Raw genomic sequence first — 144179 nt, forward strand, 5'->3', positions numbered from 1 at the left:
TCTGCTTTTCTGAAGTCCAGGGTCTGTATTCTGCTGCTTTCCTTTCTTCCTAGTGTCAGGATCCTGAACTTGATCATCTCATGGTCACTGCCTCCCAGGTTCCCATCCACTTTTGCTTCCCCTACTAATTCTTCCCGGTTTGTGAGCAGCAGGTCAAGAAGAGCTCTGCCACTAGTTGGTTCCTCCAGCACTTGCACCAGGAAATTGTCCCCTACATTCTCCAAAAACTTCCTGGATTGTCTGTGCACTGCTGCATTGCTCTCCCAGCAGATATCAGGGTGATTGAAGTCTCCCATGAGAACCAGGGCCTGCAATCTAGTAATTTCAGTTAGTTGCCGGAAGAAAGCCTCATCCACCTCATCCCCTTGGTCTGGTGGTCTATAGCAGACTCCCACCACGACATCACCCTTGTTGCTCACACTTGTAAACTTAATCCAGAGATGCTCAGGTTTTTCTGCAGTTTCATAATGGAGCTCTGAGCAGTCATACTGCTCTCTTACATACAATGCAACTCCCCGACCTTTTCTGCCATGTCTGTCCTTCCTGAACAGCTTATATCCATCCCTGACAGTACTGCAGTCATGTGAGTTATCCCACCAAGTCTCTGTTATTCCAATCACATCATAATTCCTTGACTGTGCCAGGGCTTCCAGTTCTCCCTGCTTGTTTCCCAGGCTTCTTGCATTTGTGTATAGGCACTTGAGATAACTTGCTGTTTGTCCTGCTTTCTTAGTGTGAGGCAGGAGCCCTCCCTTCTCAAGCTCTCCTGTTCATGCTTCCTCCTGGTATCCCACTTCTCCACTTACCTCAGGGCTTTGGTCTCCTTCCCCCGGTGAACCTAGTTTAAAGCCCTCCTCACTAGGTTAGCCAGCCTGCTTGCGAAGATGCTCTTCCCTCTCTTCGTTAGGTGGAGCCCATCTCTGCCTAGCACTCCTCCTTCTTGAAATACCATCCCATGGTCAAAGAATACAAAGCCTTCTCTCCAACACCACCTGCGTAGCCATTCGTTGACTTCCACGATTCGACGGTCTCTATCCAGGCCTTTTCCTTCCACGGGGAGGATGGATGAGAACACCACTTGCGCCTCAAACTCCTTTATCCTTCTTCTCAGAGCCACGTAGTCCGCAGTGATCCGCTCAAGGTCATTCTTGGCAGTATCATTGGTGCCCACGTGGAGAAGCAGGAAGGGGGAGCGATCCAAGGGCTTGATGAGTCTCGGCAGTCTCTCCGTCACATTGTGAATTCGAGCTCCTGGCAAGCAGCAGACTTCTTGGTTTTCCCAGTCAGGGCGCAGATAGATGACTTAGTCCCCCAGAGGAGAGAGTCCCCGACCACCACCCGCCTCCTTCTCTTGGGAGCGGTGGTCGTGAAACCCCCATCCCTAGGACAGTGCATCTCATGCCTTCCAATCGGCAGAGTCTCCTTCTGTTCCCTTCCCTCAGATGTATCATCTGGTCCACTCTCCGCATTAGTACCTTCTCAGTTGACTGGCTTTTTGTAACAGTCAGGCCCACTCAAGGCTCACCTGGAACAAAGCACTCCCAATTCACACTTTTCAAACAACCAATCAAGCACACGGTCAAAGTGTCCCCACAACAGACACTCAGATACTCACCAACACAGCCTCCCTAATGCAGCCCTTAGTGTACCTCCTCTCAGACACATCCCAGGCAAACTCTTCTGTTAGCCTCTCTGCTCTTCTGGCCCTAGAGTCTATGAATCAGGGATACAGGGTAGGGTGTAGTCCTTCTTTGAGTCTATGGCAAGAGTCTTTAAGAAGAATGCCTAGTACCTAGACATACTGAGGGAAGGCCAATCTTTTGAGCATGGCTGAGGGTTTAGAGTGGTGCCATGGTGCATAAGGGCTGTGTATTCAAATAAGAACCCAGGAAGATTTGTTATGAATCCTACATCTGACAAATGGATCCACTGTTTTGTTCAGTGACCCGTTTGTGAATTGCCAAGTTTTATCCTTCACGAGGAAGTATCTGCCGAAGCATTCTGATGAATAATTTTCAGAGGCAGGGCTGTCTGCAGACAGTTCACTTTTATAATTTGCTTTTCCTCATTCATGCTGAGTGGAGGCTCATGAAGGTCATGGGGTGGTGTTTCCACCCACGGATTTGATTGCTGGATATTTCTTAACAGGGGAATAATAATAACAAATTTGTGAAGCCGGGAGGACTCAGGGGCATTACCAGAAATCCCAGGGCCTCCTTAGTGACCACAACGGTTCAGGGCCTTTGCTTGATATCTCATCCCATACAGAATGGCCAGGAACACAGCACCCCTCCCACCATAGTGAGGGCTTGATTCCATATGTCAAGGTTCCTCCCCCTCTCTGAACTCTAGGGTACAGATGTGGGGACCTGCATGAAAAACCTCCTAAGCTTATCTTTACCAGCTTAGGTCAAAACTTCCCCAAGGTACAAAATATTCCACCCGTCGTCCTTGGATTGGCCGCTACCACCACCAAACTAATACTGGTTACTGGGGAAGAGCTGTTTGGATGCGTCTTTCCCCCCAAAATACTTCCCAAAACCTTGCACCCCACTTCCTGGACAAGGTTTGGTAAAAAGCCTCACCAATTTGCCTAGGTGACTACAGACCCAGACCCTTGGATCTTAAGAACAATGAACAATCCTCCCAACACTTGCACCCCCCCTTTCCTGGGAAATGTTGGATAAAAAGCCTCACCAATTTGCATAGGTGACCACAGACCCAAACCCTTGGATCTGAGAACAATGAAAAAGCATTCAGTTTCTTACAAGAAGACTTTTAATAAAAATAGAAGTAAATAGAAATAAAGAAATCCCCCCTGTAAAATCAGGATGGTAGATATCTTACAGGGTAATTAGATTCAAAAACATAGAGAACCCCTCTAGGCAAAACCTTAAGTTACAAAAAAGATACACAGACAGAAATAGTTATTCTATTCAGCACAATTCTTTTCTCAGCCATTTAAAGAAATCATAATCTAACACATACCTAGCTAGATTACTTACTAAAAGTTCTAAGACTCCATTCCTGGTCTATCCCCGGCAGAAACCCAGCATAAGACAGACACACGGACCCTTTGTTTCTCTCCCTCCTCCCAGCTTTTGAAAGTATCTTGTCTCCTCATTGGTCATTTTGGTCAGGTGCCAGCGAGGTTACCTTTAGCTTCTTAACCCTTTACAGGTGAGAGGAGCTTTCCCCTGGCCAGGAGGGATTTCAAAGGGGTTTCCCCTTCCCTTTATATTTATGACACCATACTAATTATGGCCCCAGGAAATTATGGGCAGGCTGCAGGGATCTGCAGGCTGAGGCCCTGAGATAAGGGCAAAGAAGGTGATGGGGCGACAGGGAAGTGGCCCAGGGAGATCTACAGAGGAGTCGGAGGGGATGCTGCAAGTGGCAGCCATCTTCAGGGTCCCTGGGCTGGGAAATGGTGGAACTCTGGACTGCAGCTGCCACTGAGGGAAGTGCCCCTGGAAGGGGGGAAGCCAGGGCTGTGTCACTGAAGAGGACACCACAGTCCTGGGAGACGTAGGCCCCGGAGCAGAAGAGACGGCAGCAAGGCACCAGCAGAAGAGGGTGCACTGGCGAGAAGAGCTAATCCCCAGCAGGAGGCGCTAGAGTGGTGAGTCACACCCCGTCACAGACCTGTCATTTTGATTTAACTGTACGTGCCCACTTTTCAAAATCCTGGCCCTAGAAGATCATGAAACGGGTAGTGATCGATGGCTCCATGTCTAGTTGGCAGCCGGTGTTAAGTGGAGTGCCCCAGGGGTCGGTCCTGGGGCCAGTTTATTTCAATATCTTCATTAATGATCTGGAGGATGGTAAGGATTGCACCCTCAGCAAGTTTGCAGATGACACTAAACTGGGAGGAGAGGTAGATACACTGGAGGGTAGGGATAGGATACAGAGGGACCTAGACAAATTAGAGGATTGGGCCAAAAGAAATCTGAGGAGGTTCAACAAGGACAAGTGCAGAGTCCTGCACTTAGGACGGAAGAATCCCATGCACTGCTACAGACTAGGGACCAAATGGCTCAGCAGCAGTTCTGCAGAAAAAGACCTTCGGGTTACAGTGGACGAGAAGCTGGATATGAGTTAACAGTGTGCCATTGTTGCCAAGAAGGCCAATGGCATTTTGGGATGTATAAATAGGGGCATTGCCAGCAGATCGAGGGACGTGATCGTTCCCGTCTATTCGACATTGGTGAGGCCACGTCTGGAGTACTGTGTCCAGTTTTGGGCCCCACACTACAAGAAGGATGTGGAAAAATTGGAAAGAGTCCAGCGGAGGGCAACAAAAACGATTAGGGGACTGGAACACATGACTTCTGAGAAGAGGCTGAGGGAACTGGGATTGTTTAGTGTGTGGAAGAGAAGAATGAGGGGGGATTTGATAGCTGCTTTCAACTACCTGAAAGGGGGTTCCAAAGAGGATGGATCTAGACTGTTCTCACTGGTAGCAGATGACAGAACAAGAAGTAATGGTCTCAAGTTGCAGTGGGGGAGGTTTAGGTTGGATATTAGGAAAAACTTTTTCACTAGGAGGGTGGTGAAACACTGGAATGGGTTCCCTAGGGATGTGGTGGAATCTCCTTCCTTAGAAGTTTTTAAGGTCAGGCTTGACAAAGCCCTGGCTGGGATGATTTAGTTGGGGATTGGTCCTGCTTTGAGCAGGGGGTTGGACTAGATGACCTCCTGAGGTCCCTTCCAACCCTGATATTCTATGATTATATGATTCTATGAAACCCTAAGAGCTAAATAGCATGAGTTCAGAACAAAGAAATCTTTCCAGACAAATATGATTGCTTTCTTTGGATACAATTACAAAATTAGTGGAAGAGGTGAATACAACAGATGTTTTCAAATATTTTTGTATTTTAGTACAGCATCGTACACTCAGAGACTCTAAGTCCAGAAGGGACTATCATGATCATCTAGTCTGACCTGCTCAGCACAGGCCACAGAACCTCACCCACCCACTCCTGTAACTGGCATATACTCCAGTAACTTAATACCTGAGTTACTGAAATCCTCAAATCTTGATTTTAAAAAGGTACTTAAAGGTACAGAGAATTCATCATTACTCTAGTTCAAACCAGTCTAGTTCAAACCCTGCCCCACTCTGCAGAGGAAGAAGAAAACTCCTCAGGGTCCCTGCCAATCTGACCCAGTGGAAAATTTCTTCCTGACACCAAATATGGTGGTCAGTTAGATGCTGAGCATGTGGGTGAGACCCATCAGCTGGGTGCCTGGGAAACAATTCTCTGAAGTACCTCAGAGCCCTCACCATCTCGTGTCCCAACTAGCTGTAGGAGATATTTGCTAATAGCAGTCGCAGATGGCCCATATGCCATTGTAGGCAGTCTCATCATACCATCCCATCCATAAACTTAGCAAACTCTGTTTTGCTCCCACTGCTCCCCTTGGAAGGCTGTTCCAGAACTTCTCTCCTCTGATGATTAGAAACCTTTGTCTAATTTCAAGCCTAAAGCTGTTGATGGTCAGTGTATATCTATTTGTTCTTGGACCAATATTAGCCCTTTACTTAAATGACTGCTCTCCCTTTTGGTGTTTATCCCTCTGATGCATTTTTAGAGAGCAATCATATCTCCCCTCAGCCTTCATTTGATTAGGCTAAACAAGCCAACCTCCTTAAGTCTTTTCTCGTAAGGTAGGTTCTCAATTCCTCGGGATCATCCTCGTAGCCCTTCTCTGCACCTGTTCCATCTTGAATTCATCTTTTTTAAACATGGAAGACCAGGATTGCACACAGTATTCCAGATGAGGTCTCACCATTGCCTTGTATTACGGTAATAACACTTCCCTGTCTCTACTGGAAATACCTCACCTGATGCATCCTAGGATTGCATTAGCCTTTTTCATGGCTGCATCACACTGGCAGCTCATAGTCATCCTGCGATAAACCAATACACCCAGGTCTTTCTCCTCCTCTGTTCCTTCCAACTGATACATCCCCAGCTTATAGCAAAAATTCTTGTTAGTCCCTAAGTGCATGACCTTGCACTTTATGCTATTAAATTTCATCACATTTCTGTTACTCCTGTTTTCAAGGTTGTTCAGATTTTCTTGTATAATATTTTGCTCCTCCTCCATGTTGGCAATTCCTCCAACTTTGTGTCATCTGCAAATTTTATTAGCACACTCCCACTTTTTGTGCCAAGCTCATTAATGGAAAGGTTAAATAAGACTGGTCCCAAGACCAGTCCCTGAGGAACTTCACTAGTAACCTCCCACCTGCCTGACAGTTCACCTTTCTGTATGACCCTTTGGAGCTTCCCCTATAATCAGTTCCCTACCCACCTTTACATTCTTTTATTAATCCCCATCTTCTCCCATTTAACTAATAATTTCCCATGTGGAACTGTATCAAATGCCTTACTGACATCCAGGTAGATTAGATCGACTGCATTTCCTTTGTCTAGAAAATCAGTTATTTTCTCAAAGATTTCAGAGTAACAGCCGTGTTAGTCTGTCTTTGCAAAAAGAAAAGGAGGACTTGTGGCACCTTAGAGACTAACCAATTTATTTATTATTTATTTATTATTTATCATTATTTATTATTTATTTATTATTAGTTATTTAATAATTTATTATTAATTATTTAATAATTTATTTATTATTTGTTTATTATTTAATATTATTTATTATTTATGTCTACTGCAGTTTCCACGGTATGCATCTGATGAAGTGAGCTGTAGCTCACGAAAGCTCATGCTCAAATAAATTGGTTAGTCTCTAAGGTGCCACAAGTCCTCCTTTTCTTTTCTCAAAGATTGTGCCAGGTCAACCAGGTCAACCATATACCTTTTGTAAAACCATGTTGTATTTTATCCCAATTACTGTTTACTTCTATTTCCTTAAATATTTTTTCTTTCAAAATTTGTTCTATGACCTTCCATACAACTGAAGTAAAACTAATGGGCCTGTAGTTTCCTGTATCACTTCCTGCCCCCCCCCCACCTCTTCAATATGGGTGATATATTTCCAATTCTCCTGTCATAGGTTACGATCCTCCAAGTTTGCAGATTCATTAACTATACTTGCAACTGGACTTGCAATTTCCTGTGGCCAGTTCTTTTAATATTGTTGGATGGAGTTTATCTGGCCCCACAATTTGGCTCCATTATGCTGAGTTTGGCTTTCACCTCGGATGTGGTAAATTCTATTTCTATAACCTTGTTCTCATTAGCTACCCTGCGATTGCCCCCAAACTCCTCATTACCCTTATTAAAAACTGAAGCAAAGTAGTGGTCTAGGTGTTGGGCCATACCTACATTATCTTTAATGTCCCCCCCCATCCTCAATCCTTAGCAGTCCCACTTAAGAACATAAGAATGGCCATACCGAATCAGACCAATGGTTCAGTTAGAACTCATGCTCAAATAAATTGGTTAGTCTCTAAGGTACCACAAGTACTCCTTTTCTTTTTGTCTTCTGACAGTGGCTGGTGCCAGCTGCACTTCTATCCTTGTTTTCTTTTTATTTATGTGGCTATAGAACCTTTTACTATTGGTTTTAGTTTCCTTGGCAACATCCATCTATGCTTGGCTTTTGGCAGGTCTCACTTTTTTCCTACACTTTAGTTTTCCTTGCTGATCCATCCCATCTTCCATTCCTTGGAGTCTTCCTGCTTTCTCTTAATCACCTGTTTGAGATGCTTGTTCATCCAGTTTGGCCTGCGACCTCTCCCTATGAATTTTTCCCCTTGCTTGGAACGCAGGCTCCAGATAGTTTCTGGGATCCCTCATGGCAGATTCCCCCGGACTGCCTCTGCCCACTGTGATGAGATGCCCACAAGGGCAATGGGAAACATTAAGCTGATCTAGCTGGAAGCTGTCACCTACTTGGAGAAACCCACTATGCTATTTTCTCTGGGAAATGTAAACAAAACTCAGGAAACAGAAGGACAAACAGCTTCATCTGGAGTGATTGTTGGGGTACCAGCAAAATGAGGGGTACAAGCCTGCTCTAGCCACAGACACGAGCTCTGCTTTGTTAACAGCCTTCTCAGGACCCCCTCCAGTGCCTATCTGCTCTCTGGCAAAAAACAACAACAACAACAACTAGGCCAAGCGGTAGCGGCAGGGGAGACACGACAAACTCTCCAAGCAGGGCAGAAAAGAGATTCAGGGATTCCAAGGTCAGAAGGGACCATTGTGAACATCTAGCCTGATCTCCTGTATAATGCAGGCCAGAGGCCGGCCCCAAGACAATTCCTAGAGCAGAGCTTTGAGAAAGCCCGGAGGAATTAGTTGTTAATGCTACCTCCAAGCAGTGCCATTGGAGGGCCTGTTGCTGGGGGATGCAGAGGGCAGCTTATTTTCTGTCTGGGGAATGGTTATGAAAACAAGGTCAAACCTTCATAAAATGGTTGAATTTGACTCTCTTTCTACATTAATGTCACCTACGTAGGGTTTAGTATATCTCACTCTGCTGCATTGAAAATGAAAATGTCCCTTAATAATGTGCACAGCAGACGCTAATCCTAAACCTTCATTGGGTAACAAGGGAAGATGCTCATCGTGAGAGCGAGGGAGTGCCGATGCAGGCTTCATGCCTGTGGCAAAATATTATCCCCAGCTACTTGGAACATCATTGCTTGGGGGTGGCCCACTGGAAGAGCCAAGGCCAGTGTACAATTTCCTGCAGCCTCCAGCTGCCCTGCCATGCCTGCTGGGAGCACTCAGTCCCAGGCAGGGACAGAACTGGGGCGTGGGCTGGGGGTACCTTAGGAAAGGAATAGCTAGAGCATTCTGCTCAAACCGGAATGGGCAGGAGCCGTCACTGGGTCCCAGCCAGGGTTGTGGGCTAGAGCAAGGTACTGTAGGAGGCAGCCTCTGATCCAGACTATGGCACTGCGGCACAAGGAGCACACGTCACACTGGCGTGGAGTGGCCATGCAGGGGACAGGTCAGCTCTACCTCTCCCCATGCACCTGCCTGATGAGGGGGTGGGCAGGAAGGGGAGCCATCCTGGAGGACTGGGGGGGAAATCCCATCTCTGACTTACTGCAGACAGTCAGCAGTCAGCCTCAGGATTGGAGGGCAGGAATGTCACTCAGAGCAGGGACGAAGGATTGGTTGCAGGGAATGGGCTGGCACAGGAGCAGGAATACATGCTTACACCTGACCATGTTCTGGTTGCTGCATCAGCAGCTGGGAGGAGAAGGTCTGAGCACAGCCCGAACCTGTGGTAAAGGGATTGGACCAGGGTGCAGGATGGGGGCCACAGCTAGGCTGCAGGAGGAGCCCTGGAGGAACCTTAGCTAGCACAGGAATCACGGGGACCCTAAGAGCATCCCTACCAGAAGGCAAGAGGGTCCCTGGTATGTAGCAATGAGATTCTTATATTCTGTACCTAAAAGGGGTCAAGTGATCTGTCAGTGGGATAGCTCAGTGGTTTGAGCGTTGGCCTGCTAAACCCAGGGATGTGAGTTCAATCCTTGAGGGGGCCATTTAGGGATCTGGGGCAAAAATTGGGGATTGGTCCTTATTTGTGCGGGGGTTTGGACTAGATGATCTCCTGAGGTCTCTTCCAGCCCTGATATTCTATGAAGACACTACCTATGCTTATGGGAGAATGTCTCCTATTGGCATAGGTACTCTACCTCCCTGAGAGGCAGGAACTGGGTCAATAGGAGACGCTCGCTTGTCGACACAGCGCTGTCTGCACCAGGGGGTAGGTCAGGATAGCTCAAGGGTGTGGATTTTTACAGTCCTGAGCAGCATAGTTATACTGGCATATGTTCCTAGCACAGACCAAGCTGAAAGCAGCACGAATAGCAGAACCCTGAGACATGAAGCTGAGAAGAAGAGGCTCATGAAGCGCATGTTTCCAGGACAGCTTTTCCAGGTCACATTGTCATGAGTGGTTGCTCTAAAAATGCAACTCTGCATTTCCCAGCTTCTAAAATCCTTCCTGGTGTCTGCAGCCCCTTCCCTGGCAACCCACACCCCACTCGTTCCATCTCTATTTCCCTCTCATAACTTCTGCCAGCAGATTATACATGTCCAAACCTACCCTTATAGTTTGAAGTTTATCTGGCCCATCCTATTCCTTCCTACCTCTTCTCCTTCCCTTGGCACCCCACTTGGGCAGTGCTTTCCCACTCAGGATCCCCAGAGTTTTTTCTTGACTGAATCCTGTGGAGAATATGGGGAAGTGGGAGGATTTGGCCCTTTGTGCTGATTTATTTTTGCCTTGGAAGATGCATCTGCATTCAGGACTGCAACATATTTGTGCACCGGGATGCAGAGCAGGCATATCTGACCCAAGAATAATAATGTAAGCAGGTCTGAATGAGCTCTCTGCTGACATCTAGTGATGAGCTGAGGAAGAGGCCTTCAGGAGCTGATCTCATTTGCATGTGCACAACCACCCTGCCTAGGTGCTCAGCATCATGGGAATGCTTGCCCAAATGATCACTTTTGGCAGATGTTGGATCCCCAATCCCCTTGTTATTGGGGCAGGGGTAATAAAAGGTTGTGGTCCTTGTTGTGTGAATCAAGGGCAGCAGAACTGTGCTTCACATACCCTGATTGAGGGACTCACCCTGAACTAAATGGCACTCACTAGGCAGGAGACACGGTTTCCAAAGCCTAGTGTGTTGAGGTTAGTGGGTTTTTGTGTAAGGGTGTTAGAGATGGATTGGTTCTCTTTTAACTGTAATAATGAAGCTAATTTAGACTCAATTGAGAGTCTTGTTAGATAGTGCAAAGCTGAAATCACTGGTGCCTAGGTTTAAGTCTTAGACCTACTTTAGGATAGTGTCTCTGATGGAAGAGATTGTCCAGTATGTACTAGCAGTGAGTTTTCCCCACTAACAGCTGAAATACTTGAGAACTGTGTTAAGTGGTGGGACCTGATGATATCCTGGCAGATTGGTGATTGGCAGGCAGGGTGGCCAGTGGAGAGGTATGGTAATTAGCTTGCAAGGTAGCTGCCTGCCGAGACTGGAATGGAGTCCTGCTGAGAGGCGTGGCCAGCAGAGAGGATGAGAGCGGAGCCTGGTGGAGAGGCGTGGCAGTTGGTTGGTGAAGAGGAGTGGTGAGTGAGTAAGGTGCCTTCTTTCCCCCACCCCCCAGGGTGGAAGGTGAACTCTGTAGATGCACCTCTGAACTCTGGGTCTGCACTGACCAAGGACAGCAAGGGACAGTGAAGGGATGGGCATGTTAAAGGGACTTTTGGTTGCTGGACTTAAGAACCTGAGGGAAAAGGACACTGCCTAACTTACTTGGGGTGGGTCTTTTGCTCATGATTTATGTTTATGGACCCTGTCTGCAGTATTTTCCCAAATTAATGCCGAGTTACTTCCCCCCATTTTATTAAAAGTTTCATTTCTACACTTGGGCTCTGCTTGCGAGAGGGGAAGTATTGTCTCTTAGAGGCGCTTAGGGGGTGGTGTGTAATTGTCCCAGGTCACTGGGTCGGGGCTTGAGCCAGTTTTGTGTTGAATTGCTGAAAAGAAACCCCTGGATACTGAACTCAGCCCTTGTTGCTGCCAACTCCGACTCGCAGAAAGGTTATAATAACATTACTTTAGACCTTAATTTTAAAAGTGGTGCAGTTTCCCCAAGCACTGAAGTGATGCTGTTGTGGTGCATTGGCAGAGAGCTGCGCATGCATGTGTGCAGACAAGTACCAGGAGTGGAATAGCAGTGAGGCTGCATGTCCAGTTTGGAGCATACTGGCATTGCAAAGGGTGCTGCAGGTCACAGTTTAGCTGCTTGGGAGCTCAGGATTGGAGCAGCAGAGGGAACTGCACAACAGGACTGGAATGCATTGACAAAGCTCTGGATGGGCATGCTTGGGACCTGGGCAGGGGGCAGGACTGGAATTGCAGGGATGCGGTGGCTTAGGATTGATGGACTCTGGAGGGCTGAGGGCCCAGGACTGGAATAGCAAGAGTTGCTACATTTTGGGCTCTTGCCACACCATGCCCATGTGCTATTACCATAGGCTGCCAATCACCCACCTCCTCAGCATATGTAGCCAGCATCCTTGCCTGGCCACTGTATGAACCTTCTGCAGCACTGGGAGTGGGGTCAAGAGAGGAGCCTTCAATCCTGCCTTCCTAACCACAACTCTCAGTGGTGCAATAAAGTAGCTGACTAGGAGGAATAGAGGCATGAAGCTGGGATCTCTCATTATCATGCTGGCACATGCCTCTTTTCACCTGATCCTGAAGCCTGTAACCCAGTGGTGGGCAACTTGCAGCTGTCAAGGTTCCTCCCCCACTCTGAACTCTAGGGTACAGATGTGGGGACCTGAATGAAAACCTCCTAAGCTTACTTTTATCAGCTTAGGTTAAAACTTCCTCAAGGTACAAATTAATTTTATCCTTTGCCCTTGGAATATCCGCTGCCACCACCAAACTCTAACTGGGTTTACTGGGAAACGTAGTTTGGACACCTCTTTCCCCCCAAAATCCTCCCAACCCTTGCACCCCACTTCCTGGGAAAGTTTTGGTAAAAATCCTCACCAATTTGCATAGGTGACCACAGACCCAAACCCTTGGATCTGAGAACAATGAAAAAGCATTCAGTTTTCTTACAAGAAGACTTTTAATAGAAATAGAAGTAAATAGAAGTAAAGGTATCACCTCTGTAAAATCAGGATGGTAGATACCTTACAGGGTAATTAGATTCAAAACACAGAGAGTCCCTCTAGTCAAAACCTTAAGTTACAAAAAAGACACACAGACAGGAATAGTCATTCTATTCAGTCATTCTGTTCTTTTCTCAGCCATTTAAAGAAATCATAATCTGACACATACCTAGCTAGATTACTTACTAAAAGTTCTAAGACTCCATTCCTGTTCTATCCCCGGCAAAAGCAGCATACCGACAGACACAGACCCTTTGTTTCTCTCCCTCCTCCCAGCTTTTGAAAGTATCTTGTCTCCTCATTGGTCATTTTGGTCAGGTGCCAGCGAGGTTACCTTTAGCTTCTTAACCCTTTACAGGTGAGAGGATTTTTCCTCTGGCCAGGAGGGATTTTAAAGGGGTTTACCCTTCCCTTTATATTTATGACAGCAGCCCATGAGGGTAATTTGATTATGGGCCACGAGACATTTTGCTGACGTTGACTGTCTGCAGGCATGGCCTCCTGCAGCTCCCAGTGGCCATGTTTCACCATTCCCAGCCAATAGGAGCTGCAGAAAGTGGCAGTCAGCACGTCCCTACAGCACCCCCCACACACACACTTCCTGCAGCTCCCATTGGCCGGGAATGGTGAACCGTGGCCACTGGGAGCTGCGGGGGGCCATGCCTGCAGATGGTCAATGTCAGCAAAATGTCTCATGGCCTGCAATCAGATTATCCTGATGGGCCGCAGGTTGCCCACCACTGCTGTAACCTGATGCTTCTGTGCTGCCAGAGGGACGCCACATCTCCGAAGCGAAGAAACGAAGAGTTTCAGTCATGGAAAACAGCTCTGGGAGACTGATTTATGTCTGCGATGTTCCGTTGGTAGCCACTTTGGTTGGATTTAGATGCCAGTTGAGTGCTGCTCAGGATGACATATGCGGCTGGAGAAAGGGAAAACATAAGAAGTATAACTACTGGGCAAGGAGCAGATTTCAGCAGACTGTAACCTGAGTGTGTTGACCCTCTTCCTAAGTAGCACATGGTTATTTATAGATGCAGTAGTTGGAGGGATGGGTGATGTGGCCTCCCTTGTGCTTCTTTCTGTTGGCTTTAGTCCTGAAGCATGTGTGCTGGATGGTCACCAGGATGAATGCCAGGCCAGATACACAAGCTGTGCTGCAGTTCTCCCTGGCTCTCATCCTGGGCAGCCAATGCTCACATGTGAAAAAACACACACACACACTCACACTCTTTCTCTCTCTCTCTCATAGAGATAGCGGGGGTGGGAGGGAGGGAGGCAGGCAGGAGGGCCAAGCCTCGAGGAATTTGTTAAGGACATGGAACAATTCCAGACTAGTCTCGCCTCAGGATCTGCTTTTCTAAGAACACTAATTAAGGGTGACAAAGGATGACTCCAAATCAAATCATCTCCAGGACAGCCAGACCAGGAGCAAAAGGCAGGAACTTTCATAGCTGTATGGTCTCAGGAGGGAATTGCAAATGCCAATTGACCAAGCCATGGGCTTCACACCCAGCTCTTGTGGTCTAACTTGCCTCCTTGGCTGAGTGTCACTGGGCTCTGCTGAAATGAGACCCTGACTTCACAAGCACTTTCCAGACTCTCTCTTTTCCCCAGCTCCTCTCACAAGCCCTGAGGAGCCTCCACATCTTCCTCTCTTGGTTCTCCCCACACTTTAGGTCCTGCGTGGCTGCAGCAACCATCTTTCTGGCCAAGTTCTCCTTTGGCAGGTCTCAGGGGAAAGGTGTCTCTTGGGTGGCTCTCCATGTTCCCACCTTCATAAGCAGGTAGTATGAGGCTCTCCAGGTCTCCCTCCTCACTCACAGCCCTGCAGAGTGCCATCAACCAGTGCAGCCTGGTGTGGGTTGCAATTACAGTTGGAATAATTGTTGCCGTGGTATTTCAAAAGGGTGAAGGCTGTCCTGGGCTGGAAGGCTGGGCAGGGATTTGAGTGGGTTCTCTGCCCAGGCAGACTGGCCAAGTGGCATCCATGATACAATGGACTGACTGGATGAGCAAGGAGGAGCCATGGCTCCTGTGGGAGTGAAACCTGCAGGACAGGATGGGCGTAGGGGGTCTCCCCTTCACCCAGAGTGTGCTACTGAATCACTGGTTTAGCCAAAGGTGCCCCCAGCAGTGTGCCAGCTCCTGAGGAATCCAGGCTGCCATTGCAGGTCCAGGAGAGAGAAACACAACAGGAGTAGGAGAGTGTAAAAGGTGTGGCTGTGTTGCTGAGGCAGCTGTTAACTCCTGGGGTTGTGATGCAGCCACATGGAACGTGTGTGCAAAGAGCCAGCTTTCAGGAAAGCACCAGCCAAAGCAGTGTGGCTTCCCTCTTCCCTCTGTGGGACAAGTGGAGACACCGGGCTTCAGACTCATCAGCATCTCCTCAGCCAGCGTGAGATAATATCAGAAAAATTCAATGTGAAGGGGAAAACATAGGAAGAAACCCTCTAATTAGCCTGCTGCTGAGCATACAGGAGACAGGAAATGGGTTGTGAGGAAGGAAGAGAGACAGTCATAAACTGTGACCCATGAACCCAGCAGTGCCGACTGGCAATGGTGTTACAAGAATATCCTGATTCTGGAAAGGACATTTTGGTACACCAAAGACTGTTGTGTGAGGTCTTCAGTGAAAGCCAGGGTCATGCTGGTGGTTAATATTGGTGTGAAATGTATGTATAGCTATTATGTAAGGCGTTATGTATGTACACTCTTTATCACAGCAGAGGTAGAGAAACAGATTTTCTGTCCGACACAACCTGTCTCTCTGTTGAATACAAATTAAGCATTGTAGCTAACACAACTGATACTCGATGAAATTATCAAAGGGATGTGAAGTCAACAGGGCAGCAGCACATAGGAAAACAAGTGTGTCCTGCCATTGAGTACAGACAATGACCTTCAGGGATAGAAGGAGAAGGCAAAGAGGATACCCCATATCCTGCACCTAGGAAGTAAACAGAAGTGCGTTTACATTCATGAAAATGGGTTTCAACCAACTTTGGTTGAAAATATAGCAGAGGACGTTGGGGGTAAGTAAATTTCTTCAGACAGGAGGGCTGTTAAGTTTAATCTCTAGAAAGTGTTATGATTTTGCTTTATATGTAGCCATTATCTTTTCTCACTATCTCTTGAATCTTTGATCCTAAACTTGTCAATGTTTTCACAATAAATATATCTCAGTGCTGTGATATTAAACCAGGTGCTGAACCCGAGTTAACTCAGACAAGTGGTGTGTGCACTGTTCCCTGGGGGACAGCAGACCTGGTATTTCTGTGATTGTTCAGTGAATACGGGGCCGGACATTACAGGGGAATGCTCCAAATAGGCTGGGGGGCTGGGGTGCACCTATTGCTAACATGAAAGGCAAAGTAAGGGCTGGCTGAGCTCCGAGGAGACTGCTCGGGTAACTCACAGACACTTGCTGTCATGGAGCTGACATCCAGTTAAGCACAAGCAAGTCTCTCTCATGCTGGAGGCAGGGGGTAACAAAATGATTGTCATGATTTTGTCATAACAAAATGGTACATCAGATGGACTGAGCATGCTCAATAACATCCACTGAAGCTGCTGCCCTCACTCTGTCTCCTCTCCCGCCCCCATCCCCAGGTACTGGTTGTCTCTGTCAAGAGCCGCTGGGTGGCAACAACTGTGTGAAGGGGGATAGAGAAGCCAGTGTTTGAGGAGTAGGAGGGGTGGGAGAGAGAGAAGATTGAAACCCATGGCCTGTGTTATACAGGGCATCCCTTTGGGCCTTAATATCTGTGACTCTCTGTGGGAGTCCTGATCTCACAGAGAAAAGTTACTCCCTTCACGTGGCGCACAGCCAGGGATTGGCTGAACCACCCAGGAGATTCATACCAAAAGAATCACTCATGGAGAACTGATGATTTGAACCTGTTCCGTTTTCCCTTTCCCTTTCCTCCCATTGGAATAAGCTGCTTGGAGAACTGTGCTTGGCTCAGAAGCAATGAGTGTTCTGTGCAATGGGGGACTCTGTGTGTCCTAACGATGAATGCCCCACACCATCTGCTCCCATGTCCCGGCCCTGAGCTACCTGGAAACAAAACATCAGTTACAGCACCAGTCTCCACATGGCTGGGCTGTGTTAGCCTCTCCCACAGCCCATTATTCTCTCTGTTCAGTGATGGAGCAGCCTCAACGCCATTCCTACTTCCTGGCTTGAAGAGAGAAACAATGGACCCTGTATGGTCTACAACGAGCCACATGAAGCAGGGAGGAGCTTGATATGACTCCTACATCTTCATCTCCAGTCACCTAGTCCACCTTTCTACCCAGGCAGGTTTGATCTCTAGTGAGCACTTATCAGCATTTTGTCTGAGTTGACTATAATCCCCAAGCCCACCCAAAACAGAATCCAGGTGTGAACAAACCGGGCTCCCCTCCCCTCCATGAGCCCCAGCCTCCGAGTAGCACGAGAAGTGTGAAAAGCAGAGACTGACAAATTTTTAGGCTCTTGCTTACTTTACAATATTGTACTAAAAGGCTATAAAGGTGACATATATTTTCTTTGGTAAGTTACAGCTTTGCGGTTCTTGGGTGAATGACCCAGCTGAGCCAGGTGAGGGATATTCGAGCACATCGCAAATGTTTATTGGGATGTATTTCGATACGCAGCTTTTATGACTCTATTTCTGGACTGGATCTTTAGATCTCTACAGTCTCTGTTTTCTGCTGAGACTGGCAGCCATTTGGGGCCAGGTTTTCCATCGACCTCAGCACCCAACACATTGGGCTCCTGTGAAAAGCTGGCCAATCCTTTTGGTGTCTGAATTTGAGAGGAGCACATCTGGCATTCTGACAGTTGTGTTCAGCCTGGTGTGAAGGGTCACAGGGCAGACACACACTTTTCATCAAGATTTTACTTTTGATCTTTCTTGTTTTCTTTTTCTCCATCTAAAATAACAGCTGCTTAGGCTCCAAGTTGGTTGCAGTGTGTGAACAAATGCGACCCTAATGACACAAGCTTACGCAGAGACCCAGGTAAACAAAGACTGTAGATGAGGCCTCACAAAAATGCATTCACAACCTCCAGCTCAGAAAACAAAGTGAAACTCCCCACAGGGCCACCAGTGCCTGTACCCAGGGAGGATCCCCTTTAGTTCTCAGTATTCAGAGTAACAGCCATGTTAGTCTGTATTCGCAAAAAGAAAAGGAGTACTTGTGGCACCATAGAGACTAACCAATTTATTTGAGCATGAGCTTTCGTGAGCTACAGCTCACTTAGTAGCAGTGCTTATATCCGCTCTTTAGCCCTCTAGCCCCTAGAGAGGAAGGACAAGCAAACAGCCTCCATGTTTAACCAGGCCTGACGTGTTCCAGCCAGCAGAGTGCAGTGGTGCTAAAATACACATGGACAGTCCATTGCATTGACCAACTGCCCCAGCTCCGCCTCTCTTCTTTGGCAATTGGTATTCACTCCTTTACATCTAGAACTCCCCACCCTCAGCCTCAGCCCCTCTGTGTAGCTGGGTTTCAAAGAGATAGATACAAAACTGAGGCCTATTGCAGCAAAGAGCTAAAGATGACCCTGGCTCTGTGCAAGCACTAGGGGCCTGGACATCATAGTCTGAAGTTACCCAGGGCAATGGTGTGAATCAAGTCATGTCCATGTTGGTGTGTGTATTTCTGCCCAAGACATCACACTCCTAGTGCAGGCCCTGCTTCACTCCTCTCAGCAATGGTCATTTGTGGACAGGGACCCAGAGCTTTTTTTATAATGCTGCTGCAGGTCTCTGTTGGGTTTGTAGAGTCCCTTGCACACAGGACTTGCCTTTCTTCCCCAGGTACAATTCTCTCTGTCAGAAACGGGGTCAGCTTACTCAGAAATCCTGTTTTTCTCTTTCTGTTTCCCAAGAACAGCAAAAGCGCTGCAGGGCAGCATGAGGCTCCCTGCCTAAGGATGAGTATATCCCTGGGAGAACTGGACGCTCCATGCCCAGCAATGATCTATGCTTTCCGACGTTGCAGCGTAGGAGTCAGTGCCCAAGTGAGTCTGAAGATGAGATGAGACTTTCCTGGCTCAACTGGGCTCTGATTTAAAGTTTAGTTATCCAAGGAGATATTTTGTGGATCACTTCCCCAAACTTTGAAACTTGCAAGGACTCTGAGACTCCCTGAATCGCCTGCATTAGAATCTTTTCTCTAGATTTCAAAATGGAATCTGCCGAATCCCCTGCACAGTGCCTAAGGACGTTTACCAGCGTGACAGGTTGCTGGAGAATGAAGTCCTCTGTTTATCCCCAGGACAGATATGACATGGGCACCACAGCTGGGCAGTGCGTGTCGCCTGTGTGCCTGTCTGGAGAGTGAGCACTCTGAAGGAAAGACCCTGAATTAGGGCCAGATTCCAGAGTGCACACAACCACCAACAGCTGGAACCATTCCTGTGGGGAGTATCTTATCTCCAGCGATGGGAACAATGAAGACCAGACCACAGCAACAAGGGAGAAGAGACCATGAGCCAAGAGGAGGGATTGTGGGCTCAGCACCTGAGAGTGAATCTGCCTCTGAAACGCCGTCGGAGACCAGGGAGCCCTGAGGAATGCAGAGTGGAGAAATCATTAAGACCCCATCTGCCTGAGATCAAGGAGCCTTTGCACAGCTCCTTAACTTTAGGTCTCACACCAAGGACAATGCTTGTAGCCAATCCTATAATAAATTATATGAAGATTTATTAAATAGGGAAAGGAAATTTGAGAGTTATTTACAAGGTTAAAACAAGCAAACAGACACGTGAATGAGTTACAGTCTTAAATTTCAAAAGGTAATAGAGGCTTCTATCATCAGCAAGCTCTATATGTTGCTTATGCCTAGAAACCCTGCGCCCCCTCTCTCTGCTGCCCAGAGTTCAAGCTGCATAGATATATCTAGTTCTTTTTATTTGTGGGTTTTATCCCCCTCCTGCCATGTGCTCTGAGTTGCAAACTCAGCTGATGGGGGGAGTCCACTTGCATGACTCATCTTCATGGGGAGGAGAGCAGAACAACTGTAAGAGTCTTTAGTCCTTTTGTTGATGATTCCTCAATCCAGATGTGGGGAGTTTCCAGTTGTAAGATCCAACCAAAGTCTGTTTGGTAGCGAGGGGTCTCCTCTTTTAGGAAGGGTGTACAAATTTCTGTAGAAGAGCAGCGCTTTACACTAGTTAATGCCTCTCTCCTGTCTGGTGATTTACAGTCACAGAGGCTCACACTACAGCCACTCACATATTATCTTTCAATATGTTACAAATGAGATTAATGCTGGCAGCAACTCACAAACATTCAATTGAGTCTAAAACTAAACACATTCATAGAATTCTAATACCTATTTTATCAATATTAGATTCCAGCTCTGTATCTGTCAGTGTCCAGCGGAGACATGGGGATCATGGCATGAGCTGGTGCCTGGCCTGCCAGCGTCACAGGAGCTCCAAGAAATGCGTCCCCGCCCCTGTCATCCCCCCCTCCCCACACACACACATACTGTGAGCCAGTCCGAATTTTACTTCAGCTCTTAATGCTCAGAGCACCTTACCCAAAATGCTCGGATCAGGGGATTGAACATCAAAAAGCTGAACTATAATCAGGAGAATAAAGGTCACTTTACAAGGAAACATTTGTTCTCCATCCCTGCAATTTCCTTTCTCATGTGTTATGTTTTCCAGGATGAATCTCTCATGTTTGATCACTGTCCTGGCTCAGGACTGATCATCACCCTCCTGACATACACACAGTCCAGATCTGAGAGCAGGTATATCACAAAATTATACCCTCGGAAGAAAACAGTGTTTTAAGAAGGAGGGGAGAAATCTTGGAACCACTGAAATCAATGGGAATTTTGCCACTGACTTCAGTGGGGCCAGGATGTCACTCTGTGGGCTAGAAATAAACTGAGGAGAGTCCCTGGGATTATAGGTTTCAGAGTAGCAGCCGTGCTAGTCTGTATCCGCAGAAAGAACAGGAGTACGTGTGGCACCTTAGAGACTAACCAATTTATTTGAGCATAAGCTTTTGTGGGCTACTGCCCACTTCATTGGGTGCATAGAATGGAACATATAGTAAGAAGATATATATATACATACATACAGAGAACATGAAAAGGTGAAGTAAGAGGCTAATTAATTAAGATGAGCTATTATCAGCAGGAGAAAAAAACTTTTGCAGTGATAATCAAGATGGCCCATTTAGACAGTTGACAAAAAGGTGTGAGGATACTTAACATGGGGAAATAGATTCAATATGTGTAATGAGCAAGCCACTCCCAGTCTCTATCCAAGCCCAATCCCTCAGACAAACACCTACAAGATTTCTATCAAGCATTCTTAAAACTACAATACCCACCTGCTGAAGTGAAAAAACAGATTGACAGAGCCAGAAGAATACCCAGAAGTCACCTACTACAGGACAGGCCCAACAAAGAAAATAACAGAACACCATTAGCCATCACCTTCAGCCCCCAACTAAAACCTCTCCAATGCATCATCAAAGATCTACAACCTATCCTGAAAAATGGTCCCTCACTCACATAGATCTTCGGAGACAGACCAGTCCTCGCTTACAGACAGCCCCCCACCCTGAAGCAAATACTCTCCAGCAACCACACATCACACAACAGAACCACTAACCAAGGAACCTATCCTTGCAACACAGCCCGATGCCAGCTGTGTCCACATCTTTATTCAAGTGACACCATCATAGGACCTAATCACATTAGCCACGTCATCAGGGGCTCATTCACCTGCACATCTACCAATGTGATATATGCCATCATGTGCCAGCAATTCCCCTCTGCCATATACATTGGCCAAACCGGACAGTCTCTACGCAAAAGAATAAATGGACACAAATTTGACATCAGGAATCATAACATTCAAAAACCGGTAGGAGAATACTTCAGTCTCTCTGGCCATTCAGTAACAGATTTAAGGGTGGCAATTTTGCAACAGAAAAGCTACAAAAACAGACTCCAGTGAGAAACTGCTGAGCTTGAATTAATATGCAAACTAGATACCATTAACCTGGGTTTGAATAGAGACTGGGAGTGGCTGGGTCATTACACATATTGAATCTATATCCCTCTGTTAAGTATCCTCACACCTTCTTGTCAACTGTCTAAATGGGCCATCTTCATTATCACTACAAAAGTTTTTTTTCTCTTGAAGATAATAGCTCATCTTAATTAATTAGCCTCTTACTCCACCTTTTCATATTCTCTGTATGTCTGTATGTCTATCTGTATGTATGTTCCATTCTATGCATCCGATGAAGTGGGCTGTCGCCCACGCAAGCTTATGCTCAAATCAGTTTGTTAGTCTCTAAGGTGCCACATGTACTCCTGTTCTTTCTCCTGGGATTATAGGTGACATTAACAGTGTAGAGGGGAAAAACACCCCAAGGAAAGGGTCATAACTATTTAATAATAATAACAACATTAAATAATATTCCAACCACTAGCTGGGTATGAATTGTTTCTATATTGCAAATAAAACTACAGACTTATGAACATACTAACAAATAGTAATCAAAAGCTTCAACCCTCAGGATAACTTGGGGTACAATAAAATGAAAAATAATCACAGTTTGTGGGAAAAACATGGGAATGAAGTTCTTGATCTAAAACACTTACTACAGATTAGCCAGAGAGCCCCAGTGACTCAGCACTCACGAAAGCTTATGCTCAAATAAATCTGTTAGTCTCTAAGGTGCCACAAGTCCTCCTGTTCTTTTTATGGATACAGACTAACACGGCTGCTACTCTGAAACCAGTGACTCCTGACATGTATGTCAGTACCAGAAGACAGCAAATGCTACAAATAGAAAATATAGTCAAGGAGGGAATGAAACAGCTACATCATCTCCAGGGCCTGATTTACTGCTTGCTTTGAGCATTAGTGTGCAGGGGGAAAGGCTTGGGATCCTCACAGATAAAGTTACCATTGTCACTAGCTTTGATGGGACCAAAACCAAAGTTTTAAACCCAAAAGAGCAAAATTCCACACTGAGAAGCAAAAGCCGCTTACCCGGAGCTTGCACACTTTTCAAAATGGCTGAAGTACATGGATTTTGTTTATTTAAGAAATCTTTCCTTGTTATTTCATTCACTGATGCAATGTAGGGGGAAAAGCTTTCACTACAAATTATGATTGCGCACGGGGGGGGGGAGGTGGTAGACTCTCTCTTGCATCATTCTGCAAGAACACGGTGGTCACATTTCCCAGTAGTTCTAATTCCCTGTGGGTTCTCTCGAATTCTCACTAATTCGGGTTCCAGCAAGAGTCTAGGGCACTGCTTCCATACTTCGAAATCAGCTAGCTTTACCCGAGTTTCTTCGATATTCTGTTCTGCTAAATCAGCCTTTTTCTCCAAATCAGATTTTCCTTCAGATACGGAAGTGAGATTTTTATCACAAGTGTTTTTCTTAAAGCCCCTGGCTGCTGGAGTCCTGTGAACACTGGAGAATTTCAGCTTTCATTAAAAGAAAAAAAAAAAGGAGCCCTGCTGCTTGTGGATTAAAGCAGGAAAATGTGAGCCAAGTGAGATCCAAGGAGTCAGAAGGGAGCAGGCAAGTAAAAGCAACGTAAAACAGGTGACTTCTGTAAAAACATCTCCCAGATTCTAAGCCGATCGCATGTGTTTTTAACATAAGGGGCTGATGCGATTTTATAACCCACGCTTGCGGGTGAAGAGCTGTGTCAGGATTGCTCTGCATTGTGGTTCTGTGCTGGGAACACGTAGCTGGCAGAGCATAAGCAGACGGACCCTCCAGGAGGTTAAATCAGTATCGAGACCAGGCAACAAAAAGAAAATATTGTTTCAGCTGCTTTGTCTCTATTTGCCTTCCTGCTGCTTCGGTGATGAGCCTCCTCCACAGAATTCCTGGCCTACTGACGCCGCCCGGCCAGGCACAGACTCCACTGGCAGGGAATTACCGACAGCGCTAGCCCTCCTCTCATTGCAGGGGAAAGAGTTAGGCTCAGCCCTCTCCGCAGAAGGGATTGTGGATTTCCTCATCCTGGGAATTGAGGGGAAAGTTTCTCTCCCTTCAAGTGACACCCAGCTCTTGAGACATGGAAACCAGCTCCTCGGCTCCCCCTTGCAATATGGAAAAGGCCTTAGCACCCCAATCTGTCTGTCTGCCAACAGCAGCCAAACACCATGGTGCCCCATAACTCAATTGCATTTCCCACGATTTCACATGCTGGGCATGGCTCCACGCAGGGAGCCCGGAGCTGCTCAGCACAGCCGAGGTGCTGTGGCAGCCCACAACTGTGTCACACTAGCCACAGGAAGGCAGCTTGTCCAGTCCCTAACATTTAGCCTCTGAGGTGACCTCCTTTCAATACTTAAACCTTTCCTTCACTACAGGGCTTTATAAGGCTTCCTGCTTCCCCCTGTCTCCTCCCTGCAGCCTCTGTTCTCCTGGGATTCCCTACCAGTGGCATTTTAAGTTTTCTTGGGGCCCTGGGCCAGAGCAAGTGGGGAGTCCCTCCCCACCCCTTCAGCCTGTGGTCCCACCCCCATTCCTCGCCCTTCCACCTGTGGCCCGCCCATGACCTCACATCATTCTGCCCCTTCCCCCGTGGCCTCACTCCGTTCCACCCAGGGTCCCACCCCATTCTGCCCCCCCCACTGCATCCCTGCAACCTGTTTACTTGTTTCTGCCTCACCCCACTGGCCCCAAGACCAGAAAAGCTCTGTCCCCACTCTCCCTGCCAGGACACTGAGCCTTAGTGGGGAGTGAGAGCTCCCCCAGCCCTGAGGCCACAGCAGGGAGCCAGAGCTCCTCCAGTCCCAGGGCCACAGCTGGGGTCCAGGCACTAGAGCTGCTCCCACCTCCTGGCACTTCTCCCAGGGAGCAGGGTCAGGGTACGGGGGCTTCTCCCACCCACCTGGCACTTCTGCAAGGGCTCCAGTCTTCCACCACCCCATAGAGGATGTCTTCTGGGGGCGGGGTGCCCATTTTTCCAGGCACCCCCAATTGGCCAGGGACTCTGGGAACAGACTCCATCCGCCCATTGGTTAATCTGTCACTGTTCCCTAAAGAAGCAGGATCCACCTCTTGCTGCTTGGGAGCTGTGACAGGTTGCCCCCCCCCACTCCGGGGTGCCACCTAATGTACTGGGGTACCACTGAGCCTGCCAGTTCCTCCTGTCTGGGTTCCCTTACACTGCCCTGCTGAGCCAGACCCCCAAGCCTCCTCCAGCAACATGCAGGTGGGGCCACACCCAGCTGCAGAAAGAGACAGACACTGAGATCAGCTCTGCGTGGGGAGACAGATCAGGAATTGCCCAGAACTCAAGTGCACACCCCCTCTGGAGTGTAAACCCAAAATTGTATTGTCTTGCGCTGCACAGAAAACTGTACAGCATAAGCTCATGAAATTTGCTCCCACCCTCAATGTGGAGGAAGATATGCACAGCTTTTTGGTTCCTTCCGCCCCCCGCCTCCCCAGTTATGAATTGCACAAACTGGTCTAGAGAAAACAAACACACGTTTATTAACTACGAAAGGTAGATTTTAAGTGATTATAAGGGATAGCAAACAAATCAAAGCATATTACTGAGCAAATAAAACAAAAATGGCAACTAGCATCTTCAGAGTCCTATTGTTCTACCTAATGGCCCATCCAAGCTGATTGCTTTCTGTCTGGTGGGCATTCCCCAGGTGTAAACACAGTTGTAATTGTTACATAGTCAATATTCCTAACTTCACATAAAGAAATGATACATGCATTCAAATAGGATAATCATAGTCAGTATATCATAACCTTTCCAATGATACCTCACATGACCCATCTTGCATAAAACATATCTTAGTTATGCCATATTCCTATCATATATCATATCAAATATCATAACAATATTTCTATGAAGAATATGGGGCATAGTGTCACAGGAGCAATGCCAAGTAGCTTCATAGAATCATAGACTTTAAGGTCAGAACGGACCATTATGATCATCTAGTCTGACCTCCTGCACAACGCAGGCCACAGAATCTCACCCACCCACTCCTGTAACAAACCCCTGACCTATGTCTGAGCTATGGAAGTCCTCAAATCATGGTTTAAAGACTTCAAGGTGCAGAGAATCCTCCAGCAAGTGGCCCGTGCACCACGCTGCAGAGGAAGGCAAAACCCCCCCAGGGCCTCTTCCAATCTGCCCTGGAGGAAAATTCCTTCCCGACCCCAAATATGGGCATGTGGGCAAGACTCACCAGCCAGACACCCAGGAAAGAATTCTCTGTAGTAACTCAGATCCCACCCCATCTAACATCCCATCAGAGGCCATTGGGCATATCTACCGCTAATAGTTGAAGATCAATTAATTGCCAAAATTAGGCTATCCCATCATATCATCCCTTCCATAAACTTATCAAACTTAGTCTTGAAGCCAGATATGTCTTTTGCCCCCACTGCTTCCCTTGGAAGGCTGTTCCAGAACTTCACTCCCCTGATGGTTAGAAACCTTCATCTAATTTCAAGTCTAAACTTCCTGATAGCCAGTTTATATCCATTTGTTCTTGTGTCCACATTGGTACTGAGCTTAAAATTTCTTCTCCCTCCATGGTATTTATCCCTCTGATATATTTACAGAGAGCAATCATATCTCCCCTCAGCCTTCTTTTGGTTAGGCTAAACAAGCCAAGCTCCTTGAGTCTCCTTTCATAAGACAGGTTTTCCATTCCTTGGATCATCCTAGTAGCCCTTCTCTGCACCTGTTCCAGTTTGAATTCATCTTTCTTACACATGGGAGACCAGAACTGGAAATACCTTACCTGATGCATCCCAAGACTGCATTAGCTTTTTTCATGGCCATTTCACATTGGCGGCTCATAGTCATCCTGTGATCAACCAATACTCCGAGGTCCTTCTCCTCCTCTGTTACTTCCAAGTTCTTGTTAAAAATTCTTGTTATTAATCCCTAAATGCATGACCTTGCACTTTTCACTATTAAATTTCATCTTATTACTATTACTTCAGTTTATAAGGTCATCCAGATCTTCCTGTAGGATATCCCTGTCCTTCTCTGTATTGGCAATACCTCCCAGCTTTGTATCATCTGCAAACTTTATTAGCACATTCCCACTTTTTGTGCCAAGGTCAGTAATAAAAAGATTAAATAAGATTGGTCCCAAAACCAGTCCCTGAGGAACTCCACTAGTAACCTCCTTTTAGCCTGACAGTTCACCTTTCAGTATGACCCATTGTAGTCTCCCCTTTAACCAGTTCCTTATTCACCTTTCAATTTTCATATTGATCCCCATTTTTTCCAATTTAGCTAATAATTCCCCATGTGGAACCGTATCAAATGTCTTAATGAATCTGAGGTTAATTAGATCTACTGAATGCATTCCACTGAATGCATCCGATGAAGTGAGCCCTACTAAGGAATAACCGGGAAATCGCAACCCCACCCCCGCATGAGCTGCGAAAAGCACTGCGAGAGTTTTTAGAAGACATCCGTGGCTCCCGCAACAGGGTACAGCTGGCTCTCCAGCCGTGGGGGGACTTTGACCAACTCCTCCAGGCCACAAGGACCTTTATAAAGGAGGGTAGAGGGAAAGGAAGGCACGGTGCTGCGGCCTACGGGTGGGCCTGCAGCTTCCGTGACGATTTACTCACTTACGGGATGGGTCATGTATTGTTGCGTGACCTGCCAGGGGCCGCGAACATCCCTGCCAACAAGGAACCCCCCCCCCCCAGCCCTCCACATGAGGCCTCTCATTATTGCAACTTTGAACACCAGGGGCTGTAGGATGGCTCTCCGCAGGTCCCAGGTGCTTCGGGAAGGGGGGTACTCTGTAGTTTTCCTGCAGGAGACCCATACGGATCTGACCGCCGAGGACAGCTGGCGGCTGGAGTGGGGGGACGGGGTCTACTTTAGACACTTCACGATTTGACAAGCTGGAGTGGCGACCCTGTTCTCCCCCAACCTACAGCCCGAGGTGCTAGGGGTCACTGAGGCCGTGCCGGGCCACCTGCTGCATCTCCGAGTTCGTATGGAGGGGCTCGTGGTCAACCTCGTTAACATCTATGCCCCGACAACGAGCCCGAAGCGGCCGCAGTTCTATCGGCGGGTGTCTGACTTCCTCGGCATCCTAGATTCTCACGAGTGCCTAGTTCTGGGAGGGGACTTTAACACCACCCTCGAGGAACAAGACTGCTCAGGGGCTGAGCTGAGCCCAGCCGCCGTGAACATTCTCCGAGGAATAGTCGAACATCACTCCCTAGTGGACGTCTGTCGTGACCACCACCCAGATGACACTTCCATGTTCACCTTTATCTGGGTGGAGGCCCATCGGTCACACCACTCTCAGTTGGACCGTATTTATTTATCCCGTTTCCATCTTTCACAAGCCCACTCCTCCAACATTCGGCCAGCCCCATTTTCCGACCATCATCTAGCCACCATAACAGCCTCCCTCCGTGCAGAGAGGCCAGGGCCGGCCTATTGGCATTTTAACAACAGCCTGTTGGAAGATGAGGGCTTCGTGATATCCTTCCGGGAGTTTTGGCTGGCCTGGTGAGAGCCGCGGCGTGCCTTTCCCTCGGCGCGGCGATGGTGGGATCTAGGGAAGGTGCGCGCCAAGCTCTTCTGTTGTGACTACATCCGGGGCACCAGCGAGAAATGCAGCGATAGAGCAGTTGGAACGGGAGGTCTTAGCGATGGAGAGGCGTCTGGCCACCAGCCCCGAGGACCCGTTCCTCTGCGGAGCGTGCCGGGAGAAGCGGGAGGAGCTCCGGGCCCTCAAGGACCATCGGGCCCGAGGTGCCTTTGTTCGATCCCGCATCCACCTCCTTCGGGAGATGGATCGTGGCTCTCGTTTCTTCTATGCCCTGGAGAAAATGAGGGGGGCCAAGAAACACGTCATCTGCCTTCTAGCAGAAGACGGCACCCCCCTCACGGATCCGGTGGAGATGTGTGGGCGGGCCCGCGACTTCTACACAATCCTTTTCTCCCCGGATCCGACCAATCCTGGCGCTTGCAGGGTGCTCTGGGAGGAACTCCCCATGGTCAGCGTGGGCGACCAAGACAGACTAGAGTTGCCTCTCACCCTGGCCGAGTTCTCGGAAGCCCTCCGTCGCATGCCCACCAATAAATCTCCGGGCATGGATGGGCTGACCGTGGAGTTCTACCGCACATTCTGGGACATCCTTGGCCCAGACCTAGCCACTGTCTGGACTGAGTCTTTGCAGGGCGGAGTACTCCCTCTTTCGTGCAGGCGAGCGGTGCTCGCCTTGTTGCCAAAGAAGGAGGACCTCTGCAATTTACGAAATTAGTGCCCCATCTCGCTCCTTAGCACAGACTACAAAATCGTAGGGAAAGCAATCTCGCTGCGGCTAGGGTCCGTGATGGCGGATGTGATCCACCCAGACCAGACCTACACTGTCCCGGGCTGCAGCATTTTTGACAACCTATTTCCAGTCCGAGACCTTTTGGAACTCGGGCACAGAGATGGTCTGTTGTTCTCCTTGATCAGGAGAAGGCGTTCGATAGAGCGGACCATGGGTATCTCCTGGGCACTCTGCAGGGATTTGGATTCGGACCTCAGTTTGTGAGTTTTCTCCTGGTGCTGTACGCTTCCGTGGAGTGTCTGGTTAGGCTCAACTGGACCCTGACCGAACCGGTCAGCTTCAGGAGAGGAGTATGGCAGGGGTGCCCCCTCTTGGGCCAGCTGTACGCTCTGGCGATCGAGCCCTTCCTCCATCACCTCCAAAGAAGGTTGACAGGGTTGGTGCTGCGGGAGCTGGAGCTGCGGCTGGTCCTGTCGGCGTACGCCGATGACGTGCTCCTCGTGATCCAGGACCCGGGCGACTTGGCGCGGGTGGAGGCTTGCCAGCCCATCTATGCGGCAGCCTCCTCCGCCCGAGTCAACTGGGTCAAGAGCTCTGGCTTGGCGGTGGGGGACCGGCGGCAGGTGAACTCCCTCCCACCCGCGCTTCAGACCATCTGGGTCCACTGCTCTACCTAGGCGTTTACCTTTCTGCCATGCACCCTTCTCCGCCGGAGAACTGGCAAAATTTAGAAGGCGGGGTGATAGAGTGGCTCCGGAAATGGACGAGGGTATTCCGATGTCTCTCCCTCCGAGGGAGAGCACTGGTGCTTAACCAACTAATCCTGTCCATGCTCTGGTACCAGCTCAACACCCTGGTCCCGGCCCCGGGTTTCCTGACCAACCTCCAGACATCGATTCTAGAGTTCTTTTGGTCAGGAATGCACTGGGCCCCTGTTGGGGTTCTTCATCTACCCCTGAAGGAAGGAGGCCAGGGCCTGAAGTGTCTGAACACTCAGGTCCGTGTCTTCTGCCTCTAGGCCCTGCAGAGGCTCCTTTATGGTGCAGGTAGTCCGGCTCACTGTTTACCCCTTTCTCCAGATCATTTATGAATAAGTTGAATAGGATTGGTCCTAGGACTGACCCTTGGGGAACACCACTAGTTACCCCCTCTCCATTCTGAAAATTTACCATTTATTCCTACCCTTTGTTCCCTGTCTTTTAACCAGTTCTCAAGCCATGAAAGGATCTTCCCTCTTATCCCATGACAACTTAATTTACATAAGAGCTTTCTGGAAATCTAAGTACACTATGTCCACTGGCTCCCCCTTGTCCAAATGTTTGTTGACCCCCTCAAAGAACTCTAATAGGTTAGTAAGACATTATCTCCCTTTACAGAAACCATGTTGACTTTTGCACAACAATTTATGTTCTTCTACGTGTCTGACAATTTTATTCTTTACTATTGTTTCAACTAATTTGCCCGGTACTGACGTTAGACTTACCGGTCTGTAATTGCCAGGATCACCTCTAGAGCCCTTCTTAAATATTGGCGTTACATTAGCTATCTTCCAATCATTGGGTACAGTAGCTGATTTAAAGGTCAGGTTACAAACCATAGTTAATAGTTCCGCAATTTCACATTTGAGTTCCTTCAGAACTCTTGGGTGAATGCCATCTGGTCCCGGTGACTTGTTCCTGTTAAGTTTCTCAATTAATTCCAAAACCTCCTCTAGTGACACTTCAATCTGTGACAATTCCTAAGATTTGTCACCTACAAAAGACAGCTCAGGTTTGGGAATCTCCCTAACATCCTCAGCCGTGAAGACTGAAGCAAAGAATTCATTTAGTTTCTCTGCAATGACTTTATCGTCTTTAAGTGCTCCTTTTGTATCTCGATCGTCAGGGGCCCCACTGGTTGTTTAGTAGGCTTCCTGCTTCTGATGTACTTTTTGTTATTACCATTTGAGTTTTGGGCTAGCTGTTCTTCAAACTCCTTTTTGGCTTTTCTTATTACATTTTTACACTTAATTTGGCAGTGTTTATGCTCCTTTCTATTTACCTCACTAGGATTTGACTTCCACTTTTAAAAAGATGCCTTTTTATCTCTCACTGCTTCTTTTACATGGTTGTTAAGCCACGGTGGCTCTTTTTTTAGTTCTTTTACTGTGTTTTATAATTTGGGGTATGTATTTAAGTTGAGCCTCTATTATGGTGTCTTTGAAAAGTGTCCATGCAGCTTGCAGGGATTTCACTCTAGTCACTGTACCTTTTAACTTCTGTTTAACTAACCTCCTCATTTTTGCATAGTTCCCTTTTCTGAAATTAAATGCCACAGTGTTGGGCTGTTGAGGTGTTCTTTCCACCACAGAAATGTTAGATGTTATTACATTATGGTCACTATTTCCATGTGGTCCTGTTATAGTTACCTCTTGGATCAAATCCTGCGCTCCACTCAGGACTAGATCGAGAGATATCTCTCCCCTGGTGGGTTCCTGTACCAGCTGCTCTAAGAAGCAGTCATTTAAAGTATCGAGAAATGTTGTCTCTGCATTTTGTCCTGAGGTGACATGTACCCAGTCAATATGGGGAAAATTGAAATCCCTCACTATAATTGAGTTCTTTATTTTGATAGCCTCGCTAATCTCCCTTAGCATTTCATCATCACTATCTCTGTCCTGGTCAGGTGGTCGATAATAGATCCCTACTGTTATATTCTTATTAGAGCCTGGAATTACTATCCAGAGAGATTCTATGGAACATGTGGATTCATTTAAGATTTTTATTTCATTTGATTCTACATTTTCTTTCACATTACTTGAATCCATTACTTGAGGTTTTTCAGCACATTCTAATATGACGAGTCACAATTATTTATTAGATTAAGTAATTCTAGACTAGATCCTCAGCGAATGTTAATCGGTGACATTCTATTGGAATCAATGGAGCTATAGCTATTTGCACTACTGAAGATCTAGCCCTTTGTCTTTTTTTAGTATTATTAGTGCTTCATAATAAAGTAATTGTCAAGTCAGTACTAAATGCATCACTCCTGAAAGTAATTACATTCCTGAAATCGAGAAGAGCCGACAGGCTTTTAATTTATTTTAAATTATGTAGTGAGCAGGGAAATCTATAACCCGATACAGCAAAAAGAGTACTTTCAATCCGGCAGCTCATTTCCTATGACAGCTACTAGGAAATAGCTCTCTGGGTTAGAAGGACATTTAATAATAGCTGTCAGTGTTGCTGCAAAGCTCAGGATGCGATCAGTTTATGAAACATGGCCTAACTACAATGTCTCTGGGTACGTTTCCCTAGACAGGATGCTCTGACAGCAGCACACTAGGTACTAGCCTGCTGCTCTGGGAGCTGGGTGCTGCTGCATGTCAGACACATTTATTGGTTTCGCCAGGTGCAAGGGCCACGGGTCAACAGCTCCAGTTCTGTTTAGCCTTCTCTGAGCAATGTGGATTTCTCTTATAGCCCAGCCTTGCTTCAATCAAAAACTTCCGCCAGGTACAGAATAAATCAGTACCACCTACTGGATACTTCCCAAGCTATTTTCCTTGGTTCCACATTACTAGACTCCATTCAGTGTCTAGGTTTGCAGCCCTGCTGCAGGCGCTGCCTACCTGCTCCCTGACTCAAACCCAGATTCATCATCTGGCCGATTAAAAATGCAACAAAGCTCTAGAACAGCACAGACCGGCTCCTGAGCTGGTGTAAATCAGCACAGCCAGTCACTGACATCAGTGCAGTGACACCAGCAATGAGCTGCACTGTGAATGACTGTCTGAAAGTCGCAGATCACCTCTCCCCTGCAGAGAGTGCTAGCACACACGCCAGGAAACAAGGGAAACAAAGAAGATTGCAACAGCATGAGGCCAGTTTGCTGTTATTCTAGCGCTGGGAGGCCCCAAGGAGGACTGCAGGGAGGTGAGGTGCCCTGGCATTGCCATGCTTGTGACCGTGCACAGTGTTACTGCCGCTGCAGGATGTCTGCAAGTCCCAGCTGCCTCTCTGATCATTTCTAAGATAACTGCTCTTCTGTTGAGCTCCTCCAGATGAAGTGTTGTGCCGAGTCCTTGTTGCTAGACCTTGCTCCTGGGTTTGGTCCTCTCCGATGAAGTGAGCTGTAGCTCATGAAAGCTTATGCTCAAATAAATTGGTTAGTCTCTAAGGTGCCACAAGTCCTCCTGTTCTTTCTGTGACCTTGGACTCCCTGCCTTGCAGCTGTCACCCCTCCAGTGACTCATCCCCCTCTCCAGCTGCTGTGAGCTCTCTGTCAGTTCCTGTTGGCGTGTCCATCTGAAGGGCTGTTCCAGAGTAGGGTGGTGTGCTTTGCACCTACAAATAGTCCAGCAGCCCTGCAGTTCCTTGGCTAATTGGAACCATTCCTCCTGCCCAGGATCCCAAACCATATTAGTGCTGTTCACCTACCTCCATGTCCGCTGCAAAGTGCTGCACTCCTCTGGGGACTTTTGTGAACTTCCTTTCACAATACTTGGCTGGGCAGCTGAAGGGCTTTTCCATTCACAGAGCTACGCAGTGTTTCTGGGTAGCTTGTCTCGTATATTGCAGTGGCGCCTGAAATTGAAATAAGAGCAGGGCTAAGCCAAAGAGAAAATCAAATCCGGCCGTCTGTTCCTGCATACTGCCTCGACTTGCGTTCCAGCTGTGCTCTGTGCACACTGGTTTCCCATCTGGTTCCTGGTGCAATTCAAGGGGTTGGTTTTAATCTATACAGGGACCACTTGGCTGCAAGGACCTTCTCCCCTACTTTGCACCATCACAACTAGCATCACATTAGGGACTTTTGGTGGCATGGGGAGGACCGGGTCAGAAAATTGTTGGGGGGCTGGGGGTTGCAGAATATTTGGATGGAAACAATTTTTTTATTTTCACCAACATTTTCTGTGGAAAAAAATGACTTTTCATCTGAAAATGAAAACCCCAACCCCAAAGTTTTTCTGTTGAAAATGGAAGTGTCCAGGCGTTGGATTTCTGGTGCAAAAATCAAATGTTTTCAAGGAAAGCTGACACTTTTGATGCAAATTTTCATCTCGTTGGAAATCCAGTTTTCCATAAAAAGAAAATGTTGATGGAAAATTTTCAGGCTGTCCTAGTAACTCGCCTCTCATAGAATATCAGGGTTGGAAGGGACCTCAGGATGTTATCTAGCCCAACCCCTTTCTCAAAGCAGGACCAATCCCCAATTTTTGCCCCAGATCCCTAAATGGCCCCCTCAAGGATTGAACTCACAACCCTTGGTTTAGCAGGCCAATGTTCAAACCACTGAGCCATCCCTCCCCTGGGTGCATGAAAGTAAATCCACTAAACACTGGGAGGGGCCCAGATAGTGCAGTAATGGAGGCCAGCTAAGGGCCTAGTATGGATAGATGGATTCGATCAAGGCCTCACTCCTACATCTGTTCTTCCCAGTCTCCTTATGTCTGAGTCCGAACGGATATATGTAGCATGCCTTTGGCTTCCCAGCAGTGGGTGCACTATGGAGGTAGTGGAATGAAATAGGAGCTACTTAAACGTTTTCAATACAATCCACTGTTTTATCCAGTCTGCCACCTGCTGGTGAAAGGTATGTTTGGGAAGGTTAGTATCGGAATCCGGTTAAAAATCCTATGTAAGAAATGTTTCTCCCTTATGTTACACATTGGGCCTCATCTGATCATACTGATCCTTTTTACACCATCAGCTGAGTTACCCTGAATTTACACAGGTGTAAGCCATCGGAGAGTCAGGGCCATTATCTTTACACTCTTTGGGCCACATCCTAAGTGCTCTGCCCTGCTGCTCTGGGTGCCTTGGCAGCACAGACATGGAAGTGACAAGCTTCCCACTTTATTGATTGACTTGCAATGAGTCATGGAGAGGAGTCCAATCTTCAATTTAACAATTTAAGCTTTTTTTGTCACTTTGGCCCTCTCTTCCCTTTGCTCCCTCTACTGGTCTTTCTGGTCTCACTTAGTGCATCTTGTCTCCCATTTGTCTATGTACCAGATACTGCTTTATCTATAAGGGTTTAGTTAAAGTGGGACCACCCTCCCCCCATCGTGGCCCCTGTTGCATTGGTATATAGGTGCTTATACTGGTTGTAAGGCAGTGGTCCCCAAACTGTGGGGAGCATCCCCTTAGGGCAGGGGGGGCGCAATGGGACCCGGGCCAGCCCCCATGGAGGTCGGGGAAGAAGTGCCTCCCAGCCCCGCTCTGCCCCCAGCTCCGTTACTGCCTCACCACCTGCCCCAGTCGCACCTCCCAGTCCCAGGCCCTGGCCTTCCTCCTGGCTGCAGCTCTGGCCCCGGCCTTGGCCCCGAGCTCCAACTGCAGCTTCGTTCCTGGCTGCAGCTCTAGCTGCGACCTAGACCCCTGGCTCCCAGCCTTGGTTCCTGGCTGCAGCCCCGCTCATGGTCCCAGACCCAGCCATGGCTCCGCTCCTGGCCACAACTTCAGCCACAGCCCTGGCATCAGCTGTCAGCTCTGACCCCACTCCTGACTGCAGCCCGTAGCCCAGCGCCCGACTGCAGTCTGCAGCCCCGGCTCCTCACCCTGACCATGGCTCTGCTCCCAGCCAAGCTCCCAACCATGGCTGCGGGGGGGGCGCAGACAGATTCCATTCCGGGCAAAGGGGGGGCATGACAGAAAAAGTTTGGGGACCACTGCCATAAGGGAAGGGGACTAAGCTGTACCTATATGAGGCACCTTTCTACCAACATAACTGTGGCACTTTAGGAGTGGTGCTGATTGAACTATTTCAGGAGGAAATCACAAGTCAGGACAAAAACAGAGTGTAGAGCAGACCTCAGCTTGGAGGCACTTTGGGAAGGTCCCCGTCTGTCTCATTAGTACGTGAGGTGCCTCCATGTCTGGCTTGTGCTAATAAAACCAGTAACAGTATCGAGCTCTTATACAGGAATTCCAGTAAGAGTGCAGATGAGATGCTCAAAGCGCATGATAAATGCAGTTCACCATGTTCCTGGCACAAACACCCTGCACTGAAATGCAGCCACTTCTGGGGTGAATGGCAGCTCCAAAACATGTTTGGGGCTGAAGGGGATGAGATTGTATCCAGCTGAAAGTGGAGCATGCAGGCGAGTAAAGAGAGTGTCATTACCCAGTGGGAACGTGTCCAAGACAATAACAGTGCAGAAGAGAGCATGACTCACTACAAAGCAGAGTCCAGTTCCTGGGGTGGGGGCGGGGGAGATGGAAAATAACCTGTCTGTGTTCCTGCCAGCTCTGAGGATGGCGGCAGGAGGAGTTTTTTGTCCAGCTCCTAAAATGGTGAATTTTCTTGTCACTTCTGCAGGGGTCCAGCAGAAAACCTGGCGTGTTGATTACTACCTGCCCCTATGATCAACAGCCTGTTCCGCCCCAGCAATTTGCTGCTAGTTTCCCTTTGTTTTCCCTGCTGTTTTCCCCTTGGCAGACCAGTGGGACCACGTCTCTCTCTGCTGAGAAGCTATAAAGACATTAAAATTGCCTTCTTATTCCCAACTCAGCAGAATCCTCCTCTTTCGCTCTTTGGAAAAGCCAAACCACCCGTAAAAAAGCTTCACCGAGTTGACTCAAGGAAGCAATGACTGGGCAGTTCAGATCTGGGATTGGCAGCCAACTCCCAGACAGCTCCAGCACACCACAGTGCCCCCCGCCCAGAGTGCCCCACCTGTGACATCACTGCAGGAGCTCTCCAGCATGCATATATTTTCCCTCCCCCAGAGCACACAGGATCCTCACTGCTGGACTGTGCGGCAGGGCATCCCAGCCCAGCCGCTTGTATCCCAGCCCAACCGACTGCATCCCAGCCCAGCCCCCTGCATCCCAGCCCAGCCGCTTCTATCCCAGCCCAGCCACCTGCATCCCAGCCCATCTCCCTGCATCCCAGCCCATCTCCCTGCATCCCAGCCCAGCCCCCTGCATCCCAGCCCAGCCACCTGAACCCAGCCAAGCCACTTGTATCCCAGCCCATCTCCCTGCATCCCAGCCCAGCTGCCTGCATCCCAGCCGAGCCACCTGAACCCAGCCAAGCCACTTGTATCCCAGCCCAGCTGCTTGTACCCCAGCCCAGCCACCTGAACCCAGCCCAGCCCCCTGAATCCCAGCCCAGCCATCTGAACCCAGCCCAGCCGCCTGTATCCCAGCCCAGATGCCTGTATCCCAGCCCAGCCACCTGAACCCAGCCCAGCCGCCTGTATCCCAGCCCAGCCACTTGTATCCCAGCCCAGCCACCTGAACCCAGCCCAGCCATCTGAACCCAGCCCAGCCGCCTGTATCCCAGCCCAGCCGCTTGTATCCCAGCCCAGCCACTTGTATCCCAGCCCACCCCCTGCATCCCAACACATCCCCCTGCATCCCAACACATCCCCCTGCATCCCAGCACAACCCCCTGCATCCCAGCCCAGCTGCCTGTATCCCAGCCCAGCCGCTTGTATCCCAGCCCAGCCGCCTGTATCCCACCCCAGCTGCCTGTGTCCCAGCCCAGCAGCCTGTATCCCAGCCCAGCCACCTGAACCCAGCCCAACCACTTGTATCCCAGCCCAGCTGCCTGTATCCCAGCCCCGCCGCTTGTATCCCAGCCCAGCTGCCTGTATCCCAGCCCAGCCGTTTGTATGCCAGCCCAGCTGCTTGTACCCCAGCCCAGCTGCCTGTATCCCAGCCCAGCAGCCAGTATCCCAGCCCAGCCACCTGAACCCAGCCCAACCACTTGTATCCCAGCCCAGCTGCCTGTATCCCAGCCCAGCCGCTTGTATCCCAGCCCAGCTGCCTGTATCCCAGCCCAGCCGTTTGTATGCCAGCCCAGCTGCTTGTACCCCAGCCCAGCTGCCTGTATCCCAGCCCAGCAGCCAGTATCCCAGCCCAGCCACCTGAACCCAGCCCAACCACTTGTATCCCAGCCCAGCCATCTGAACCCAGCCCAGCCGCCTGTATCCCAGCCCAGCCATCTGAACCCAGCCCAGCCGCCTGTATCCCAGCCCAGCCCTCTGCATTCCAGCCCACCCCCTGCATTCCAGCACAACCCCCTGCATCCCAGGCCAGCCGCCTGTATCCCAGCCCAGCCGCCTGTATCCCAGCCCAGCCCCCTGCATCCCAGCCCAGCCACCTGAACCCAGCTCAGCCGCCTGTATCCCAGCCCAGCCGCCTGTATCCCAGCCTAGCCGCTTATATCCCAGCCCAGCCGCCTGTATCCCAGCCTTGCTGCCTGTATCCCAGCCCAGTCGCTTGTATCCCAGCCCAGCCCCCTTCATCCCAGCCCAGTCACCTGTATCCCACACAGCCCCCTGCATCCCAGCACAAGCTCTGTGTTCTCTATTCTATTCTATCAGCGATCATGAACCACCTTTCCTGGAGGTTTCCTGGGCGTGTGGGTGGGGAGTCAGAGAAATGGACTGGGAGCGTGGGAGCCCTTAATGGACAAGTGTTTCTCCCAGCTGTGTGTCAGGCATTTGCACCAACTAGGTTTAACCAGTCTGACCAAAACCATCATGCCCTCTCGCGTCGTCAGGCTGGTGTCTGTGAGGGCATAACCTCGCTAGCTCTCCCCCCATCCAGAGAGACTACAATAAACACACTGGACGCCACTTGATTTTCCAGCGTAAAAATAGAAAAAACCTACTCTTCAAAGGCTCAGACAAATCCCCCTTGCAGGGCCCCTTCACCCTCCAGCCAGAGGCAGTACAATACAACACAATTCTTCTTCACCCCTTTGCAGGCCACCTTTACCAAGTGACAAGAGCAGAACTGCATTGAACAGCCCAATGAGAGACGCCTGTTGCAAGGTGAGGAATAACCCAGGTTGCTGCTAGCCTGATCTGGAGCCACAGCCCCCCCCTTGGGAACAGACTGCTGCTCGGGATCTCTGCTTGCTGGGCTAGACAGACCCCTTACACTTCACATTTACCAGTGGTATTGGAAACTGAGGGGCCACAATGGAGCTGTGGGCTATATTCACTTGGCCTACAGACGAGGGCTGTTTGGTCTGAGGAGCTTCTGTGCAGGGTCAGGAACTGAGTCTTGCCTTCCTATGCTCATTTCTAAAGAGAAGTGGGGCAGTGCTAAAAGCAGAAGTAACCTAAACTCAACTCCATAGTCCCCAGCTGAGAAGTGGGTGAACTCTGGTTACCCATCTTCACCCTCAACTCCACGACTGCTGCCTGGCTTCATTGGCAGGTCCTGCTGGCTCAGGCTGGCGCAGTGCGAGGGTGGTCAGCTGGCTGCACCACGCGGCAGGGCTCTGGGTTGCTGGTTAATACATAATGCTCTGCCTGTCCTTTTGCCTCTCTCATATAGCTCTGACCAAGCACTCTGTCCACAGACCTGGGACAGTTCTCAGCTCTCCTACTGGACCTTTCCCACAGCATGGATTGAACATTCATCTCCCTGATGGCCATGTAAAAACTCGAAGCGATTTCCAGGGTCACAGGCTGTTGTCTAATGACTCAGCATTAGGCTGGGAGCACTTGATGGGCAGAAATTCCTCCCCTGCCTTTTGGCCTATGCACCACTGAGAGCTGATGGGGGGAATCCCATGGAGAGCTAGTGGGTCCATTAGCCAGGCCCCCTTTCGTCAGCCATATGGCTTGTGTTTGTTTGGCTCCCGTCATGTCCTCACAATTAAAGAGCACTGTAAGTAGCCAGCGCATTTGCTTCCAGCAGTCTCAGAATCGGTGGGTTTGCTGCAGGAAAGCAAGCATTCCTGGGGGCAGGTGGGAACCTCCGCTCCCAAAGGAGAATGGCTAATGGCTGCCAAACAAGAAACGAGTCTCTACATCCCTGGCTTAGGGCTGATGAAAGGCGCTGTAGTGGCAGTCCTGGATACTGATGTTCTTTATCCACAGGACAGGCCCAGCATGGGCAGCAGCAGTGCAAACATACACATCCCAGCCTCTCACTCCTTTAGGGCCTAGCTGCCCCTCTGACTAAACCTAGCTTCTTAGTCACAATGGCAACTCTGTGACACCACACTTATGACCATGGCAACAGCCGGTGGACTATAAGGTGGATAGAAAGCTGGCTAGATCGTTGGGCTCAACGGGTAGTGATCAATGGCTCCATGTCTAGTTGGCAGCCGGTATCAAGTGGAGTGCCCCAAGGGTCAGTCCTGGGGCCAGTTTTGTTCAATATCTTCATTAATGATCTGGAGGATGGGGTGGATTGCACCCTCAGCAAGTTTGCAGATGACACTAAACTGGGAGGAGTGGTAGATCTGCTGGAGGGTAGGGATAGGATACAGAGGGACCTAGACAAATTAGAAGATTGGTCCAAAAGAAATCTGATGAGGGTCAACAAGGACAAGTGCAGAGTCCTGCACTTAGGACGGAAGAATCCCATGCACCGCTACAGACTAGGGACCGAATGGCTAGGCAGCAGTTCTGCAGAAAAGGACCTAGGGGTTACAGTGGACGAGAAGCTGGATATGAGTCAACAGTGTGCCCTTGTTGCCAAGAAGGTAAACGGCATTTCGGGCTATATAAATAGGGGCATTGCCAGCAGATCAAGGGACGTGATCATTCCCCTCTATTCGACACTGGTGAGGCCTCATCTGGAGTAGTGTATCCAGTTTTGGGCCCCACACTACAAGAAGGATGTGGAAAAATTGGAAAGCATCTAGCGGAGGGCAACAAAAATGATTAGGGGACTGGAACACATGAGTTATGAGGAGAGGCTGAGGGAACTGGGATTATTTAGTCTACAGAAGAGAAGAATGAGGGGGGATTTGATAGCTGCTTTCAACTACCTGAAAAGGGGTTCCAAAGAGGATGGATCTAGACTGTCCTCCGTGGTAGCAGATGACAGAACAAGGAGTAATGGTCTCAAGTTGCAGTGGGGGAGGTTTAGGTTGGATATTAGGAAAAACTTTTTCACTAGGAGGGTGGTGAAACACTGGAATGCGATACCTAGGGAGGTGGTGGAATCTCCTTCCTTTGAGGTTTTTAAGGTTAGGCTTGACAAAACCCTGGCTGGGATGATTGAGTTGGGGATTGGTCCTGCTATGAGCAGGGGTTGGACTATATGACCTCCTGAGGTCCCTTCCACCCCTGATATTCTATGATTCTATTATCAGCACAGGATGATGACTTCACTCCAGCCTATGTGCAAGGCAGGGAACCAGAGAGAAAACTCAATGACCTCCATAGCAGCAAAGGGAATCCAGAAAAAGCTGCATTTGGGAAATACTCTTCTTTAGTTACACCTGCTGCAGGACGAGTGTCTCACTTGAGCTTCACGCTCCTTGACCCTTACTATTATTTCTTATTTGTTTTATCACAGTGCGTAGGACTCGCAGTCATGGATCAGGACCCCAATGTACGAGGAGCTGTACAAACACAGAATAGGATGGTGGTCCCTGCCCCAAGGGGCTTACAATCTAAGTATAAGACAAGGCACAACAGCTGGGTGGAGACAGACAGACACGGGAGGAAAAGGACATGATGAGACAATACTGCTCAGCATGACAGGCAGCGGTCTCAGCACACCAGTGGCCCAACAGTTATCAGGTTTGTTGTTGGGATCATGTCAAAGGAGAGCTTAAGGAGGGTCTTGAAGGAGGATAATGAGGCGGTTTTGTGGACATTGAAAGGGACAGCAGTGAGGGAGGGACAGGACAGCAGTGAGGGAGGGACAGCGTGAGGGACAGCAGTGGAGAAAGCACGAAGGTGTTTGAAAACGTAGCAAGCAGGTGATGGAAGCTGACGTCAGAGGCCAATCAGAAGCAGGAGCTGACTTTTTGAGAGTGAATGAAAACTGATAGGTCAGGTAGGGAAGGGCCACACCGGGCCTTGGAAGTGTAGACAAGCAGCTTATTTTTGATATGGCAGAGAAGGGGGAGCCAGTAGAGGAATGCAGAGAGGGTGACATGATCAAAGCAAGGGGACAGGAGAAGGATCATTGCAGCAGCATTGTGAATGGATCTGAGCAGGGCAAGACTGCATTTGTCAGGGCTAATCTCTGGCTTAGAAACTGTCAGTCACCCAATCAGGGAGTGGAGACAATACCAGGTGACTCGGGCGACCAGCCCACGACATGACTCATGAGCAGCAAAGTGAACACTCTGTGAACCCCCCACAGAGCCTTTGGCAGACACATGATTCCAGCGCAGAGAACTTGGGCTAGTTTGTAAACTAAACAGCAACCAAAGCAGCAGCCAGTGTTATTGATAAGGAGTAGCTAAGCCAGCGCCATTACCCTTCTCAGCTTTCCTTAAGCCTTGTCCTCACCAGGCCTTGGAGCCAGGAGGGAAAGGGTCAGGAGGACTGTGGGTTTCACATGATTTGCTTCCACACTCAACAAAGCTACCACCAAGGGTCATAGCCCTCCCCACTGTGGTGCAGGTACCCTACTGGGCTAGGACAGTGAGCACAAGCCACCACAGCAGCTGAGCACCCATCTCTGCCATGCTCTTGAGCACTTTCAAGCAGAGGGCTGGCCAACCTGCCCACTCATTCTCTGTTGACCTAGGGGTGTGACATGCCAGCTCAGGGGCATAGTTAGGTGTCCAGTCCCCTGCACACAGGCTGCCTTGCTTAGCAGCCAGATCCACTCCACTCAACACCGAAGGGCAGGGTTTGGTTGCCCATTAAGAATGATGCTAGACCCCTACTCTCCAGGCTAGCCTACAGCATGGCTTTGGCTAGTGCAAGTTGAAACATGTTCCTGTCCTCACTTTAGCACTGGCTATCACTGTGCTGGCTGCAACCCCATTTGGGACTCCACCTGGCACTCCTCGTGCTCACTGCCCCACCTACACTGTAAGGGATTGTTTTCACAGGCCTTTCCCTGGCCATGTGGATTCCTCACTTCTGCAGGTTAATGGAGCTGCTGTGACCCCTGGTGCCCAAAGTCCCTAGCGACGGCATGAGTCTTTGCTATCTGGAGTGGGGCTTTTTCCTTGGCCAGCCACTTTCCCCACTCCTGTGGCACCTGCTTTTCCTTGGGTTTCAGGTGTCCTAGGAAACCTTTCGATCCAAGACTCTAGTTCTGTCTCGCTCTGCATTCCCATCACACTCGTTCCCACGTTACTGACGCACAAGCAGGACTGTGCTGGACCTGGCTCTATGCTCAATTTTCTTGGCTGGGTTTTTAATACCAGAAGAAATTAGATCAGGTTTTGGAGCAATATTGACTCTGTTATTAGTAACTAGCTGTTCTTCCTTCAGCTCTCCAAGCCAGTGCTGGCCATCAGAGACAGGGTGAGTGTAGCAGGAATGCTGGAGCCCAAAATATTTGTTGTAGAATTCTGTAAAAGGTGACTGGAGGTGGTTTATTTTATTGTATTTTAATTTTTTTTGCCAATCAAAAGGGCTTGTGACAGGAGGGAGCCAGCTGTGGGCCAAGGGAGCAGCTTGAAGGTTGCTAAGTGCTCCATTCAGGCTTTATGTTTCCCATCTCAGCAGGCAGGAGCAATCGCTGTCCAGTACAGGGAAGCAGGAGGCCTACACTAGGCCCCATGATTTCTGGCAGCGGTGGAGCGGAAGGTTTCCTTTGCGCTGGCCATTATACAGACTGACTGGGGCAGTCCCAGGCAGCAGGATACACACTGGGCTTATTTGCATTTGTCCTGTTGTGGGCTGTGCTTGAAAACATTCCCGATGGAGTATGGGAAAGAGCACAGCTGCAGCCAGCTAATGGGAGAACATTGATGTGGCTCTTTGGTTTAGTTCACTGGCACATCCCCTGCACGTAGCACAAGAGGGCTATAAAACTGTGGTGTAGATGTTCGGCCTTGGGCTGGAGCCCTCAGGGTCCCAGAGCCTACGCTCCCACCTGAGCCTATAGGCTCCCTACTTGAGCCCTGCGAGCCCAAGTCAGCTGACAGAGGCCAGCTGTGACTGTTTTACTGCAGTGTTGACATGGCCATAGGACAAGTCCCTGAAGAATTCACCTAGTTCCTACTGAAGGGACAGTCTAGAATGTCCTATGTTTCTGAGAGGCAAAACTGAGACACTTTGGGCTTGTACAGTGTTTGGCTTGGCAGAGATACTATTGGAGGAGAGCACTGTAGCCATGTATGCTGCCAGCAGCATTAAATGCCATGTAACAAGCACAGAACATTTGGTTGACCTGCCAAATCCCACTAGTCTGTGCCAAGCAAGTGCTTACAAATTACTTCACTGGATGAGCTTTTATTAACGAGAAAATCTCCTAATTTTTCCATTGCCTCTTTAGCTCATTGTTCTTTACAAAATAAAATTAAAAAGTGCAAACCAAAGGGCATATTTTCTCACTTGCTAACCAGTGCAATGCTGTGACCAAAATGGCTAATGTGATCCTGGGATGCATAAAAATGGGAATCTCAAGAAGAAATAGAGAGGTTATTTTACTTCTGTATTTGGCACTGTTGCCACTGCTGCTGGAATAGTGTGTCCAGTTGTGGTTTCCACAATTCAAGGAGGAGGTTGATAAACTGGAGAGGGTTCAGAGAAGAGCCACGAGAATGATTAAAGGATTAGAAAACATAACTTCTAGTTAGAGATTCAAGGAGCTCAATCAATTTAGCTTAACAAAGAAACGGTTAAGGGGTGACTTTATCACTGTCTTTAAGTACCTAGAATCATAGAATCATAGAATATCAAGGTTGGAAGGGACCTCAGGAGGTCATCTAGTCCAACCCCCTGCTCAAAGCAGGACCAATCCCCAATTAAATCATCCCAGCCAGGGCTTTGTCAAGCCTGACCTTAAAAACTTCTAAGGAAGGAGATTCTACCACCTCCCTAGGTAACGCATTCCAGTGTTTCACCACCCTCCTAGTGAAAAAGTTTTTCCTAATATCCAACCTAAACCTCCCCCACAACAACTTGAGAACTTTATTCCTTGTCCTGTCCTCTTCCACCACTGAGAATAGTCTAGAACCATCCTCTTTGGAACCACCTCTCAGGTAGTTGAAAGCAGCTATCAAATCCCCCCTCATTTTTCTCTTCCGCAGACTAAACAATCCCAGTTCCCTCAGCCTCTCCTCATAAGTCATGTGTTCCAGACCCCTAAGCATTTTGTTGCCCTTCGTTGGACTCTCTCCAATTTATCCACATCCTTCTTGTAGTGTGGGGCCCAAAACTGGACACAGTAGTCCAGATGAGGCCTCACCAATGTCGAATAGAGGGGAACGATCACGTCCCTCGATCTGCTGGCTATGCCCCTACTTATACATCCCAAAATGCCATTGGCCTTCTTGGCAACAAGAGCACACTGTTGACTCATATCCAGCTTCTCGTCCACTGTCACCCCTAGGTCCTTTTCCGCAGAACTGCTGCCTAGCTATTCGGTCTCTAGTCTGTAGCGGTGCATTGGATTCTTCCGTCCTAAGTGCAGGACCCTGCACTTATCCTTGTTGAACCTCATCAGATTTCTTTTGGCCCAATCCTCCAATTTGTCTAGGTCCCTCTGTATCCTATCCCTACCTGCCACCGTATCTACCACTCCTCCTAGTTTAGTATCATCCGCAAATTTGCTGAGAGTGCAATCCTTACCATCCTCCAGATCATTAATGAAGATATTGAACAAAACCGGCCCAAGGACCAACCCTTGGGGCACTCCGCTAGATACCGGCTGCCAACTAGACATGGAGCCATTGATCACTACCCGTTGAGCCCGACAATCTAGCCAACTTTCTATCCACTTTCTACCCTCAGGTAAGTGGGCAAGCGGGATACCGGGAGGAAGCACAGGCAGGAACGTCTGTGAGGGGAGGGCTCCTACCTCATACTGAGAATGAGGGGTGATCAGCAGGTTATCTCAAGTGCCTATATACAAATGCACAAAGCCTTGGAAACAAGCAGGGAGAACTGGAGGTCCTGGTGATGTCAAGGAATTATGATGTGATTGGAATAACAGAATTGGTGGGATAACTCACATGACTGGAGTACTGTCATGGATGGTTATAAACTGTTCAGGAAGGACAGGCAGGGCAGAAAAGGTGTGGGAGTTGCACTGTATGTAAGGGAGCAGTATGACTGCTCAGAGCTCCGGTACGAAACTGCAAAAAAACCTGAGAGTCTCTGGATTAAGTTTAGAAGTGTGAGCAACAAGAGTGATGTAGTGGTGGGAGTCTGCTATAGACCACCGGACCAGGGGGATGAGGTGGCTGAGGCTTTCTTCCAGCAACTCGCAGAAGTTACTAGATCGCACGCCCGGGCGACTTTAATCATCCTGATATCTGCTGGGAGAGCAATATAGCGGTGCATAGACAATCCAGGAAGTTTTTGGAAAATGTAGGGGACAATTTTCTGGTGCAAGTGCTGGAGGAGCCAACCGGGGGGGAGCTTTTCTTGACCTGCTGCTCACAAACTGGGAAGAATTAGTAGGGGAAGCAAAAGTGGATGGGAATCTGGGAGGCAGTGACCATGAGTTAGTCGAGTTCAGGATCCTGACACAGGGAAGAAATGTAAGCAGCAGAATACGGACCCTGAACTTCAGGAAAGCAGACTTCGACTCCCTCAGGGAACTGATGGTTAGGATCCCCTGGGGGAATAACATGAGGGGGAAAGGCGTCCAGGAGAGCTGGCTGTATTTCAAGGAATCCCTATTGAGGTTACAGGGACAAACCATCCCGATGTGTAGAAAGAATAGTAAATATGGCAGGCGACCAGCTTGGCTTAACGGTGAAATCCTTGTGGATCTTAAACATAAAAAAGAAGCTTACAAGAAGTGGAAGATTGGACAGATGACCAGGGAAGAGTATAAAAATATTGCTCAGGCATGTAGGAATGAAATCAGGAGGCCAAATCACACCTGGAGCTGCAGCTAGCAAGAGATTTTAAGAGTAACAATAAGGGTTTCTTCAGGTATGTTGGCAACAAGAAGAAAGCCAAGGAAAGTGTGAGCCCCTTACTGAATGAGGGAGGCAACCTAGTGACAGAGGATGTGGAAAAAGCTAATGTACTCAATGCTTTCTTTCCCTCTATCTTCACGAACAAGGTCAGCTCCCAGACTGCTGCACTGGGCAGGCAGCACAGCATGGGGAGGAGGTGACCAGCCTTCTGTGAAGAAAGAAGTGGTTCAGGACTACTTAGAAAAGCTGGACGAGCACAAGTCCATGGGGCCGGATGCGCTGCATCCGAGAGTGCTAAAGGAGTTGGCGGATGTGATTGCAGAGCCATTGGCCATTATCTTTGAAAACTCGTGGCGAACGGGGGAAGTCCCGGATGACTGGAAAAAGGCTAATGTAGTGCCCATCTTTAAAAAAGGGAAGAAGGGGGATCCTGGGAACTACAGACCAGTCAGCCTCACCTCAGTCCCCGGAAAAATCATGGAGCAGGTCCTCAAGGAATCTATCCTGAAGCACTTACACGAGAGGAAAGTGATCAGGAACAGTCAGCATGGATTCACTAAGGGAAGGTCATGCCTGACTAATCTAATCACCTTCTATGATGAGATAACTGGCTCTGTGGATGAGGGGAAAGCAGTGGATGTGTTGTTTCTTGACTTTAGCAAAGCTTTTGACACGGTCTCCCACAGTATTCTTGCCAGCAAGTTAAAGAAGTATGGGCTGGATGAATGCACCTACCTGTAGAGCAAGTATTTAATAATGGGCTCTTCAGTCTAGCAGAGAAAGGTTTAACATGATCCAATGGCTGGAAGCTGAACCTAGACAAATTCAGACTGGAAATAAGGTGTACCTTTTTAACAGTGAGAATTGACCACTGAAACAACTTACCAAGAGTGGTGGATTCTCCACTGCTGGCAGTTTTTAAATCAAGACTGGATGTTTTCCTAAAAGATCTGCTGTAACCAGAATTTATTGTGGGCAGGTCTCTGGCCTGTGCTATACAGGAGGTCAGACTGGATGATCACAATGGTTCCTTCTGACCTTGGAATCCATGAATCTTTGAATTGCATTATCCAGAGATTGAATTCCCTTCTCCCATCCAGGGACCCGTCCAGGTCAGGGTAGAGGGGCTCTGACAGGGGCTTCCACTGGGTAGAGCACCTTGTTCTCCAAGGCTATCAAGTCAAGAGGTTTGTCCAGAACAAATTCATTCCCTCTCTAGCCACAGGAGCCTCCTCCCTTGGAATTCCTGATTATTTAGGAATAGCTTCAGCTCACTCTATTGGTGCTGAAGTTGGATTCCTGGCAGACTGGCTGCCCCATGGAAAAGCACCTCTAGCAAATAGGGCGTACAGTCCCAAAGAAGTGCAAGAGCTGTCATCAGTGTGTTTATGGAACACAAGCATTACAAATGGCTATGGGCCACAAGCCCGTACACTAAGGACACACAGACAGCACTAGGGCTGTGCTCATTATGGAGATAAATCTTTCTTTCCACTCGTGGTGCATCATCATTAGCCATCTGTATAAATACCATGCAGCTCTGCCATGAAAACAACAGGGAAGCATGGGATACAGAGCCTTGTGCCTGTAGATCACCAGTTCACGTGGGACAGAGCTGAGAGAGATGGACGGATTGAAAGCTTTTACCATCTTGGGCAGCCAATGTGACATGAAGCAGGTGGATCTAGTTTGGTTGCTAGTGGACTGGTGTCCATTTCACTAGCCTGCCTTGCCCCGGGAGCTTCCTCAAGGGAGACTCCAAATCCTGGAATTACTGTACGTCTCAGCAGATAAGAAAAGTTAAAGCTGCTTTTTCAAATGCTTTATTTACACATGGATTTACTGGCCATTTTTATATCTGCACAAATAAGGGCCAGAGGCTGGTGATGTACAAAACAGGGCTGTCTCTACTCCTCCATAGATGTGTTCAGATACCCTGGGGATGGGCAGCTTTATGAACACCTAAACTTCAGGCTGCCTTGTGCTATTTGAGTTACTCTAACTGTTAAAGCCATGGAATGGTGTATTAGTTCCTAAGACGTAAAAATAGAGACACAGGATATAAAAAAGCATGGTTCTAATTTTAAACCTCTGTTGCAAGCTAATTTAGGCAGCTAATTAAACAAAAAACTTGATGAGCTTCTAATTTGCCAATTATATCCATCTACTTTATTGCTGCTTTGAAAAGCAATCTGCATTAGGTGCCACTGTGTGAGTCACTGCGATCTGACAGAGAAAGCCCCAAGGGCAATATATATATATATATGTATATGCTAGGGGAATAGCTAAATGCAGCCCTTGGGAATCTGTCTAGTGGGCTTGTGTTAATTGTGGGCCTTGAGGGGATTACCCTGGGGGGAGATTCATGCTTTGTCTACACGGGGAATTTTACCAGCACAATTATACCAGCATCATTAAACTGCTACAGTTTTAGCAGGCCAACTCCCCCTGTGGACGCTCTGTTCTGATTTATCTTAAACCAAATCCAAAGAGACATAAACTAAACCTGGGAAAAGGCCCAGAATAAGAGTTTCCAGAAGGGGAGTTATACCGGTGTAACTAGACAGGTGTAATTACGCCAGTGTAAGCATGCTGGGGTAATTCCTCATGTAGATAAGCCCTTACTTCTTTAGCAATACAAGGGCTGCATGGTCATTTTGTACCCAGCTACTAGCGTACGTCCGCACTGCAGCTGGGAGATGCAATTCCTAGCTTGCATAGCTGTTCCCGTACTAGCTCTACTCAACCTAGTGCCTCAAAATAGCAGTGTGTCCATGGCAGCACAGGCCCAGGGCTAGCTGCCCTGAGTACAATCCCACTCGACGCACTTGGTATGTAGGCAGAACAGCCAGCCCAAGCCACTTCCCAGGCTGCTGCAGACAAACTGCTGACTTTAGGAACTATCTATGCAGGCTGGGAATCCCTGCTCCCAGCTCAAATGTAGATGTACCCAAAGCAGCACCCTGTATATATGTAACAGGCTCTCATGGTCCTAAGGCCCACACCAGCTGTGGCTGTGACTAATAGAAGTATAGGTGTTTGCAGAACAGCTTGTGGGGCAAGGTCTAACAACCTGGATACAGCAGGGACAAGTATGGCAGACTCACTCATGCTGAGGGACATATCGTGGAAACATCAGGCCCACCAGTGCCTGACAAACGACCAAAACGTGAAACATCTTGGTTTTGTTGCATTATAACAAATTAACAGATTACAGGTTTTTAAAAAACGAGTTTTATGCCTTTTTCCTCACTGTGTAAATGAAAAACTGGTTGTGTAAAAAGCCCCTGAAACTCCCCAACGTTCCGTCATGTACAAATGTGTCTGCTTCTGTAGCTAGGTTTGAATTCTGACTCTTCAGTTGCCCAGGACAGAGCTCTCCTACCGGAGCTAACACAGGGCTGTCATCCACACAGCCAGACTCTAGTAGGGAATATGACACACACTCGACCATTCAGTTACACACCCATGTTCTAAATAGAAGTCAACGTTAGGGTCAGGATTCCTGGGTTGCATCCCTGCCCAGGGGAGAAGAATGTGGTCTAGTGGTTAGAAGAGTCAATTACCATAGCACCTAAGAGTCCTAGTAATGGACCAGGACCCTAGTGTGCTAGGTGCTGTACAATACAGAACAAAAAGAGTCCTTGTCCCAAGGAGCTTTCAATCTAAGTACCAGAGTAGCAGCCGTATGAGTCTGTATTCGCAAAAAGAAAAGGAGTACTAGTGGCACCTTAGAGACTAACCAATTTATTTGAGCATAAGCTTTCGTGAGCTACAGCTCACTTCATCGGATGCATTCAGTGGAAAATACAGTGAGGAGATTTATATACACACAGAACATGAAAAAATGGGTGTTATCACTCTCCTTACAGTGTGTATGATAACACCCATTTTTTTCACGTTCTGTGTGTATATAAATCTCCTCACTGTATTTTCCACTGAATGCATCCGATGAAGTGAGCTGTAGCTCATGAAAGCTTATGCTCAGATAAATTGATTAGTCTCTAACGTGTCACTAGTACTCCTTTTCTTTTTGCAATCTAAGTATAAGACACAAGACAACAGATAGATATAGTCAGCATGATACGCCGTGGTCTCAGCACACTAGCTGCCTAGCAGTTGTCAACTTTCATGCAGGCATCACAGCAAAGGACACGTTTGAGAGGGGACTTGAGGGTGGAAAATAAGGGAGCTTTATGGGGCACTGTTAGAGGGCTTATTCCTTCACCCACTTACTTCCCTGGTCCTTCTCGCATGAACAGAGAGCAACAATACCCAAAGTCCAAAGGTGCAAACAATTCGATGTTTATTGGGGTGAACTTCCAGCAAGCATGATTCCAGTTTCCTTCCTTAGTATCCTCCTTCCCAGCTCTGGCACCACAGAGCCTTACACCTGTGTCCCTGTTCCCATTCCTACCCTTAGCCAAACATGATTCCAACTTCCTTACTCCCATTCCCTTCTCCCATTTCCCCCTTTAGCAAAACATGATTCCAATTTTCTTACCCCCATTCCCTGTTCCCATCTCCCCCTTTAGCAAAACATGATTCCAATTTTCTTACCCCCATTCCCTGTTCCCATCTCACACACCCACATGCTCACCCCCAGCCACACCCACACCCAGTCACTTCCTCATTGACTACAGATTATATAGGTTTCAGAGTAACAGCCGTGTTAGTCTGTATTCGCAGAAAGAAAAGGAGTACTTGTGGCACCTTAGAGACTAACGAATTTATTTGAGCATGAGCTTTCGTGAGCTACAGCTCACTTCATCAGATGCATACCGTGGAAACTGCAGCAGACTCTATATATACACAGAGAATATGAAACAATACCTCCTCCCACCCCACTGTCCTGCTGGTAATAGCTTATCTAAAAGCCATTTCCAGCACAAATCCAGGTTTTCTCACCCTCCACCCCCCCACACAAATTCACTCTCCTGCTGGTGATAGCCCATCCAAAGTGACAACTCTTTACACAATGTGGATGATAATGAAGTTAGGCCATTTCCTGCACAAATCCAGGTTCTCTCACTCCCTCACCCCCCTCCAAAAACCCACCCCCATACACACACAAACTCACTCTCCTGCTGGTAATAGCTCATCCAAACTGGCCACTCTCCAAGTTTAAATCCAAGTTAAACCAGAACATCGGGGGGGGGGTAGGAAAAAACAAGAGGAAATAGGCTACCTTGCATAATGACTTAGCCACTCCCAGTCTCTATTTAAGCCTAAATTAATAGTATCCAATTTGCAAATGAATTCCAATTCAGCAGTTTCTCGCTGGAGTCTGGATTTGAAGTTTTTTTGTTTTAAGATAGCGACCTTCATGTCTGTGATTGCGTGACCAGAGAGATTGAAGTGTTCTCCGACTGGTTTATGAATGTTATAATTCTTGACATCTGATTTGTGTCCATTTATTCTTTTACGTAGAGACTGTCCAGTTTGACCAATGTACATGGCAGAGGGGCATTGCTGGCACATGATGGTATAAATCACATTGGTGGATGTGCAGGTGAACGAGCCTCTGATAGTGTGGCTGATGTTATTAGGCCCTGTGATGGTGTCCCCTGAATAGATATGTGGGCACAATTGGCAACGGGCTTTGTTGCAAGGATAAGTTCCTGGGTTAGTGGTTCTGTTGTGTGGTATGTGGTTGTTGGTGAGTATTTGCTTCAGGTTGCGGGGCTGTCTGTAGGCAAGGACTGGCCTGTCTCCCAAGATTTGTGAGAGTGTTGGGTCATCCTTTAGGATAGGTTGTAGATCCTTAATAATGCGTTGGAGGGGTTTTAGTTGGGGGCTGAAGGTGACGGCTAGTGGCGTTCTGTTATTTTCTTTGTTAGGCCTGTCCTGTAGTAGGTAACTTCTGGGAACTCTTCTGGCTCTATCAATCTGTTTCTTTACTTCCGCAGGTGGGTATTGTAGTTGTAAGAAAGCTTGACAGAGATCTTGTAGGTGTTTGTCTCTGTCTGAGGGGTTGGAGCAAATGCGGTTGTATCGCAGAGCTTGGCTGTAGACGATGGATCGTGTGGTGTGGTCAGGGTGAAAGCTGGAGGCATGCAGGTAGGATTAGCGGTCAGTAGGTTTCCGGTATAGGGTGGTGTTTATGTGACCATTGTTTATTAGCACTGTAGTGTCCAGGAAGTGTATCTCTTGTGTGGACTGGACCAGGCTGAGGTTGGTGGTGGGATGGAAATTGTTGAAATCATGGTGGAATTCCTCAAGGGCTTCTTTTCCATGGGTCCAGATGATGAAGATGTCATCAATATAGCGCAAGTAGAGTAGGGGCTTTAGGGGACGAGAGCTGAGGAAGCGTTGTTCTAAATCAGCCATAAAAATGTTGGCATACTGTGGGGCCATGCGGGTACCCATAGCAGTGCCGCTGATCTGAAGGTATACATTGTCCCCAAATGTGAAATAGTTATGGGTAAGGACAAAGTCACAAAGTTCAGCCACCAGGTTGGCCGTGACATTATCGGGGATAGTGTTCCTGACGGCTTGTAGTCCATCTTTGTGTGGAATGTTGGTGTAGAGGGCTTCTACATCCATAGTGGCCAGGATGGTGTTATCAGGAAGATCACCGATGGATTGAAGTTTCCTCAGGAAGTCAGTGGTGTCTCGAAGGTAGCTGGGAGTGCTGGTAGCGTAGGGCCTGAGGAGGGAGTCTACATAGCCAGACAATCCTGCTGTCAGGGTGCCAATGCCTGAGATGATGGGGCGCCCAGGAGTTCCAGGTTTATGGATCTTGGGTAGTAGATAGAATATCCCAGGTCGGGGTTCCAGGGGTGTATCTGTGCGGATTTGATCCTGTGCTTTTTCAGGAAGTTTCTTGAGCAAATGCTGTAGTTGCTTGTGGTAACTCTCAGTGGGATCAGAGGGTAATGGCTTGTAGAAACTCGTGTTGGAGAGCTGCCGAGCAGCCTCTTGTTCATATTCCGACCTATTCATGATGACAACAGCACCTCCTTTGTCAGCCTTTTTGATTATGATGTCAGAGTTGTTTCTGAGGCTGTGGATGGCATTGCGTTCCGCATGGCTGAGATTATGGGGCAAGTGATGCTGCTTTTCCACAATTTCAGCCCGTGCACGTCGGCGGAAGCACTCTATGTAGAAGTCCAGTCTGCTGTTTCGACCTTCAGGAGGAGTCCACCTAGAATCCTTCTTTCTGTAGTGTTGGTAGGGAGACCTCTGTGGATTAGTATGTTGTTCAGAGGTATTTTGGAAATATTCCTTGAGTCGGAGACGTCGAAAATAGGATTCTAGGTCACCACAGAACTGTATCATGTTCAATTATAACATTCATAAACCAGTCGGAGAACACTTCAATCTCTCTGGTCACGCAATCACAGACATGAAGGTCGCTATCTTAAAACAAAAAAACTTCAAATCCAGACTCCAGCGAGAAACTGCTGAATTGGAATTCATTTGCAAATTGGATACTATTAATTTAGGCTTAAATAGAGACTGGGAGTGGCTAAGTCATTATGCAAGGTAGCCTATTTCCTCTTGTTTTTTCCTACCCCCCCCCCGATGTTCTGGTTTAACTTGGATTTAAACTTGGAGAGTGGCCAGTTTGGATGAGCTATTACCAGCAGGAGAGTGAGTTTGTGTGTGTATGGGGGTGGGTTTTTGGAGGGGGGTGAGGGAGTGAGAGAACCTGGATTTGTGCAGGAAATGGCCTAACTTCATTATCATGCACATTGTGTAAAGAGTTGTCACTTTGGATGGGCTATCACCAGCAGGAGAGTGAATTTGTGTGGGGGGGTGGAGGGTGAGAAAACCTGGATTTGTGCTGGAAATGGCTTTTAGATAAGCTATTACCAGCAGGACAGTGGGGTGGGAGGAGGTATTGTTTCATATTCTCTGTGTATATATAGAGTCTGCTGCAGTTTCCACGGTATGCATCTGATGAAGTGAGCTGTAGCTCACGAAAGCTCATGCTCAAATAAATTCGTTAGTCTCTAAGGTGCCACAAGTACTCCTTTTCTTTCTACAGATTATATAGTAAAACTTGAGTTCTGCTTAGCTATACCTTAACCAATCATTTTCCTGAAATTTAACTAACCAATCCTAACATATTGTAACATGATTATGTAACCAATTATATCCCACCACCTCAATTAGTTTACACCCAGCAAAATTAATTATACAGCAGACAGGAACAATCACAGAACCAGACAGAGATTATACAGACAAACGACAGCAAAGTGGGAACTATAATGACAAAACAATACAGAAGTGAGGATTTCACATCCCAGCTATTGATAAGTGAGTTCTTGCCAGACAGGATGCTATCAAACTAAGTTTCCTTTTACATTTTCTAGGCACTTCCCTTTCTCTGGAGGTGATAGGAATACAATCCTGTCCTGATAGTGCCTAACAGCCCAATAGCACCTTATTTCAATGTGACTAGTTTGGAATGTGAGGAGGTGACCGGTTGCTTCCCAGCTTATGGCTGCCTCTGCTGCTTAGCCAAAGGCCTGAGCCTAAGCACAGGGCCACAAACTGTCACAGTAAGAGAAGGCCCTTACACTGGCAGACAGTGGTTTTGATTCTTTCTTTTATACCTCTATCACTAGCCAAGTGATAAGAATACACCTAAATTCTTAGAGTATAGGCCTTTACAGACAGGCCTGAATATCTATATCCTAACACTCCACCCCTTTTTTTTTCTTTTTCTTTTGGGATCCTCCTGCCCAGGTATCCCTGGAAAAGCATAGGACATATGGCGACACATTTCCTGATAGGGCCAGGCATCAAGGTGGAAGGTGTCGATATTCCATTTGTCCCACTGCCCCTTGTGTAGTATTGTGCCCTGCACCTTCTCTCATACGGGCATACCACACTTATTCCAATTAGTGTTCCAGACTTCCCATTAGAGTGGGCCTGAGAAGGTTGGGTCCGGGTTGTCTAGTACACTGCAGGGTTTGGAGGGCTTATTACATTCCTAATAGGTTATCTCCCTATGCAACGTAACACAAGTATAGTTAACAATACAAAATCCACAGCAACACCGAGTCCTGACCACTGCAATATGGTCCAACATCCGAGACACCCCCAAAATACTGCCTCTCCTCCTTCGATGGGGTCACGATCTTGTGTCCAGTTGCTGGCAGTTGCAACAAGCTGCTCCTGCAAGTTTTGTATGCTTTTGTCCATATCACAAGTCCATTGAATGTTCACAGAGAAATGGGATATTGTCCAAACCAGCTTGACCACTTGGTATGGAATCAGGCAGTAAGCCCTGGCTTATTCACAGCAATAAGATTCACAGATCCATTTGTGCACCAAAGTCCATATAGCAGCATGTAGATGGGTGTAGTTTGGTTATGGGCTGGTGTAATTGTGCCCCCAGTAATATGTGCATTCCCAGCAAAACACCTTATACACAGTACACCCAATTGTCCACCCCTTGCATAGGCCATTGATCCTGCTCCTCTATAGTCATAGGAGAGGGGCACATCCAAACATCTTCTATTGATTTACACTATTTTACACACCCCTCCGTTAATTCCCAGTGAGCTCCTCCCCTTTTCATTATTTCCATAGGGCTTGTGGGGGCCACCTTAGTTGCCATTCCATTTCCAGGTACCACGGTAGCTATTACACAGGTGCTGGCCTCCTAGTTGAGAATTTGCATTCCCATACACATCTTCCCCCCCAAGGCCAGCCTTTTGAAGCCACCCCCCACCCATATCATGAGGTTTTCTGTTCATTAAAACACAACAATGCTAGCAACAAGACAAACACCACAGACAAACAACACAAAACATAGATCCATGGTATTCTGGGTTATTTTTCCCGCTGGCGCCAGCTTGCTTGTAGAGTGTCTGAAAAACAAAAGAAACAATTTCCTTCCCCATGGTGGGGACAGATTATTGCTTAATAATAATACCACTTTCTTTTACAAATGTCCTTGCTACTTGCAGGAAAAACAGAAGAATTACCTCCAGACTGTCCTTATTTTGTTCTATAGTCAGGCTAGTGAATTACCTCACTCACTGGTCATTTATGAAATTCATGAGATGGTGTACCTCAGTTTCCCCTCTTGTACAACAGACCAAGTTTGCAATAGTTTCTCTGCTGTACCAAGCTTTAAGTTTATTCTCAGGTAATAGCTGAGACACAGCTTCAGATTTTAGCACTGTACACACACACACACACACCCCCACCCCCACCCCCCTTAAGGTTAACCTGTCCCCCTTATTTTCAGGCTTGACTTGTTTTTTTTTTTTTCACCTCCCTTTCCTGAAGGGCCATAATCTGAGTCTTCTAGTAGCTTGTTTGCTGACCAGATGTATTCAGTTATTTGCAGCTCCTTTGTGCCCATCAGCTAGGTAATTTGCATTTACACACAGAGGCTTACTAGCTTGCTTTTGGATCCAAAGCTGTTAGCAGCTCAGACACTGTCTTAAAAGGGAAGCATTTTACTTCCACCAGAGTTCTGATTACTTTCCACTTTCATCTCCTGCTCCAAAACACAGCGATCTGAAAAAGAAAGCACAACCTATTGTGGCTCCTTTTGGAGCCCTATTAGGATTTTAATGAAGTACCATGTTTTATTTGCATTTCTTTTACTCCTTTTCCAATATACACTGCACATGTCCTGGGAAAATGCAAATTCCTTCCATATAGTTTAACCTCCATAACATCATATTAGCCAAATTAATTTTACACAAGGTATAGCTGCCTCCCCCATGCTTACAGAGTTTTCATGCACACCCACCAAAGCAACAATCTAATCCCCCAGAGCCATCCCAAGGCTCAGTGTTCCCATCATTCCTCCCCTTTTCCTTTTCTTTTACCTGTGCACACACACACAAAATTCTGTTTTGCCTAACATCCCTTGCACTGTGATTACTCTTTTTTACACAAGTGTACCCCAATTACACTTCCATCTTGTACAACTAGACACAACTAGGGGCAGCCAAGTTAAGTTCCAAAAGAAACCTCTTCCATCCTTTAGTGATTTTGATTACATTACCCAAAAGTCAAATAATTTTGCTCAGATTCTCTCTCCGCCTGCTGCCTGCAGCAGCCCCTTATAGACCATTTCTGTGGGAAAAGGGCCCATTTTCCCTCAGAATAGCTATAAAGGCTTCTGGGGACAGAAGCGTAGTGGTGGTAGTAGCCACTCTACCTGACCCCCTTGGATAATTTAATTACCAAGCTTCCATCCAATGTGACTGCACAGAGTTGCACATACAGTTACATTGATAGAACTGTGTTTTATCATTAAACAAAAACTTCCTTCTTGACATCTCACATAAGTATCCAAAGTACCCTCCATTAAAACTTCAGAAAAACAAAAGAGTGTGGAAAGGCAGGTTGCATTTTGAAACTTTTTTTTTTTTTCTCCACTCCCCCAGGACCAAGTCTCAGATCCAGTCTCTAAAGGTAGTCTGTTAACTCTGCTTTTGACCTTAAACCCTTTTGTGCCAAATCATCTTTCACTATCCCTAACTAATTTACAACCCTTCAGCAGCCCTTGCTGAAGCAGCACCAAACTTGAAAGATTACTGGCATCTTCCCATAATGCTGCCCTTACTTCAAACCTCTCAAGCAGACTGAAGTGCCTCTTTTCCCTGGGAGGCATTCAGTCCCCATGGGCAGGGACCTTCTTCCCCTACCCATATACCAAGGAGGGTGGGCTCCTCAGCCACCCCCCATACCTCTGGGTCCCCTAACACTTCCTCCATTTCCTTTTTAATCTTATCCCAGGTTGACCCCTGTACCTGGTATGGGCCCTGGTCCTCCCTTATCCATTCATCCAAAAAATCCTTTACCCTGGCTTGCCAGAACCCGCAACTACCATCACGAGAGTTCGCGATACCCCCTCCAAGCAGCTGCGCGGACTGTTGGGGAGGGGGACTTACAGGCTGCCACTCACCTATCCAATGCGATGCATCCGAGTCACGGCACCAAGATGTTAGAGGGCTTATTCCTTCACCCACTTACTTCCCTGGTCCTTCTCGCATGAACAGAGAGCAACAATACCCGAAGTCCAAAGGTGCAAACAATTCGATGTTTATTGGGGTGAACTTCCAGCAAGCATGATTCCAGTTTCCTTCCTTAGTATCCTCCTTCCCAGCTCTGGCACCACAGAGCCTTACACCTGTGTCCCTGTTCCCATTCCTACCCTTAGCCAAACATGATTCCAACTTCCTTACTCCCATTCCCTTCTCCCATTTCCCCCTTTAGCAAAACATGATTCCAATTTTCTTACCCCCATTCCCTGTTCCCATCTCCCCCTTTAGCAAAACATGATTCCAATTTTCTTACCCCCATTCCCTGTTCCCATCTCACACACCCACATGCTCACCCCCACCCCCACCCACACCCAGTCACTTCCTCATTGACTACAGATTATATAGTAAAACTTGAGTTCTGCTTAGCTATACCTTAACCAATCATTTTCCTGAAATTTAACTAACCAATCCTAACATATTGTAACATGATTATGTAACCAATTATATCCCACCACCTCAATTAGTTTACACCCAGCAAAATTAATTATACAGCAGACAGGAACAATCACAGAACCAGACAGAGATTATACAGACAAACGACAGCAAAGTGGGAACTATAATGACAAAACAATACAGAAGTGAGGATTTCACATCCCAGCTATTGATAAGTGAGTTCTTGCCAGACAGGATGCTATCAAACTAAGTTTCCTTTTACATTTTCTAGGCACTTCCCTTTCTCTGGAGGTGATAGGAATACAATCCTGTCCTGATAGTGCCTAACAGCCCAATAGCACCTTATTTCAATGTGACTAGTTTGGAATGTGAGGAGGTGACCGTTCGCTTCCCAGCTTATGGCTGCCTCTGCTGCTTAGCCAAAGGCCTGAGCCTAAGCACAGGGCCACAAACTGTCACAGTAAGAGAAGGCCCTTACACTGGCAGACAGTGGTTTTGATTCTTTCTTTTATACCTCTATCACTAGCCAAGTGATAAGAATACACCTAAATTCTTAGAGTGTAGGCCTTTACAGACAGGCCTGAATATCTATATCCTAACAGGCACTCCTCCCAAATATGAGGCCGGTTTGGAGAAACCACAAAGGCGCTTGTTTGAAAATTTAGTAAGTGATGGAGGTGAGACAGACTGTACCCCTACGTTCATGATTTTTACAAAACTATGATCAGTTTTGTGCAAAGTATGTCTCATGAGGTTTTATTGTCCTGGTAAAAATATTTGTGGCCAACATTGTATATAAAGTTATAAAATTCTACTGTATGATGTTACTAAGGCATATTCCAAATCTAGGGAGCAGCCCAAACCAGTTCCTCAGAGATAAAGTCAAACTGATGCTGTTGACAAAATCAAATGAACTATCACCTGGTTAAGCAGCTATTCTTTGACAGAAAGAAGGGTGTGAGCAAGAAATTTACATCTGAGAGGGAGGTTCCTAGGTAAACAGAGTGACTGTTCCTTTGGAGAGGATTCTCAAAGATGAGGAAGAGATATAAAAATGAGGAACAGAGGACACAAGTCACCTCTTTCCCCTCATCTCTACTCACTGTCTCACCAATGTTTGAAAGACCAAAGAAGCATCACTGAACTGGGGGAGTGGCCCTGGCTGAGGGAATCCAGGCAGACTGCTGTGAGCTTGTGGTGAATTGCGTTAAGTTAGGTATTAGATTATATTTTACAGTTTATTTCTTCGTAACCAATTCTGGTTTTTATGTCTCATTACTTGTAATCACTTAAAATCTATCTTTCTGCAGTTAATAAATTTGTATTATTGTTTTATCTAAACTAGTGTATGTTTGAAGGGCTAGGAAACTTCCATTTGCAATAACAGGGTTTGTGCATATCATTTTCTATTAATGAAAGGATGGACTTTCTATGAGCTTGTGTTGTCCAGAAGGAAAGAGCTGGGCAGTACAAGACCCAGACAGTCACACCTTTCTGGGGACAAGAGAATTTGCTAGTGTCATTTTACAGTATAATTCAGGAGTGGCTGGCTAGAGCACTCGTATCATTCAGCTGGGAGTGATTTTGCATGCTGGAGGTTGAGTGGTTTTTCTCACAGTGAAGTAGTGTAAAAGGCTCCCCAGGTTGGAGAGTTAAGAGGACATAGCTGTTCAACCATCCTGATTGTACTTGGGGAACGTCATAGGAGGCTAGTGTCATGGGCCGCTCGGAGGTGGGAGTCTACCTCTTGATAGTAAATGAAAGATGACAGGTAGGGATGATTGTGAAGGGCCTTAAAAATGAAGACAAGTAGCTTATGTTTGATGTGATAGAGAAGGGTGAGCCAGTTGAGGGATTCAAAGAGCGGGGGCTAAGCAAAAGGCTAGGAAAATAATCTTTGCAGTAGCATTTCAAATGGATATGAACAGGGCAAAATTGTATTTGTCAAGGCCGAAAGAAGGTTGTTGCTGTAATCCAAGTGTGAGATGAGAATAACCTGGACAGGAGTTCAAGCTGTGTGGGAGGCTAGGAAAGGCTGAATCTTAGAAATATTCTGCAGAAGGAATTGGCAAGATTTAGACATTGCCTGGATGGGAGACCCTAGCTAGAGGTCCAGGTCAAAGAGGACACCCAGGTTACAGGCCTGAGTGACAGGTAGAATGATTGTGCTGTCTGTCCCCAGTGATTGTGAAAGCAGATAATCAGGAAGGTGTAGGGGAAGATTAGGAACTCTGTTTTAGTCAGATGCATTAGCAGCTAGACATTCACACGGAGATGTCAGAGCCAGGCTGAGATTTTAGTTTGGACAGAAAGAGACAGGTCTGGCACAGAGAGGTATGTGCTGCGTAGAGATGGTGGTTGAATTTGTGTTTGTAGATGAGATTACCCAGAGATAAAGTGTGAAGGGAGATGAGAAGGGGGGACTAAGGACAGAGCTCCATGGAACCCCACAGAAGGCTGGAGGGTAGATGAGGAGAATCCTTCAAATGACAAGCTAATGGAGCAATGAGAGTTAAGAGGAGAATCAGGAGAGGATATAAGTGAATAGATTTGGCACATTCCATTTAGAAAGCAAACAAACCAACAGTATCTTCAAAATAGAGATAAAGGAATATTCCTAACTCTCCCATGCATCCCTCATTTAGGAGCCATACTTCAGAGTGGAAGGGTGACTTATCAAATTATTTTTAAGTTAAATGTAAACTAATTATCCGAAATCTGGCTCCAGCCTGCAAACAGGACTGCTCACATACATCAGTGCTGCACCAGTTCAGCGCCTATATTAGCAATAAATAGGGCCCTCCCAAATTCACAGCAGTGAAAAACATGTTACGGACCATGAAATCTGGTCTTTTGTGTACTTTTACTCTATACTATACAGATTTTAGGGGGGAGACCAGCATTTCTCAAACTGGGGATCCCAACCCAAAAGGGGGTCGCAATGTAATGGGGGGGGGGTTGGTATTGCCACCCTTACTTCTGCATTACCTTCAGAGTTGGGTGGCTGGAGAGTGGCAGCTCTGAAAGCTGCAACACAGCAGTAGCGGTGGCTATACCAGACTAGGCCACCCTTCCGTCTGCCCCGCTGCTGGTGGCCGTGCTGCCTTCAGAGCTGGGTTCCCGGCCAGCAGCTGCCGCTCTCCAGCCACCCAGTTCTGAAGGCGGGGCTGCTGCTGGTGGCCGCACTGAAGTAAGGATGGCAGTACGGCGACCACCCCTGCCAGAACCTTGCAACCCCCCCACAACCCACCTTTGGGTCAAGACCCTACAGTTACAACGCTGTGAAATTTTAGATTTAAATATCTGAAATCAAGAAATGTACGATTTTTAAAATCCTATGACTGTGAAATTGACCAAAAGGAACCATGAATTCGGTAGGGCCCTAGCCATAAGCCACTTCGGGGCTGCAATAGTTGGCTACTCACGCACTTCTTGTGTGGCGGAGGCGATTCAGCCACACCACACCCTGCACTGCTCCCCTTGCGGTGCTTGCTGCTGTAGCAGCATTCTGCATTAGAAAATTGCTGTAACGTTCAGCACTTGAGTGTGCAGGTCTAACCCATGCCTATTTGGTGTAGCTCTGGGGAACCTAACCTAGCTAGAGACTGAAGAATCTGCTACAGCCTTAGTTTAGAGCCATGTGGCTTTTAGCTCATGCAGCATAAACTCATAAACTAAGCTTCAGAGGTCTTAGGTTCAATCCCACCCATCAACGACCGGGGTCTGTTGGCATTATGCAGGCAGCGGCCTACAACATTATGCTTCGTTTTTGTTTTGATTTTGCTTAGTTCTAATTGCCACACTGCCTATTTGTCAGTCTCACAGCTGCAAGGCTTCAGCTTTCTTTGTTCCCCCACGGCTTTGTCTGCTCAAGTGCTTTTACTCTGGCCCCAATTGCTTTTATCATCTCACAGTCCTGTTTGTTTCACTTTCAGCCAGACAGAACACCTGGACATTCGCTCTGTTCATCACCCTCCAGAATTAACACAGGTTGTTGCGGCTGGCAGAGGAGGAACCACCATGATGTCATTAGCTACAAAGAATGAAAGTCACTCAGTGAGAATGGTATCTTTCTTATCAAATGAGAAAGGAAACCAGTCTGATAGGCAAAAGAAGGGTACATTGTGATTTGCCTAGCGAGTGGGAAGTTCATCATCTCATTGACTGAGCAGTGATATAATAATATCTGTAGTGCTGGACAAATCAGTTTGAGAGGTAACACGCACATGTACAGGTCAGAACACAAATTGTCGCCAACTCCCTTGTGCTGAAGAGGCACGTATATTAACGCAGAGCAATCAGCTGCTGGTCCTCAGAGCCCCAGGGCAGCAGCTTGTCACCTGAGTTGCTGAACTGCAGGAATGAAGAGCCAGAACTATTGACCAAGAGAACACAAAAGGCTGTGATAGAACAGGCTTCCCTCTGAACTGGCTGCCCACTTCCTTCACCTGAGGAACCTGCTGGCTGCAGGGGAGTAGAGTGATAGCTTCCCCTGGGAGGGGGCATAGCTGTGGTAGAGGTGGAAGTGGCTGATCATGCTCCTTGCTCCCAGGGCTTCGAAATGAAGAAATTGAGGGGGGAAAATAAGGAACTCCTTGGGAATTCTCCAGTGATACAGTTTAGGTTTCGCAGATCATGCATCTCACAGCAACTGTCTTTAGGGAAAGAGCTTGGTATCTTTGCCTGATGCAAATAGGGTTGTAAGGGAAAGCTCCATAGCTCAGGAGTTGTATAATGCAGCAGTTATGAGTTTAAATCCCAGTGAACTAGCAAGAGCCTTCTCTTTCTTGAAAATTCACCAACCTCTTTGAAGCAACTTGGTGGAAGGTGACAATGTGCAGTTCAAAGGAACTTGCTTTTTTTTTTAAACGCAAAATGTAGAGAAGAGTAGCTATCTCACCTAGCTGGCAGCGCAAAAATAAAATAATTTGTATTTGAATTTCACTTCTGTCAGACATCTGCACTTATTCCAACCTCTGTGATTCTAGTTGCTATGCACCCCTCCCTTAGGAGGACTGATTAAATGCCTGGGCCTTCTACAAGGCAGAGGCGTTCAATAAATAGTCTGTGGTGGGGGGAGGGGGAACCAAAACAGATGATATCATATGATGGAACACTTTCCATTCCAGCAATAACTCAGGAGGTTGTTAAACAGTAGCTGCTAAAGTTAGACATTTTAAAAATAGCAGATCCAGATAATTTACATCCAAGAATTTATAAAAAGCTGTCCAAGGAGCTCTCTGGAACTTAATGTTGATTTTCAATAGGTCTTGGAAGGCTGGAGAAGTTCCAGAGGACTGGAAGAAAGCTAATGTTGTGCCATTACTTACAAAAGATTAAATGGGACAACATGGGTAATTCTAGCCCTGCCAGCCTGACATCAATCCTGGGCAAAATAAAACTTGGTACCACATGACATTTTGATTAAGAAATTAGAAGGATACAAAATTAACATGGCACACATTAAAATGGATCAAAAACTGTCTGACTGATCTCACAAGAAGAAAAGGAGTACTTGTGGCACCTTAGAGACTAACAAATTTATTTGAGCATAAGCTTTCGTGAGCTACAGCTCACTTAAGTACTCACTTAAGTGCCACAAGTACTCCTTTTCTTTTCTTTACCTGATCTCACAAGGTTATTGTAAACAGAAATCTATTTTGAGTGTGTGTTTCTAGTGGGGTCCAGCAAGGATTGGTTCTTGAACATAAAAATGTTAAATTAGTATATCACTGACCCAGAAGAAAAACAAGATAATCACTGAACAGCATGATTAAAGGATTAGAAGAAACATGCCTTACAGGGTTGAATGCTCAAAAAGAAGTTAAGCTCCTAACTTCCTAGGAGCCTAACAGCCATTGGCATCAATGGCTGTTAGGAACCTAAACTTCTTTTGAGCATTCAGCCCATAGAAAGTTGATCACAGTCAATAAATACTAATATGGGGAACAAAATTTGATAAGGCACTCTATAATCTAGCAGAGAAAGCTCTAACAAGATCCCATGTCTGGAGGTTGAAGCTAGACTATTTCAGACAAGAAATAAGGTGCAAATTTTTAAACAGGATAATTAACCATTGGAACAACTTATCAAGGGGCATAGAATCATAGAACAGGAAGGGACCTTGATAGTCATCTAGTCCAGTCCCCTGCACTCAAGGCAGGACTAAGTATTATCTAGACCAACCCTGGCAGGTATTTGTCGAACCTACTCTTAAAAATCTGAAATGATAGTGATTCCACAACCTCCCTAGGCAATTTATTCCAGTGCTTAACCACCCGGACAGTTAGGAAGTTTTTCCTAATGTCAAATCTAAATTGCCCTTGCTGCAATTTAAGCCCATTGCTTCTTGTCCTATCCTCAGAGGTTAAGAACAATAATTTTTCTCCCTCCTCCTTGTAACAACCTTTTACGTACTCGAAAACTGTTATCATGTGCCCTCTCAGTCTTCTCTTCTCCAGACTAAACAAACCCAATTTTTTCAATCTTCCCTCATAGGCACGTTTTCTAGAACTTTAAACATTTTTGTTGCTCTTCTCTGGACTTTCTCCAATTTGTCCACATCTTTCCTGAAATGTGGCTCCCAGAACTGGACTCATTACTCCAGTTCAGACCTAATCAGCGCGGAGTAGAGTGGAAGAATTACTTCTCGTGTCTTGCTTACAATATTCCTGCTAATACATCCCAGAATGATGTTTGCTTTTTTTCCGACAGCGTTACACTGTTGACTCATGTTTAGCCTGTGGTCCACTATGACCCCCAGATCCCTTTCCACAGTACTCCTTCCTAGGCCCTATTTTGTATATGTGCAACTGATTGTTCCTTCCTAAGTGGAGTTCTTTGCATTTGTCCTTATTGAATTTCATCCTATTTACTTCAGACCATTTCTCCAGTTTGTCCAGATCATTCTGAATTTTAATCCTATCCTCCAAAGCACTTGCAACCCCTCTCAGCTTGGTGTTGTCCGCAAACTTTATAAATGTACTCTCTATGCCATTATCTAAATCATTGATGAAGATATTGAACAGAACCAGACCTAGAACCAATCCCTGCGGGACCCCACTTGTTATGCCCTTCCAGCATGACTGTGAACCACTGATAACTACTCTCTCGGAACGATTTTCCAATCAGTTATGCACCCACCTTATAGTAGCCCCATCTAGGTTATATTTCCCTAGTTTGTTTATGAGAAGGTCATGCAAGACAGTTCCAGAAGCCTTACTAAAGTCAAGATTTTCCATATCTACCACTTCCCCCCATCCACAAGCCTTGTTATCCTGTCAAAGAAAGCTATCAGGTTGGTTTGACGTGATTTGTTTTTGACAAATCCATACTGACTGTTATTTATTACTTTATTATCTTCTAGGTGTTTGCAAATTGATTGGTTAATGATTTGCTCCATTCTCTTTCCGAGTACAGAAGTTAAGCTGACTGGTCCCCGGGTTGTCCTTATTTCTCTTTTTATAGATGGGCACTATATTTGCCCTGTCCAGTCTTCTGGAATCTCTCCCGTCTTCCATGACTTTTCCAAGATAATTGCTAATGGCTCAGATATCTCCTCAGTCAGCTCCTCGAGTATTCTAGGATGCATTTCATCAGGCCCTGGTGATTTGAAGACATCTAACTTGTCTAAGTAATTTTTGACTTGTTCTTTCCCTATTTTAGACTGTCTGTAATTCCTTGGGTTGTCCTTATTTTCCATTTTATAGATGGGCACTATATTTGCCCTTTTCCAGTCTTCTAGAATCTCTCCCGTCTTCCATGACTTTTCCGCCCTTGTTGAGTAACAGGCCTACTCTGTCCTTGGTCTTCCTCTTGCTTCTAATGTATTTGTAGAATGTTTTCTTTTTTCCTTTTATGTCCCTACCTAGTTTGATCTCATTTTGTGCCTTGGCTTTTCTAATTTTGTCCCTAGATAATTGCATTATTTGTTTATATTCATCCTTTGTAATTTGACCAAGTTTCCACTTTTTGTAGGACTCTTTTTTGAGTTTCAGATCATTGAAGATCTCCGCTTAAGCCAGCGTGGTCTCTTGCCATACTTCCTATCTTTCCTACGCAGTGGGATAGTTTGCTCTTTTGCCCTTAATAATGTCTCTTTGAAAAACTGCCAACTGTCTTTAGTTGTTTTTCCCTTTAGACTTGCTTCCCATGGGAAGCTAACTCCCTGAGTTAGCTAAAGTCTGCCTTCTTGAAATCCACTGTCTTTATTGTGCTGTTCTCCCTCCTACCATTCCTTAGAATCATGAACTCTATCATTTCATGATCACTTTCACCCAAGTTGCCTTCCACTTTCAAATTCTCAACCAGTTCCTCCCTATTTGTCAAAATCAAATCTAGAACAGCCTTCTCCACCTTCTGAAATAAAAAATTGTCTCCAATACAGTCCAAGAACTTGTTGGATAATCTGTGCCCTGCTGAGTTATTTTCCCAACAGATGTCTGGGTAGTTGAAGTCCCTCATCACAACCAAGTCCTGGGCTTTGGGTGATTTTGTTAGTTGTTTAAAAAAAGCCTCATCCACCTCTTCTTCTCCGGCACAGGCAATTTTAAAATCAAGACTGGATGTTTTTCTTAAAAAAACAAACAAACAAACCAAAAAAGCCTGCTCTAGCAGGAATTAATTCAGGTTAGTCTTATGCTGTACCAATGTCAGACTAGTTGGTCTCTTTTGGCCTTATATTTTATGAATCAGTTGCATAATTTAGGTTTGCAGTTCTTGCTTGATTCCAAAGCAAATTTCTTTAAGAAAAATTGTATCTAGACATGATGAGGAAGACTGGTCTTCTCAGGCTCCGTAGTGGAGGATTTAGAGTGCTGGTTTTTTAAAGGTTTCAGAGTAAGAGCCGTGTTAGTCTGTATTCGCAAAAAGAAAAGGAGTACTTGTGGCACCTTAGAGACTAACCAATTTATTTGAGCATGAGCTTTCGAGGCTGAGAGTTTAAATTTTCCTGAAATCTTATGAAGGGCTCCTTTACTGGAAGACCATTGTCCTTGTGATTTGTGTAAGCAATCTGGTTGTCCATGGTGGTGTCTTAGACACCTACTTTATTTATCCAATTTTTTTGCCATGTGTAATAGCAGCCTCGCTGAGCAGGCTGTGCAAAATGATAGCAAAGGTTCCAGAAGTGGGATTCAAATCCACAGAGTGATGCTCATTATCACTTGATCCCAACACCTGACCCACTCAGTAACTCTAGTTGCCATTTCAAGTTTTATAAAAAACACATTTTAAGTAAGCTTGACGTCGAGATATGCAGGCCCAGCTTGACTCCTCTGTGATCTTTGTGTCCCCTTTGAGGGTTAGCAGTGACTTTTGAGGTTCTCTCCTGCAAGAGTTAGAGCAGTGTTCTTAAAACCAGTTATTGCAAGTTCAGATCTCAGTGCAGCATTTTGAAAGCTTCTCTTTCTTGTAGGGCCAGATTAACCCATAATAAGGCTGTAGCTTTAGGCCCTGATATTTTAGGCCCTACTGTAGGCCTTCCATTCCATAATGAAGTAACAGCTGAGTGATGATAGCGGGGCAATTGGAATTTTTTTGTCTCATTAGATATTTCCATCAAGATTGTGAATTCAATTTATGGTGGTTGTGATTTTGTCTTTGTAGGCTAAGTAAATGTTTCTACACAGTAGGCCTACACTGGACAATAGAAAGCCTGTCGAAGAAAGGAGGATGTTTGTATATGTGAAGCCTAACAGATTGGCAAGCGAGAATGGCTCATGTATTCACCTTCTAAAAAGAAAGTGAACTGTTTTTATTGCCGCCTGTTTTCTGATATCAAAAAGTGGGGAATGTTCTGTGAAGGCTTCAATGATTGGAAGAATACTACATATTATTACCAATTATGCAATGAGTGAGCAGCATACATTGTCAGTTAGCAGCTACCATGCCCAAAAGAAAGTTAGTTGCAGAATTGATAACCAAACGGAAAACCAGTTTTTGGAAGCTCGTGCTTATTGGAAGAATGTTCTTGGATGCCTTGTTGAAATGATAATTTTTCTTGCTGAGCACGGTCTGCTAGTCCGAGGCTCAGATGAAACTGTTGTATCCAAACACAATGGCAATTACCTTGGCATTCTAGAGCTAATCACTAAGTTCACCCTTTCTTAGCTCAGCACATCAATGAGCATACAAATCAAAGACTATTTGTGATGAATTCATTGCACTGCTGGGAAAGATGACGTTATCAGCCATTGTAGATGAGATCAAAGATGTGGGAGATTTTTCAGTGCCTGTTATCTCAACACTGGATGTGTCATATGTAGATCAGCTGACTATCATCTTGCGTTATGTGCTACCCAGAGGACCAGGTGAGCATTAATGCATAAGAGTTACCTCCAACATAGGGTTGATAGGACTGCTAGAAAAGATGGGGTGCACCTGGCCAAGAAAAGGGAGAGAGTCTTTGGACACCCACAAGTGAGGAAGTCTTTAAATGAGGTTCAAAGGGGGCAGGTGGATATAAAAAGGTGGCTTTGACAGAAGGATAGATGTCAGAGCGGCGGGTAATGGAAGATTATAATAGGGCCATAGGAGCAACAAGAGAATATAGTGGGGGAAATCTGTGCAACATCTTCAATGTCTGTGCACAAATGCAAAGTGTCTGAGGAACGGACAGGAAGTCTTTGTACACAAGCTAAATTATGACTTAATTGGCATCACAGAAACTTGGTGGGATAAATCTGATGACAAATTGGTGTAGAGGGATACAGCTTGTTCAAGAAGCGCAGGCAAGGAAAAAGGGAAGAGGTACATCAAGAATATAGACACTTGTTCTGAAGTCCAGAAGGAGGTGAGAAACTGACCAGTTGAAAGTCTCTGGGTGAAGACAAAAGCGGAAAACAAACAAACAAAAAACCCAGGGGTTATTATGTGGTAGGGGTCATCTATAGACCAAATTAGGAGAAGGAGGAGATGAATGAGGCATTTCTAGAAGATCAAAAACATAAAACCTACTAGTAATAGGGGTCTTTAGCTACCCAGATATCTGTTGAAAAAGCAATACAGCAAAACAAAGTCTCCAGTAAGTTCTTGGAATGTGTTGAAGACAACTTCTTGTTTCAGAAGGTGGAAGTAGTAACCAGAGGGACAGACATTTTAGACTTGATTCTGACTAACAGGGAGGAATTGTTTTGAATCTGGAGGTAGAAGGGAACTTGGGTGAAAGTGATCATGAAACGATAGATTTCATGATCCTAAGGAAAGGCAGGAGGAATGAGAGAAGAATAACAAGAACAATGAGCTTCAAAAAAGCAGACTTTAACAAATGTAGCAAACTGGTAGGTAAGGTCCCATGGGAAGAATATCTGAAGGAAAGAGGAGTTCAGGAGACCTGGCAGTTTCTCAAAGAGACAATATTAAAGGCACAACAGCAAACTATCCCTCCATGAAAGAAAGATAGGAAGAATAGTAAGAGGCTAGTATGGCTCAGTCAAGAGCACTTTCACAATGTGAAAAAATCAAAAAGGAATCCTAAAAAAGTGGAAGTGTGGACAGTGCCATGGTTGTGTAGGACTTAGATATCGCTACTTCAATTATACGAAATGGTGCACTTTACAGAAGCACTCTCATTCAACAGGTAGGAAAAAAAATAACAGTGTTACCACAAGTTGAATCCAAGTCAACACAGACACTTGCTCATTGGTGCTACAGTTCAATGCCTTACTCACTCCTCCACTGTGGTTACCATGCTCATTTTCACTGACCAGAAATGAGGTAATCAGGAGCTCTCTCCAATGGCACAGTGCAATCTGCAGGCCTTGCTTGCTACCATAGCAATGATTAGCATCAAGTCATCCTGATGTGGAAAGTGACACAAAACCCTGTAGCTCAAATGTTAACAATACAGGGATTATGCTAGAGCTTTGGGAGGCCACTTCTGATGAGGTCCTTGTGGAAGTTTTCCTTCCCTAGAAACTGCTTCCATCTTTGTTTCAGTAGCTTGATGGCTGGTAGTAGCACTCTTGTGAATGAAACCTGCTTTAAGTATCAAAAACTGAATCAATAATTCCCTCATCTGAGAGGTGATGCTAGCATAGTTACCCAATTTTGAACTCAAACCCATAGGCACATGCCCATCAGGGTATAATGCCCTCATTGTAACCACTCTTCCATTCCAGTTACTATGGCTACATGGCTTGAAAAAGAGAAGATGATTCTTGCGACTTCTCCATGTCCTACCTTGGCTTTGTGGTCTTGCTTAATTTAACGATGATCTTCTTGATGAAAGCCAATGCTCACGTGTGTTGTGGGAATAAATTTTGCAATAAAAGTAGAAAAGATAGCTGAAGCCTCATGGAAAGAAACTAATAAGCTGCTTATTTAGAATATACTTACTATTCTTCCCTCATTTTTTATTAATAGGGACATTTGTTTGAAAACAGGATCTTTCCTGTTTAAGCAAACATGGACTTGGGTTGAAGTGACCAGTGGAAACTTAAAGCCAATATTTATCTTGAGTGTTCCTAAATCCAAACATTTACAGTCATGCAAAGTCAAAGCACCTGCTCTGGAAATCCTCTTGCAGAAAAAAACTCTTCTCCATTCTTGATTTCAATGGTATTGGGCCCACTGCTTCCACTGGTGCTTGCATTTTGGATGCCTTCTTTTGGAACGATCTGGAAATCTCTCCACTGTGACCATGAACTTCTTAAGTTCAATACGAATTTGTTTTTAAATTAACATTCTAAAAAGAGGAGAGTACATTAAAATGGCAAGAAAAAACAAAACCTATGTGTCTCCAGGAATCTGATCTGTATGGCTGGTTGGAGCATGAGTGGATTCAGAGGAATAAATAAAGAAGCATCCTGACCCCGATTTTACAGACATGAAAACTAAAGCACACAGAGCGAGGAAATTACTTGCCCAAAGTCACCCAGAGGGAGAATCAACAGGACTAGCCAACTCTCATGAGCTCTTGGTTTGAGTTTGTCTCTGGGAAAGGGCTAGTCAGTTGTTTCTGGTCTGCTATCTTCTTGGTTGATTGGGTCATCTTCTCTTTCAAAACATCTCTATTTTTAATTTATTTTTGTACAATGCTTGGATCACACACCTGTAAGCAGGTTATAAACAAAAGTCCTGATGCTCCACAGGGATCTGTGAGCCTGGATTCTTAGCATTGCACAGAGATTGCCAGAGGGATTCCATGTAGGAATAAGTGCCCAGAGGGGGGAACGTAGAGCCTTGATTCCTTCTTCCCCTTGCCCCATTTTCCAGTACAGGGCAACTTTGTATGCCCCTTCCAATCTGGGCACAAGTAATTTGGAATGAGTGGCACCTCTGCCCAGGAGACATGCCAAGACTGGCATTGCAGACGGTACAGCAGTAGAGCTGGCTGAAAAACATAATTCCCATTGCACAGGAAATTCCAAGATTTTGAAGGTTTGGGTTGTCCTGAATTGGGATGAAAAGCAGACATCTCAGAATTTTTCACAACACAAAATATTCCAAAGTGTTTCATTTCTACCTTATTGAAAAATTGTTTTGATAGGGTTGGAATGTTTCATTTCAGTAGTATAATGTCAATGATTATATAGTAAATTAATAAAATTTGAAACAATAGAGTTGAAATGAACTGTTTTGACCTTGTCTTAATGTTCTGATAACTTCCCAATGAAATTTGACAAACAGTACATTTCCAAAAATGTTTCAGTTCTCTTGAATCAGAATTTTGCAGAGGTAAGATGTTCCATCATAAAATTTTCAACCCATTCCGGCACTGAAGTGCAGTCACTGGTTACAGGGTTGTGGAGGAGATGACCAATGCATTTTCATATTATGTCCAGCTCTGGCCAGTGCTGTTAGTTCTTTATGCTCATGAGCATTAACTATTCACCCCATGAAAACAGATTGATCTAACATTACTCATAAATGACCACAATCCATTAGCTGGGATGTGAGAAATATGCCATCACTGCTAGCTTTGTGATCACACGCATCTTGCTATTAGACCCAATCCTAATGTGTTTTTTTCTTCCAAAAGTTAGACTTCAAAAACAAAAACAAAAAGCCATGAACACTACACACATCTTGGCTGCTACCCTACCCATTCTCTGCAAAAAACAGTCTGAGTTCATAGAATCATAGAAAATTAGGGTTTGAAGAGATCTCAGGAGGTCATCTAGTCCAGCCCCCTGCTCAAAGCAGGACCAATCCCCAACTAAATCATCCCAGCCAGGGCTTTGTCAAGATGGGCCTTAAAAACCTCTAAGGATGGAGATTCCACCACCTCCCTAGGGAACCCATTCCAGTGCTTCACCACCCTCCTAGTGAAATAGTTTTTCCTGATATCCAACCTAGATTTCCCTCACCGCAACTTGAGACCATTGCTCCTTGTTCTGTCATCTGCTGCCATTAAGAACAGTCGAGCTCCATCCTCTTTGGAACCCCCCTTCAGATAGGTGAAGGCTGCTATCAAATCCCCACTCACTCGTCTCTTCTGCAGAGTAAATAAGCTCAGTTCCCTCATCCTCTCCTCATAAATCATGTGCCCCAGCCCCCCAATCATTTTCATTGCCCTCCACTGGACTCTCTCCAATTTGTCCACATCCTTTCTCTAGTGGGGTGCCCAATGTGGCCTCACCAGCACTGAACAGAGGGGAATAATTGCTTCCCTTGATCTGCTGGCAATGCTCCTCCTAATGCAACCCAAGATGCTGTTAGCCTTCTGGGCAACAAGGACACACTGCTGACTCATATCCAGCTTCTCGTCCACTGTAATCCCCAGGTTCTTTTCTGCAGACCTGCCACTTAGCCATTCGGTCCCTAGCCTGTAGCAGTGCATGGGATTCTTCCGCCCTAAGTGCAGGACTCTGCACTTGTCCTTGTTGAACCTCATCAGATTGTTGACAGTTGTCAGATGACACTGTAACCCACGGCACCTTACCTCGTCCAGGGGCTTCACATAATGAGTGAACAAAAGAGGATGTGTTTGAGAGCTGATGGCAGCTTGTCCTCTTCAGATATTAACAAACAGCTGCTGCTTTTCACTAGCGCTCACCAGATGTGAGGGGGAAGGGTCCCGATTCCCAGGTGGTTGGATGGATTTTCGCCAGCACATCTAGAATTTCTCACTGGGACACCCTTGTGCCTTGAAACAACTATCACAGCTCAGGGATGGGACCTGAGCAGCTCTCTTATCTGTGAAGTAGGCTGAAAGCAACGGTCGGGAGTTGTGTGCCCCCTCATCCCCCCTCTCCTTTGTTCTAGGCTCCAACCTTTGCTTCCATGGGAAGAGCTCTGTGCCTCCCCATTCCTCTCTTTTACCTCATGCCTCTATTTCCCCTCAATTCCCCCTGCCAGAGGCTCCATCTGCCTCCTTCCTTCCCCACATGCTAAGGGCTCTGTGTCCCCACTGCCCCCATACCAGAGTCCCCATTCCCCCCACACTAAGGATCTATATGCCCCCATCCCTTACCCATTACACGTTAAACTCTACTAGGAGGATGAGCAGAAATGAGATGGAGTATTGTTATGCTGGAAGACATTCATGGTGCCATCGCCCAGCTGTCCGAGCTCTACAGAATTGTAGAAGTGCTTGAAGCTGTGGCTCTGCTAAACAGATTGCAGGAGCTCCACGTGGCCTCTGCTTTTCCCAATTTAGTCTTCGCATTTTCCCCCAAATCAATAGGATTTCTGCCACTGATGCCTAGAACATTCCCAGAACTGATCAGCTGTGACGCTCAGAAGTTATTACAGGTTTCAGGGTAGCAGCCGTGTTAGTCTGTATTTGCAAAAAGAAAAGGAGGACTTGTGGCACCTTAGAGACTAACAAATTTATTTGAGCATAAGCTTTTGTGAGCTACAGCTCACACTTTGTGAGCTAATGCTCACTTGGATGCATTCAGTGGAAAATACAGTGGGGAGATTTATATACACAGAGAACATGAAACAATGGGTGTCACCATACACACTGTAAGGAGAGTGATCACTTAAGATGAGCTAATACTAGCGGGTGGGGGGGGAACCTTTTGTAGTGATAATCAAGGTGGGCCATTTCCAGCAGTTGACAAGAACGTCTGAGGAACAGTGTGTGGGGGGGAATAAACATGGGGAAATAGTTTTACTTTGTGTAATGACCCATCCAGTCTCTATTCAAGCCTAAGTTAATTGTATCCAGTTTGCAAATTAATTCTAATTCAGCAGTCTCTCATTGGAGTCTGTTTTTGAAGTTTTTTTGTTGTAATATTGCGACTTTTAGGTCTGTAATCGAGTGACCAGAGAGATTGAAGTGTTCTCCAACTGGTTTATGAATGTTATAATTCTTGACATCTGATTTGTGTCCATTTATTCTTTTATGTAGAGACTGTCCAGTTTGACCAATGTACATGGCAGAGGGGCATTGCTGGCACATGATGGCATATATCACATTGGTAGATGTGCAGGTGAATGAGCCTCTGATAGTGTGGCTGATGTGATTAGGCAATATGATGGTGTCCTCTGAATAGATATGTGAACACAGTTGGCTACAGGCTTTGTTGCAAGGATAGGTTCCTGGGTTAGTGGTTCTGTTGTGTGGTTGCTGGTGAGTATTTGCTTCAGGTTGGGGGGCTGTCTGTAAGCAAGGACTGGCCTGTCTCCCAAGATCTGTGAGTGATGGGTCGTCCTTCAAGATAGGTTGTAGATCGTTGATGATGCGTTGGAGAGGTTTTAGCTGGGGGCTGAAGGTGATGGCTAGTGGCGTTTGTTATTTTCTTTGTTGGGCCTGTCCTGTAGTAGGTGACTTCTGGGTACTCTTCTGGCTCTGTCAATCTGTTTCTTCACTTCAGCAGGTGGGTATTGTAGTTGTAAGAATGCTTGATAGAGATCTTGTTATTACGTTACAGACAGACATAGAAATGCCATCAAGCTGAATACAGGGGCCTTGCAAGCTTGGTCAATGCCATGCCTTGCTGAGTGAACCCCAAACTTATCTGGAGCTCAGCACCTCTGCGGGGACTGCATCAAGTGACTGCCACTGTTTAGCAAATCAGAAGATCTTCAGTTTTCTGGTGGTTTCATCCTGTCTAGCCCCTATTTTCCCATATTACAAAACTACCATGCCATTCAGAATGACAGAACCCTCCTTAGGAGAGCAGCGAGAAAGACTGAGTTGTCTGGGTGCTCACAACTAAGCCGGCAGGGGAGCTGTTGGTCAGTACTGATATGCATTTATAGGGCTGTATATTGGGTTGAAAATTTTCCACCAAAGCCTTTTTTCCAATCAGAAAATGGGATTTCAACTAAATGAAGATTTTTGCATAACTGCTTTCCTTGAAAAGTTTTGATTTGTCAGAAATACAAAGACCTGACAACTGAAAAATTGTGGCTGAACAACATAATTTTTTCAGCTTCTGGCAGTTTTCAGATAAACATTTTGGTTTTTGGAAGTTTTGGGTCAAAATTTCTCAGTCGCCAAAAATGGAAGCATTTTTGATGGTAGAGTTTTTGGTTTCATAGAAATCATAGAAATCATAGAATATCAGGGTTGGAAGGGACCTCAGGAAGTCATCTAGTCCAACCCCCTGCTCAAAGCAGGACCAATCCCCAATTAAATCATCCCAGCCAGGGCTTTGTCAAGCCTTACATTAAAAACCTCTAAGGAAGGAGATTCCACCACCTCCCTAGGTAACGCATTCCAGTGTTTCACCACCCTCCTAGTGAAAAAGTTTTTCCTAATATCCAACCTAAATCTCCCCCACTGCAACTTGAGACCATTACTCCTTGTTCTGTCATCTGCTACCACGGAGAACAGTCTAGAGCCATCCTCTTTGGAACCCAGGTAGTTGAAAGCAGCTGTCAAATCCCCCCACATTCTTCTCTTCTGTCGACTAAACATCCCAAGTTCCCTCAGCCTCTCCTCATAACTCATGTGTTCCAGTCCCCCAATCATTTTTGTTGCCCTCCGCTGGTCTCTTTCCAATTTTTCCACATCCTTCTTGTAGTGTGGGGCCCAAAACTGGACACAGAAGAATGAGGGGGGATTTGATAGCTGCTTTCAACTACCTGAAAGGGGATTCCAAAGAGGATGGCTCTAGACTGTTCTCCATGGTAGCAGATGACAGAACAAGGAGTAATGGTCTCAAGTTGCAGTGGGGGAGATTTAGGTTGGATATTAGGAAAAACTTTTTCACTAGGAGGGTGGTGAAACACTGGAATGCGTTACCTAGGGAGGTGGTGGAATCTCCTTCCCTAAAAGTTTTTAAGGTCAGGCTTGGCAAAGGCCTGGCTGGGATGATTTAGTCGGGGATCGGTCCTGCTTTGAGCAGGGGGTTGGACTAGATGACCTCCTGAGGTCCCTTCCAACCCTGATATTCTATGATTCTATGATTCTTTGGAACCCCCTTTCAGGTAGTTGAAAGCAGCTATCAAATCCCCCCTCATTCTTCTCTTCTGTAGATTAAACGTCCCAAGTTCCCTCAGCCTCTCCTCATAACTCATGTGTTTCAGTCCCCTAATCATTTTTGTTGCCCTCCGCTGGACGCTTTCCAATTTTTCCACATCATTCTTGTAGTGTGGGGCCCAAAACTGGACACAGTACTCCAGATGAGGCCTCACCAGTGTCGAATAGAGGGGAACGGTCACGTCCCTCGATCTGCTGGCAATGCCCCTACTTATACATCCCAAAATGCCATTGGCCTTCTTGGCAACAAGGGCACACTGTTGACTCATATCCAGCTTCTCGTCCACTGTAACCCCTAGGTCCTTTTCTGCAGAACTGCTGCCGAGCCATTCGGTCCCTAGTCTATAGCGGTGCATTGGATTCTTCCATCCTAAGTGCAGGACTCTGCACTTGTCCTTGTTGAACCTCCTCAGATTTCTTTTGGCCTAATCCTCCAATTTGTCTTGGTCCCTCTGTATTCTATCCCTACCCTCCAGCGTATCTACCTCTCCTCCCAGTTTAGTGTCATCTTTAAACTTGCTGAGGGTGCAATCCACACCACCCTCCAGATCATTTATGAAGATATTGAACAAAACCGGCCCCAGGACCAACCCTTGGGGCACTCCACTTGATATCGGCTGCCAACTAGACATTGAGCCATTGATCACTACCCGTTGAGCCTGACAATCTAGCCAGCTTTCTATCCACCTTATAGTCCATTCATCCAGCCCATACTTCTTTAACTTGCTGGCAAGAATACTGTGGGAGACTGTGTCAAAAGCTTTGCTAAAGTCAAGGAACAACACGTCCACTGCTTTCCCTTCATCCACAGAACCAGTTATCTCGTCATAGAAGGCAATTAGATTAGTCAGGCATGACTTGCCCTTGGTGAATCCATGCTGACTGTTCCTGATCACTTTCCTCTCCTCTAAGTGCTTCAGAATTGATTCCTTGAGGACCTGCTCCATGATTTTTCCAGAGACTGAGGTGAGGCTGACTGGCCTGCAGTTCCTAGGATCCTCCTTCTTCCCTTTTTTAAAGATGGGCACGACATTAGCCTTTTTCCAGTTGTCCGGGACTTCCTCCGATCGCCATGAGTTTGTGAGACGGGAAATATTGCCTCTTGGAGGCGCCCAGCGGGGGTGGTATAAATTTGTCCCAGGTCACTGGGTGGGGGCTCGAGCTGGTTTTGCATTTTGTTATTGGAATGGAACCCCTAGATACTGAACCCGGCCCTTGTTGCTGCCAACTCTGACAGGCAGATGGGTTACAAGTGCAAGAGGTCAGGGCAGCTGCTTTATAAAAGGGCCATGTGAGTAGGGAGAAGCTGAATGCAGGAGCAGAAAGCAAGCTGTTGTCCCTAACTCTGAAGCATTTTACAGCTGGGTTTTCTTTAAATCTGTACATGTAACTGAGTGGCTTGGTTAATCCATCAGCTGACTGGCTGGCAGTGATTTCAGCAGAGGAAGAGTCTGCCTGGATCCAACTGAAGACTCCAACAAGCAAGTGGAGGGAAGGTGTTGTTTTAGACTCAGCACACTGTCTAGATTTGGTGATCAAAGTCTCTAACTGAGACTTAGGTGAACTAAACCTAAGTTTTTGGGAACTCTCTGTTTGTTCTCACTGGGTTTCTGTGGGGTCTGAATAGTTCAGATTCTAATTTGTTTTCTTTATGTATAACTGAAGGTAATATCTATGGATTATAAAATAGGCATGTTATGCTGTAAAATTATATTATTTGTTTCTTTATCATAAGATTTGATCAAGTTTTTTAATTAAATTCATTTCTTTAGTTCTTTTGGGGACTTGAAGGGGGAGATGTTGACCCTCTGCGATCCTTCCTGGAAATCCTTAAAGAGACTGAACTCTGGATCTCTAGTTACTTTTCTAGGGGAGCTTGGGTTTTTAGGCATTGGAGAAGGGCAATGAAGTGAACTCTAACCCACCCAAAGGTTATACCTCTAAGAGGAAATATTTCCCCATTCATAAGCACTGAGACTGTGTGTAACAAAAAAGAACTTTTAATAAAAGGGGAAGGGAACCCAGCATTAGTTTGGGGAAAACACAACCACATTCAAAAGCATGTGACCATAAGCGAACCAAACCTCAGCGTGTTGGGCAGTGTCCTTTGCCTCAGTTTCCCACCTTGCGGTGGGGAAATCTGATGAATGAATGTCCCTTTAACAGGCCACTTCACTCTTCCTCTGTGGCATCCCACCCCCAGTTGGCTGTCCTTGGTTAGTGAAGACTCGGAGTTTAGAGGTGTGTTCATGGGGGTTCACCTCCCACCCCTGAGCAGGGGGGAAGTGAATAATGCCTTTGCTGCCTCTGCAACTGGCTCCCAGCTGCTGCTGTCACTGCCATTTCTCTGCCGCTGTTCTCTACACGTCATGTTCTGAGGCTTGACCACTTAGCCCAGTTCTTGATGATTTTAGCTCTCAGTGAGGTCAGCAGGTAGTGGGGAGCCTCACAGCCAGTGTAATTCCTGTGTTGTCTTTCACTCCAGCACTGTCCCCACACAAAGCCTGAGGCTTAGACCCTAGGCCTGCTCAGTAGTGAGGTCAGCTCCACCAACCAGAAACCAGGACTCTCAATGTAATCAGCTGTCTCTAAAGAGTGGAGACAGGCATGTCAAATGGCAGCATCCACACCACCAGGTAGAAACACCTGTCCCTACTCTCCTCTTCACTGGATTTGGCATCTCTACCCCCTGCTTAGCAACTGAGGCTCAGTTGAGGGGATCCCCTCAGTCAGGGCAGGCTAAGCACAGGCCTGCCCTTTACTCATACAATTAGGATAACGACATGTCACTACCCCTGCAATCAAACACTAGAGTGACTTGTAATCAAACACCAGCCAAAAGTTTGGCACAAGGAAAGTGTGGGCCCCTTACTGAATAAGGGAGGCAGCCTAGTGACAGAGGATGTGGAAAAAGCTAATGTACTAAATGCTTTTTTTGCCTCTGTCTTCACGAACAAGGTCAGCTCCCAGACTACTGCACTGGGCAGCACAGCATGGGGTGGAGGTGACCAGCCCTCTGTGGAGAAAGAAATGGTTCGGGACTATTTAGAAAAGCTGGACGTGCACAAGTCCATGGGGCCAGATGCGTTGCATCCAAGAGTGCTAAAGGAGTTGGCGGATGTGATTGCAGAGCCATTGGCCATTATCTTTGAAAACTCATGGTGATTGGGGGAAGTCCCGGACAACTGGAAAAAGGCTAATGTCACACCCATCTTTAAAAAAGGGAAGAAGGAGGATCCTGAGAACTACAGGCCACTCAGCCTCACCTCAGTCCCTGGAAAAATCATGGAGCAGGTCCTCAAGGAATCAATTCTGAAGCACTTAGAGGAGAGGAAAGTGATCAGGAACAGTCAGCATGGATTCACCAAGGGCAAGTCATGCCTGACTAATCTAATTGCCTTCTATGACGAGATAACTGGTTCTGTGGATGAAGGGAAAGCAGTGGACGTGTTGTTCCTTGACTTTAGCAAAGCTTTTGACACGGTCTCCCACAATATTCTTGTCAGCAAGTTAAAGAAGTCTGGGCTGGATGAATGGACTATAAGGTGGATAGAAAGCTGGCTAGATTGTCAGGCTCAACGGGTAGTGATCAATGGCTCAATGTCTAGTTGGCAGCCGATATCAAGTGGAGTGCCCCAAGGGTTGGTCCTGGGGCCAGTTTTGTTCAATATCTTCATAAATGATCTGGAGGGTGGTGTGGATTGCACCCTCAGCAAGTTTAAAGATGACACTAAACTGGGAGGAGAGGTAGATACGCTGGAGGGTAGGGATAGAATACAGAGGGACCAAGACAAATTGGAGGATTAGGCCAAAAGAAATCTGAGGAGGTTCAACAAGGACAAGTGCAGAGTCCTGCACTTAGGATGGAAGAATCCAATGCACCGCTATAGACTAGGGACCGAATGGCTCGGCAGCAGTTCTGCAGAAAAGGACCTAGGGGTTACAGTGGACGAGAAGCTGGATATGAGTCAACAGTGTGCCCTTGTTGCCAAGAAGGCCAATGGCATTTTGGGATGTATAAGTAGGGGCATTGCCAGCAGATCGAGGGACGTGACCGTTCCCCTCTATTCGACACTGGTGAGGCCTCATCTGGAGTACTGTGTCCAGTTTTGGGCCCCACACTACAAGAATGATGTGGAAAAATTGGAAAGCGTCCAGCGGAGGGCAACAAAAATGATTAGGGGACTGAAACACATGAGTTATGAGGAGAGGCTGAGGGAACTTGGGACGTTTAGTCTACAGAAGAGAAGAATGAGGGGGGATTTGATAGCTGCTTTCAACTACCTGAAAGGGGGTTCCAAAGAATCATAGAATCATAGAACATCAGGGTTGGAAGGGACCTCAGGAGGTCATCTAGTCCAACCCCCTGCTCAAAGCAGGACCGATCCCCGACTAAATCATCCCAGCCAGGCCTTTGCCAAGCCTGACCTTAAAAACTTCTAGGGAAGGAGATTCCACCACCTCCCTAGGTAACGCATTCCAGTGTTTCACCACCCTCCTAGTGAAAAAGTTTTTCCTAATATCCAACCTAAATCTCCCCCACTGCAACTTGAGACCATTACTCCTTGTTCTGTCATCTGCTACCATGGAGAACAGTCTAGAGCCATCCTCTTTGGAATCCCCTTTCAGGTAGTTGAAAGCAGCTATCAAATCCCCCCTCATTCTTCTCTTCTGCAGACTAAACATCCCCAGTTCCCTCAGCCTCTCCTCATAAGTCATGTGTTCCAGGATGGCTCTAGACTGTTCTCAGTGGTAGCAGATGACAGAACAAGGAGTAATGGTCTCATGTTGCAGTGGGGGAGATTTAGGTTGGATATTAGGAAAAACTTTTTCATTAGGAGGGTGGTGAAACACTGGAATGCGTAACCTAGGGAGGTGGTGGAATCTCCTTCCTTAGAGGTTTTTAAGGTCAGGCTTGACAAAGCCCTGGCTGGGATGATTTAATTGGGGATTGGTCCTGCTTTGAGCAGGGGGTTAGACTATATGGCCTCCTGAGGTCCCTTCCAACCCTGATATTCTATGAGTGTATCAAAAGCCTTTTAATAACAGAGAGAAACAATGTGGCATTATGTTGGGGAAACACCACCAACAGGATTCATAACACAACCCATGAGCAAAAAACCCACCCCAAGCAAATTGGGGCGTGTCCTTTCCCTTTGGTTCTTGAGTCCAGCAACCCAAAATCACGCAAAGTCCCAAAAGTCCAACAACCCAAAAGTCTCTGTCCCTGGTCAGGGCAGCCCCAGAGTTCAAAAGTTTATCTGCAGAGTTTTACCTCCCAACCTGGGTGAAGATTGGGAGGGAGGCGGGTGAAGGGACACCTTATGTGGTCCAAAGCTGATGGCCCCACCTCTCCATGGGGCTCCGCTCTACCAGCCACCCCATGAGCTGCTCTAGGCATCTGACAAACTGCTCTGCTCCACCAGCCGCTCTGCTCACCGTCCCACAAACTGCTCCACCATATATCTTCAGGCTCCCCCACTACTTAACACAACACTCAGTGATTTCAGCTCTTAGTAAGTTTAGCTCTTTTGTGATTTCAGCTTGTAGTAGGGGAGCCTCAGTGCTAGTGCACCATTAGCCCAAAGCAAATTCAGCTCAGGAGCCTGTAATTAGACTCCTAATAGAATCAAAATTAGCTCTGATATTCCACAGTGGAGAAAGTGCAATTAGCATGTAAGGCCCTCACCAGGGGGCCCATACCACCAACTATTAATATCTATCCCCAGCCTCTCTCAATTCACAGAGTTTTGGAACCCATGTCCCTTGCCTAGCGAGTGCTACTTAGTTGATGGCGAGTCCCTCCATCATAACAAAAGGCCAAGTACAGTTCCACTGTCCTTGATTCACATAATCAGGGTAATAACAATTTATTCTTCCTGCCCCAATAACAGAGATGCTGGGGATCCCACAGCAGCCAAAGTGACCATTTGGGCAGCTATGGGCTCATGCTAGGTGGGGTGGGTGTGCCTATGCAAATGAGATCAGCCCCTGAAGTTCTTTTCCACAACTTGCCACACCTCACCACCAGATGTCAGGGTGGAGCTCATCCTGACTCTGCTTACACAATTATGGAGCCTGACCCCAGCAACAGGGAACCTACTGGAGCAGATCCAAAACTATTACACCCAATTCCAGAAGCTTCTGAATGTGGAGTGCTAAATCTGCCTAGCAACAATGACCCAGACCCAACTCACTCCTACCTTAAAGGGATATCTCCCTATTCGGCACATGGGTTACAGAGGCACTCAGGGTGGTGTTAAATGGTCCCAGATTCCTGGGTGGGAGCTCAAGCTGGGTCTGTTTAATATGGTTAAGAGGAACCCCTGGATCTTGAACCTGCCCCTTGTTGTTGCCAACTCCACCTGGCAGAAGGGTTATGCACATGGGGGGAGGTCTCCAAACCAACCAAAAGCAAGCTCTTCTCTCTCTTTCCCTTGCAAGAAAGGGGAATCAGAGTAGAAGAAAAGAAAGGTAAACATGGACTGGCTCTTATGCAGTCTTTCTGGGGTCAGCCCCTTGGGCCTTTCCTTATCAGCAGGTCTATGTTCTTATTTAGGGTCTACCTCCAGTCCCTCCTCTTGGGGCACCCTGCTTCATAGCTGGTCCATGCAGCTTCAGGGGCAGCAAGGCCTGTGACTATCTCCCTCATAGCTGAGCTGTCTCTGTGGTTGGTAGGCTCTGAGGTACAGCAGTCTCCTCCCTGTGGCAGGCTCCCACTCCAGATGGAGCAAGCCTTACAGCTGCACCTTGTTAGAGCTGGACAAGCCCAGGAGAGGTCTTTAATCTCCTCTTCAGAGTAAATTACTTTAATTGATGCTGGGACTCTGCAGCTAAAAGTGCAATTTCCAGAGATGGCAGAATGAACAATATGACTGTGGCCATAAATTGAGGTGTCCCCTTCCTACTCTCACCCTGGGAAGAAGAGCAGGTTGGGAGAGGCCCACCATTCAGGTGAGACATTCACCCTTGGACCTTGGCAGCTAGGCCACTCGTCCTCAGCAGGCACTGAGGAGTATGCTTGCCTTGCCCCCACCATAAACCCAATGGCCATACTTTATACCTCTACAGTATAAGGCCTCTCCTAACACACTAACCTCCCTGCCTGAGCCACTCCCGTAAGTGCAGCAGATCCTCATTCTCTCTTCTCGCCTGCACTTTAGCATGGAGCTGCCATCAGCTCAAAGCCAGCATAAGGGGACTGTTGCCCCTTCCTAACATTCAGTGGGGGTGTTTTAGTTGCTAGCTCCCAGTACTAAAAGGGGGAAGGGTCGATGGGGAATCAGCACCCTGAGACTGACAGCCCCCAGGAACAATGGGGAGAGGCCAATGACAGGGCGGGCAGGCTAATCAGGGAGTCAAGAGGCCAGGGAGGTCCTGTCCTCCGTGTGAGCTGGAATGGTCGGGGTCAGACAGAGTGGGGCCGAGCTGAGGAGAAAGCAGGGGCCTGAGCTGAGCTGGGGGGCAGAGCTGTGCCAGATCCAGAGGGATCAGAAAAGCAGCCCAGAGAGAGCAGACCCTGTGCTGGGAGCAGAGCTGCAGCCCCAAAGCCAGAGGCACAGCCCAGAGAGAGCAGACCTGCCCTGGGAGCAGAGCTGCAGCAACCAGAACAAGAGGGGCCAGAAAAGCAGCCCACGAAGCAGGTCAGTGCTGGGAGCAGAGTCACAGAAGCAGCCTGCAGAGCAGACCTGTCCTGGGAGCAGAGCTGTAGCAACCAGAGCCAGAGGGACCAGAGAAGTGGGCCAGAGAAGCAGCCCAGGGAGCTTGGATCATAACCCCGACAGGGTGGGGGCGACACTGGGCAGAAGGGTCCTACCACTTAGAGCCTGAGAGCGTGTGGCCACCACCAGAGCAAGCGTCCAACCCCCAGCATCCCTGCAGCACAGCCAGGGCCTGAGCAGGAGGCCTGGGACTTACAAGGAGCAGACTGTGAACTGCCCTGACATTCCAGAGACACTGTTTGTGATGTTCCCAGCCACAGAGCGGGGTGATGTGTTTCCTTTAACCTTTCCCATTTTTCCTTATTCTTTTTAAAATTAACTCTTGATTAAATAACTTGCATTTGCTTCAAATTGTATGTAGTGGTCAATGGGTCAGAGAAGCGCCCAGGGCAGAAAGAGTACCCCGGAGTGGGGACACCCTGACCCTGTCCTAGGTGACTACAGCAGGGTTGGGAGTTGAGCCCCCCAGAAATCCTGGGCCCAGCCTTGTTGGGGTTACGAGGACTCTGCCAGAGAGGAGAGTGGAAGGGGAGTCCTCAAGGGCAGGGAGGCCCCTGGGTAAAGGAAGTGGGAGCGAGGACTCAGATCCTTTCTCTAGCCCACTTCACCGGGGTCGTGCAGGAGCCAGGAAAGTTCCCCACAATAGCGGGACTATTCCCCTGCTTACACCAGGGAAGCCTGCCCTTTGAGCTGCCTTCCCCTGCTGGTTCCCCGCATGAGGGGTGTGGGAGTGGGTGTGTGTCGGTGTGTGTGTATGTAGGCCCAGCCCCATACAGGGACTGGCAGGGCAGAATGATAGTGCAGGCAAAGGGAGAGGGGTGGTTTCCAACCTGGAGGACATATAGCCAGTCAGGACATTAAGTAGGAATCCTGAGCCAGATTCCTAGAAGCAAAAACAGACCCTCTTTCTCTGTCAAAGCACCCCCAGGAAATGGCCAATCCCATTCCCGGATCACCATCACCTCAGAAGTGGTCTGTGTCCCAAGGGTTAAACTGAGGTCTCTTCTAAGGACTCACATGACACTTCTGAAAACGACTCATGGACAATCATGGTGGAGGGGAAATGAGGGGGAATAGGAGTGTTGGAGGGGCTTGGGGACATCTCCTGAGGTAAAAACACAGATTGAGATATGGGAGCCATTCTCTATAAATCACCCTGGGATTCTGGGAGCAGTGCTGGACAAACACACCCCAATTTCTAGTCCCTCTACTGTTCCTTCTCACCCCTTGCTTGTGGCAACTCTTTACTAGCAGAAGGTAGGGGTAAAGCCACTAAATGCTTAACACTGTGTCTGCCCCACATCCAGATGCTAGACCTCTCACAGGATGGATGGACAGAAGTAGCTGGTTTTGCACTTCCCAAGGGTAGTAAAGGACACAAGCACTCTTTGCAGATGCCTGAATTAGCACATCCAGGCAGTGAGTGCTGGCACCGCTCTCCTCCTGATGCCATCTTGCCTTTGTCTTTCAAAAGAACTGAATCCCTTCTTGGAGCTCATTTGCATCCCCATCCAGCCTCCTGGAGATGTACCCACACACAGCACACTCAGCCGGCTGCTGCGTGGAAGGTGGGGATGACACATGCAGCAGCTCAAGCTAGACACATGGGGAATGTGAAGAACTCAGAAGAGAACAATGTGAGCCACACAGAAAGAAACATTCCTGTTTCCACCCTTTACTCCCATCCACATCCTCATCCAGACCCAGGGACTGAGACTCTTCTTCTCCAAATTGCCAAATAACCCTCTGATCTCACCTGGGATTGGTTACTGAAAGGCACAGGAGTTGGTTTTTCTCATTCCTCAAGACACACAAGAACAATGATTAATGCTGAATCGGTTGGGATGGTTCTGGATTAATGGGAGTTTGTGAGGAAAGATTACTGAGATTTCTGTTTTAAGGGTTTTTGTCTTTAAGTTGTGAATATATTTAGTACTGACAGCTGACACAGAAGGACTACCGGGCCCTGACTCAAACCAGGCACAATGCAAATGTTTTCTGGACAAACTTTCCCCACCTTGCACTACAGACAGTACACAGTCCTGACCAGGACCACACCCCACTATGCCAGTCCTGGACCCCCAGTCAGTGCTGGGTTTACAATGGGTCCAGTGGCTCCATGGAGCTGGTCCCATGCTGAGAAGGGGGGCTTGCTCTGCTTGTACTGCACCCCGAGACCCTGCTGGCTCCCCCCACCCACCACTTGCTCCTCTCGGCCTGCCCGCTGGCTGGCCGAGGGTTCCTCTCTACTCCCTGGCCCCACCCCAGGCTGCTCCTCTCAGCCCCCTGGCCGGAGCCCAGCGCACCCCCGGCTCCGGGCACTCTCTGCTTCCCGCCACCTGTGGGGCCCTGCCTGTCTCCCCGGAGCTGAGCCGCCTGGGACTGGCGCAGAAGCCTGGCCGGTCTTGGCCAGTTGGGGGACGGACGGTGTGGAGGGCTTGGCTGGGCCCCTCCAGGCAAGTGCATCTTGAGGGAGCCCGTGGCTGATCGTGCCTGAGGGGCCAGAGCGATTCCCCTGTAAAGGGTTAAGAAGCTAAGATAACCTCGCTGGCATCTGACCAAAATGACCAATGAGGAGACAAGAGACTTTCAAAGCTGGAGTGGGGGAGAAACAAAGGGTCTCTCTGTCTCTGTGTTTTTTTTTGTCAGGAACAGAAAAGGAATGGAGTCTTAGAACTTAGTAAGTAATCTAGCTAGATATGTGTTAGATTCTGTTTTGTTTAAATGGCTGATAAAATAAGCTCTGCTGAATGGAATGTATATTCCTGTTTTTGTGTCTTTTTGTAACTTAAGGTTTTGCCTAGAGGGATTCTCTATGTTTTGAATCTGATTACCCTGTAAGGTATTTACCATCCTGATTTTACAGAGGTGATTCTTTTACTCTTTCTTCAATTAAAATTCTTCTTTTAAGAACCTGATTGCTTTTTCATTGTTCTTAAAATCCAAGGGTTTGGGTCTGTGTTCACCTATGCAAATTGGTGAGAATTTTTATCAAGCCTTCCCCAGGAAAGGGGGTGTAGGGCTTGGGGGGATATTTGGGGGAAAGACGTTTCCAAGTGGGCTCTTTCCGTTATATTTGTTAGATGCTTGGTGGTGGCAGCAATAAAGTCCAAGGGCAAAAGGTAAAATAGTTTGTACCTTGGGGAAGTTTTAACCTAAGCTGGTAAAAATATGCTTTGGGGGTTTTTCATGCAGGTCCCCACATCTGTACCCTAAAGTTCAGAGTGGGGAAGGAACCTTGACATGGTGGTAGCCGTGGGATTTTAAAGGTGTTTACCCTTCCCTTTATATTTATGACAAATGCCAATCTATAAAAAGGGTAATAAGGACTACCCAGGGAATTACAGACCAGTTAGCTTAACTTCAGTGCCTGGAAAGATAATGGAGCTAATAATCTAGCAATCAATTTGCAAAAACCTAGAAGATAGTAAGATAAGTAACAGTCAGCATGGTTTTGTCAAGAACAAATCATGTCAAACCAATCTAATAGTTTTGACAGGAGAGGAAGACTTGTGGATGGGGGGAAGTGATAGATGTGGTATATCTTGGGTTTTAGATGGGGTAAGGTCCAAGTTACCTGGGAAAGAATTTTCTGTAGTATCTGGCTGATGAATCTTGCCCATATGCTCAGGGTTTAGCTGATCGCCATATTTGGGGTCGGGAAGGAATTTTCCTCCAGGGCAGATTGGAAGAGGCCCTGGAGGTTTTTCGCCTTCCTCTGTAGCATGGGGCACGGGTCACTTGCTGGAGGATTCTCTGCTCCTTGAGGTCTTTAAACTACAATTTGAGGACTTCAATAGCACAGATATAGGTGTGAGGTTTTTTTTGTAAGAGTGGTGGGTGAAATTCTGTGGCCTGCGTTGTGCAGGAGGTCAGACTAGATGATCATAATGGTCCCTTCTGACCTAAATATCTATGAATCTATGAATCTTGATTTTAGTGAGGCTTTTGATACTGTCTTGCATGACCTTCTCATAAACAATCTTCTTCATGTAGAGAGCAAGTGCCCCAGCAGGTGAAGTAGATTTATGGATGAAACCTTTGGCCAAATTCTACTGGAGGTGACAACTGAGGTGCATTGGAGACTCAAATAGTAGATGGCATAGTTATGTGATTTGACTGAGACTTGATAAGTTTATGGAGGGGATGGCATGATGAGATTGCCTTCAATGGCATGTGACCCAATGGCGACTGCCAGTAGCAAAAATCCCCAACTGCTGGAGATGGGACTCTAGATGGGGAGGGCTCTGAATTACTACAGGGAATTCTTTCCCAGGTAGCTGCTTGGTGGATCTTGTACACATGCGCAGGGTCTAACTGATTGCCATATTTGGGGTTGGGAAGGAATTTTCCCCCAGGTCAGATTGGCAGAGATGCTGGAGGAGTTTTGCCTTCCTCTGCAGCATGGGGCACTGGTCACTTGAAGGTTTAAACTAGTGTAAATGGTGAATTCTCTGTTACTTGAAGACTTTAAATCATGATTTGAGGACTTCAGTAACTCAGCCAGAGGTTAGAGGTCTATTTCAGGAGTGGGTGAACGTCTGCGACCTGCAATGTGCAGAGGGCCAGTCTAGATGATCGTGATGGTCCCTTCTGACCTTAAAGTCTATGAGTCTAACGTTGCACTTGTGGGATGCCTTTGCCAATACACCTCAAAGCCTGACGAGCAGTATTCCACTCCTGGGTCTCATCACAACCCTACTGAGGCACCTGAATCAGAGCCCTCTCCCCCCACACTACTTCTCTTTAGCACTGTCTGTCTATTATTGTTTAATTGTGACAAACTGTATGTGGGTGCGGAGGTGTTTGTGATATGCACAAATATTTACTAAGGACAAGAATGAGAAACCCTGAAAGCTCATGTCTCTTAGAGCCAGGTTCAGTATTTGAACATAAATCTCCGCGAGTGAAAGACCAATGTTTCCCCCAGAACTAGTCTCCTGTCTTTGCTGCAACACAGTCAACTGTCATTTTGCCCCCCACATTACAGCTGTGGGACCCTGTCTCCTCCCTGGGCCACACAGTATTCCTGTCTTGCTTTCTTATCTCTCTTTGCTTCCCCTTTTAAAGATGCCATGGGATATGCATCCTTTTAATATTTCCCTGCTTTGTTGCTTGAGATCACAGGTGCATTTGTTATACGTGGCGAGGCAAAGTTTGTCAACTAGTTTTGGAAACAATTAGTTTTTGTTCACTCCAGCTGCAGTTATTACATTTGTTTCCTGCCTGTATGGAAACTATGCTCTCCCTCCCCCATACACACACCATGAACTCCATCAGCCCAACCAAACATCTATTCCACCATGACAAACAAACAGCATTCCCACTCAGGTCCCCCTGATAGGAGCCATGGAGCATTTTCTCTTCTGGATTAAGCTGCAGTTTATACACAAATTATATGTACTGAAGAAGAAGAAACATCTTCACAACATACACCAAGGAAACCTAACAGCCTCCACTGAAATAGGAATACAGTGATATCATAGATTTCCTATTTGGTTTACAAGGAAAACAGCTGTTTATGCCTCTTTGTTTTGTTTGGATAACAAGATTGTGACAGAGTTACTTTGCTGGCTGTAGAGTGAGGGAATGTTTCTTGGCACAGTTCTGAACTGATTTGGGGATGACCACCTGTAAAGAAGCATCCAGGGAGAGATCTCAGAAACTCTGGCTAAGGATGGAAGCAAATCCTACCCACAAGGTAGTTATGGTAAATAATGCTAGAGCAAAGGGCGTGATGGAGACATCACTGGGAAGGTCTGACCTGCTAGTGGCATTCTCTTTTGGAATCACACAAAAGGCAGCAATCCTGGTGAAGAGACAGGTCTTTAATGGTATTAGGTGCCTGAAAATCCCACTAGGTGCCTATCTGCATCTTTAGCCACCTAAATACCTTTACAAATCTGGCCCTAGAAGCTCATATTTTAAAAGTCACAATAAGCTAGGGGAGTCTCCTAGTTCTGAATATAGGGGAATGGGAAGTGATGAGGGAAAATAAATAGGAAGGCTCCAAGAAGCTCTGGGATATGAAGTAGCTAATGGAGGCACTGCAAGTGAATGAAACCAGTGGTCACAAAACAGACTCATTTCAAGCAAGCTGGAACAGCATGCTGCAGTATTTAGCCAGCAGGATTTGGATGAGGTGGGAGTCAAAATAAACTGATACGGCATCACAATAATACTGATAATGGTCAGTAAATAACAGTGGGTCCAAGAAGGGTACCTATGCACTTCTAGTCTGCAGTTGAGGGGAATGAAAGAGAAGCAGGCACACCCATGCTTTCATCTCAGAATTACTTCCTGAGCCTGGAGTTGTTCCCACATAGATGGAACCACACCTTTTTGGGGGCTGCTTGTGTGTGTGCATCAGTGGAAACTCAGTAATCAGCTGACAAATAAGAAAAGGTTCAGGAAATGTTTTGAGGTCTGAAATCCTGCCCTACAGTAAGAGACTTAAGGAGCTCAGACTAATTCATTTATTCTAAAGAAGGTTAAGAAATCACTTGATCACAGACTATAAGCACCTCCATTGTGTGATTTCTAAAGGTAGAGGGATCTTGATTTTACCAGACAAGAGCATAATAAGATCCACTGGCTGGAAACTGAAACTAGGCAAATTCAAGCTGGAAATAATGTGCACACTATTAACAGTGATAGTAATTAGCCATTGGAACAACTTACTGAATGAAACTTGGAGGGAGGAGCACAGGTTGCAAGAGGGAAGAGTTTGGAGGAGGCACCAGAAGTCAGTCTGTGTACACCTAGCTGTTGCAGCCCCTCTGTAAATAGTTCTCTTAATAAAGAGCCAGTTTAGTTTTAGAAACATGTAATCCTCTCGTTTTATTATCCAGTGCATAGTACATGAACCATGGTGGCAGCAGTCAGAACTAGTGACATCCACAGCAGGGAAGAGAGTGTGATTAACAGGAAAACAAGGCCGCATCTCTTTCTTTCTTTCTTTCTTTTCTTTATGATTTCTCTATATCACGGACCCCAACGTGCTAGCTGCTGTCCAAACGTAGAACCATAAGATGGTCCCTGCCCCAAAGAGGTTAAAATCTAAGGATAAGACAAGAAACAACAGATGGATACAGACAGACAGAAGGACAGCTGTGGGAATATAAGGAAACAATGAGACAAAGATTGATTTCCAGACCAAAAATCTGCACAAGCATGGAAGCTGCCGAAGCAAGAATTCAGTCTGTCTACCAAGCTAATCCAGAGGGATAAAGGGGAGAAAATAAAGGTAAAGCTTTTTTAATCTCTCATTTGGATGAAAGGATGAGAAGTGAGTGAGTCACTGTTGCCAGAAATAATACCCGAAACAGCTGATAAATGTGTTGAGTACTGTGACCCCAGACAGAATCAAACTGTAGAGAGATACTGTTTATTTTAGCCAAAACTAAGAAGTAGAAGAGGGAATAGATACTTATATTACAGAGCTGGGAACTTTGGTGTCCACATGGAACTTCCAAAATATTCAAGATTCTTTGATTAGAGACATGATCATTTCTGGGACATGTGATTCCAGTTTATAGGAGAGATTGTTGAGAGAAACAACTCTAACCCTAGAGAGATGCCTCCAAATAGCAAGGGTGGATGAACTGTCCCGAGAAAGGATCAAAACAATTGTGCCGAACAAGTTCACAGGCTTAAGCTAAAGAACCTTATGAAACAGGGCAGAGACAGACTGATCTATAATGCAGGCATCACTGTCCAGTGGATATACTGTGGAAAGCAACATGAAAGGTGGAAAGAAAAATGGCCAGTCTATGGGAAACAATGCAAGCAGTGTCAAAAACAGAATTACTTTGTGTGCCAATATCACAGCTACCTCAGGAAGAAAAAAAGCAGCAGTAGATGCAGTGATTGAGAACCGAAACTTCCTATGGGGAGGAGTGTATGTGCTGTGTGACTTCAAGAGACCAGAGACTCTCAGTATGCATGCATTGCCAGCCATTCAACTGCCCTACTTCCAACTGTGTGACCAATTTGATTCCAAATGATTTGTGGAGCAAGTGGCAATGTAATCCCAGAAACTGATAAGCAGCAATATTACACTGGAGGAATGTAACCAAGCACTAGTGATGAACAATAACATCATTCTGAGGCCTCTGGGCCAATGCAGGCTGTTGATAAGAAATCCACAAAACAAATAATAAGTAATCCCAGAATATTTAAGAGTTGGCATCATGAGACGGATACATGCTTCACGCCTAGGCATAGAGACATGCCTGAGATGAGCGAGGGAGTGTACCTACTGGCCAGGTGTGAATTCTCAATGGAGAGCACACATGGAACAGAGCAAGGTGTGTAAAGAGTATAGAGATCCACAGAAGGAGTCTCTACTGCCTCATGAAATCCTGCAAACCCAACCCTGCAAAAAGCTTGTGAGAGACCTGTTCACTTTTAGTGACAGGAACTACATGGTCACAGTACATTATTATTCCAATTTTTGAGAGGTGGTGTATATGGAGGACACTCAAGCAAGGATTGTGATGCTTTGGTATATTGAAAACTGTACAGTAACTCCTCGCTTAACGACAGTTTCAGAGTAGCAGCCATGTTAGTCTGTATCTGCAAAAAGAAAAGGAATACTTGTGGCACCGTAGAGACTAACAAATTTATTTGAGCATAAGCTTTCGTGAGCTGCAGTTCACTTCATCGGATGCATCCGATGAAGTGAGCTGTAGCTCACGAAATCTTATGCTCAAATAAATTTGTTAGTCTCTAAGGTGCCACAAGTACTCCTTTCCTCACTTAACATCGTCCCGGTTAACGTTTCGTTGTGATGTCCCTGATCAATTGGAGAACGTGCTTGTTTAAAGTTGTGCAATGCTCCCTTATCACGTTGTTTGGCAGCCGCCTGCTTTGTCCACTGCTTGCAGAAAGAGCGAGCTGGTGGGGGCTTGGAACCAGGGTGGATCGGCAGCCCCCCTATCAGCTCCCCTAAGTTCCCTGTGCAGCAGCCTCCCAGCAGGCTATCAATGGCCAGGCAGTTCAGGTATCCCTCTCCGCACTGCCCTGTGCTGCTCCTGCCCTCTGCCTTGGAGCTGCTTCTGGGAGCCTCCTGCTTGCTGTGCAAGGGTGGGGGAAGAGGGGTGCTGATGTCAGGGTGTCCCCCTCCCACCCCTCCTGCCCCCTGCTTCTGTACCCCATCTCCACGGAGCAGGGGGGGAACAGGACAGGGCTCAGGATGGAGGGAGCTTGCTGGCAGCAGCTGTTGTCTCAACTTGCTGATCTACTTAAAAAGGCAGTGTACTTAGAGTGTGGCCAGCGTACTTAAAGGGGCAATGCGTGTCTCTCTCACACACATGGTGTGTGTCTCTGTCTCTCTCTCTCACACACACACATACACACACACGTGGGGTGTGTGTCTCTCCCTCCCTCCCTCTTTCTCTCTCTCTCTCTCTCTCTCACACACACACACACACACACACACACACCTCCCGGCACTATTATGTTCAAATACTGTCTCATACACACATGCACCCCACCTCCCATCACTTTGGAAAGTGGAGGGAGTGGTGCGCTCCAGTGGTATAGCGTGTGTTCATCATCACGTTCAGTTTCCACAGGGAATGTTTGCAGCTACTGCCATTCTGTGTGTCCTTCCTCCATTCGTGCTGCCTTGTAGAGTGTGAGGCTACATTAACAACATAGTAACCCTTGAGGGCTCAGCCAAGTGCTAGTTCATCATTTAGCAGTAAGGCATTCCCTGGGAAATATCCCCCCCTCTGACTCCACCACCTCAACCAAGCTTCACAATCATCATTGTTGTGTGCAGTATTAAATTGTTTAAAACTTATACAGTGTATATGTGTAAATATATATAGTCTTTTGTCTGGTGAAAAAAATTTCCCTGGAACCTAAAACCTCCCCCCATTTACATTAATTCTTGTGGGGAAATTGGATTCGCTTAACATCGTTTCGCTTAAAGTAGCATTTTTCAGGAACATAACTACAACGTTAAGCAAGGAGTTACTGTATTGAAATTGTAAGCTGTCACTTTAAATTTCAGGGTGGTTTCCTGGTCCTCCTTGCAGGCCAGAGAGCTTTGTAGGGAAGTGTGTGACCTGGGCTTAGCAGCGGTCAGTTCTGCATACAACCAGCATAGAGTCAGGTGGGGTGAGTTTGCCTCTCTGTTTTAGGGGGCAGCCTGTTTTGTCTCTGTCTGTTTTGGGTTCTTGTATGGTTTTCATTCTGAATACTAAGACATAAAGTAGTAGTAAGCTGCAACATTCTAGCGGGAACATTTATGTTTTTCTCAAACTGTAGGCTGTAAAACATAACAGATTCCTACAAAAAACTTGATAACGGTTAGGCCCCTGGTATGCTGAGATCACTACCTATCACAATGATCAACATTCTCTCACTGTTTGCATGTACTCCTCCATCCATCTGTCTGTATCTATCTGTTTTCTCTTGTCTTATGAAGTTTGGGACAGAGACCATCTTTTTGCTCAGTATTTGCACAGTGGCTAGCACAACAGGTCTTCCTAGGCTCTCTGGTATACTAATAATAACTAATAATAATGAAGAAAACAAAACCTGTAAGTACTACCATCATCAGATACCAAACCAGGATGCTTGAGCATGCCAGATATCCTGTGGGTTACTAATGGCTAAGGTCTTCTCTACTGCTTGGCTTTGTCTGGTTTTCTGAAGCGCTTTGCAAGGGGGATACGTCACTGTGCCTTAGGTCAGAACGTCTCCATTTTCCTTAATGTGTGAGCTCTTTGGGACAGGGTTTTCTAGTATTCTGTGTCTTGTACAGCAACAGACACATAGTTGGTGCTTAACAAATCATCATCATAGAAATGCAGGGCTAGAAGGGACCTTGAGAGGTCATCAAGTCCATCCCCCTGAACTAAGGCAGAACCAAGTACACACAGACCATCCCTGAAAAGTGTTTCTCTAACCTGTTCATAAAGACCTCTGATGACAGGATTATCATCAATGTCATTATTACATAGCAGCCAGAAGCATGCTAGTCCCACACAGCCCCTGTCCCAGTGGACTTTCAGACACAACACACAAGGCAGTTTGCAAACAGTTGAGGTGCTATGAAAGGAGGACAAGGGTTACAGCAATACTATAATTGGGCTTGGCAGAATTCAATTTTTTTTATCATTTTGACAGATAAAATGTTCACAGTTGTGAAAAATTATGGGGGGAGGTTGGGCAATTATTTAATGACAATAGGCACTGAGATTCAAAAATTAAAACTTTGTAAACCATTAAGACACAAACTGTCAACATCATGTCACAATACACAAAGTAAATATCCTTAAATCAACAAATCACACCTGTTTTTACTCTGCATTCACTAGTCCATTTGTAACCAGACTCATTCAAAAGTCGAATCACTGGATTTTGACTCTAAGAAGTTCTCAAGTAGCATTTTTTTTACTTTGCCTATCTGTAAATTTCACTTATCAGCAAGGGAAATATTTTTTCATCGGTCTGTGTATGTTGGTGAAATTGTGTGTGTTTGTGTGTGTGTTACTGACATTTACCAATAAAAATCTAAACCTTCCAAGGCTAACCATAATGCAGAAACTCAGCTGAGGTATGTGTGCAACCAGGAATTAATAAAAATAAATGAATGAGTTTTCACTATGAAAAGCTGATTTCACCAGTGGCAAGGAAATGAACATTTCACCCTGCCTCAAATTCACAAATACCAGTTTTTGCAGGGGAACAGTTATTGTGCAAAGGATTGGCTCCTCAGCGGGCATAAATTGGCATAGCTCTATTGAAGTCTTGGCAATTTACAACACTTGAGAATCTAGCCCTGAGAGTCAACTATGTGATGCGAAACTCTGGCTTCAAAATGTTTATAAAAATACAGTTTTTAAAAGAATTCCTGGGTTTGTTTTTCTTGGTAGTGTATGTAAACTATCTTGATTTGCGGGGTAAAAGACAAGGGGATTCTAGTGTGTGAATAACAACTCTCTCTGCACACCATGCTGCAAATTTCCAAGGGCTAGATTCACAAAGAAACTTAGGCATGATGACACTCCACTTTTAGGTGCCTAGAGAATTACTGCAATTCACAAAGCCTGAGTTAGACACCTGAGCTCCCTAAACAGTGAATGGGAAGAGAGAGGTACCTCAGAATAGGATTCACAAAAGCCAGCATCCTAGGAAGCTACAGGAAAGTGCCTGCTTTGGCTTGGGATATTCAGCTGCAAACCCTTTCCTGAGGTAAGGAACCTTGCACCATTTTTGCAAGAAGTAAAGTCATTGGAGTAGGGGGACTGGATCCTCAGTCCCACCTTGCTATTTTAATGAGGTGCATTGCTTTACACCTTAAGTGTCTGCGTGCTTTGTGTGGGGCTGCCATTGGCATCCACAGAGGCAAAAACAGGTGCCCAGGGAACTTCTGCTGCAAAAAGGTAGATGCCGAGTGAATTTAGGTACTGACAGGATTTGGCAGCTGCTGAGAGGGGCTTTTGTGAATCCAAGTGGGGGATGATTCTGGGGTTTTGGCAGCTAAAGTGGCAGTTAGGCACCTAAGTCCTGTTATGAATCAAGCTCTTACAAACTAGAAGAGTGTTTGTGTTAAGATGAAGTGTTAGATCAGCATAAAAACTGAGAATGACACCTAAAATAGCAAGTTTCAGAGTGGTAGCCATGTTAGTCTGTATCAGCAAAAAGAATGAGGAGTCCTTGTGGCACCTTAAATTTGTTAGTCTCTAAGGTGCCACAAGTACTCCTTGTTAAAATAGCAAGGTTAGTAAGAGAAAAATAACCCTATTTCATTCCAATGTGAGGCACTGGAAATCTGAACGCAATCTCCTTACGTAACACACAAAGATCCTTCCTTTCCTCTCCCTAGGAATGTATTAATCTGGAAACTGAGTATATAAATAGGCCCAGAAAAACTATATGAGTCAATGAAAACAGCCAGTTGTTGAGCATGTTCCCTCAGGGGCCACTATGCAAATTCTTCCCATCTTTCTTTTTGTTGTAAAGAAAGTTACAATACTTTTTTCTTAAAAAACATTTCTGGAATTTCTGCAAACAGTTGTTCCAAGGAACTGCCTAAGGGCCTCAGCTGTGGACGCTACAAAGAATCACAGAAACATGCCTAGGAATAGACACATTAGTTCATCCAGTCCATCTCCCTGTCAAAGTGGGATTGTTCTCTACAGTATATTCTTGTCAAGTCAGAGCTCCCTCCAGACACCCCTGTAAGGGGTCCAGGCCTTGGTCGGAGCTCCCTCCACACAGCCCTGTGATGGGCCAGGGCCCAATCAGAGCTCCCTCCAGACACCCCAGTGAGGGGCCAGGAGCCGGGGGGCGGTCCGAGCTCCATCCAGCCACCCCTGTGAGGGGCCAGGGCCTGGTCAGACAGTGGTGCTGGAACAATTTGTATAGTGGTGGTACTGAAAGCCATTGAACCAAAATATAAACCCTGTATAGAATGGAAACTACTTTAAGCCAGGGGTGCAGCAACACCGCTAGTTCCAGCACCTATGTGGTCAGAGCTCCCTCCAGTGTGTTTTTTTCACACCCCTGACTGACAAAAGTTTTACTGACAAAAGTGTACTGTAGTGTAGACAAAGCCTAAGTGTGAAAAGGATTTTGAGGTCTTCACAGATCTTGTGTCTTCTAGCTTCCAATCCCAGCTTCATAGACTAGCACACACTAAATCACTGATTTCAAAGTCCAGAATCCTAACTATGACACTATGGGACCAACAGCCAGCTGTGGGCAGAAAGACACACTAAGAAGCAGCAAACAGTTTCTTCACGCACAAGAACGAAAATCATCCAGGCTCCAGGAAGGAATTAACCCCATTTCTTAGGCTCCGGAATCCTAAGTGAAGTCCTTACCTGCAGAGGTCTGTCCCTTAGCAAGAAGAAACTCCAGTCCCATGAAAGGAGAAATATCACCCAAAGGCTCCTTCCTTGTGGCTCTAGTGTTTGACACCAATTCCACTCAGAGAGAAAACACTGAGATCCTGCAGTGGAGGTCATGGTGCAGGCCTGTGTGAGGTCACTTCAAACAACTCCTTCACTGATCTCGTAGGATCTTGTGCCTCCCCATCACTTCCGCTGCTTTCTTGCCCTGGGCTTCTCTGAGGCATTGCCTCATTGGAGAGCTGCTGTCCTGCAGGCTGGGCTCTTCCTGTGGCAGGGTGGGTACTTCCTATGGATATCTCCTTTGTGTCTGACGGAGCTTGTGCTTCATTCCTGTGGAGCTAGCACAGGGGTGGGAAAACTTTTTGGCCCGAGGGCCACATCGGGGTGTGAAACTGTATGCGGGGCTGGGTAGGGAAGGCTGTGCCTCCCCAAACAACATGGCCCCCGCCCCCATCCGCCCCCTCCCACTTCCCGCCCCCTGACTGCCCCCCTTAGAACTCCCGACCCATCCAACCCCCCGCCCCGTCCTTGTTCCCTGACCGCCTCCCCTGGGACCCCTGCCCCTGATCGCCCCCCAGAACCACACCCCCTATTCAACCCCCCCGCTCCCTGTCCCCTGACCCCCCCCAGAACCTCCACCCCATCCAACCCCCCCTGCTCCCTCTCCCCTGACTGCCCCAATCCCATCCACACCCCCACCCCTAACCGCCCCCCGGGACCCCACCCCCTATCGAACCCCCCCACTCCCTGTCCCCTGCTGCCTGGACCCCTATCCGCACCCCCACCCCCTAACAACTCCCCCAGGACTTCCACACCTATCCAACTGCTCCCTGTCCCCTGACTGCCCCCGGGACCCCTTACCCCTTATCCAACCCCCCCGCTCCCTGCCCCCTTACCATGCTGCTCAGAGCAGCAGGAGCTCGCAGCCCCGCCGCCCGGCTGGAGCCAGCCACACCACCCGTGCTGCCCAGCAGGAGGGGCGGGCCAGAGCACTGGTGGCATGGTGCACGGAGGCTGTGGGGGATGGGGACATCAGGGGAGGGGCCTGGGGTGAGCCTCCCTGGCTGGGAGCTCAGGGGCCGGGCAGGATGGTCCTGTGGGCCGGATGTGGCCCGCGGGCCATAGTTTGCCCACCGCTGAGCTAGCAGGATGCCCTCATGGCAGACAATAGCTACTATCCATGCTGCTGAGTCCCTGCCTGAGCACCAAATCTCCTCATATCCGCGACTATCAGCAGAGCAAAGGAAGTGCCAGCCTGGATGGGACATGTGGTCCATCTAGCCCAGTATCCTTTCTCGGACAGTTGCCAGCACCCGCTGCTGCAGAGGAAGATGCAAGAAACCCCATTGATGGGCTGATGTCAAATAATCTGTCCCCCCACAAAGGTCTCATCCTAATCCCTAAAGGCTAGAGATAGTTATAATTATAATTGTTAGTGCTAGCAAAAATGTTTGGAAGGGATATATAAGTTTAAAACAATTATATAACTCTGGATATAATTATATAATTATATAATTCTGCAAATGCTCAGATTCTCTGAATCTTGCTAAATTCTTGGCTTTGATGATATCCTGTGGCACTGTGCGCCACATTCTAATTATGTGTTGTGTGAAAGGGCAAGATAATAGGACATGTAGGACGGCTTGTAGCAGATAATAATACCCACATTTTCAATTCCTCACACAGCTTCCCTTTCTTGACTCCTGTCCCTGTGCCATCCATACACCAAGATCTAGCTTCTTCTCTTGCCTTTCCACACAATTTCTCCACAGAGGGTGCAATAGCTTTCTTCTCTGAATCTCTTACCCTCTGCAACAGCCTGCCTGTATCTATGCAAATGGGGCAAGTCACTCGAAGCCTGTGTGTGGCATTTTCTTCATCTGAAAAATAGGGCTAATAAAAGTGAATGCCTCTCAATTCCGTATTTCTAATTCTACCTTCCATCCCCACATAACTTTGTGAAGGGGAAGCTAAGGGTGCAGATAGATATGTGTGGTATGAATGAATATGACCTTTCCAGGACCGTTGCACTAAAATAAATAAATAAATAAATAAAATAAGATCCCATGACAACCAGCACTGGTTGGGAATTTTCCATCGAAATGATTTTCTGATAGAAAATGTAGTTTCCATAAAATTGAAATTTTCCACAGGAAAATTTTGATTTTGCGGAAAAACTTTGATTTTCTGTCAGGAAAGTCAAAATGAAATATTTCATTTTGGCTTGGTTTGATCCAAACTGTAAAATATTTCATTTTGAACTGATCTGAAAGGTTTTGTTGAGTTTCTCCTTTGGCCACGCAAGTTGTCAGCACAGCACATGCCACGTCATGATGACTTTATACAACACACATCAGGCAATGTAGCATGTACACAGCAAGCATCGCCATGCCAAACAGTGAGGCTGATTTTTGTAATTTTTTTTATAAATTGTTTACTATTAGCATATGTCCTAGATTTGAATAATAGTTATTTGTATGCAAATTAGGCTATTCTTTTCACTTGAGAAGCAGTTCCTAATCTATTTAACAGTGTGGGCCCCATCTTCATAATAATTATAATAATTATTATTACACCCCTACTTCACAGGGGCGTTGTGAGGATAAATACATTAAAGATTGTAAAGCAGTTTGAGATGTTGAAAAGCACTATATGAAAGCAAGACATTATTATTATTAGTTAGCGAGATTATCTCATGGACCACTTGCCCTTCCATTGCTATCCCACAGATTACCTCCCTTTATACTTGTGGCCCCTTCTGTCAGGCTCTGTGGGCTGTCTGTCACTACTTCACAGTTGTCTTTGCTTTCATCTCCACCACTGTCCTGAGTCTGTGACCTGAGAATCCCACTGCAGCTTGGACTGTTGCCTTTTGCCACTGCTTGTGTGGCTAGTTGATGGTTGGACCCAGAACTGCTCACCTGTGCATAGTGGCCTTAGGACCTTGTCTCCTTTGTTGTAGTGGGCTGCCTGCTTAGCTTGGTGTTCTCTTAACTGCTTCTTTGTCCTATCTGCATTCCTCCATTGGGCTGAAGGACACTATCCCTCATGGAAAGCAAAGTCTTAGCTCTCCAGTGCATTAATCTCTGTGCTGGGAGGCTATATTGCAATGGTCCAGCGTTGCTAGGTAGGGATCCCTTCCTCTCTGTTTTGCATTTGCCATCAATCTCTTGGCTGTTTTTACTGCCAACTCTGCCTCCATCTTGTGCTCAAGTTCCCCTTTGGTTCTGAATCATTTGAATTTGGCTGCGGTGTGTGTGGCTCATTGTCTGACCGTAGCATATCAGATATGTCGTACCTTGCAAAATGTGCCTTCACTTGCCTGATCATAGTTCTTGCCTCCCACAGAGAGTCCAACTCCCAGAAATCGGAGAAGTAATGTACTATAACCCTGCGGCCAGCTAACACTACAGTGTGATGCCTCAGAAGGAGGCTTAGGATCAGCACTGATGCAGCGCCCGCAGCCCATAGCATTTGCTAGTAGGTCCCTCACAGACACAAAGAATGCTAGCTGCAGTTACAGCATCTCTGTAAATAGTTCTCATAATAAAGAGCCAGTTTCGTTTTGGAAGTGGCACATGAAACACAGACAAACTTTATACATTTTTCCCATGTTGAGAGATTCTATTGGTTTGAGATGTTTCTTAAAATAGAGAATCCTAGCATAACTAGTCGTAACTCCAAATGAAACGTTGTAACTGCATATCTCAGGGTATGTCTTCACGGCATTGGCAGGTGTGACAGCAGCTCATGCAGCTCGCTTTAGTCTAGCTCACTTGGGTACCAGGGTAGTGAAGCCACTCTGCCTTCAGTCTATACAAGCTGCAATAACAGCACTGATTGCAGTGCAGACATTAGGGTGACCAGACGTCCCGATAAAATTGGGGCTGTCCCGATATTTAGTTGTTTGTCCTACGTCCCGACCGATGTATGGTCGGGACGCCATTTGTCCCGATATTTTGCATCGGCGGCACTCCGGCTTTTCTTTTTTTTTTTGCCTGGGGAGGCAAAAAACCGAGAGCCGGCCCTGGTGGGGGGTGAGTCTGTGGCTGCCACCCCATTTGTCCCAATATTTTGTTCTTGTCATCTGGTCACCCTAGCAGACATATTTTATAGCCACACCATCATCTTTAGAGGTGGTCAGTGTTTTCAAATTTTGAAAAATTTTTTTGCAAGAGGTTTGCTGCCTTTTTAACCTGCTTTCTGTGATGGTGTAAATGAGGGATAGATGTTTTACTGGAACACATTTGTGATGACTGCGCTACTTGTGAGTGGCAAGACCAGAAGTGCATTATGTAGGTCATCTCAGACGATGACCAATAAAACCTTTACGCCTTGCCATGCCATCAAGCACTGGGTATGTACCCCATAATGCTGTCAGAAATGTTGCAGGGAGCCTTAAAACAAAAATTAATTGGGATTATTTTATAGCTCTCCTATGATATGTTATCGCTCTCCTGAGATATGTACATGCAATTTTTTCATATGGCATTTTATTCCACTCCAAAATAGTTGTATTACACACAACTAGCGTACTTTATAAAATACAAAATATACTAGTTTAAATGTTGCCCACACAGCCTTAATTCTGTCCCTTTATGCATATGAATTATGATACAGACTTTAATTGCATAATCATGTACTATTATTTCTGCAGGCTAATTGGAAGTATTTAAATCTTAACATTGTTAACCACAGAGAGCTTCTCTCTCTTGTTCTTTTTTAAATAAAACCAAGGCAATGAAATGCAAAACAGTGTGCTAATGCACCAGTTAGGTTGCACAGTTGAAATAAAAAAAGGCAGAAAATGCAAAAGTTATGGTTCCAGTATCAATGGGAACACCTCTTCATTCCAAATCATATTTTTCATACCCATTTTTCATGTTAAATGTGCAGGCTAATATGTTACAATCTATGTCATAAAATTTATTCCATAAAAATGCAGAATGTGAAATATACACAAGTTAGAAACTTAGCTATTAGAATCTTAGCTTTTGTATTTCTTGTTCCTTGTGATATTACCGTTAACTATTCAACCTTAACATTGCATGAATGTAGTTTTTTGCAGATAATATCTATAAAAACTATTCAGAATAATGAATCCATAGTTAGTGTTAGCTTTATTTATAGAACCTCAGACATGGAATAGAAAATAGATTTTGAACTATCAAATAGTTCCCCTTAACATTGATATGGCTTCACTAGTAGAAACACAAGCAGCTGCTTCTAGCATTATGGGAACAGCCTTATTAACTGGAATTGCTTATGATGGATGGGAAACTAGACAGCTTTCAACATGTTATAAACTAAATCACCTTCACTTAGTTGTTCTCTTTGTCTCATTTAATAAAAATATGGATTGCAACCAGAATATGATCTGTATTTGTTACCTTATATTTATAATAAAGCTTAAATGCTTTTGGCCTGAGAGACCCATGGATTTCTTATTTATGAAACAATAGCTCTAAAGTTCATCAGGAACTGCCTGGCTTCACTCCATGAATTTGATTTTGAATCTGTTTGGTGCTCATAGGTTCAAATTTAGGCAGAAAATGAGTTTTCTACTATGGTACAGGTTCCAACCACATCTGGATCTCTGCTGTGGCTAATAGCAGCTGCAGCAGCTCAGAAATAAGGTAGGTCGCTACTTCGAGCATTCCTACTCCCAATTGCTAGGAGTATGGGGAAAGGTCCAAAAGCCCTTTCCCTGGGGACTGGGGGAGAACAGCGGAGATGAGAAGTGTACTTGGGAGTCCAAACCCCAGACAATGTAGTTTGTGTTTGTGTGTGGGAGGAGTAGACTCCCTCTGGAGAGCTGAACCTGCAGGTGGTGGAGTGGGGACAGAGAGAGGAGACTGTCTCTCAAGAATGCAAACCCTTGGCAAAGGGTTGAGATGGAGACAAGAGACCTACATCTTGAATGGCTAATCCTCATGTAGGGAGAGAAGAGACCCCCTAACCGCACCCGCCTAACTAGCCCTGGGGTGGGAAGAAAGAGAAGAACTCCCACCCTGGCAGACCACACTCCAAATAGGCTCCCACATCCAGCAATCTAGATCCTAATTCCCACATCCTGCCTTGCCTTCCCTTCCCTCCTGCAGTGGCCCTGGGTCCTTGCTCAACCAGAGATCTAATTCAAAGACCTCAACTATGTCCCACATGACCTACCTGCGAAGTATTTGGGGGAATGTCCCAGTATCTTGTAAATTACACCCCCCCACACACGTCCCTTCGCACACATCCATGTAACCAGTCAATCCTCACAGGGCTCTCTGGCAGAGCACAAGGCAGGGCCATGCCTCAGCTCAACAGGATGCTGGTTTCTCAGAGGGACACCTCCAAAAGGCAGGGGTGGGGCCACAGCGGCTCAGTACCCAGCTGATCCTAGCTCCATCAGAGGGAGAAGGGGACAATTATCACGTCCATGTGCATGCATTTGTGTGTGTTCTTCCAGTGCTGACTGAATGCTATAGAGCCAGACACGAGATGTAGGCGCCCCATGGCAGCGGGAGTGGTCATGGGGCCCTACAGTGCCACTCCCGCACCCCGACGAAGTGACACTGGGTCAAGGATATCCCTCTGCAGTCACTGCAATGTTGTAGCAATATTGTGACATATTCATCATGACAGCAAGCAGCTCTGAGGACATAGGCTGCCTAAAGCATAAGAGACCTATGCATGTCCTGGTTTCCCCCCTTTATTACTGAACCCTAACTCTAATACAGAACAGTAATCCTAACCTTAATCTCACCCTAACACACACCCTTAACCCTAACACTAATTCTAGCCCAGTTCTAATTCTACCACTCGCCTCCTCTGATCTAACCCTAACCGTGTGCCTGAAATTAACCACAACACTAACATGTAACCCTAACACCACCCTTAATCCAAACATACGCCTAATACTAACCTTGCCCTAATTTTAACCTTAACCTTAACCCAAAGGTAATCCTATCCTCAATTGAATGTTAAATTTGTCACTAACTCTAACCCTAACTCTAAAATCCTAACCCTAAATTTAAAGCTAACCCTTATCCCAAATCTAATGCTACCCAAAATCTAACCATAACATTAATCATAACATTCAATTTTAGATGTAAACCTAAACTCTAACCCTAAACCTAACTTTTAACCTAACCCAAAACCTTAACCCAAATTAATCCCTGACCCTAAACCACAACCTTCCCTATCCTTCACCCCTTAACCTAACCCTAATCTAAACATAACATGAACCCTAACCTAACCTTCTCCCTAACCAAAGAGAACAAAACAATGGGGAAAGAGACAAGAAAGAGAGAAAAGGAAAGAATCAAGACAGAGAAGATGAGAGAGAGAAACAGAAACTGGAAGACAAAGTGAAGGAAAGTGAGGGAACATTGAGAAACTGACAGAGAAGGAAGAAAATTGGAGTGCAGGGAGAGATGAAGAAAGAACAGAAAACAGAGGACATGGTGACTTAGTGCCGAGAAAAGTGTGGGGTGGAGGGAAGGGTATGTCTAAAATCCACTGTATACACATGTATACATACATGCCCAAATGCACACACTTACCTGCATATACATGCATATGCACACGTGAATGCACACACACTTTTCTGTGGAATTGTGCATGGAAATTCAAGCTTGTACACATCTTGTAGTTAATACATGGGCATGTCGTGAGGCCCGTTTGCTGGTGGATCTGGGTCGCATTTCATCTTGACCCATCCCTATCTTGATTCATTCCTTGAAAAGGGGCCTCTAAAACACTAATGCTACCTCTTCTCTAGTCCCTTTTTAGTCAGGGGTGGTATCAGCCTGGCACTCAGAAGAACAAGCCTGGCAGTAAGGTCTTGGGTGGGCACAAAGAGGCTGAAGGCTCTATTCTTGGCTCTGGAGCCTTGAATGTGATTATTTAGCAGTTGTGTCTGTTGCCCTCAGCACATTGAGTTAGAATAGACTGTCACCGCAGCATGGGTTTGAACTCTTGTGGAGTCAGCCTATCTAAAATGGAGAACAGACAGGGCAAGGGCTTGTTGCTATTATCAGCTAAGAAATTGCATCTCAGACAAGGCCAGAGTCTTCTATAGTTGGAGTTGGAGGATCAAGGTTCAATTTCCTGTCCCAGGTATGTGTGAAATTTGTCTGATTAACCTATGTATTTCCTGTAGCCCATGGATTCATTATGAGGCACACATATCCCTCTCATTTCTCTCCCCCGCTGCTTTGTTTCCTTGGTGAGGTTTTGGTTAGGGTGTATAGCTCTGGGAAGCACTGGGGGAGACCCTTTGTATAGAGAAAAATCCAGCACACAGATCTGCATTATATTCAGATGTGCCTTTCCACCTCCATTCTCAGAATTGCTGAAGGAAACAGCAACGGTATTTGCTCTTGCTAGCACCAGATTGCCCCTTGCCACTGTGGGGCAAAGTCCCAGAATCTTACCGCCTTTGGCCTGAACAAAGTCTCCTCCAAAGGCAGGGATTACGTCTAGGGCTGCCAATTAATTGCAGTTAATGCAAGCGATTAAAGCAAAACAAATTAACTCGATTAAATAAAAAGTCACGATTAATGGCAGTTTTAATCGCACTGTTAAACAATAATAGAATACCAATCGCTAAGACAAACAGGTTTGTTTACATTTATGGGAGATAATGCTGCCCGCTTCTTATTTACAAGGTCACCTGAGAGTGAGAACAGGCATTCACATGGCACTGTTGTAGTCAGCATTGCAAGGTATTTATGTGCCAGATCTGCTAAACATTCGTATGCCCCTTCATGCTTTGACTTGTAGTCTCTAAAGTTTTACATTGTTTTATTTTTCAGTGCAGTTATGTAAAAGAAAATTTCTACATCTGTAAGTTTCATTTTCACGATAAAGAGATCTCACTACAGTACTTGTACGAGCGGAACTGAAAAATACTACTTTGTTGTTTATCTTTTTTACAGATCAAGTATTTGTAATCAAAATTAATAATATGAAGTGAGCACTGTGTACACTTTGTATTTTGCATTGTAATTGAAATCAATATATTTGCAAATGTAGAAAAACATCCAAAAACATTTATAATCAATTTAACTGGTATTCTATTTTTTTTAACAGCGTAATAAAAACTACGATTTATTGAGGGGTTTTTTTTTTGGTCATTTGACTACCTGTGTGCCTCTGGAGGAGCAAGTCACCCAAAGGGTGAGGTGGAGACGGGGTCTTGGGCAACTCACCCTGTACTGGCTTATGGAGCTGCCCCTGCCCTGCATGGAGCAGGCTGTCCCATCCCTTTGCCTCGGGAAGTATAGTTCCACCAGCAGCTCTGCAGGGAGTAGTGTGGTCCTGCACTGCCTGCCACGCAGGTCATTGTGTAACTGGACTAGTCTAGCCCTAAGAGTGGGACATTCCATTCTCTGAGCAAACACTCCACATGGGACATTCCTATCATTCCTCTTCCTCTCTCTGTGCCACTGCAAGGCAATAACCCAGAAGCTGCCTAAACGGATTACACTGTTATTAGCACCAGAGCACAATCAGTGTGGAGCTGAAGGCAGGCAAATGTGGGAATAAACCATCAAGCCATTGAGTTTCTGGAAAGAGCGCAGGATGGGAACAGAGGCAATCAATGCTGCCTCAGCACTTTGCACAGGCTGGAAGGAAGCAGCCCAGCCAGGAATGTGAATCTGCTCTGTAATAACAACTCATTACTGCACTCTGCACATGGGAACATACCAATTAACACGCTAGGTCCGACCACGGCTCCTGTGTCCATCTTGCTCACAAGAAGGCAACTGCCAGCCAGGGGATGTGTGAACGGATTTGTTCCATTTAGCTTCTGATAACGTCTCCCCAGTCTGAAGGGAGCATTTGATCCAGTGATGGGCAAGCTACACAGGTTGGGGTTTTCAACAGCACCTAAGTGATTTAAGAGCACTAGTATATTGACTTGCAATGGGATTTGAGTCCCTAAATCACTCAGGATCTGTTGAAAATCCCATTTTGTTTCCCATTTAAGCTACAACCTTTTCTCTGAACCATCACCAAGGGCAGAAGAGGAATCACTTCATGGATGGCAGTGCTGATGCTTTGTTCCTGTGTAGGGTCTAGCCCAAAGTGCAAGGGGTTAATGTTTTCCAAAACACTGTACCTGTCATTTAATGCAACCTGGGCCACCCCAAGGATGGAACCATGTGTTCTCCAGCAGTACGGGCTGAGCCCAGAGCTAGGTGACTGTTGGCATGGAGGTCCTAGCAGTATTCAGAGAGGGGATGAGTCCATCCAGAGGCAAGGCAAGGCAATCACCCCAACCTTCTCTTCCACTTGGGGGCAAGAACTGTAACCCTCCCAGTCATGCACTCAACTGATTGCGCAACAGAGAAAAATGTCCTGCCCCCAGCAGCAGTCAGTTTATGCCCAGATGCATGAGATTGGATGGCCCTGAGTTTAAAAAGTGTTATTATTAGCCATGAAATTGTCCAGCTCCTTAGCCAGCTGCTGTTGCTAGCTGTCTGCCCTCAGCAGATGTGAATCCCATGAACTGATGAGGTATTATACTAAGTGCCCTGCCCCTTACTCTGTGGGCCCGGGGAAAAAGGAGGAAGGCTGATCATTGTTCACTGTCCTCCTTACAATCTATTAAACCCTGCCAATCCCCTCCAATAATTCTTCTTCCCAGGCTAAATCATATTTTGATTCCCTGAGGAGTCAAGGCTTCGCCTTCTTTATCATGGCCTTGTCTGGCCATAGGCTAGCTCCCCTCTCTGGCTGTGCAAGTGGAGGCCTCTGGCACTCTTCCCTCTTTCACAAACGTAGCCACTAGATCGGAGCCATTCCCTGGTGAGCAGCCCACCCTCTGTAGCACATGGGATAGACTGGTGGTGAGGGGAGGAAGCTGGCGCCCTGCAGCTTGGGCCTTGCCGAATTGCTCAGACTGGCTCTGTGTAGATAGGATTTGCCTTTGGCAAGATATTTAAATGTCAGGGTTATTTAGCCCTAACCCCCATGTGGAGTTTGCCAGCTCCTGCATCTCTGGACTGGGGCTCCCACCCCATGGACTACAACAATAATGGCTACCAGCGCCGCCCTTTGACACCATCTCCCAGCCTGCGTGGAGTCGGGGGGTGGGGGGAGGTGGGGGCGGAACACACCTGGGCTAAAAACTCCTGCTGAGGCCAGTAGGAGGATTCTCCTTGGGGTGATACAGTCAAGCAGTTTGCTGGGCCAGTGATGAGGCCGGGCCGCTCAGCCCCTTAGGGGAGGGAGTAGCCTGGCTCAGAGACAAAGGGTCTCGGGGTAGTGTCAGGTTGGATCTGGCAGCTGAGCGAGAAGCAGAACAGCTCAGTGAGTCTCAGAGGGGGTCTTTGCACTGCTGGCAGATTCCAGCCCTGCAGTTCCAGCCCTGCAGAGACCTGCTGCCAGAGTGGCAGAGATCTGACCCAGCGCCGGCTACTGTGAGAAAGAGGAGGTCCCCACAGGACTTCAGGGAACCAGGAGCCTGCCTCACCCAGAAGTGAACATGCTGTAAGGGGACCACTTTTTTGTGTAAGCTGGCCATTGTTTACAGCACGGCAGCACTCCTCCCCAGACTCATCCCCAGCATACCATCTGTCTGGGAAGGTGCCAGGGAGGGAGCTGGCAGTGTAAGCAAAGGATGGGAGGAAGGATCCTCCCTTTGCTTTTAGCTGTGCTGCCATATGGTTCCCCCCTCCCTTTAACCCCTGTCCTGCATCTCCTTCTTGCTGGGCTGATGGCAAGGGCCAGGTGATCGCGAGGTCACTGGGTCCTCACCTCTGGCTTCCAGGCTTTACATGGATTCCTAGATGTCTGAGACTTCTGGCTGAGCTGTTCTGCTTTGCTAGGGTAATGTCAAGTCTCTGAAGTCCATATCTCAGCAGCTCCAGCTGGCTGGGCAGATGTAATGTTCACTAGCTCAGCAGCTTTACTGAGCTGGGCTGAAGCCAAGACAAAGCTCAGCCCTTTGAAAGGCCATTAGTCCAGCTTCTGTGTTGCACCTCTCAGGAGGTGCCTGTCAGGTGGCAGAACCCAGGTAGTGGGAGCCCGGTGTTGGCATTAAGCCACCTTTTGGCCTCCCTAATTCTAGGCTTCTCTGAGGCCTGTACAGCTGCCAATGGGCTACTTTGCTTCCCAGATTTGTTAGAGCACAAAGCACTCCAGCTGTTCCACTTCCTGCCCCTGCTCATATTTCTGGGGTGTCCTTGCACTGGATGCTGCACTAGAAGGAGTGAGGTGTACCCTATGCCAGCCCTGTGCCAGATGGATTCCCTAGAGGGGCACTTTGCCTGCTTTGCACACCTAAACAGGGCACAGCAGGAAATAGGGAATGTTCAACTGACTGAGCATCTCTAGCTTCCAGGTCAGTTTTCAAGGCACAGGCCTCTGCTGCTGACACTGGATCAGCACCTCTAGCTTGCTGGACTGATGTGAAAGCCCAGGTTTGGGAGGGCTCTGGCTAGTGACAACTGTGAAATTCCTGGGTCGCTGGGATTTGTTACAACATAAGAGCCTGATGAAATCCATGGTGAAAACTCCCACTGAGGGCACTGGGAGCAGTGTCTGGATCCAAGCAGCCAGCGGTGTGCAGTACTAGCCATGGATGCTGCTTGGAGGATAATTTAACTTGTGCACCTGGTATTTCCCCAAAAGGTGCAGCATTTCCTGACCTGCATTAGCTCTCTGCCCAAGCTCAGGGCACTGCTGCATTTCTTCCTTTCTGCACCCTTTGCTGACTGACACAGCACACCCCAGCACCAGCACCATGTCCCAGCCAGGAAATGCTCTCCAGGAATGCCCTTTTAAGGAGCAGTTAGATCATGCAAGCTGAATGGCGGAGGAGGTATAGACAGGGCCTTTCCAAGCAATATGAACTTATTTGTAACCGAAAAACAAACAAACAAACCCTCTTCTCTTACAGGGTACTATCTTCCTTGCAACTCTTGAGAAAACTGACTGCAATTTTGTTCACAATGCTGCTCTGTCCACCATTCTGTACCCCTGGAAGCTGGAGGAATGGCATGTCTGAGAGGCATAGACCAGCAAGCACCAGTGCACAGGTGACACTGCCCACATAAAGATGCCGGGACTGTCCCTTTCCCATGTTTGAGCATCTCCTCCTCATCGTTCCAGTTGCATTCACTCCTAGAACCCTTCCTCTCCCATCAGGAGACCAAGACAAACTGGTGTGCTCTCTGACACTCATGCTACTCCCCAAGTACTACTTGGAACTGGAATGAACTTTGCTCCTCAGGGAACTGAGTAAAGCAGGAAATAGACTGGAGACGGCACAGCTAGAAAGAGAACTCTCAGCGTGGGAGGAAAAGATCTGGCACTTGGGCAGTTCAAACAATCAAGTTTTGGCAGTTCCTCAGCCTAGTCCCTGAAGGACAGTTAGTGTATTTGTGCACATACATATCAACAACATGTAGCATAATTAGCAATCTCAGTTCTGGCATAACAGGGTGGGGCAGGTAACAAATGAGGGATATTCATGGATTCCAGGGCCAGAAGGGACCATAGTGATCATCTTGTCTGACCTCCTGAACAACACAGGCCAGAAAACGGCCCCAAAATAACTCCTTTTGAACTAGAACAGATCCTTAAAAATAACCATCATCCAATCTAGATTTTAAAACTGCCAGTGATGGAAACTCCACCCTGATGCTTGGTAAATTAATCCAATGGTTAATTAACCTCACTGTTAAATTATCCTCTACTGCTGATATTGACAGAGCTGTTGGGGAGCTCATGAGTACAATAGCCAGTCAGGACTGAGGAACATCAGCTTGTCTAGGGCAGGGGCCAGGCCTGGAATCATGGATAATAATAAAGTCATGCAGGACTGGATTAAAGTGCACTGGGGGAGTCATACTTACAGGTGTGCAGAGCACTTCCCTCTGTTATTGCTGGTTCTGACTAGTGCTGTCAGCCCTGGTCTTCTGGAAGCACTAAAATCCACCCCCAACAGTAAATATCAAATAGAGGAAGACAATATGAGTATTTGTCCACTTGCAGCGAAACTTGCAGCTACATCAAGGAGTCAGAGTGTCCCCTTTGAAAAGCACATCCTGACCACTGTGGTGGGTTTGGATCCCATCTCTGAAATAACACACTGAACATCTCTCAGTAATTAAAAGTGAGACTCAACCTTGTGGCTCAGCTTCCTCAGGTGGGTTTGAAATGCCAGTAACAGAGTCAAATGTACTTTCCAAGTATGTGTTGAAAAGGTAGCAGGGCCAGTCTCTGTTACCGTACATCCCAGTGGCACAGCATGTTCTGATTGATCAGACTGAGGGAACAATAAATGCTAAAGAAGTGGGTCGGTATACATCTGTACATGTCTGTATTGAGATGTGACCTTCAACTGACATTGTAACTACCATTTTGAGTATGTAAGGGCGGGTCTACACTTGAGTCTTGTGAGTTTTCTGTATCCATGTTAAGTTTTTTCCTAACAACTGTTGTGTGAGCATTGTGTCCCGTCATAAATATAAAGGGAAGGGTAGCCACCTTTCTGTACACAGTGCTATAAAATCCCTCCTGGCCAGAGGCAAAGTCCTTTTACCTGTAAAGGGTTAAGAAGCTCAGGTAACCTGGCTGGCACCTGACCCAAAATGACCAATGAGGGGACAAGATACTTTCAAATCTGGAGGTGGGGAAAAGGCTTTTGTCTGTCTGTGTGATACCTTTGCTGGGAACAGATCAAGAATGCAAGCCCTCCAACTCCTATAAAGTTAGTAAGTAATCTAGTTAGAAAATGTGTTAGGTTTTCTTTGTTTTGGCTTGTGAAATTCGCTGTGCTGGAGGAAATGTGTATTCCTGTTTTTGTGTCTTTTTGTAACTTAAGGTTTTGCCTCAAGGGATTCTCTGTGTTTTGAATCTGATTACCCTGTAAGATTATCTTCCATTCTGATCTTACAGAGTTGTTCTCTTATCTTTTTTTGTTCTTCTAATAAAGTTCTGTTTTTTAAGAATCTGATTGGGGTTTTTGGGTCTTAAAAATCCAAGGCTGGTTTGTGCTCATCTTGTTTATTCTCAAGCCTCCCCAGGAAATGGGGTGTAAGGGCTTGGGGGGATATTTTGGGGAAATAGGAACTCCAAGTGGTCCTTTCCCTGATTGTTTGTTAAATCACTTGGTGGTGGCAGTGTTTACCTAATCCAAGGGCAAAGACTTTGTGCCTTGGGGAAGTTTTAACCTAAGCTGGTAGAAATAAGCTTAGGGGGTCTTTCATGCGGGTCCCCACATCTGTACCCTAGAGTTCAGAGTGGGGAAGGGACCCTGACATGTCCACACCACATTGTAATCCTGTGATTAAGCCACTTTCCTTTCCTGCTTTGAAGCTAGGGGCCCTTGGGAACAATGTATATGTGTGTAAGGCTTTAATACTGATTTCTGCACGTGTTCATGTTTATGTGTAGGGATGCAAAGAGTTGATTACGCTGCATATGTGCATTTTATCAATACATGTAGATATTTTACTATACATTTTGTGGTGATTTCACTAACATTTGTGTGGATTTTAATATGGAGCATATGTGGATTTTATTATAGTACTTGTGGATAGTGTTAATTATAGTACATGTGGATTTTATGATAATGAAAGGGGGGATTTAAGTCAATTATGTGAGACTCAAAACCATGAATGTCAAGACAGTTTGAATGGCTTGTTAATAAATTAGTTACTACACCAAGTTGAACACTGTGAGTAAACGTAACAACTTTTTATTGAACATATGTAACATTGTGCAAAGTTAACACCCATTAAAAATTAATAAACTGTTGCATGCAGACAAGTTTTTGCTTTCAAGGTCACAAATTTGTATATGTGTGTGTGCAGGGTTTCAAAATGTCCCCTTTATCTTGGGGGATGGGATGTCCCCTTGCAAGTGAGGGAGTTAGGGGGATGTCCCAGTGCTTGCTGTTCCCTTAGTTATCTTGTGGCATGGTTGTGCTGAGAAAAGAACCTGTTTCTGGAGCTGTAGCAGTGACAGGTGTATCCCAGAATGCGAGGTGTCAGAGGGAGAGGGCTGCAAGGCATACACAGGGTGCAGTGCAGTCCTTGACCATAGAGCGACTATGTTTTCGAGAAGGTCTGCTTGCCTCTCCATCATCCCCAGCCACTGTGGCTGAGGGATCCTAGCCATTTCCTGGTCCTTCCCTCTCTCTCGCACTTTAGGAAACCTTCCCCTCACTCCCCTAGCTGTTTGTCACTCTGTTAGGACGTGCACCTGAGTTCTTTGAACATGTCATCTTGAGTTCCTCTATCTCCAACATGGATTGGATGGGCTCAGTGCTAGCAGCTCCATTCGTGGTCAGCACAATGTGTCAGGTGCTCAGGGGAAAAAGAAAAAGGACAACTAGCTATTGACCAAGTAGCCGCCTCCATGCCAACAGTGATAAAATGTTGCCTTTTCCTTGATTTTGGCATTCCATTCCCAGTCCTGGGTGAGCTGGGAGATGGTAAGGCATTTGCACATCTTTCCTGTTTGTGTAGGCCCCCTTGGCCTATGGTGGAAGGAGAGTGTCTGGGGGAAGGGGATGGGGTGGGGAGGTTGTTGTGGCAACTTGGGGGAAAGGATTAATAAATGCCTGGCTGGACATCTGTGCAGGCTGTGGGTGCTAAGGGGGGTGGCCAGCTAAAGAGGGGGGAAAAGAGCTAGGCATACAATTGCATGGATGCCTCTGCAGGTTGCCTGTGGGGCAGCAGCAGAGGGCTGGCGGGGGCAGGGGCCTAACACATCACATGTGCATCTCTACAGGCTCTCCTTACTCTGCGGGATGTTACCCTGACATGTGTCCCCAAAAGGCCCAGAAGGGGGGAAGGATAGCTCAATGGGGGGAGGGATAGCTCAGTGGTTTGAGCATTGGCCTGCTAAACCCAGGGTTGTGAGTTGAATCCTTGGGGAGGCCATTTAGGGATCTGGGGAAAAAACTGGGGATTGGTCCTGCTTTGAGCAGGGGGTTGGACTAGATGACCTCCTGAGGTCCCTTCCAATCTTGATATTCTATGATATTCTATGATTCTGTTCAAAAAGGCAAGGAGCAAAGCAATGAGAGATGTCAGGCTGCTATTTGACAGGAGGGTGCCTCCACAGAGGGTGCAGGAATGGAAGGGACCCAAAAGCTATTTGGCAGTGCTAAGAGAGATGCACTGTCATGCCATCTCTGTTCACAGTCATAGCACTGTCTTTGGCTTAAGTCCTCTTTTTTAATCCCTGCGGATCAGCATTAAGTGCACTGCAAAATAAATACAGTTCTGCAGGAGCACAAAGGGGAGTGATTACCTTAAAGTGCCTTGTGATTCACAACTGTGTGCTGTTTGACATGTCTGGGCAGCATGACATAGGCAGTTTACCCCATAATACTTCATGTTGTCTCAAAGCTGAGGGTGTTAATGAAACTGTGAGGCAGGACAATGTTTCTAGTGGTTTTTCTTTTCTATGTCTGCCTTCCTTCAATTTCTTCTTTCCTTCAAACTGTCTCCATGATAACCCATGCGATGCCACCATTTTGGGTGGGGGAGGGGAGTTTGCGTGTGGAAGGGGTTTGGCCAGGCAGGAAAGAGAGCAGGAAGTGCTATGGTAGGGAAGTGTGGGGCAGGACTCCATAAGCGTAGGCCATGGCTTTATAGGCCCTCCCTGTTCCTGCCCAGCTGAGCTGCAGAGATAATTGGCCTGTCTGGCCATCTTAACCCCTGTCAGTCCTGTGTGAGGTGGACATGCCATCACGTGGTCACACAGCAATTCAGCTGGGTTTGGAACAAGCTGAAGATGCCACCTTGTTCTTTGGTATGGAGCACCTTGATCATCTCTTCCACATAGGATCTCAGGATGCAGCTATGCCCAGTGACAACAGCTGCTGTTGGTCAATGCTTTTCTTCATCCAGCTCTGACTCTCCTAGCTTAAACGTGGGCGAGCTAACAGCTGCTCTCCAACAGTTAGAGACAAGCATCTGAGACCCATTAGAGCTGGCAACTCTCAGTCTTCTATCCTTGAAGCAGGGCTGCTCAGCACAAATATTTACCTCTACGACTGGCAGCGAATGAGTTCAAAGAACAAAAAAATGTACAAATGTCACAATCTGCTGGCAAATATTTTGCAGAAGCAGCAGTGATATGCAATTATTTGTTGAAATTATTCCTGAGCTCCAGCCATGACTTATCTTAACCCCCATTTTCCTTAACAAAGGGAGTGTCTGGGACACCATATTGGGTCAAACACTAGTGATGTTTGAAGGTAATATACATGTGCACAGAGTCTGTAGTGGACATTTTTTAACACAGTAGCGAATAAATGAATCAATGAATTACATTTATTTCCCTGTTCTCATTAGAGTCTGCTGCATGGAGATTCCTTTTGCTCCTCTGTTTTTGCCTGGGGCTAAGCTCAGTATTTGAGAGCAAGTCTATCAGGCTAGCTGGTGTGTGCCTTACCAGCTCCCTGTTCCATGATTGGCGCTTGGAGCAGCCCATGCAAAGTGCTGGGTTAGAGGTGGAGGAGAAGGGACACTGAAAGTGCACTGGAATCTAGCATGGCAGGTCAGGATTTACCAACCATCTATTTCTTTTCTTGGAGCTCATACCCAAACTGGGCCCTGGCCAGGTCCAGGGGTCACAGCTGCTGTGTGAGGCAGAGGGATTTGTGACAGATCGATGACATTGACACAAAGGAGAGAACAGATGTGAGAAGTGGAATAAAAAGGTGACTTCTTGTATTGGGATTTCTCAAGGTACTGGCAACTTTCCTTCAGTCTGTCAGCTTCATCTGAGCTTAATGATCTCCCATCAATCCTTACATAGATCTCAGTGTCTCCTCTGCTTCCTGGCAAACATGCTTCCACCCTCAGATGGCCAGGACACCTTGTCCTAGCAGCAGCTGCCCTGCATTTGCTGTACAGTTCTTTGTGAAGAGCCTGTGGGGAATTTTTTTCAAATCACATAATGGTTCTGTAGCGATTTCAAATGCAGATACAGGATAATTCTGTATAAAAAGCAAACACGTGTTTGAACAGCATAAGGCTGAGACAGCGCACAGGGATATTTACCTAGCCGGAGGACTGCCCCGTCAGAAACCAGTGCCTTGCTACCAACCTGCAGCTGCTCAGCCTTGCCATTGCATTAGTCACAGACACAGAGAAATAGTGGAGGACTTAGTATAAAAAGGACAGGGTAGAGGATGGGAGGCCAAAAACATGACCTAGCTTCTGTGTCCAAGCATCCTCTCCCATACAGCCCACCCAGTGCTTAATTTGTAATGAAGGAGGTGTTGGGGCTCAAGCAATTTTTTTACTTTCATAACTGATGCAGCAAGCCCAGATGTGCTGGGGCTCTGAACTGCCAGGCCCAGAGGTGGTCAGGGCTCTGAACTGTGAGGCCCAGAGGTGCTGGGGCTCTGAGCTGCCAGGCCCAGTGGTGTCAGGGCTATGAGCTGCCAGGCCTAGAGAAGGTAGGGCTGAGCCCTGGCACAAATTAAGCACTGTGCCCACCCAGAGGATGCAGCTTGAAGCTTGACAGGACTGTCACGATTGCACCCCAAGGGTACAGAGTCTGAGTTGTCTTGCAATGAGCTACAAGTCTCAGAAAGGAAGGATGGTCTTGCAGTTAAAGCACTAGCTCAGGCCTTGGGAGATCAGGGCTCAATTCACAGCTCTGCCAGAGACCTCCTCTGGCCCCCAAGGCAAACCACTAAAGCTGGGTTGTTAGAAGAGCCCAAGGGGGTTGGGTCCCCACATTCGATGACAGCTGGATCTTTCAAAAATCCCAGCCTAAACCTCTGTTTTCACTCTCCATCTCCTGAGGAGGTGGTGTTCCATCCCCCACCCTTCGTGTTTCTTTTCTGGTTAGAGTGCAAGCAAGCTCTTCAGGGAGCGGGGGGTCTCCATGCAGTGCCCAGAACAATGGGGCCCTGATCTCAGTTGGAGCCTACATGCTATGATCATGATAATAAATAGGTTTTGCTACGGTCTGCGTCTCTGTTTCAGATGCTCATCCAGCCTGGCTAATTGGGTCAGGCAGATGTAGCCATACTTGACAGCTTATCTGCGTCTCAGGTCTCCAAAAGAAGTTTTGAGAAGATGTGCCCTTAAATATGATCTAGGAAGGATTTGTGTGATATTTATTATCATTATATACAAACCCTAAAGTCATACGGCAGCAGGATCATGAAATAAGGAAACAGTCACAGCACTGCTGAAACGACCGTGTTTCCTCATGCTGTTGGAACATTTGTTACAAAGAAAGAGAAAAGATCAGCTCAGCAACACTTATCTGCCTACTGCCTTTGCCAGACTGCCCCTCAGAGGCTGCCAACATCACCAGCCACTGTGTGTGAGACTGAGATGTGATCCCAACCCCAAGTATTCAGAAATCATGAGTTCAGCCAAAAAATCACAAGTTTTTTTTTAAATACTACATGTTCTTCTGCTTTGCCTTCTGGTTTCTGAGCCTTCATCACACCCAGACGATATTTTCACGTGTTTCTCTCCAAGCAGGAGTGCTAGTACCCTTCTTTCCTAATGCAAGCTGAGACTTTCCTGCATTCACATGACTCCAGGAGCTGGGACTTAAAGAATACTAATAAATATTGTGAAACACAATAAAACAGTGAGAGATATGTGACAGGGTCAGGCCAGATGGCTACAGGAGAGTGTTCCTATTGGGATCTGGGAAGTGGGCGGGCAAAGCCCACTGCTGAAAGATCCCCCCCCTCAGCCTAAGAGGGGGGTCCACAGAACCTGGACACCAAATAGGTAGGGGGGCAACTAATGAAACAACAGGGACAGGAGTGTAGTCAAATTGTCAAACAAAGGGAACCAGACTGGGACACCTAGCAGAGAACCCCAGACAGCGCCCACTACTCCTCAAAGGAGTCAAGGGAGTCAGTGGACACCGCCCAGAGGAACTCTGCCCGGATACATGAATGGATGGAGGACCAGAAATAGGTCCCACAGTCACAGGAGACTCCATCGGCCAACCTCCTCACCCTGGTTTTATAGATGGCCATTTTTGCCAGGGCCAGGAGGAGGCTGACCAAGAGATCCCGTGACTTTGTGGGGCCGCGGATAGGGAATGCATAAATGAAAAGGTGAGGGGAAAAGTGCAACCAAAAATGTAATAAAATATTCGTGAGGAGCTGGAGTAGGGGCTGCAGCCTGGCGCACCCCAAGTATATGTGTGCCAGGGTTTCCCTCACACCGCAAAAGGGGCAGGTGTCTGGGATGGGGTGAACCGCGCCAAGTGCTCATGGCTCCATGAAGGAGCCGACAACTGATATCGCCAGTGGGCCTCGGGACCAAGGTGGAGTACAGACTGACCCACCAGGGCTCCTCACCCTCCAGAGGTGGCAGGAGGTCCCACCATTTTGAATCGGGGTGGGATGCGAGGGTGAGAATGTGAAAGCCGTGGAGCATGAGCGTGTATAGATGTTTCCTTGGCGTGGTCTGGAAGCAGGCCAGCTGCAGCTCGTGCAGCCAGCTCACAGTGAAGGGGCGGGGGGGTTGGTTGGGTCCACGGGGCATGGGCCCGATGAAAAAGTCCGGCACGGGCCTGGGGTGGAGGGTGGGCGGGGTGCGCCCTCGAGCAGGACCCGGTCTAGGTAAACTCAAGCAGCGGGCAGCAAAGCAGCCCTCACCTCCTGAAGTACACGCCAGGGAATACGAGGTCTGGAGAGCCCCATGCACTGAGCGAGCGTCAGGGGATCCAGCCAGTCTCCCCAGTTGTAGTCCAGGAAGGCTCCGACTCTTGTGACTTCTGTCAGGACCAACCTCTGGCGCACCGAGGGGTACTCCACCACCTGCACACGGAGCTGGAGGTTGTGTAGCAGGGGCTCCGCGAGGATATCTGCCCCCTCGATGGCCGCCACAGAACTGGTCGTTGAAAGCAGTTTCCAGGTCTGGAGGAGGTCCTGGTAGAAGACCGGCAGCCCGGAGAGGTCTCGTGGAAGACCTCTTGGATGGAGATAAAGGAGCTGCCGATCATATCAGAGACCTCGGAAGCGGTGCAGGAAGGCATGGGCCAGTATGCTCCACGCCGGACTACCTGCACCATAAAGGAGCCTCTGCAGGGCCTGGAGGCGGAAGACATGGACCTGGGTGTGTAGACACTTCAGGCCCTGCCCTCCCTCCTCCAGGGGTAGATGGAGAACCCCTGCAGGGACCCAGTGCAGACTTGACTAGAAGAACTCCAGAATCGATGTCCAGAGGTTGGCCAAGAAACCCGGGGCCAGGACCAGGGTTTTGAGCCAGTACCAGAGCATGGACAGGACCAGTTGATGAAGCACCAGCACTCTCCCTCAAAGGGAGAGGCACCGGAGTAGGCCTGTCCATTTCCGGAGCTGCTCTATCACCCTGCCCTCTATATTGTGCCAGTTCTCCGGAGGAGAGGGATACATGGCAGAAAGGAAAACGCCAAGATAGAGCAGCAGACCTGCGCTCCACCAAATGGCCTGAAGCACGGGTGGGAGGGAGCTTGCCTGCCAGCCGTCCCCAACCACCAGGCCAGAGCTCTTGACCCAGTTGACCCGGGAGGAGGAGGCTGCCGAATAGATGGCCTGGAAAGCCTCCACCCGCGCCAAGTTGCCTGGGTCCCGGACCACGAGGAGCATGTCGTCGGCATGCGCCAACAGGACCAGCCGCAGCTCCGGCTCCCGCAGCACCAACTCCGTCAACCTCCTATGGAGGAGACAGAGAAAGGGCTCCATCGCCAGAGTGTACAGCTGGCCCGAGAGGGGGCACCCCTGCGATACTCCTTGCCCGAAGCTGACCAGTTCGGTCAGGGTCCAGTTGAGCCTGACCAGACACTCTGCGGAGGCGTACAGCACCTGGAGAAAACCCACAAACTGGGGTCCGAAGCCAAACGCTCGCAGAGTGCTCAGGAGATAACCGTGGTCCACCCTGTCGAACGCCTACTCCTGATCCAAGGACAGGAGGGCAAACAACAGACCGTCCCTACACCCGAATTCCCAGAGGTCCCGGACCAGATACAGGTTGTCAAGGATGGTGCGGCCCGGAATGGTGTAGGTCTGGTCTGGATGGACCACGTCCGCCAGCACGGACCCTAGCCGCAGCGAGATGGCTTTTGCCATGACTTTGTAGTCCATGCTGAGGAGCAAGACGGGATGCCAATTTTGTAAATTGCGGAGGTCCTCCTTTTTCGGCATTAAGGTGAGCACGGCTCGCCTGCACAAAAGAGGGAGGACCCTGCTCTGTAAAGACTTGGCCCAGACGGTGATTAGGTCCGGGCCGAGGACGTCCCAGAACACGCGGTAGAACTCCATGGTCAGCCCGTCCATGCCCGGAGATTTATTGGTGGGCATGCGATGGAGGGCTTCCGAGAACTCGGCCAGAGTGAGAGGCAGCTCTAGCCGATCTCGGTCACCTGCACTGACCATTGGGAGTTCGTCCCAGAGCACTCTGCAAGCATTAGGATCAGTCAGATCCAGTGAGAAAAGGCTTGCGTAGAAGGCCCTGGCCCTCCCGCACACCTCTGACGGATCCGTGAGGGGGGTGCCGTCCTCTGCCAGAAGGCAGGTGACATGTTTCTTGGCCCCCCCCTCCTTTTTTCCAGGGCATAGAAGAAGTGGGAGCCGCGATCCATCTCCCAAAGGAGACGGATGCAGGATCGAACAAAGGCGCCCCGGGCCCTATGGTCTTCGAGGGCCCGGAGCTCCTCCCGCTTCTCCTGGCATGCTCCACAGAAGGGTGGATCCTTGGGGCTGGTGGCCAGATACCTCTCCAGCTCTAAGAACTCCCATTCCAACTGCTCTATTGCCGCATCCCTCCATCGGCTGGCGCCCTGGGTGTAGTCACGGCAGAAGAGCTGGGCGCGCACCTTTCCCAGGTCCCACCACCGCCACGCCAACGGAAAGGCACACCTCTGCCCTCGCCAGGCCAGCCAGAACTCCCGGAAGGATGCCACAAAGCCCACATCCTCCAACAAGCTGTTGTTGAAATGCCAATAGGCCGGCCCTGGCCTCTCCGCGCTGAGAGAGGCCATCACAGTGGCTAGATGATGATCAGAGAAAGGGGCCAGCCGGATGCTGGAGGAGTGGGCCTGTGAAAGATGGAAACGTGATAAATAAATACTGTCCAACCGGGAGTGGCGTGACCGATGGGCCTCAACCCAGACAAAGGCGAACATCGAAATGTCATCCGGGTGGTGGTTGCACAAGACATCCATCAGGGAGTGATGGTCAACTATCTCCCGGAGGACGTCCGCGGCGGTCGTGCACCGCTCAGTCCCCAAGCGGTCCCACTCTTCGAGGGTGGAGTTAAAGTCCTGGACCAGGACCAGGCACTCACGAGGATCCAAGGTGCCAAGGAAGGCGGACATCTGCTGATAGAATTGCAGCTGCTCCGGGCCCGATGTCGGGGCATAGACGTTAACAAGGTTAACCACGAGCCCCTCCATATGGACCTGGAGGTGCAGCAGGTGGCCCAGCACAGCCTCGGTGACCCCCAGCACTTCGGGCTGTACAAACTGTGAGATGGCTAAAGTAGACCCTGTCCCCCCATTCCAGCCGCCAGTTGTCTTCGGCGGTCGGATCCATATGGGTCTCCTGCAGGAAAACCACAGAGTACCCCCCCGTCCCGAAGGAAGGAGAGCACCAGGGACCTGTGGAGACCCATCCTACAGCCCCGGGTGTTCAACTTTGCGAAGATGATTGGTGCCATGAGGAGAGCTGTGGGGGATCCTCACCAGCAGGGACGCTCGGGGCCCCCATTGGGCCATGCAGCAAACCGTGACCTACCCCATAGATGAGCAACGAGTCACGGAAGCTGTGGACCCGCTGGTAGGCTGTGGCGGCCTGCTTCCCGGTCCTTTTACCCTCCCCCATAAGGGCCCTTGCGGCCCGGAGGATCTGATGAAAGTCCCCCCATCACTGGAGAGCAAGCTGTACCTTGTTGCATCTTCAAGAAACTCCCACAGCTCCTCTCGCAGCGCATGGCGGGGTGGGATTACTGGCTCCTGACCATCCCCTGACGGGGCCCCTGACACAGCCCCATGGCCCACTGAGACGGGCAGGCAAGGGGCGGACCCCCAACGTGGTGCCCGATGGGCTGGTGCCACGCAGCCCGCCTCAAACCCCAGCTTTGTAGGGGGCAGCGGAGGGAAGATAGCAGCCCCTAGTGGGTCGGGGCAGGGAAACACAAAGGCCGCTCCCTGGGGGTCATCTGCTGGAAAAGGGAAGGAGACCCCCCCAGGGACGGCAATAACATTGCAGGAGGTGGAGGGGATTGGGAGAGGGTCGGCATCAGGGGCAGGGCCAGGGGCAGGGGCAGGGGCAGAGGTGAGATTCTGGGCTCCAGAAGCCAAGCAACTGGCCAGTTGATCTCTCGGTCAAGTTCAAGGGTTCGGAGGGTGGGGAGGGGGCTCTCAGCGATGCTGGGCGTAGGCTCCATGATGGGTTTGGCAGCCACGGCACCAGGAGGTGGACTATCTTCTGTAGGGCCCCCGCCCAGGAAGGAGGTTGATTGCTCCACCCCAATGAGGGGTGCCCCTGGTGGCTCAGGCCCCAGCCGCGTGGCACTGGCCGTTACCTCAACGGGCTCGGCGGCCAACAGCGGGGTGCCATCTGGGGCCTTCCTGGTCTTCCGGGGGGCCTCCATGTCTGATGGAAGGAGCGGAGCTCGAGCCTTCCGCTTGCCCCGCTTCCCCTGTACTATGGCCCAGCCCTCCATGGCATCATCTGGGGGCTGGCTAGCAGGGGTCAGGTCAGGGGGCAGAGGTGATGGCTCAGGGACTCGGGGGGGGTAACGGTGGGGCAGCACGAGGGAGGGAAGATTCCCCCTGGGGCAGGCCCTCTCCCATGCCCGGCGGTGGCCCTGCCCCTCCCTCCTCCACAGGAGACGAACCAAACTGTGGCTCTTCTGTTGGCCCATCCTGTCAGCAGATGTTAGACTCCCTGTATAAAGCTTGTTAACTCTGCCCAGGATATAAGGCAGGTGGGAGTGATTCTTGGGGGTAGGGGGAGCCAGAAAAGGAAACAAATGAACAGGAACTAGGAGCGGGGAGGCCTTGCAGGGAGAGCCAGGCTATAGGAAAGCTCAGGGAGGAAGCTTCTCAGCCGCTGTTACCAATAACCCCAAAGCCCAAGTCAGGGGTGAGTTTGGACACTAATTAAGGGCCTGTGTGCTCTGGTGGGGGTGGTGTTGTGGGGCACAGTCACTATTAGAGCACCCCATTGTATCAGAACATAGTGTTCCAGGTATTCTTGGCTCCAGTGTGTCCACAGGCCGGCCGCCTCGGTCTGGGCCTTGTGTGCTAAGTCACAGAAGACTTCACAGTTCAATCCCCTCCTGGGGTCCTCAAAATCCCAACATAACAAAAAGTCCTTTGCCCCTTCTGAGCTCAATGCACAGTACTTCCTGGGCTTCTCTTCCTTATAGGCCCAGGTTCCCCAACAGGAGCCTCCCCTGCTCCCTGTGAGTTTTTTCTATTCTGTGCTCCCTTCTGGATCACCCGCCCCATGACTGTCTCCCAGGTGGCCTTGCCCCAGTTCCAGGGCCCCACCACAGGACTTAGCTCCACTCTCTGGCTCAGCTCTCCAGCCCCAAACTGCTTGGCTTCCCTAGTCTGCATACATGGCCCAGGGGGCCTAGTGGTTCATCACCTAATTCTGCCCCCTCTGGCCAGGAGGTAGTTATCCCACACCTGTGGAATATGTCCCCCTTTCTAGCAGATGATGGGGAAACCCCACCCCAGATGGGTTTGGGACTGAGCCTATTCATACCACCCTCTCCAAGACCCACAGGAATTTTTGTTCGTCCAGTTCTCCTTTGAACAAAGTTTTTCAGATTAGAAGAGCAAATGAAGCACGACATCCATGTTAGTCTCGGGCCGACCTGCCAGTTATTTCAACACTGATTTCAGAACAAGCAAAAACTTGGGGCTGAAACCACCAGTTATTTGACAGCCACTATGGTGGCCTTGCTCTCTGCACTACAGTAACAAAGCAGCCCCTGTGTTTTCACCATGGCATTGGACATTCACCCAGCTCTGCTCAGACCTCACTGTGTCAGGTCCAGTTGCACTGAAATCTGTTCTCTGGCCAGTATCACTATTTTCACTCCCATCCAGCAGACAACAGGGAAGTGGTAAGGCCCAACCAAGCATTGCCCAGAGCTCAGGCTGCCCTGTTGTGCCTGTAATTAAACTGGTGACTGGGCTTTCTGGCCGACGGGCCAGGACACCGTCCTCCATGTGATCACATCATGGCATCCTTGCCCAAACCTCCCTGCTCCATTCAGTGTTGAGTGCATGCATTGCGAACAGGGCTCTCTATGGAGTTCTGCACGTGGTTCCTGCTGAATTCCCTCTCTTGTCGTGTTTCTTTTCTTCAGATGACTGGAATTCAGGGTCCTTTATGCAGCAGTGTTTTTTGCATATCTGACTTGGGGTGTCTGGGGCTCCAGGATACACCTGGCAAAATCCTTCCCTACTCCTTCCCCCGTAACTGTAAGGCATCTCCTGATGCATAGTCTTGCTGGAGAGAGGAATCCACAGGCACTTCAGTGTGCAGTGTGGGGAGAGAGTGGCAGGTGTCTGGCGTTGTGCATGAACCTGAATAGCAAATACCAGACTGCACCAATGAAGCGTTTTTGAGACCCTAATGAAAGGACATTTAGGCCCTAATTATCTACGCCCTGCCTCCCCTCCCTCTTCTTTCTGCCTGACCATCCAATTGTTCATCCTGGCTATCTCATTCCTCCCTCCCATGGTCCACCCTGTTTAATACAATCCAATGGTCCATCTCAGCTCCCCTCACTAATTTCTTCTGGTTTCCTTCCAGCCCTCTAATATCCTCAGTTCTCTGCTGTCTCCTTCCTGCCCCCAACATTTAAAACCCCACCGGCTGGCCCAGCAGGTCTAGCAGCCTCTCTGGTTTTCTAATCGTTTCCATTTGCACATGCTCTGGCACAGGACATTGCAGTCCCCACACAGCCTCTGTTCCCAGACAGCAGGTGTTTTGTGTGCGAGCTCCCATGGGCTGCTCCAAGACAGAAATGCTGGTCTCATTTCCGTCACAGCGATTAACAGGATCTCTTTGAAATACATGGTTACAGGGTGTCCCTGTGCTCGCAGGGGAGAAATACATGTCTACACATCCCTCGGGAGCTGACCTCAGAGCTGGGTCTGAGAGACCACAGCCAGCGACCTTACCAACCCTCAGGCCCAGAAAGAATTAAACATTTGCATGATGCACCGTTTGGAAACATCCTCAAATGGCTGCAGGGCCTGGTCAAGAGCCTCCCTGTGCAGACAGCAACTGAGCAAAGATGTTCATCTGCTCCTGCAAACAGTGTGGAAACACAGGCCCGCACACAGCTCGCAGCTTTGGAGGGCATATCTACACTAGAGCCAGAATGTGTCACTTCTGGCTGGAGCAGATGTACCCATGCAAGGTCTGGTTGAGCTCGTGTGCTGAAAATAAAGTGTAGCCATGGTGATGTGAGTGGCAGGAGGGACTAGCCATCCCAAGTATGATCCTGTCTAAGATTACCTTCCAGTTCTAGAGTAGACATACCATAAGTAAGGAAAGCAGTGTCTGTGCTGGGTTCCACAGAGAAATGACCCATATTTGTTCGCAGTGCATCGAGAGCTTCCTCTATCCCTACTGCTGTGAGAGAGGCTTTTGTGCAGGAGTTTCAGAAGGAAGGTGGACAACAGGTCTGACCCAGTCTGGAATCCCTGTGTTCCTGAGCTTGGAGCTAAGCAATTTAAACCTATTTCTACTTGCATTTTGGGAAGTAGATGGGAAAGGGCAAGGAAGTCATTAGTGTCCTTCATCTGATCACATTTGCCAAATTGGACTTTGATTCTGGGTGCTTCACTTTTGGGGGCCCAACTTGAAACACCTGCAGCTCACGTAGACCTTGTTAGGGTTGTGGGGGGGTCAGTACTTTTGATATTCAGAAGGTATCTGTCATGGGGCCAATGGCTCTTCAGGACAATTAGAGCCTAATTGGCCCATGATGATCCTGTGGGCTACACCTGGGAGCACTCAGGTGCTGTAAATTCCTCCCTTTAGCTAATTAGCAATGGAACAGCTGAGCTAGAAAGAGGTTGCTAGACCAGTATTAAGGAAAACTTGCTTAGAAGGAAGCAGGTGAGAAAAGGAGCTCTCTCTAGAGAATCCCTGCAACTGGTGCAGGCTGGAAGGAGCCCACAGGAGGTGGAGGAGGCCTGCATGAGGGCTTGGAGTTGACAGTGAGAACCCCAAGGGCACTGTTAGGATCTCAGGGGGATGGGAGACAGTGTTGGAGCTCCGCTCAGTAGGCACTGGAAAGAGAACTGACACAGATCTCCAGCTCGGAGAGTTCTACAGGTGGAAACAGACTCTGGGGACTGGAATATAAAGGAGAGAGGTCTAGCAGAATAAACCCACAGGGACCAGAGTAGACTCCTGCAGGGAAAGCCCTGAGTCAGGGCCTACATCAGATAGAAGAAACCCCCAGGGGAGTGGGTTAGGCTCTTGTGGGAGAAGTCTTGTAAGTGGGAACAGGGAGAGCCCACATGTAAACTTCCAGAGGTCTGTGGGGAGGGAGGCAGCGTGTGGAATCCTGCTGGAGAAGAAGTGGGGGGGATGGGACTGAAGAAGAATTGTTACTTTGGATTTATTAGGTCTTTGGTTTGGCCCTTTTTATTACCCCTGAAGGGGTTTGGACTGCACGTGACTTGGCCCAAGCTCTGAGCCATAGAATCATAGAACCACACGGTTAGAAGGCACTGCAATGGCCATCTAGTCTAATCCCCCTGCCAAGATGCAGGGTTTGTTGTATCTAAACGATCCAAGACAGATGTCCATCCAGCCTCCTTTTGAAAACCTCCAGTGAAGGAGCTTCCACAACCTCCCTAGGCGTCTGTTCCATTGTCCTACTGTTCTGTAGTTAGGACGTTTTTCCTGAGATTCAATCTAAATCTGCTATGCTGTAGTTTGAACCCCTTGTCTCTTGTTCTGCCCTCTGTGGCGAAAGAGAACTTTTCTCCATCTTTTTTACGGCAGCCTTTCAAGTATTTGAAGACTGCAATTATGTCCCTCCCCAACTTAATCTCCTCTTTTCAAAACTAAACATAGCTAGTTCATTCAGCCTTTGCTCGTATGGCTGCATTCCATCCCTCCGATCATCTTTGTCGCTTGCCTCTGGATCCTTTCCAGTTTCTCTACATCCTTTCTGTACGTTGGTGACCAAAACTGGACAGAGTCCTCCAGCTGAGGCCTAACCAGCACTGTGTAGAGTGGTGTCACCTCCCATGACTTGCATGCCATACCTCTATTAATGCAGCCTAAAATTGCATTTGCTTTTTTTGCAACAGCATTGTGTTGCTGACTCGTGTTGAGGTTGTGATCCAGCACACCTCCCAGATCCTTCTCAGCAGTGCTGCCAAACGAGCTGCCAAGGAAAAACTGCTAAGCCAGTTGTAACCATGTCTCAGTGGGTCACAACTTGTAGGCATTACCCCAGGAGTAAACATTTGAAATCCAAGTATAGAGTCAATACTTATAACTTCACATACAGAAATGATACATGCATACAGATAGCAGAATTATATTCAGTGACTCATAACTTTTCCACAGACACCTCACTTGACAGCCTTTGTACAAGATTTGTTGCAAATATATAACAGTGGTTGCAACAATTATCTAGCTGGTCATATTTTAATCAGATAATGTCACACCAGTTGTCCCCCATTTTGTATTTGTGCATTTGGTTTTTCTTCCCTAAGTTAGCACCTTACATTTGTCTTTGTTGAATTTCATTGTGTTGTCTATAGCCCAGTTCTCCAGTTTATCAAGATCCCTCTGAATTTTAGCTCTATTCTCCAGAGTGTTGGCAACCTCCCTAGCTTTGTGTCATCTGCAAATTTGATCAGTATGCTCTCTAGTCCTACATTCAGGCCATTAATAAAGATGTTAAACACCAGACCCAGAACAGATCCCTGTGGAATCTCACTTGAGACCGCCCTCCAATCCAACATCATTCCATTAATGGCTACTCTTTGTTTGTGGTTGTTTAACTAATTATGTGGAAGACCTGGCAAGAGGCAGACAGCCAGCAGGAGGCATCAGGGATGAGGACCCCTTGCAGCATTGCACCCTGACATTAGGGAACACTATGGGTGGTGAGCACAACACCCTATACTGTCATGCAGGTTGGGAACCCAAGATTATGAACCAAATTCAAAATTTTTGGCCTTGGCAACCAGTTGGTTATTTGGGGAGAGCCAAACTTTAAAGAAATGTCTGATACAATAATAACTAATTAGAGCAACTGGCCATCTCTGTGTGGCCCTTAAGACTTTTCTTATGTAAAGCAGCAAATCTTTGGGGTTTTCCCATTCCATGTTCTTGGGAGTGCAGTCAAGTTATGCTTATACTGTCCCATGTTATGAAACATTCAGGTTTGTTTGGTTTGGTTTTTCACTGTAATGTTCTTTGTGGCTAAAATCCAAACATTGTGGTGGGATCTTCTAAATCAATAAGAACATTATTGCAAGGCAGAGACGATTTTCTGCCGGTGTCCTTGGGGCTGAAGGGCTCCTGTGCAGGCAGAACCGGCAGAGAGGAGCTTACAGCCTTCTTCACATTCCATCCCTGTAGTCCTGCACCTTTGCTAGCTCAGTGTTAACACTAGAGCCGGGACTTGCAGAGTGGTGGGTGGAATGGCACTGTCAAGTTGTCCTGCAGTGGCTTAAGAGCATGAGCAGTAACCTCAGGGCAGACTGTGAAGAACTAGGGCACAAACCCCACAATGGCTGTGAGCTCTATACTTAGATTTCACCAACCAATTATCAAGTGTAAACTCCTCAGGCACCACAACAGCCTAAACCTGGAGTCACAGACAGAGAGTCTCCTTGGACACTCTGATCAGCCGCACCACCCAAGTGAGCCTGGCTTTGTGACAGATGGTCCCTTACACCAAATATCACATCAATATTCAGGTTACTCCCAGTCCCGAAGGATCAGTCACTTACCCCAGGTCAACAGCACTTTAGACCTCACACCAATGACAATGACTGTAGCCAATCCTATAATAAATTAAGATTTATTAAATAGGGTGTCAAGGTTCCTCCCCCACTCTGAACTCTAGGGTACAGATGTGGGGACCTGCATGAAAAACCTCCTAAGCTTATCTTTACCAGCTTAGGCCAAAACTTCCCCAAGGTACAAAGTATTCCACCCGTGGTCCTTGGAATGGCCGCTACCACCACCAAACTAATACTGGTTACTGGGGAAGAGCTGTTTGGACGCGTCTTTCCCCCCAAAATACTTCCCAAAACCCTGCACCCCACTTCCTGGACAAGGTTTGGTAAAAAGCCTCACCAATTTGCCTAGGTGACTACAGACCCAGACCCTTGGATCTTAAGAACAATGAACAATCCTCCCAACACTTGCACCCTCCCTTTCCTGGGAAATGTTGGATAAAAAGTCTCACCAATTTGCATAGGTGACCACAGACCCAAACCCTTGGATCTGAGAACAATGAAAAAGCATTCAGTTTTTTACAAGAAAATTTTTAATAGAAAATAGAAGTAAATAGAAATAAAGAAATCCCCCCTGTAAAATCAGGATGGTAGATATCTTACAGGGTAATTAGATTAAAAAACATAGAGAACCCCTCTAGGCAAAACCTTAAGTTACAAAAAAGATACACAGACAGAAATAGTTATTCTATTCAGCACAATTCCTTTCTCAGCCATTTAAAGAAATCATAATCTAACACATACCTAGCTAGATTACTTACTAAAAGTTCTAAGACTCCATTCCTGGTCTATCCCTGGCCAAGACCAGCATACAGACTGACACAGACCCTTTGTTTCTCTCCCTCCTCCCAGCTTTTGAAAGTATCTTGTCTCCTCATTGGTCATTTTGGTCAGGTGCCAGCGAGGTTACCTTTAGCTTCTTAACCCTTTACAGGTGAGAGGAGCTTTCCCCTGGCCAGGAGGGATTTCAAAGGGGTTTACCCTTCCCTTTATATTTATGACACGCCCCCCAAATCTCAGCTAGGGTGAAACACTGGCTGGGATTTCTTCCTGGAGCTCTAGGAAAAACAGAGTTAATAAGACACATGCATCTCTAAATATACTACCAAGTACATAAAGACTAACAATATTTTCCACATCTCAAGGACGATTTTAACCAGTTGATTCTGGGAAACTTTCACGGGAGAGTGCATCAGCCACTTTGTTAGAAGCTCCTGAGATGTGTTGGATGTCGAAATCAAAATCTTGGAGAGCTAAACTCCACCGAAGAAGTTTTTTGTTAGTTTCCTTGACGGTGTGAAGCCACTTCAGTGCAGCATGGTCGGTTTGCAGGTGGAAACGCCGTCCCCAAACATATGGGCGTAGCTTTTCCAGAGCGTAGACAATGGCATAACATTCTTTTTCAGTGACTGACCAGTTGCTTTCCCTCTCAGACAGTTTTTTGCTGAGAAACACTACAGGGTGGAATTCTTGATCAGGTCCTTTTTGCATTAAAACTGCTCCCACACCACGCTCGGATGCATATGTGGTTACTAGGAACGGTTTGTCAAAGTCTGGGGCCCTTAGTACAGGGTCAGACATGAGTGTCGCTTTAAGCTTGTTAAAGGCCTTCTGACACTTCACGGTCCACTGAACAGCGTTTGGCTGTTTCTTTTTGGTTAGGTCTGTCAGTGGGGCAGCGATTTGGCTGTAGTGCGGTACAAATCGTCTGTAATAACCGGCCAAGCCTAAGAAGGATTGAACCTGTTTCTTTGACTTTGGGACAGGCCACTTTTGGATAGCATCCACCTTGGCCTGTAGGGGGCTGATAGTTCCTTGACCCACCTGGTGTCCAAGGTAAGTCACTCTGTTTAGGCCTATTTGACACTTCTTAGCCTTAACAGTTAGTCCTGCCTCCCTTATGCGCTCAAGGACTTTTTGTAGATGTTCCAGGTGGTCTGCCCAGGAATCCGAAAATATGGCCACGTCGTCAAGGTAGGCGACTGCATATTCTCCTAATCCCGCTAGGAGACCATCTACAAGTCTTTGGAAAGTGGCGGGTGCATTTCGCAGCCCGAAAGGGAGTACATTAAATTCATACAGCCCGAGATGTGTGATGAAGGCTGACCTTTCCTTGGCAGATTCATCTAGCGGTACCTGCCAGTACCCCTTGGTTAAGTCCAAGGTAGAGATGAACTGGGCCCGTCCCAGTTTCTCTAATAGTTCATCTGTGCATGGCATTGGATAGTTGTCTGGGCGAGTTACAGCATTTAGCTTACGGTAGTCCACACAAAAACGTATTTCCCCATCTGGTTTGGGGACTAGAACCACTGGAGATGCCCATGCACTTTCAGAGGGGCGGATTACACCCATCTGTAACATATCCTGGATCTCCCGTTCTATAGCAGTTTTAGCTTGAGGAGACACCTGGTAAGGGTGGACCCTAATTGGGTGAGTATTACCTGTGTCAATGGAGTGGTATGCCCGTTCAGTCAGTCCTGGGGTGGCTGAGAACGTTGGCGCGTAGCTAGTGCACAGCTCCTGGATCTGCTGTCGCTGCGTACGCCCAAGGGTCATGGAGAGGTTCACCTCTTCCACACCACCAGCACATTTCCCTTCGTAGTAGACACCTTCAGGCCACTCAGCGTCGTCTCCTCCCTGGGCTGTAAACTGACAAACCTTTAATTCTCTGGAATAAAAGGGCTTTAGAGAATTAATATGGTACACCTTAGGCTTTCGGTTGGAGGTGGGGAATGCTATGAGATAATTAACAGCTCCCAGGCGCTCCTGGACCATGAATGGCCCTTCCCACGATGCTTCCATTTTATGGGTCTGGAGCGCCCTTAAGACCATGACCTGGTCTCCTACTTTGAAGGAACGCTCTCTGGCATGTTTATCATACCAGGCTTTTTGCTCTTTTTGAGCATCCTGTAAGTTTTCTCTAGCAAGGGCTAAAGAGGTTCGGAGGGTGTTTTGTAGGTTGGTTACAAAGTCCAGAATGTTAGTTCCTGGAGAAGGTGTAAATCCCTCCCATTGCTGCTTCACCAACTGCAATGGCCCCTTAACCTCACGGCCATATACAAGTTCAAATGGGGAAAACCCTAAACTGGGATGTGGTACAGCTCTGTAGGCAAAGAGCAACTGCTGCAACACTAGGTCCCAATCATTGGAGTGCTCATTTACGAATTTACGTATCATGGCCCCCAAAGTTCCATTAAACTTCTCCACCATGCCATTTGTTTGATGGTGGTAAGGAGTGGCAACCAAGTGATTTACCCCATGAGCTTCCCAAAGGTTTTTCATAGTTCCTGCCAGGAAATTAGTCCCTGCATCTGTGAGGATGTCGGAGGGCCAACCTACCCTGGCAAAAATGTCTGCTAGTGCCTGGCACACACTTTTAGCCCTGGTGTTGCTTAGAGCTACTGCTTCCGGCCATCAGGTGGCAAAATCCATGAAAGTCAGTATGTACTGCTTTCCTCTGGGTGTCTTTTTCAGAAAAGGACCCAGAATATCCACAGCTACTCGCTGAAATGGAACTTCAATGATGGGGAGTGGTTGTAGAGGGGCTTTGACCTGGTCTTGGGGTTTTCCCACTCTTTGGCACACCTCACAAGACTGGACATAGGTAGAAACATCCTTGCCCATTCCCTCCCAGTGGAATGACCCCCCCAAACGGTCTTTGGTCCTGTTCACCCCAGCATGGCCACTAGGGTGATCGTGGGCTAAGCTCAAGAGCTTGGCCCGGTATTTAGTTGGAACTACCAACTGTCTCTGAGGATGCCAGTCTTCCTGGTGTCCACCAGAAAGAGTTTCCTTGTATAAAAGTCCTCTTTCTACAAGAAACCTGGATCGATTAGAAGAGCTGAGAGGCGGTGGGTTGCTCCGTGCCACCGTCCAAGCTCTCTGGAGGCTTTCATCTGCTTCCTGTTCGGTATGGAACTGTTCCCTTGATGCGGGAGACATCAGTCCCTCATTGGATTGTGGGCCTAGGCTTGGTCCCTCTGGAAGCGATATAGGGGATGGAGCTGTTTCTGTTGACTGTGAACCGCTCTCCGCTGGTGCACTATGTTGGGATTCAGGCTCCGGCTGAGCCTCTTGTGTTGGGTTATCGGCTGCTGCCAGTTCAGGGTCAGTGGGGCCCTCTGGTGTTGAGGTTGCAAGTACTGGATTCAGTGCTGACACTGGGTCTGGTGTTGGTTGTTCGGCGGGTTCCGGTTCTGGGACTGGTTCCGTCTGGGTCTCTGGGACTGGATCCACTACTGCTGTTGCAGACATTGGCCTGGGGTCCGGGTCCATCACCTCTGACCGGGTCCTGATAGAAGTTTCCGGAACAGAGCTAGGCCCCACGGCTTGTTTAGCCTGGCTGCGGGTGACCGTTCCCACCCTCTTGGCCTGCTTCACATGATTGGCCAAGTCTTCCCCCAACAGCATGGGAATGGGATAATCATCATAGACTGCAAAAGTCCACATTCCTGACCAGCCCTTGTACTGGACAGGCAACTTGGCTGTAGGCAAATTGAAAGAGTTGGACTTGAAGGGTTGAATCGTCACTTGGATCTCTGGGTTGATTAAATTGGGGTCCACTAAGGAAGCATGGATAGCTGACACTTGTGCTCCGGTGTCCCTCCACGCGGTGACCTTCTTCCCGCCCACACTCACAGTTTCCCTCCGCTCCAAGGGTATCTGGGAGGTATCTGGGCCTGTGGACCTCTGGTGTGATTCCGGTGCAATGAACTGTAATCTGTTGGGGTTCTTGGGGCAGTTGGCCTTTACATGCCCCAGCTCGTTACATTTAAAACATCGTCCAGCTGACGGGTCACTGGGGCAAGGAGGGTTGCTGGAGAATGGGGTGGCAGGACGATAAGGGGTCTGGAGGGTTCTTTGGGAGGTAGGTGGGGCCTTGGGCGGCCCCCGGTAATAGGGTGTGGTCTGGGGTGGTCCCTTCTGGTCTCCGCTCCAACTGCGACCAGTTTTCTTCTTCTCTGCCACCTCCACCCATCTGGCTCCAATCTCTCCTGCCTCGATTACAGTTTTGGGTTTCCCATCTAGGATGTATCTTTCTATTTCCTCAGGAACACCCTCTAAGAATTGTTCCATTTGCATTAGGAAGGGCAAATTTTCTGGAGATTCAACACTTGCTCCTGATATCCAGGCATCCCAATGTTTCACAATGTGGTAGGCATGTCGGGTAAATGACATGTCTGGTTTCCACCTTAGGGCTCTGAACCTCCGACGAGACTGCTCGGGTGTTATCCCCATTCTGACTCTCGCCTTGGATTTAAACAGTTCATACTTGTTCATGTGTTCTTTAGGCATTTCAGCTGCCACCTCAGCTAAGGGTCCACTGAGCTGCGGCCTCAGTTCTACCATGTATTGGTCAGTAGAGATGTTGTACCCAAGGCAGGCCCTTTCGAAGTTTTCTAAGAAGGCCTCCGTATCATCACCTGCCTTGTAGGTGGGGAACTTTCTGGGATGGGAAGTGGTACCTGGAGAAGGATTGCTAGGGTTTGTTGGTATATTCTGCCGGGCCTTTATCCTCTCCACCTCCTCCACATGCTTCCTCTCTTTTTCCTTCTCCTCCTCCACATGCTTCCTTGCCTCCATTTCCCTCTTGTGGGCAGCCTCCTGTACCTCCTTCTCCAGCCGCATGAGTTCTATCTGTCTTTCATGTTCCCTTTGTTTTTCCTCAGCCTGAAATTTGGCTAATTCCAGCTGTAGTCGAGCTGAGGATTTGGTCATTCTAACCTCTCTGTTTTTAACTAACTTTACACCCGAGGTTTAGAAATAAACAAACAAAACTTGGCTGTAAAATTTTGCTGTGCTGGAATAGAATACCTATTCTCTGATAGTGATTGTCAGCCTACAGAAAAAGACAATTCCCTTGTCTCTGCTCTGGGCCCAAATTAAAGCAAAAAAATTCCAACTACTTGGAAACCTGCTTATCCAGCCCAAAGAAAAAGCAAATGGGTAAAACACACACCCCCTATTTACTTTTAGGAAGAAAAGAAAAAAAAACCTCTGGGTTGGAAGACTGAATTTCCCTGCAGGAGTTAAGTACCCTGCCTCCAGGCAAAGAAAACCTGCAATTCACAAGATAATCCCCTTTTGTCTCTGCTTGGCCACAAAGCAGAGAAAAACAATCTGCTTTCAGTTTCAACTGCTTTCTGGACTTCCTTTCCAAAGGAAAAAATAATTTCTTTTTAAAATCTGTATTTCTAGTTCAAAAAATCTGAACTGGATCTCAAAATGATTTCAGGTTAATCCCACCACTATGCCACCATGTCAAGGTTCCTCCCCCACTCTGAACTCTAGGGTACAGATGTGGGGACCTGCATGAAAAACCTCCTAAGCTTATCTTTACCAGCTTAGGCCAAAACTTCCCCAAGGTACAAAGTATTCCACCCGTGGTCCTTGGAATGGCCGCTACCACCACCAAACTAATACTGGTTACTGGGGAAGAGCTGTTTGGACGCGTCTTTCCCCCCAAAATACTTCCCAAAACCCTGCACCCCACTTCCTGGACAAGGTTTGGTAAAAAGCCTCACCAATTTGCCTAGGTGACTACAGACCCAGACCCTTGGATCTTAAGAACAATGAACAATCCTCCCAACACTTGCACCCTCCCTTTCCTGGGAAATGTTGGATAAAAAGTCTCACCAATTTGCATAGGTGACCACAGACCCAAACCCTTGGATCTGAGAACAATGAAAAAGCATTCAGTTTTTTACAAGAAAACTTTTAATAGAAAATAGAAGTAAATAGAAATAAAGAAATCCCCCCTGTAAAATCAGGATGGTAGATATCTTACAGGGTAATTAGATTAAAAAACATAGAGAACCCCTCTAGGCAAAACCTTAAGTTACAAAAAAGATACACAGACAGAAATAGTTATTCTATTCAGCACAATTCCTTTCTCAGCCATTTAAAGAAATCATAATCTAACACATACCTAGCTAGATTACTTACTAAAAGTTCTAAGACTCCATTCCTGGTCTATCCCTGGCCAAGACCAGCATACAGACTGACACAGACCCTTTGTTTCTCTCCCTCCTCCCAGCTTTTGAAAGTATCTTGTCTCCTCATTGGTCATTTTGGTCAGGTGCCAGCGAGGTTACCTTTAGCTTCTTAACCCTTTACAGGTGAGAGGAGCTTTCCCCTGGCCAGGAGGGATTTCAAAGGGGTTTACCCTTCCCTTTATATTTATGACATAGGGAAAGGAAACAAGGGAATTATTTATAAAGTTCAAGCAGGTAAACATACATACACAAATAAGTTACAATCTTAAATTTCTAAAGGTAATAAAAGCTCTTATAATAAGCAGGCACTGGATGTCCTGGAGGGCTAACCCAGGCTAAGCAATTGAGATCCCTTGCTTATGCCTAGAAAACCTTGCCCCCAGAGTCCAAGCTGCATAGAGATCTAGTTCCTTCTTTTTAAGGGTTTTTATCTTCCTCCTGCGTTGTGCTCTGAGCTGCAAGCTCAGGTGATGGAAGGAATCCACTTGCATCTTCATGGGGCGGAGAGCAGAGCAACAAAGTCTTTTGTCCTCTTTAATGTTCCACAATAGTCCATCTGGTGTCGATGGACCTTCCTTGTTGGCCAGGACATAACCCCTTCCTTTGGAGACCAGCATTTTATGCTAGTTAATGTTTCTCTCCTGTTTGGTGATTTGCACAGTCAGAGAGGCTGGCAATCCCAATGCTCAAATATTACCTTAAACTATGGGGTGCGGATGTTGTAAGTGAGAGTAATGCTGGCAGCAAATCACAAGCATTAAATAAAGTCTAAACACTAAACACATTCTTATAGTTCTAATACTTGTTTTAACAACTTCTAACAGACAGGTGAGCCAGACTGGTTCCAGCTAGGTGTTTGTCAGTGTTCAGTTGAGAGAGGGGAACTTTAGCATGAGCTGGCACCTGGCCTGAATGCAAGAAGACAGGAAGAGGCAGTGCAAAACATTCAAATTCCTCCCGATCTGCAGAGAAGTGAAAGAGGTGGAGGCTGTTCCAGTGGGTTGTGATGCACTGTGAAATTGCACCTAGGTTCCACTCCTCAAGGTGGTGCTGAGGAACAGCCAGAATGCCAGAGCGACAGTAGCTTGACTAGCTAGCTACTCTCTTTTCCACTGCTCAGGAAGCCTCTTCTTTTCCAACTTTATAGACAACTTGCGTCAACTCAAAAGTTGAGATAACTATACACAACTTCATTTCTGTGCAATTATCCAGTTCCAGGTCCCTGCAGAGGCTTCAGGCAGAACAGCTACAGTACCACCAGAGAGGCTAGCTTTGCATGTTGTTACCTGACCAGAAGCAGTAATCTCAGGAGACAGCCTGTTCCCACAATATCCCCAGGCCCTTTTGAAGCCTCAGGAAGTCTGACACAACTGTTTGGATCAGCATCATAACATCTTCTTGCTAGGGTGAGCCCAATGTTTGGTAGCATTTCCATATCTAACTCCAAGCACAGACATCAGTTACTGTCTCAGCTCATTCACCATCACTCTCTGATAGGGGGTGGGGATGGGAAGGATGTTTTGTAAGTGCCAACATGGTGATCATGAAAGCAAGCATCTGATAATGCTCAATGCCTAGATACTACAGTGTTCAGGGCTATAGAAACCCCACACTCTGGATAGATTAGACCAGGGAAATGCTTATCTCTAGGGCACATGCTGCTGCACCATAGTCCAGACTCATGTCATCTGTGCTGTTCTAGACTCTCCAGGACACATGTGGCCACCTGTTACTGAATTGATTGGTGGTTTGTATTGTGGATGGATGGTCGGCAGTAGCTTGTCTGAGATACCACCAGGCTCTCCTCGGTTTGAAACCACAGTAAGTGGAAACCATTACCCTCAGATTCTGTTTGCTAAACACTATTTGCATCTTATCCATTTGTCTTCACTCTGCTCGACCGTGTTCAGACTTGGCCTTGATCCAAACTTCTGTCCCTGCTTTTGTTTAACTTGGCAGCCTTGGATGTCTACATGATGCTAAATTTAATCACATTGTGGTTGCTCGACCCAAGTGGCTGAGGCCCTTTGAATAAGATACTGATATCTTTCCCTTTTGAGTTCAGTTTTACATTTCAGGAGGGCTAGGTCCAAAAGTAACACCTTCCCTGCCTTTACCAAGGGTCACTAGCTCAGTATTTGGTAAATACTGTATTTCTGAAACTGTGTCCAAATCAAACAGCTGGAACCCCCAGAGGAGAGTTATGGCACTCCATACGAAATAATAGAATAGCCATAAAACAGAGCTTAGATTAACATAATGGGGCCGAAAGAAAGGGACTTAACCCATTTGCTATCACTGAATCACACAATGTTGAAGCTTTGAAATTACTGTTGCCTTGCTGGATGTCCATGTCTTTTCCTCAGGAACTCAATGTAACTTAATTGAACACACGCAACAGAGGCACAGGTATAATATATATTTCCATCCAACACAGTTTCCAATGGAACATCTTGCCATTGGAATTCAATGTCTGAATGGTTTAAGAATGGTATAATTAACTCTGAATGAAATGTATAGTAGACGGACCCTAGGGGGAAGGGGGCCCAGTGTCCAGCAAGGAGAATGATGCAAGAGAATTCTGCTTAAATTCACAAGGATCATTCCCTTGTAAAACATAAGCCTGGAAAAGGTAGGTAGTCACTGGAGGGACTAGCAAGACTTCACTGTGCAGAGGATTATCATAAAGCATATGCAATACTTAAGCTGTGAGGGGCAGAGCCTCAGAGTAGTTTGTCATAGCTCCATTGAGTTTACTTTGCACCAGCTGAGGAATTAAGGGGACTTAAACGGAGTCTAAACATTGGCCGTCTGCTCAGGGGTGAGATTTGCTCTTGTAAGCAGAGTCAGGATGAGCTCTACCCTAACATCTGGCGGTGGGTTGTGGTGGGTTGTGGAAAAGAACTTCAGGGGCCAATCTCATTTGCATAGGCACACCCACCCCGCCTAGATGGTCACTTTGGTAGGAGCCCCAGTTTCTCTGTTATTGGGGCAGGAAGAATAAACTGTTATTTTCCTGATTATGTGAATCAAGGACAGTGGAACCGTACTTGGCCTTTTGTTATGATGGAGAGACTCACCATCAACTAAGCAGCACTCACTAGGCAAGGGTCATGGGTTCCAAAACCCAGTGAATTGAGAGAGGTTGGGGATAAGTATTAGTATCTGGGGGGGATGGGCCCCAGTGAGGACCTGAAACACCAATTGTACCTTCTCTGCTGTAGAATATCAGAGCTAATTTTGATTCCATTAGGAGTCTAGTTACAGGCTGCTGAGCTGAATTCCCTTTGGGCTAATGGTGCACTAGCAGTGAGGCTCCCCTACTGCAAGCTGAAATCACTAAAGAGCTAAAATTACTAAGAGCTGAAGTTACTGAGTGCTGTGTTAAGTAGTGGGAGGGGCCTGAAGATATCTTGCGGGATGACTGGAGCGGCTCATGGGACAGCTGGTGGAGCAGAGTGATTTGTGGGATGGCTGGAGTGGCTCATGGGACGGATGGTGGAACAGAGTGGATTGGCTGGCAGAGCAGAGTGACTCATGGGATGGATGGTGGAGTGGAGCCCCACGGAGAGATGGAGCAGTCAGCTTCGGAACACGTAAGGTGCCCCTTAATCCCCCCATTTCCACCCAGGCAGAGGGGGTAAAACTCTGCAGATAAAATTTTGAACTCTGGGGCTGGATTGACCAGGGACAGAGTCTTTTGGGTTGTTGGACTTTTGGGACTTTGGGTGACTTTGGGGGTTGCTGGACTCAAGGACCAGACTGATTGCACTCCCACTCAGTCTCACTTTTACTGCATTCTGTTAGGGGGGCTTATTCCTTCACCCACTTACTTCCCTTGTCCTTCTCGTATGAACAGAAAGCAACAATACCCGAAGTCCAAAGATGCAACAATTTGATGTTTATTGGGGTGAACTTCCAGCAAGCATGATTCCAGTTTCCTTCCTTAGTGTTGCCCTTCCCAGCTCTGACACTACAGAGCATTACCTGTGTCCCTGTTCCCGTTCCCCCCCTTAGCAAAACATGATTCCAATTTCCCCACCCCCATTCCCTGTTCCCATTCCCCTCCATTACTTCCTGATTGACTGCAGACTATATAGTAAAACTTGAGCTCTGCTTAGCTATACCTTAACCAATCATTTTCCTGAAATTTACCTAACCAATCCTAACATATTGTAACATAATTATTTAACCAATTATATCTCACCACCTTAATTAGTTTACACCCAGAAAAATTAATTATACGGCAGACAGAAACAATCACAGAACCAGACAGAGACCATGCAAATAAACAATAGCAAAGTGGGAACTATAATGACAAAACAATACAGAAGTGAGGATTTCACATCCCAGCTATTGATAAGTGAGTTCTTGCCAGACAGGATGCTATCAAACGAAGTTTCCTTTTATATCTTCTAGGCACTTCCCTTTCTCTGGAGGTGATGGGCACTATCAGGACAGGATTGTATCCTAACAGCCCAATAGCACCTTCTTTCAATGTGACTAGGTTGGAATGTGAGGCTGTGACCGGTCGCTTCCCAGCTTATGGCTGCCTCTGCTGCTTAGCCAGAGGCCTTAGCCTAAGCACAGGGCCTCAGACTGTCACAGTGAGAGAAGGACCTTACACCGGCAGACAGTGATTTTGATTCTTTCTTTTATATCTCTAGAACTAGCCAAGTGATAAGAATACACCTAAATTCTTAGAGTCTAGGCCTTTACCGACAGGCCTGAATATCTATATCCTCACAATACTAGCATGTGAGGAAGCGCTTGGTCTCAGGCAGGCAGGTGCTGCACACTTCCATTGCAGATTGCCTCACACTGTTCACTGTTAAAGGGGGAGGGGAAGAGGGAAATAAACCCAAATAGAAGTAAATGTGTATCGCAGGTGGTGTGTCCTTCCCAGGGACAGGACTTTACCATGCAGTGTTCATTGCTTGGGAATGACTTGGATAGTCCAGTGGTGGGTGTTAGAGAGAGTACAAAGACAGGCATGCAAATCTGGATTGGGGCATCATTTCAGAAAAATTATTGGGTAAGGAATTTGCTTTTCAAATGGCCCCATCTAAAATCAGGGGCATGGGGAACCAGTGGACGCCAATATGGAGCATATAGACCTGTGAAAAGTTGGGGGGGGGGGCAAGGTTTGGGGGCAGCAGTTGCCACCCTTGCCCCATAGCCAATGACTCTGCTGATCTAAATCCATATTCACTGTTCCATTTCCCAGGAAACCTTTGAGTGACTTGTTTCAAACAGGCAAAAAAAACAAAACAAAGCACAATTCACCTCTATCCTGGGAAGAAGCAATATAATTTCTGGGCAATCTGGAGCCTTTTTATAAAGTTGGAAGAATGAGGCAATAAATACACACCTTGTCACGGAAACTTGGTTGTGACTTAGGTATGGGCACTGACCAGGGCCCATGAAACTCTCAGCTAAATCTTAGAAGCTTGAGGAAAAAGAACTATTCTTGGAGACTGTGCTGAGTGTAAACGTTAGACCTGCTTTGAGGCAATGTCTCTGCTGCAAGAGACTGCCCAGTGTGCACCAGCAATGAGGCTCTCCCACTAACAGCTGAAATCCCTGAGAGCTGTGTTAAGTGGTGGGACCTGAAGCCGTGGTGGGGAATTGGCAAGCGGCTGGCAGGGAGGCTGGCGAAGAGGAGTGGCGAGCGAATGCCCAGGCAGTGGAGCGAGTGAAGTGCCTTCTTTCCCGCACTCCACCCAGGGTGGAAGGTGAACTCTGTAGATGCACCTCTGGACTCTGGGTCTGCACTGACAAAGGACAACAACTGTGAATGGGGAGCAGCGAAGGGAGGGGCATGTTAAAGGGACTTTTGGTTGCTGGATTTAAGAATCTGATGGAAAAAGACACTGCCCAACTTACTTGGGGGTGGGTCTTTTGCTCATGGTTTATGTTTATGGACCCTGTTTGCGGTGTTTCCCCAAATTAATGGTGGGTTAGTTCCCCCCTACTTTATTAAAACTTTCTTTTCTACACTCAGACTCTGCTTGCGAGAGGGGAAGTATTGCCTCTAAGAGGCACGCGGGGGTGGTTTGTAATTGTCCCAGGTCACTGGGTGGGGCTTGAGCTGGTTTTGTGTTGTATAGTTGAAGAGAAACCCCTAGATACTGAACCCAGCC

The sequence above is a fragment of the Eretmochelys imbricata genome, chromosome 16, assembly GCF_965152235.1.
Source record: "Eretmochelys imbricata isolate rEreImb1 chromosome 16, rEreImb1.hap1, whole genome shotgun sequence".
Lineage (NCBI taxonomy): Eukaryota > Metazoa > Chordata > Testudines > Cheloniidae > Eretmochelys > Eretmochelys imbricata.